The sequence below is a fragment of the Ranitomeya variabilis genome, chromosome 2 (assembly GCF_051348905.1).
Source record: "Ranitomeya variabilis isolate aRanVar5 chromosome 2, aRanVar5.hap1, whole genome shotgun sequence".
Classification (NCBI taxonomy): domain Eukaryota; kingdom Metazoa; phylum Chordata; class Amphibia; order Anura; family Dendrobatidae; genus Ranitomeya; species Ranitomeya variabilis.
Window position 1 is genome coordinate 236,514,325 of NC_135233.1, and position 144,179 is coordinate 236,658,503.

The following is a 144,179-nucleotide window of genomic DNA, read 5'->3' on the forward strand; positions in this document are numbered from 1 at the left end:
TTATTAAGAGTGTTGTGTTACCTATTTTTTTGTATGTTGCGATGGTTTTTCCACCAAGCTACATGTGTATTAGAAGATTAAATAGGGTTTTGTTTGTTTTTTTGGGGGGTTCATGTATGGAGCGTGTGAGGAGAGAGATTGTTATAAAGAGTTTGTATAAGGGGGGACTGGGTTTCCCAAATTTGAATGTTTTTTTCGGCGTGAATATTATGGTGTTTGTATTAGGTGTGATTAGGATGGATGGGAAGTATGCATGTATGTGCAGGTTTTTGTTTGGAAATTTCTTGTTTCGTTTGAAATGGCGTGAAAGAGATCTTAGGAGCCCAGTGGCTTTTGAGGTTCCTGTGTGGTGTGTGTGGGTTTACAAATTTTTAGTGAAGTATGAACTGTGTGATGTGGATGTGAGATTGTTAGAAAAGAAGAAAGCTGTATATAAGATGATTGAGTGTAGAGAGATGGAATGTGACATTATTGTATTATGGTAAGAGGGGATGATGTGCAGAAAGTATGGAAGAAGGTACGTGTGAATGGTATGACAAATAGGCAGAGTGAGATTGTATGGCAGTCATTGCATGGGGTGTTGCCGGTGAGGAAGTTTCTCAAAAATCGGGGTTTTAGTGAGGAGTGAGAGGTGTCCGAGGAGTGGATGTGGTGGGAGTGAGAGTGTGGTGCATTTGTTTTGGAATTGTCATTATGCTAGAAGTGTGATTGCAGGTCTGGGTCGTTTGTGTAAAGGCCCCGTCTCACATAGCGATTTACCAACGATCACGACCAGCGATACGACCTGGCCGTGATCGTTGGTAAGTCGCTGTGTGGTCGCTGGGGAGCTGTCACACAGACAGCTCTCTCCAGCGACCAACGATCAGGGGAACGACTTCGGCATCATTGAAACTGTCTTCAACGATGCCGAAGTCCCCCTGCAGCACCCGGGTAACCAGGGTAAACATCGGGTTACTAAGCGCAGGGCCGCGCTTAGTAACCCGATGTTTACCCTGGTTACCAAAAAAAACAAACAGTACATACTCGCCTTTCGGTGTCTCTTGCCGTCTGCTTCCTGCTCTGACTGAGCCGCCGTACAGTGAGAGCAGAGTGCAGCGGTGACGTCACTGCTGTGATCTGCTCTCACTTTCCGGCCGGCAGTCAGTCAGAGCAGGAAGCAGACGGCAAGGGACCTGACGGACATCAGATGGTGAGAATGTACTGTTTTGTTTTTTTTACATTTACGCTGGTAACCACGGTAAACATCGGGTTACTAAGCGCGGCCCTGCGCTTAGTAACCCGATGTTTACCCTGGTTACCAGTGAAGACATCGCTGGATCGGTGTCACACACACCGATTCAGCGATGTCAGCGGGACCTCAACGACCAAAAAAAGGTCCAGGCCATTCCGACACGACCAGCGATCTCACAGCAGGGGCCTGATCGCTGGTACGTGTCACACATAGCGAGATCGCTACTGAGGTCGCTGTTGCGTCACAAAACTAGTGACTCAGCAGCGATCTCGCTAGCGATCTCGCTATGTGAGACGGGGCCTTAAGGAGCTGTGTGAGGTGAATCTGTTGTCTTTTGAGCTTTTTATGTTTGGATTGGGTATGTGTGGGGAAAAGGAGAGAGTATTGTGGTTGATGATGGCATGTATAAAGGAGGTTTTGTGGGATGTGAGGAATGTGTATGTGTTTAAAAGGAAGGATATTGAGGTTAAAAACTGTATAAAAATTATTTTGGGAAAATTGTATTTTTGCTTTGTGTGTGATCAGTGGAGGAGAGGGGAGGTGGATGCAGAGGGAATTTGGAAGACTAAAAAGTGGAAACATTTTGTTAATGTATCTTGAAGTGTTTTTTGGTTGTTAATAAAAAAAATGTTCTTGTGTTTTCCAAGGATGATGGGAATAGCGGTTGCACTAAGTATGTGGCACGCTGTTTTGGGAGATGAGTTCCTTATAGTTTTGGTTACCTGACTGTGGAACTTCCCATCTGAGGGAAAAAAATAAAAAAGCTGTCTGTGGATGGATACCATGTTTTGGCATAGGTGGTTTTCCTTTATTGGATGCTGCCCTTCCCGTGGTTGTTCCTTCCCGGTGAAAGACCTGGCTATTCATTGCTTGCGTTGAGAAACACGTGATGGTGTCTTCGCGGCTTTTCTACATGCAGGTGTTGATCTGGGGATGCTTCAGCAAGGCTGGAATTGGGCAGGTTAATCTTTGCGAAGGACGTATGAATCAAGCCGCATACAAGAATATCCTGGATAAACAGTTGATTCCTTCTGCTCAGGCAATGTTCCCCAACTCTGAGGACTATTTTTTCCAGCAGGACAATGCGAGTGTTGTGCAATTTTTTTCTCACACCCATTGACTTCTATTGTGGGATGCGATCTAATTTCTGATTACAATCGCAGCATGCTGCGATTTTTTTCCAGTCCGATCGTGATCCGATCTGAGCTGGAAAAAAAAAACACAGATAAAGACTCAATCATAGACTAACATTGGTCCGAATTTAATCCGATTTTTTATCGGATTGCATTCACCCAATTTCATCGCAAATGAGAATGAGCTCTAATTAAGAGTTTATTAATAATTACATTTCCTTTATTTTTTTTATTCCCAGAGAACCTCTCTAAACCTACCATGTATTGTAATGCATTGGACTGCTGTAGATTCCTCATAATCTACTGCTTATGAATCAAATCTAATCACTATTATATGAAGGTGTATGGCACTCCTCCAGGAGGTGGTTTTCAAGTATGGTCCTAAGCCGTGATCAGTATTACAAAGAACAATGCAGTCGCATACATTTTGTGAAGACATTTGAAATGTATTTATAGCAGTCCATCAATTGTTAAATAATTGTTTCTACTTTTAAAAATGTGATGCAGTCATGTAAAATCACAAAGACAGAGAATACTTGTAATCACAGTCCCATTGGCCAACACATCAACAGCTCCAGTAGGAATTTTTGGGTTGTCTGTTTAATCCCCTGCTTCTTTTGTGGACAACAGTCCTTTTAAGTTGCACAGTCCCTCAATCCAGCATGAGAGATTCGCAACCGCGGGTAAAACAACTAGGAGGGGAGAAAAACATAAACCTTCAGCCGTACTGGTCAGCATCCAGGTCAATTCAGGGTCTTCTGCCCTCTGGAACGCGGAACAATTCCTCTAGTGGTTGTTTTTCAGTGCAACAGGCACAACAACCTTCAGGGCTGCCTTCTTATTCTCGGTGCCCATTTTGGACTTTGCAGTCACCTCACATCGAGATCTCCCTTACTCCAACCTGCCTGACATAGGTGGTTGAGTGGGGGCCCTGGGAAACGATCAAGGTGGCCAAAGCCATGGCTGTCTCAGGTAAAAGACTCTTGGTACTGGCTGTGGAAGATATGCTGCTGGCCCACGACTCTCTGCTGTTCTTTCGAGTCTGCTCAGTGATGTTGGAGAGCTCGGGACTTGGAGGCGTCGAAGACCTGGTTGCAGGCTTCATCGGTTGCAGCTGAGCGGCTGCCTGGGGGCTCATCATTCTGGCTGCGTTGTCCAGGAATCTTCCTCTTCTGGAGCGATCATGGTCACTGCGACCGCATACCAACCTAACGGTCCATCCGCCTTAACAAAGCTGAGGAGGTCTCCCAGCTACAGCATGTAAAGTCCATGTGGCAAAGATACTTTCTTGCCAGTGACCGCTTCCTGGATGAACCTGTACACTTTTGAGAAGTTGTAGTACCACATAACCCCCTATGTCGTCCGGTGGCCAACCTAGCCACCTCCGGGGCGCTGCAACTGGCATGTAGCCCTTCTTTCTTTCCTTCCTTTGGATGAAAACTGCTACCCACTTGGCCTCAGCAGGGTCTATGACTGGGGGCTGTTCTACGTATACCCGGGGCAAGAGAATTGAGGCCGTTGCCTGAGGTGGAACCTCTCTAAAGGAACTGAAGTGTACTCACTGTGAGGGATGCCGACATCACCTTCAGCCATGCTGCTCGGCCACAGGGTTTCAGCCATTCTGATAGGACCGCATCTTGAGGGAGGTCAGGCTTGGGCTCAGGGATAGGCCAGGGAACTTCAGCCTTGAGGTCCAGTTCCTGATGTTGAAGTTTCTCAGAGGGCTCGGCCAGATCCAGCAGTGCTCCTGCACCTTTTTCAGCCATTCAGCCAATGTGGGCCGTCCATGGAGTGCTGCATCATAAAATCTCTCCATGACAACTTATCTGTCTCCACTTCCTCTGACAAACAATGGCACCGATCTCTTCTCCTCAGGGTGTACATTTTCAGGACCCCGTCCTTCCCTGGGTGGGGTTACTTCCAGTACACATGCCAGTTTTCTTGTAGTCCCTGCCTGCATTCCTTTTCCTTGTTGTAACAGGCATGGTTTCTTTTCCTTTCATAGCGCCCATTGGGGGAAAGCACTGCTCACCACGGGCTGGTGGCTTGTCCATAGTCTTTTACTAGGCTGGACAGGTTTTCACGCAGTTTCTCTTTTGGTAAGCCCATGATGGGCAAGTCTGTCTGACCATTTCTCGCCATCCTATTGGCGGTGTTCAGCGCCATCTTTTGTTTTCCCTGGATCCTTCCCCCATCTGTTAAGTTTTCTTGATGCATGGATCGACACTGCCGATTATGTCAAATGCAAAGTGGCACAGTGTGGTAGTCATTACCGCTGCTGTCTGGTTTCGCTCTGGCACTTTACAAACGGTGTCCCAGTCCCAGTGTGCTGTACGGTGTGCGGTGCATCACACTAGCTCGTAGGCCGCAAGCCTCCGCTGCCTCCAGGCTTCCGTCCTCAGGAGTCATCACACACAATTCAGGGCACATCAAGTTCTTTACAACAGGCAAACGTTTACTGGTCAGTTCAAGTTTATCAGGTGGGCACAGATGTGATAAGGCATAGCAATTTACATTTTCTTCCTCCTTAGTACAACTTCTCTTCAGTCCTACCGCTAGCTCGCCTGTACTACCCCCAAGCCCACTGATTCGGTCTCAGGGATTTCCCGTCCACCTCGACAGTGCACTTGGGACCTGCCATCATCTTCCGCCTATGCGGGTCCCTGCCCATCTTCCACTGTACGCCAGAGGATACAATGTGTCTGGTAGCCCCTATGCAAGACTTTGGGCTTAGGATGTGACAGGAGCGACCTCTTGGGATTCCAGTAATGCCTCCCACTGCCAGGAACAAGCGACATATGCTGCCCCTAGTAACCCACAGCTCCTGCACTTGACCTTCACTATGCACTTCACTAACTCGCTCTGAACACACCCTATCAGGAAGTGCTCCTCTTTTTAATGAACCAAGTGCCAATCCACTGGGCTATTTCTATCATTATGCATTAACACTTCACATGCTGTACATTACCATAGCACATTACAAAAGAATCAAATCATTTTTAGATATAAAACAGCACAACAGTGTTCACATGATAAGTTTGTTGTCTTCAGGGACAAGAACAGGATAAGACAGTCCACATCCCTACATACCCACCCTCAATGGGTTCAGCACCGGCTTTCTGTCACTGCCCTGCCCCTGTCTTTTTGTCTTGATGGCACCGATGACGTCATAACTACAGCCAATCAGTTCGCTCAGCGATTCTGTTCATGTAAATGCAACAAATTGCTAAGCTCAATGATTGGCTGCAGCAGTGATCTGCAGCATAGTCAAGATGTCACCACTGCAGCCAGCACATGAAGACCAAAGTAGCGGAGGAAAGTAGCTGCTGGACCCAGGAATCTCAAGTATCTGTTTTTGTTTTTTTTACGAGACTACGATCATTTATTGACCACTTTTTTGAAAGGGGAAATTCCATTTAAGAGACATTTTAGTCAATGCAATGACCTTCCTCAGATAGACAATCTGCACATCATATTATCTTTATATCACCCCCTGACGAAAGCAGACGCTGAAACATGCGTTGGGTCAGGGTGCATCCAAGAGACGTCTTGCACATACATAACAGGTAATTATCATGTGGCCTTATATTTGATTTACCATCAGCCAGTAGCACATAACTTTATGTACTCTAATCTCTGTTGTCTATTAACTTGCTGCCCAAGCCTTTAGCATGATTGCACTAGCACTTTACTTTCCCATATAAATACACCTGTTATACCCTTTCTCATTGATTTGGGTTCATACTGTGTTAGTTACTGATTTACTTTTCAATACTTTTAAGCAATCTATCCTCATGGATTTCACAGTATACTATATATAGCATTTTTTCCATCTCCTGCTTAGTGCCCTCCTTTTGGTATTATGTTCCCCTCTAACCCTATGTTGTTCTATATCTACAATAAATATCTTTATTCAGCACAACCATTGGGCATGAGTTCGGTCTTTTTTGTTCTTGTTTTGCTGCTTGTAATAGCCGAGGTGTCCGTTACCTTGTCCATTTTGGTATACATTATGGTGATGGTTTGAAAGAGAAAAAAGTTTCCCTTTCTATATTCTTGTCACATACGGTATATATTTTCTTTACATTTTTTTGAGTGATTGATACATATGTATACCTTGCCTTGAGTTTAGTGTGTAATCTTTATATCTAAATAGAGCTATAAACCAATATACATAGAAAGCTCACCGCAATTTGTAATCAAGGTATGTCACAAGTAGAACCTCCAAACAAGGTAAATGGAATACAGTATATGCCGGAAAAAAAAAAAATAATAATAATAATAATTATATATATATATATATATATATATATATATATATATATATATATATATATATATATATATATAAAGAGTCTCTCATACTAAAAGCTACAGGGATCACAGAAAGTAAAGAGCTAAGATATGTAATGAGACCTAATGAAAATATGGAATGCAGTCTATGGTGCCCAAGGTATCAGGGTTATGGTGATTATAGGTTTTCTCTTTTGAGAAAAATAACAGAAATCAGAGGGAAAAATGTGACGTGAATTGGTAGGCGTTGGAAATCAGAGAAAGATATTGACAGAATATTGGCAGATGACCTGGAGAAGACTTGCTATGTGAATCCTACAAACCTATGATGAGTGCGGGGGGGGGGGGGGTGTTTATACATCAGTATCTTGAAAAGAAACCAGAAATAATAGTAATATTACTTATTATGTTGTATAATGGTAGTAATCATAGTGTGGCGGTATTATTTAAGCATTGTATTGCAAGATTATTAATGGTCTTTGCATACTGTGCTTTGTTTGCAAGGGTATATAGGTAATATTTAATATTGGTATGGAAGCAATAGGGCTAGTTTTCATAAACATATCAATATACTGTAAGTGGTGGGCTGGGGTGTCTATGGTTAGATATATACCTTGGGCTTGTGCCTCTTATTTTTTAAGACCCTAGTGTCGCCCCTAGATAACCTCCTGCTTACCATATTTTATGATGCACTAATAATGGGAAGCCTTAACCTGGTGACAGATTCCCATTTAACGCTATGTATTTGCGATAGATAGATAGATAGATAGATAGATAGATAGATAGATAGATAGATAGATAGATAGATAGATTAGAATATCATCAAAAAGTTAATTTATTTCAGTTCTTCAATACAAAAAGGGAAACTCCCATATTATATAGAATCATTACAAATAGAGTGATCTAGTTCAAGTGTTTATTTCTGTTTATGTTGATGATTATGGCTTACAGCCAATGAAAACCCAAAAGTCATTATCTCAGTAATTTAGAAAAAATACCTGCAAAGGCTTCCAAAGCGTTTAAAAAGGTCCCTTAATCTGTTTCAGTAGCTCCACAATCATGGGGAAGACTGCTGACTTGACAGATGTGCAGAAGACAGTCATTGACACACTCCACAAGGAGAGTAAGCAACAAAAGGTCATTGCTAAAGAAGCTGGCTGTTCACAGAATGCTGTATCCAAGCATATTAATGGGAAGTCAAGTGGAAGGAAAAGTGTGGTAAAAAAAAGGTGCACAAGCAACCGGGATAGCCGCAGCCTTGAAAGGATTGTTAAGAAAAGGCCATTAAAAATAATAATAATAATACTAATTTTATTTTTATAGCGCCGACATATTCCGCAGCACTTTACATTTTAGAGGGGGGCTTGTACATACACTCACCGGCCACTTTATTAGGTACACCATGCTAGTAACGGGTTGGACCCCCTTTTGCCTTCAGAACTGCCTCAATTCTTCGTGGCATAGATTCAACAAGGTGCTGGAAGCATTCCTCAGAGATTTTGGTCCATATTGACATGATGGCATCACACAGTTGCCGCAGATTTGTCGGCTGCACATCCCAAAGATCCTCCATACAAGGCAGGATGGATCCATGCTTTCATGTTGTTTACGCCAAATTCTGACCCTACCATCCGAATGTCGCAGCAGAAATCGAGACTCATCAGACCAAGCAACGTTTTTCCAATCTTCTACTGTCCAATTTCGATGAGCTTGTACAAATTGTAGCCTCAGTTTCCTGTTCTTAGCTGAAAGGAGTGGTACCCGGTGTGGTCTTCTGCTGCTGTAGCCCATCTGCCTCAAAGTTCGACGCACTGTGCGTTCAGAGATGCTCTTAGGCCTACCTTGGTTGTAACGGGTGGCGATTTGAGTCACTGTTGCCTTTCTATCAGCTCGAACCAGTCTGCCCATTCTCCTCTGACCTCTGGCATCAACAAGGCATTTCCGCCCACAGAACTGCCGCTCACTGGATTTTTTTTCTTTTTCGGACCATTCTCTGTAAACCCTAGAGATGGTTGTGCGTGAAAATCCCAGTAGATCAGCAGTTTCTGAAATACTCAGACCAGCCCTTCTGGCACCAACAACCATGCCACGTTCAAAGGCACTCAAATCACCTTTCTTCCCCATACTGATGCTCGGTTTGAACTGCAGGAGATTGTCTTGACCATGTCTACATGCCTAAATGCACTGAGTTGCCGCCATGTGATTGGCTGATTAGAAATTAAGTGTTAACAGGAAGTTGGACAGGTGTACCTAATAAAGTGGCCGGTGAGTGTACAACAGACATTACAGCATAACAAACACATAGATCAAAATAGATACCAGGAGGAATGAGGGCCCTGCTCGCAAGCTTACAATCTATGAGGAAAAGGGGAGACACGAGAGGTGGATGGTAACAATTGCTTTCGTTGTTTTGACCAGCCATAGTGTAAGGATCGGGTGTTCATGTAAAGCTGCATGAACCGGTTATCAGCCTAAGTATGTAGCAGTACAGACACAGGCTCATACTTGATCACTATATTTCAGTACTATTTTGGTTAAATGTATGTCTTTATTGACTTATTTTTCATATATATATCGTGTTTTGAGTCATCCTCATTAATTATGTATACATTTGGTTAAGTATTACTGGATATCTCTCCTCTGTCGCTTATATTTTTTGTCCACCATTTCCCTTAACACTTATTCATGGCACATCCCCCTCCCTGTCCTCACTTTGGATGATTTCCACACATCACTTGAGGTATGTGCACTCACTTTCATCCTTTCAGTCTCCTATGTATGTTTGTCTATCCATGTGTTCTCTCGCATTCACCCGACATACCTGCAGCCTGTTATGCGGTGTACGCTTCATGTGACTGGCATGGTTCCGTTGCCTGGGCGACGCGTCCTCCAGGCGTCGCGCTTCCTGGCCTGCCTTACTGACGCGTCAGTGGTGGGCGAAAGGCTGTGACGCTGAACGCTGATTCCTTGGCTTCCGGTCCTCTCCGTGTCACTGGAAGCATCGCTATAGCCGCTAGTAACATGTGCTGGACGGGGTATATATACCTGCTTCTTTCCACTTCTGACATCATGCCCCCCAAAGAAGCATTAAGCGAAACGCGCATTGGGGTCCCTTTCCACCCACGTCTATAGTAGCAGGTTGGTTCCAGTTATTTTCTCTCCCGTGCAAAAACTTTTTTGTGACTCTTGTTTGCGCTGATGCATTATTACATGTAAGTGGAGTTTTCTCTGGTTATTTGGCACTTATACCTGCATACCTTTACATGCATTATGGTATTTTGCACATTTATGCTCAGGTTCTTTATTTTTCACTGTATAGTGAGTTAAAAATACATTTTTTGGCACTGATCTCACATGGCAGCTTATACTGAAGCGGTATGAAAGCACTAGGCACCTTATTGTATCATTCCTAATACTGCTGCAATATGCATGATGATTGAATCTATGCCACGGTTTGTACATATACGGTACAGATCAAAAGTTTGGACACACCTTCTCATTTAAAGATTTTTCTGTATTTTCATGACTATGAAAATTGTACATTCACACTGAAGGCATCAAAACTATGAATTAACACATGTGGAATTATATACTTAACAAAAAAGTGTGAAACAACTGAAAATATGTCATATTCTAGGTTTTTCAAAGTAGCCACCTTTTGCTTTGATGACTGCTTTGCACACTCTTGGCATTCTCTTGATGAGCTTCAAGAGGTAGTCATCGGAAACGGTCTTCCAACAATCTTGAAGGAGTTCCCAGAGATGCTTAGCACTTGTTGGCCCTTTTGCCTTCACTCTGCGGTCTAGCCCACCCCAAACCATCTTGATTGGGTTCAGGTCTGGTGACTGTGGAGGCCAGGTCATCTGGTGTAGCACCCGATCACTCTTCTTCTTGGTCAAATAGCCCATACACAGCCTGGTGGTGTGTTTGGGGGTCATTGTCCTGTTGAAAAATAAATGATGGTAAAACGAAATGCAAACCGGATGGAATAGCATGCCGCTGCAAGATGCTGTGGTAGCCATGCTGGTTCAGTATGCCTTCAATTTTGAATAAATCCCCAACAGTGTCACCAGCAAAGCACCCCGACACCATCACACCTCCTCCTCCATGCTTCACGGTGGGAACCAGGCATGTAGAGTCCATCCGTTCACCTTTTCTGCATCGCACAAAGACACGGTGGTTGGAACCAAAGATCTTAAATTTGGACTCATCAGACCAAAGCACAGATTTCCACCGGTCTAATGTCCATTCCTTGTGTTCTTTAGCCCAAACAAGTCTCTTCTGCTTGTTGCCTGTCCTTAGCAGTGGTTTCCTAGCAGCTATTTTACCATGAAGGCCTGCTGCACAAAGTCTCCTCTTAACAGTTGTTGTAGAGATGTGTCTGCTGCTAGAACTCTGTGTGGCATTGACCTGGTCTCTAATCTGAGCTGCTGTTAACCTGCGATTTCTGAGGCTGGTGACTGGGATAAACTTATCCTCAAAAGCAGAGGTGACTCTTGGTCTTCCTTTCCTGGGGTGGTCCTCATGTGAGCCAGTTTCTTTGTAGCGCTCGATTGTTTTTGCAACTGCACTTGGGAACACTTTGAAAGTTTTCCCAATTTTTCAGACTGACTGACCTTCATTTCTTAAAGTAATGATGGACACTCGTTTTTCTTTACTTAGCTGCTTTTTTCTTGCCATAATACAAATTCTAACAGTCTATTCAGTAGGACTATCAGCTGTGTATCCACCAGACTTCTGCACAACACAACTGATGGTCCCAACCCCATTTATAAGGCAAGAAATCCCACTTATTAAACCTGACAGGGCACACCTGTGAAGTAAAAACCATTTGTGGTGACTACCTCTTGAAGCTCATCAAGAGAATGCCAAGAGTGTGCAAAGAAGTCATCAAAGCAAAAGGTGGCTACTTTGAAAAACCTAGAATATGACATATTTTCAGTTGTTTCACACTTTTTTGTTAAGTATATAATTCCACATGTGTTAATTCATAGTTTTGATGCCTTCAGTGTGAATGTACAATCATAGTCATGAAAATACTGAAAAATCTTTAAATGAGAAGGTGTGTCCAAACTTTTGATCTGTACTGTATATGTCTATGTTAATTAAAGGGAACCTGTCACATCCCCCCCCCCCAGGCGTTTGAATCTAAAAGAGCCACCCTGTGCAGCAGTAATGCTGCATTCTGACAAGGTGGCTCTTTTAGTTCTGGGTGCTGTAACTGCAGAAATAATCAGTTTTGTAATTTGTCCTAAATACCTTTCTTCAGTCCTGGAGGCAGGCCTTTCCACCCCCTGCTGCAGACGCCACACAGCCATCACTCAAGTCTTCTTGGCGCCGGGCGCCGCCTCCTCACCGCTGTTTTGAAATCAGCCTGCGCTCTTTTGTCATGCCTTTTGTCAGCCCCGCAATGTGAATAAATCAGAAGACACTGCGGGGCCGGGATTCACAGGCAGGGCGGCCGTACAGCCGAAGTCAGCTAGACTGCATATGAGGACAGAGGACGGGCAGCGCTCACTGCGCCTGCCCAAGGCAGGAGAAAAGAGCGAAGGCGCCAGCTGATTTCAAAATAGCGATGAGGAGGCGGCGCCCGGCGCCAAGAAGACTCGAGTGACGGCTGTGTGGCGTCTGCAGCAGGGGGGAAAGGCCTGCCTCCAAGACTGAAGAAAGGTATTTAGGACAAATTGCAAAACGGATTATTTCTGCAGTTACAGCACCAATAACTAAAAGAGCCACCTTGTCAGAATGCAGCATTACTGCTGCACAAGGTGGCTCTTTTAGTTTCAAATGCCTGGGGGGGGGGGGGGGGGGGGGTGACAGGTTCCCTTTAAGAACTCTATTTGATCAACTAGCCATTATATAGGACCATACGATATTTAGTGAATGTGCTAGCTCTTATATATCTATACATTGGTGCATTATCCTGTATACCTCCTGCTCTGACGTGGCACTAGGGTGTCGTCTTTCATTTTTAAATCCTGTGTCTGATACATTTATGTATAATTTTTTGGTTTTAAATATTTGTCAATTAAATTTTGATGTTTTACTCTTTATTATTGCTCTGTGTCCATTTTCTTTTGGTTTCCCTATCTATATTTACCGTTGAGCTTGTTTAATTTATGGCCCCTTTTTTTGGTATTTTGAATTGTTCATGTGTTTTTTTTTTGCAGCATTAGTGTGGGCAATGGATCTCAAAGCACGGGATCAATCCTGGCTGGCTCATATAGGCGCAATTTTTAAGTGTGAGGCGACTCCTAGTGGTGAAACAGAAAATGGGACAATCTTTGAAACTAAGGACTCTGAAATTTCTTTTGAAAAAACGAATGCGAATTTGGTGGAATAAAGCCTCTCTGGAGAGTTATTTGTCTAAAAATATGATTCCAAGGGGTTTAAGAGTCAGAATTCTACCCTCTTTTCCTGTGGATGACTCTTTCGTAAAAGATGTGAGGAGGCGTATAATCTCTGCTCACTCATTGAACTCCTTATTGGTATGAATAAGAAAAGTTTGGAAATGATGGAAGATGAAATTGAGTCCTTACAAAAGAAACTTATGGACTCATTAAGCACTACAGATATGGAAGTATTCAAGAAAGATCTGGATAGGCAATTCTTAATCTGGGAAAAGGAAATCCAAGAAGTAAAAACTAAAAAATTCCTACGGGATGTACAAGATTTTAAAATCAACTCTGTTTACAAGTGACATAAGTCTCAAATGTCGACACGATCATCATCCGTCTCCTCTTTGTCGTCAGTTGAAAATCCTATGGAAAATTCTGACAACCAACGTACGCCCTCTATCAGCCGGGCTAGACGTAAGGGTACCAATTATAATTGGAGAAATAACTCAACTAAACGTACCTACACTGGCAAGTCAGGATCCTCTAAGTTACAGGTAGTTAACCTATCATCAACTCCACTGACTGATGCACAGATAGAGGTATTAAGTCTCGGGTTGTCCTTTTCTCCAACCTCAGCTTTTAACTTTTTTACAGCAGTGAAAGATCTTCACCTTTTTGCAAGAAAGCTGGTTCTTCACAAATTGCATCAAAGAAAGGATGTGGAAGAGGCACAATGGACTGCCGAAGAACAGGAGGCTATTAAGATTTTAAATGAGCTTTGTGGTGAAGCTGATACCACTATTAAGGCGAGTAAGTTCATGTTACCCAAACCAAAACGTTTTCCATTCTTAAATTTGTTCCCTGAAATAGAATTGTTTGTCAAAGTGGTGACAGAGGAACTTAAAAGAATACCCCAGTGTATCAAACATGATAATCTAACTAGGACGCAAAGACAGGCGCTATCTGATTTACGCCGCCTAAAAGAGGTTGTGGTGAAACCAGCAGATAAAGGGGGCAAAGTTGTTGTATGGCCTATAGACATGTATGAGAGGGAGGTGTATCGGCAACTAAGAGACGAAAACAACTACCAAAGGTTAAGTTTTAATCCTTCATGCGCTTTTCAGGCTGAACTCAAGGATATCTTGGAAGAGGCCTTCTTGGACAGGCTGATATCAAAAGATCTGAGGGATGGCTTGATTCCTGCTACACCACGGACACCATGCCTATATTTGTTGCCTAAAATTCACAAAAGTCAGACATGTCCACCTGGACGACCTATCGTTTCTGGAAATGGGGGACTCACAGAAAACATAGGTAAGATGTTGGACTTTTACCTCAAACCACTTGTCAAAACACTCCCATCCTATCTGAGAGATATTCTATCTAAAATCATGAATATCTGTCTTGAACCTGACATGTGGTTGGTAACATTAGATGTAGAGTCCCTCTATATGTCAATAAGACATGCTGACGGTTTGGAGGCGACTAACTTCTTTCTTGAGATGACGGGCTTGGAAGATCATTTTGTTCGTTTTCTTATGTCTTTATTGGAATTTGCCCTGTCCCATAACTTTTTCATTTTTAAGGAGGCACTCTACCTGCAGCTCCAGGGTACAGCCATGGGGGCGGCCTTTGCGCCGTCCTATGCATGTCTGTTCCTGGGGCTGTGGGAGAGGATTTTCATCTCTGACACCAACCCCTTGGCATCCAATATGATAATGTGGACACGCTACATAGATGATGTGTTTGCAATCTGGCAGAGTACTGAGAATGATCTTTTGAAGTTTGTGGACCAGCTGAACACTAATGAATTCAATATTAAACTTACTTGTCATTACAGCCAGAGTAGTGTGGATTTCCTCGACGTACGGATTAGAAAGGGTGAGAATGGCTTCCTCCAAAGTGACCTGCACAGGAAGGATACTTCGGTGTCATGATTCTCAATGGCGAGAGAACATAGCCCAGCATATATGAGAACTAGCTCTTGGAAGATGGAAACTATACTGACCATGAACTAAACCTGCCGCACAACTAGAAGTGGCCGGGTAGCATGCCTACGTTTTTTAACCCTAGATGCCCAGCGCCAGCCGGAGAACTACCTAATCCTAGCAGAGGAAAAGACAGTCCTGGCTCACCTCTAGAGAAATTTTCCCAAAAGGCAGACAGAGGCCCCCACATATATTGGCGGTGATTTTAGATGAAATGACAAACGTAGTATGAAAATAGGTTTAGCAAAATCGAGGTCCGCTTTCTAGATAGCAGGAAGACAGAAAGGACACTTTCATGGTCAGCAGAAAACCCTATCAAAACACCATCCAGAAATTCCTTTAAGACTCTAGCATTAACTCATAACACCAGAGTGGCAATTTCCGATCACAAGAGCTTTCCAGACACAGTAACGAAACAGCAGCTGTGAACAGGAACAAAATGCAAAAACACACAAGGACAAAAGTCCAACTTAGCTGGGAGTTGTCTAGTAGCAGGAACAAGCACAGAAGGCTTCTGATTACATTGTTGACCGGCAAGAAACTGACAGAGGAGCAAGGTTATATAGCGACTCCCACATCCTGATAGGAGCAGGTGAACAGAGGGGATGATGCACACAAGTTCAATTCCACAAGTGGCCACCGGGGGAGCCCAGAATCCAATTTCACAACAGTACCCCCCCCTCAAGGAGGGGGCACCGAACCCTCACCAGAACCACCAGGGCGATCAGGATGAGCCCTATGAAAGGCACGGACAAGATCGGAGGCATGAACATCAGAGGCAGTGACCCAAGAATTATCCTCCTGACCGTATCCCTTCCATTTGACCAGATACTGGAGTCTCCGTCTGGAAACACGAGAGTCTAAGATCTTTTCCACAACGTACTCCAACTCACCCTCAACCAACACCGGAGCAGGAGGCTCAACGGAAGGCACAACCGGTACCTCATACCTGCGCAACAATGACCGATGAAAAACATTATGAATCGAAAAGGATGCAGGGAGGTCCAAACGGAAGGACACAGGGTTAAGAATCTCCAATATCTTGTACGGGCCGATGAACCGAGGCTTAAACTTAGGAGAAGAAACCCTCATAGGGACAAAACGAGAAGACAACCACACCAAGTCCCCAACACAAAGCCGAGGACCAACACGACGACGGCGGTTGGCAAAAAGCTGAGTCTTCTCCTGGGACAACTTCAAATTGTCTACCACCTGCCCCCAAATCTGATGCAACCTCTCCACCACAGCATCCACTCCAGGACAATCCGAAGATTCCACTTGACCGGAGGAAAATCGAGGATGAAACCCCAAATTACAGAAAAACGGGGACACCAAGGTGGCAGAGCTGGCCCGATTATTGAGGGCGAACTCCGCCAAAGGCAAAAAAGCAACCCAATCATCCTGATCCGCAGACACAAAACACCTCAAATATGTCTCCAAGGTCTGATTAGTCCGCTCGGTCTGGCCATTAGTCTGAGGATGGAAAGCAGACGAAAAAGACAAATCTATGCCCATCCTAGCACAGAATGCCCGCCAAAATCTAGACACGAATTGGGTCCCTCTGTCAGAAACGATATTCTCAGGAATACCATGCAAACGAACAACATTTTGAAAAAACAGAGGAACCAACTCGGAAGAAGAAGGCAACTTAGGCAAGGGAACCAGATGGACCATCTTAGAGAAACGGTCACACACCACCCAGATGACAGACATCTTCTGAGAAACAGGCAGATCCGAAATAAAATCCATCGAGATGTGCGTCCAAGGCCTCTTCGGGATAGGCAAGGGCAACAACAATCCACTAGCCCGAGAACAACAAGGCTTGGCCCGAGCACAAACGTCACAAGACTGCACAAAGCCTCGCACATCTCGTGACAGGGAAGGCCACCAGAAGGACCTTGCCACCAAATCCCTGGTACCAAAGATTCCAGGATGACCTGCCAACGCAGAAGAATGAACCTCAGAGATGACTCTACTGGTCCAATCATCAGGAACAAACAGTCTACCAGGTGGGCAACGATTAGGTCTATCCGCCTGAAACTCCTGCAAGGCCCGCCGCAGGTCTGGAGAAACGGCAGACAATATCACTCCATCTTTAAGGATACCTGTGGGCTCAGAATTACCAGGGGAGTCAGGCTCAAAACTCCTAGAAAGGGCATCCGCCTTAACATTCTTAGAACCCGGTAGGTACGACACCACAAAATTAAACCGAGAGAAAAACAACGACCAGCGCGCCTGTCTAGGATTCAGGCGCCTGGCAGACTCAAGGTAAATTAAATTTTTGTGGTCAGTCAATACCACCACCTGATGTCTGGCCCCCTCAAGCCAGTGACGCCACTCCTCAAAAGCCCACTTCATGGCCAAAAGCTCCCGATTCCCAATATCATAATTCCGCTCGGCGGGCGAAAATTTACGGGAAAAAAAAGCACAAGGTCTCATCACGGAGCAGTCGGAACTTCTCTGCGACAACACCGCCCCAGCTCCGATTTCAGAAGCGTCGACCTCAACCTGAAAAGGAAGAGCAACATCAGGCTGACGCAACACTGGGGCGGAAGAAAAGCGGCGCTTGAGCTCCCGAAAGGCCTCCACAGCATCAGGGGACCAATCAGCAACATCAGCACCCTTCTTAGTCAAATCAGTCAATGGTTTTACAACATCAGAAAAACCAGCAATAAATCGACGATAAAAGTTAGCAAAGCCCAAAAATTTCTGAAGACTCTTAAGAGAAGAGGGTTGCGTCCAATCACCAATAGCCTGAACCTTGACAGGATCCATCTCGATGGAAGAGGGGGAAAAAATGTATCCCAAGAAAGAAATCTTTTGAACCCCAAAAACACACTTAGAACCCTTCACACACAAGGAATTAGACCGCAAAACCTGAAAAACCCTCCTGACCTGCTGGACATGAGAGTCCCAGTCATCCGAAAAAATCAGAATATCATCCAAATACACAATCATAAATTTATCCAAATAATCGCGGAAAATGTCATGCATAAAGGACTGGAAGACTGAAGGGGCATTTGAAAGACCAAAAGGCATCACCAAATACTCAAAATGGCCCTCGGGCGTATTAAATGCGGTTTTCCACTCATCCCCCTGCTTGATTCGCACCAAATTATACGCCCCACGGAGATCAATCTTAGAGAACCACTTGGCCCCCTTTATACGAGCAAACAAATCAGTAAGCAGTGGTAACGGATATTGATATTTAACCGTGATTTTATTCAAAAGTCGATAATCAATACACGGCCTCAAAGAGCCGTCTTTCTTAGACACAAAGAAAAAACCGGCTCCTAAGGGAGATGACGAAGGACGAATATGTCCCTTTTCCAAGGACTCCTTTATATATTCTCGCATAGCAGCGTGTTCAGGCACAGACAGATTAAATAAACGACCCTTAGGGTATTTACTACCCGGAATCAAGTCTATGGCACAATCGCACTCCCGGTGCGGAGGTAGTGAACCAACCTTGGGTTCTTCAAAAACGTCACGAAAGTCAGACAAGAATTCAGGAATCTCAGAGGGAATAGATGATGAAATGGAAACCAAAGGTACGTCCCCATGAGTTCCTTTACATCCCCAGCTTAACACAGACATAGCTCTCCAGTCGAGGACTGGGTTATGAGATTGCAGCCATGGCAATCCCAGCACCAAAACATCATGTAGATTATACAGCACCAGAAAGCGAATAATCTCCTGGTGATCCGGATTAACACGCATAGTCACTTGTGTCCAGTATTGTGGTTTATTACTAGCCAATGGGGTGGAGTCAATCCCTTTCAGAGGTATCGGAGCCTCCAGTGGCTCCAAATCATACCCACAGCGTTTGGCAAAGGACCAATCCATAAGACTCAAAGCAGCGCCAGAGTCGACATAGGCGTCCGCGGTAATAGATGACAAAGAACAAATCAGGGTCACAGATAGAATAAACTTAGACTGTAAAGTGCTAATTGAAACAGACTTGTCAGGCTTCTTAGTACGCTTAAAGCATGCTGATATAACATGAGTTGAATCACCACAATAGAAGCACAACCCATTTTTTCATCTAAAATTCTGCCGCTCGCTTCTGGACAGAATTCTATCACATTGCATATTTTCTGGCGTTTTCTCAGTAGACACCGCCAAATGGTGCACAGGTTTGCGCTCCCGCAGACGCCTATCGATCTGAATAGCCATCGTCATGGACTCATTCAGACTCGCAGGCACAGGGAACCCCACCATAACATCCTTAATGGCATCAGAGAGACCTTCTCTGAAAATCGCCGCCAGGGCGCACTCATTCCACTGAGTAAGCACAGACCATTTGCGGAATTTTTGGCAGTATATTTCAGCTTCATCTTGCCCCTGAGACAAGGACATCAAGGCCTTTTCCGCCTGAAGCTCTAAATGAGGTTCCTCATAAAGCAACCCCAAGGCCAGAAAAAACGCATCCACATTGAGCAACGCAGGATCCCCTGGTGCCAATGCAAAAGCCCAGTCTTGAGGGTCGCCCCGGAGCAAGGAAATTACAATCCTGACCTGCTGTGCAGGGTCTCCGGCAGAGCGAGACTTCAGGGACAAAAACAATTTGCAATTATTTTTAAAATTTTGAAAGTGAGATCTATTCCCCGAGAAGAATTCAGGCAAAGGAATTCTAGGCTCAGACATAGGTGCATGAACAACAAAATCTTGCAAATTTTGTACCTTTGTGGCGAGATTATTCAAACCTGTAGCTACACTCTGAAGATCCATTTGAAACAGGTGAACACAGAGCCATTCAAGGATTAGAAGGAGAGAAAGAGAGGAAGGCTGCAGTATAGGCAGACTAGCAAGTGATTCAATTAAGAGCACACTCAGAACTAGAGGAAAAAAAAAAAAAAATTGTAGCAGACTTCTTTTTTCTCTCCTTTCTCAGCCAGTAATTTAACCCTTTTTTTTTTGGCCGGTCAAACTGTCATGATTCTCAATGGCGAGAGAACATAGCCCAGCATATATGAGAACTAGCTCTTGGAAGATGGAAACTATACTGACCATGAACTAAACCTGCCGCACAACTAGAAGTGGCCGGGTAGCATGCCTACGTTTTTTAACCATAGATGCCCAGCGCCAGCCGGAGAACTACCTAATCCTAGCAGAGGAAAAGACAGTCCTGGCTCACCTCTAGAGAAATTTTCCCAAAAGGCAGACAGAGGCCCCCACATATATTGGCGGTGATTTTAGATGAAATGACAAACGTAGTATGAAAATAGGTTTAGCAAAATCGAGGTCCGCTTTCTAGATAGCAGGAAGACAGAAAGGACACTTTCATGGTCAGCAGAAAACCCTATCAAAACACCATCCAGAAATTCCTTTAAGACTCTAGCATTAACTCATAACACCAGAGTGGCAATTTCCGATCACAAGAGCTTTCCAGACACAGTAACGAAACAGCAGCTGTGAACAGGAACAAAATGCAAAAACACACAAGGACAAAAGTCCAACTTAGCTGGGAGTTGTCTAGTAGCAGGAACAAGCACAGAAGGCTTCTGATTACATTGTTGACCGGCAAGAAACTGACAGAGGAGCAAGGTTATATAGCGACTCCCACATCCTGATAGGAGCAGGTGAACAGAGGGGATGATGCACACAAGTTCAATTCCACAAGTGGCCACCGGGGGAGCCCAGAATCCAATTTCACAACACTTCGGTCAATAGTTTACTTCATGCCTCTTCGGCCCATCCCAAACATCTCAAGAACAACATCCCATATGACCAATTTCTCAGGGCAAGACGTATTTGCTCTGAAGAAGATTCCTATCAGAGACAGGCTGATGAAAATTTCAGCCGATTTAAGGACAGAGGATACTCTGGAAGGACAATTGAGAAGTGCATGAAGAGAGCATCCTTTGTTGAAAGAAAGGATCTTTTGAAGGTTAAAGAGAAACCCCCTGCTAACTCATCAGGTGAGATTTATTTCTACCTTTTCCAGCAACTCTAATGTTTTTAGAGAGATATTGGGCAAATATTGGCCACTCATCACACAAGATGTGGTCCTGGCAAAATGTATTTCTCCAAAACCATCAATCACATACAGAAGGAATAAAAACTTACGGGATATCCTTACCCACAGTTACTATAAGGGTTCAGAACCAAAATGTGCCTTCGGGTCTAAAGGCCCGATGTGGGGCTTCTTTCCCTGTAGAAACTGCGCCGCTTGTGCCAACTTGGAACGATGTTTCAACTTTACATCTAGCAATGGCTCTAAAGAATTTTGTATAACGCAGCACATCACATGTTCCACGGAGGACGTAATTTATTATGCCACATGCCCCTGTGGTTTATTATATGTGGGCCTGACCTCACGACAACTTCGTGTGAGAGTCAGAGAACATGTCCGAGACATCTAAGGCACCTTGGATCCATCTACAGAGGATGAACTTTTGAAGCCTATCCCCAGGCATTTTAAGGAGACCCATGGGTGTCAACTAGAGGCCCAATGGATTATCCGCATTGACTGCATTTGTCCTAAGAGCCTCAATGAGGTCCTTAGTTTTGTCCTATTTCTGTGACTTGGTTGTGTGTTTTGTCTGTGGTTTTATTGTTTTTTTTTTTTTCAATATGTTTATTTGAAATTTTTACATATCAAAATATAACATAAACAATCCTCCATGCAAGGAGATACGTAAATTATTGAAGTATACCATCATAAAAATTTGGAGGCAACAAATAATCATAAGGAGGATCAGACATACAAACAAAGAAAAATAAAATGAGAGGGTTCAAGACAAAATCAGACTAGGGGTAACAACAACGGGGTATATAGCTTCAATACTGTCCTCATGGATATGGGGATAACCTAGTGTGTCATGTGGCATTGAGAATCATTAGCTAGGAGCGCGCGGGCTTAAATCAACGTGTAAAACAGGGTTACTCGGGTGTTGAGCAGACATGTAGACACATATAGAATTCCCGGACATTCCCTTCTCTACAAAAGCATTTAAAATTACACAGATACCCAAATAATTATAGAACTTAAGGAGACAGTGTGAGGGCCTGGCTCAGAGGAGCGCCGGGGTCAAGTTCAATCCATGGGTTCCACGTCTGAAAGAATGTATTCCAGTCATCATTCCTGGTTGCCTGGATTCGTTCACATAATAAGATCTCATTTACCCTATCCTTAACCATCGAAATGGACAATGACGGGGTTCTCCATTTGGCTGCTATGTGAATTTTGGCTGCCATACACAAAGTATTCACCAATTTCTGAAAACTCTTCGAGAACCCATGATGTTTCTTGCCCAATAGAAATACTGTGGGGTCCATGGGTATTGGTTTGCCAAAGATCTGATCAATAATTAGTTTGATCTCATGCCAAAGACCCTCAACAATTGGACACTTCCACCAAATGTGAAACATGTCGCCAGGGATATTACAGCCTCTAAAGCAGTTTTCAGAAATGTGTGGGTATATGGCGTGTAGTTTTGTTGGAACGTAGTACGCTCTATGTAATACTTTAAGTGATGTTTCAGCCAATGATGTCTGATGACTACCTTTAGACAGGACATCACTGCAACTATGCCAAGTCTCCACAGGCATGTCGAGCCCCAAATCATCCTCCCATTGTAGCATATATTTTAATTTCCCTGTTGTGCGCGGTACATTAATCAAAGAATATATCAATTAAATTATCCCATTACCCATAGGGTCACTAATGCACCTTTGTTCAAAACTGGTATGGTAGAATGGAGTTCCGCGTGGCAAGTTCTGTCTGGCAAAATGGAAAACCTGGTTTATGCGCATAGCTTCTCTAATCGGTGGTTCATGACGTTGTACAAATTCCTGTTTAGTGGACAATAAATTAAGCGGTGTACAGAGGTGCTTCAACATGGTGGTCCCCTTTTGAAGCCACCAAGAAAATAATGCTGGTTCTAACCCTGGCAGAAACATGGGGTTATGGAACAGGGATATGAGGGGAGAAGATTTAGATTGAAGCCCATACTTAAATCTCTCCTTCCTCCATATGATCAAGGAGAGGGCCGAGAAGGGGGCTGTGACCAGGATATCTGGTGGGAGTGCCATTGTAGACCACAAAAGGCCATAAAGAGAGTATGGTTGCAAGAAGTAGGATTCTAATTGTACCCACCTAGGAGTATTGCTGTTGGAAATAAGTTTGGCCATTTGGGCTATTTGTGCAGATTTGAAATATAGCAAAAAGTTAGGTAGTGACAGACCTCCAAGCTTTCTATGCAGGAACATAATGTTTTGTTTAATACGGGGTCTCTTTCCATTCCATATGTATTTAGAAATAGTTGACTGAATATCTCGGAGACATTTTAAAGGGACCGTAATAGGGAGTGATCTAAATAGGTAGAGAAATCTCGGTAGAGAAATCATCTTTATAGTGTGTAGCCGGCCTAGCCACGATATTTTCAAACGTGACCATTTTGCTATATCTGCCTGGAAATTTTTGATTAAGGGGGAGTAGTTCCATTTAAAGAGAGATGATTTATGAGTTGTGAGATTAATTCCCAGGTAGGTTAGAAAGTGCTCTTTCCTAGTGAAACCAAACTGCGAAACTAAATTGTCCTGATCTGCCTTGGGGGTGTTGATGAATAAGGCCTCAGATTTGTCTACATTAATTTTAAGACCCGATATTTTTTCAAATGTGCGGAGAACTGAGAATAGATTAGGTAGAGTGGAATAGGGATTGGTCAATGTTAGAAGAAGATCGTCCGCGAAAAGGCTCAGTTTATATTTTTTGCCAAGATCTGTGGGGCCTAAAATATTAGGGTTATCTCTTATAGCTGCGGCTAACGGTTCCATGGCTAACGCAAATAATGCTGGTGACAACGGGCAACCCTGTCGTTTACCTCGTTGTATATCTATAGGCAACGGTTTAGTTGATGGGAGTTTGAGGTATGCTGACGGTTTATCATATATTAGTTGAAGGCAGGAGATTAGCTTTTGGGGGAAGCCAAATTTGGACAACACTGAAAAGAGGTAGGGCCAGAGAACTGTATCAAAAGCTTTTTCAATATCTAAAGCTAATACCATGAGTGGTTTCTGTGATCGGTTTGCTGAGTGGATAATGTTGAGATTTCTACGTATGTTATCAGGTCCTTGTCTCATCGGAATAAAGCCCACTTGATCTCGGTGTATAAGCGAGGGAAGTAGTTTGTTAAGTCTGTCGGTGATGAGTGAGACAAAACTCGTGAGCACTGCTAGAGTGGTGCACAGGTAGGTTCCCACACCATATGCATATAATTATAAAGAACCTGGCACTCAACTTGGATTAAGGTTTTTTTATTATTCTGTAGTACGGTCAAACGTTTCGGACTGACATCCGGGCAGCACTTTGACAGCGGTGGACACCCCGCCTAAGCCCGCACTTCCATCAGCACTCTGACGTGCTTCCTACTTGCCACAAAAGGCACTAACCAGATAACCATAGAACCACCAAATCTACTGAGTGGACGCTCAGTTAATCTACTGTACGTTACTGACGAAGGCCATACCAGGCCAAAACGTTTGACCGTACTACAGAATAATAAAAAAACCTTAATCCAAGTTGAGTGCCAGGTTCTTTATAATTTGTCGGTGATGAGTGACGTAAATATTTTTAAGTCAACATTTAATAAGGAAATGGGACGGTAATTCTTTACTGATAAATGATCTCGTTTTGGCTTGGGAATGACAGTCACATGGGCGACATAGAACTCAGGGGGCATTTGGGAGCCAGAGAGAAGGGCGTTGCAAAAATTTTTAATGTGAGGTATAAGGAGGTTTCCAAATTTTTTATAGTAGAGGGCCGAAAGGCCATCGGGTCCAGGTGCTTTCCCCGCTTTTAATTTTTTAATTATTGCATTAATTTCTTCAGGAAGAATTTCTGACTGGAGTTGCTGTACCACAGATTCGGCAATTTTAGGAAGGGTAATGTCCTGTAGGAAAGAATTCAAAAGATTCATGGAGTTAGTTTGGGGGGAGGAATATAGTTTCTGGTAGTAGTCATGAAAGACTCTAGGTTTTATTCTTTTTAATCAATTTTTTGTTGTTAATTCTTATTTTTTCTTTCACTCTTATGCAGGTTTTTTTTAATATGATCTTTAATCCCCGGTTTTGTGTTATGATCCCAGTGGCTGGGGATCACAGGAAATACTAGCTAAGTAACTAAACATAGACACGAGCTCTAGGGAGGTGGTAACTGGACTGACCGCAAAACCTGATCCTATCCAAACACACTAAAGGTAGCCGGTGAACGTGCCTAAAATCCTGGACGTCTCGACGCAGCCTGAGAAACTGACTACCCCTAAAGAGAAAGCAAAACCTCACTTGCCTCAAGAGAAATAATCCCAAAGATATAGGAAGCCCCCAACAAATAATAACGGTGAGGTAAGGAGAAAAGACACACGTAGGAATGAAAACAGATTCAGCAAATGAGGCCCGCTAATACTAGATAGCAGAAGACAGATAGCGAACTGTGCGGTCAGTAAAAAACCCTACCAAAATATCCACGCTGAGAATTCAAGAACCCCCACACCAACTAACGGTGTGGGGGGAGAAACTCAGCCCCCCAGAGCTACCAGCAAGCTGGGAAATCACATATTAGCAAGCTGGACAAGAAAAATATAGAACACTGATGATCAAAAAATGAACAAAACGGAAACTTAGCTTCTCTTGAAGAGACTGGGAGCAAGGTAGTCAGAAGGAATCAGAATAGCACTGAATACATTGACAGCAGGCATAGACTGAGAGTCCAAGTGAGCTTAAATAGAAAACCAGCCCACAGATAACGAGACAGCTGATGCCAGTCACAAACCTGCAGAAAGACAGCACTCACACAGTACCACTTGTGACCACAAGAGGGAGCCCAGAAATAGAGTTCACAACAGTTTTGTCTTCAGTGGTGTATAGATGGACTATGATATGCGAGAAGATTTGGACATATCTTTATTATTCATATATATATTTATTCACTCACATTATATATATTTTGTCTTCATCCATATTACTGTGCATAAGGAGAGAAAAAACATCCTGTTATATTTTCACATGATTTATTGGGACATTTGCATAAAAGGAGAAATTTTAAAAATATATTTATTTGCCCCATTTTTTTGTCCTTTTAATAATTGACATGTCAATTTTGTCACTCGGTTTTCATCTTAGTTTTTCTTGTTTATTGATCAGCCTTCATTTTGTCTTGCTTGATTTTATCAGGCTCATGCTTGATCACTATATTTCAGCACTATTTTGGTTAAATGTATGTCTTTATTGACTTATTTTTAATATATATATCGTGTTTTGAGTCATCCTCATTAATTATGTATACACTAGATGGTATACCGCATCAGGTATTCCAGAATATGTATAGTAGTATATAGCACAGCCCACGCAGTATATAACACAGCCCACATAGTATATAACACAGCCCACGTAGTATATAACACAGAGCACGTAGTATATAGCACAGCCACGTAGTATATTGCCCAGCCACGTAGTATATAGCACAGCCACGTAGTATATAACACAGCCCACATAGTATATAGCACAGCCCACGTAGTATATAGCACAGCCCACGTAGTATATAGCACAGCCCATGTAGTATATAACACAGGCCACGCAGTATATAACACAGCCCATGCAGTAACGCAGTACGTTTAATGGACTGCTAAACCACTATGGGGGCACTGACTGGAGGGGAGTAGGGAAGGGTGAATTCGCGGCTGGACTGTGCCTGTCGCAGATTGGTCGCAGCCGGCAGCGACCAATCAGCGACGCGGGATTTCCATTACAGACAAACTGATGGAAGTACCCCTTAGACAATTATATATATAGATTTGGTTAAGTATTACTGGATATCTCTCCTCTTTTGCTTATATTTTTTGTCCACCATTTCCCTTAACACTTATTCATGGCACATCCCCCTCCCTGTCCTCACTTTGGATGATTTCCACACATCACTTGAGGTATGTGCACTCACTTTCATCCTTTCAGTCTCCTATGTATGTTTTTCTATCCATGTGTTTTCTCTCGCATTCACCCGACATACCTGCAGCCTGTTATGCGGTGTGCGCTTCATATGACTGGCATGGTTCCATTGCCTGGGCGACGCGTCCTCCAGGCGTCGCGCTTCCTGGCCTGCCTTACTGACGCGTCAGTGGTGGGCGAAAGGCTGTGATGCTGGACGCTGATTTTTTGGCTTCCGGTCCCCTCCGTGTCACCGGTAGCACTGCTATAGCCACTAGTTACATGTGCTGGATGGGGTATATACTGTATACCTGCTTCTTTCCACTTCTGACATCATGCCCCCTGTCACGATATGGTATGAAATATCATATAAGTTTAGTTTCTCTTGTCAGCCCAGGATGTGGGCTAAGAAACCCCCCTTCTCTTTTTCTTCAGAGTTGAGCTGCCTTTCCACTGTGCATGGGGGAAGAGAGTTTTATTGACGAAAGGCATTTACGACCGGTATTTCCTGTAGTAGACAGTGCTCAGCTTTAACTGTTAGAGAAGATTCTAGAATCATGAAAGTCCTTTGTTCTGTTTTTGAAAGATATTAGGCAAACGATTTAAAATACGAACACAAAAATATATCGTCATAATCACACTCGGAGGATCTACCCATCCCTCGAAACACAGGTTTCTAGCCCCCTCTGGTACAGAGGTAGGGATTTCTCGGTCAGTGTGCGTGACAAATAGGACTTATTTGATCTCATCGGAATGCCCACGATACTACGAGATGAATGATGGGTATGGTGCGATTATTTTATGTTCTGTAGCGAAGTTACGGGCATCAGATATATTTAATGCCCAGTGAGTAATACTGAAGAAGTAGGAGGGGTTGTAAAAGCCAGCCCTTTCTGTGAGGTCACAGCCTGCAGGTTTTAAGTTGCTGGGAGACTTTCAGGAGGAGATTTGGAGTTTTTCCTGGACAGACCTGAGCACGCCCAATGAGCTGGGACGTGTGGTTGCCTGCAATGCAATGATCTAAGAACATGTGAGTGTTATCTTTTCTTCCTTTAATCCTTTTATTTTCATAATTACCTTGTACATATTTGCAATTGTCTCATTTGTAACATCTCTGTAAAATATTTTATAAACACTGCCTAAAAATCATTTATGGGGTATAATATTTATTACTAGTTCGTTTCCATGCTCTAAAAACGTACCCTGTCTTTGAAGGGAATTTACGCTACTGTTTTGGGTTAGCAGCCGGACCCGTTTAATCGGCGCTGGTGGCAGCTTACCGTGTGCCGGCTTTTGGGGGTCACTGTAGCGACTGCGGCTTGATAATTATTGTTCCTGCCTGAGTGGGAGTAGTTATCGCGTCACTGCAGTGCACCCAATAGCCAGTACATAGCAGGCAGCGTTTCTGGCGACTAATTACCCTAGGTGCAGTACCTAATCTGACCTGAGAGTAAGGGGGGCGCCAGAGAGCTGCAAGTGTTAAGTGGAACTGTAAGCGGGATAGACACAAATCCCTGCAGTTCCTGGTATACTGAAGAGCAGTGGGATACCTAAAATAAAGCCCCTGCTGTAAACAAGAGGTCAATCGCCTCGTGTGTGGTTTTTTTTTCATCACATTGTGGCAGTGGAGGGATAACTAGGATAAGCCCCCCTGCACATGTGACAGCCGTCTGCTGGTCTAAAGTCACCCCGATCCGTGACCTACTGTGGGCAGCGGCTGAGGGATCTTGACAGTCACGGTGTGAATCGTGACAAATTGGTGGCAAGGCGGTGGGATATTAGAGCATTAGTGATTTGGTTTGAGCAATCATTCCTCTCACTAAAAACTTGCAGAAAGTTCTTGCGAGAACTCTGCGCAAATAAGTTTGGAGAACGAACTCAGTGTTTATTAGTCTTGAGACAATTGTGTACTGGTGATTATCCCCTCCCTTTTTCTTCGTTTTTCTATCCTATCTTTTATTTGGCAACCATGGCAACAAAAGGAGAAGCCTGATACACCCAGCAGAAGAGGGACACTCTTGCTGTGATATGCATGTACCATGGCCTGAAACCCCAGGACAAGTCCAAGGCTCAAATGGTCGCTGAACTGGTGCAATTTGAAGCAGACCAAGCCAGGCCACAGAGCCCAGAGGCCGCAGAAGCCGGCACAAGCGAGCATGGTGCTGCAGCCGAGGTCCAACCACAGAATACGGGCCCTACTGGCAACCAGGGGGGTGCAGACCCCCTCCTGCAGCTGGCTCTGCAACAATGCTCCGCAGATGACCTGGAGAGACGTCTGCAGCTGATCCAGCAATACCAGGAGCGAGCCGAGGCCCGAGCCGAGCGAGAGGCCCAAGCGCAGCGGGAGTACCAGCTGCAGATGGCCCAACTGCAAATGCAGGGGTCGTCCCAGTCCAGCCGTGAGCCCAGCAGCGCTCAGACACCAAAGCCCCGGCCCGACCACTTTCCTGTTATGGAAAAGGATGGGGACTTGGACACTTTTCTGCGGGCCTTTGAGAAAGCCTGCAGACAGTACCAGCTGCCTACACAAGAATGGGCACGGTACCTGACACCAGGGCTGAGAGGAAAAGCTCTGGAGGCGTTTGCTGCACTCCCTCAAGAACAAGATGGTGACTATGAGGCCATCAAGCAGGCTCTCATAGCTAAGTACCAGCTTACACCCGAGGTGTACCACAAAAAGTTTCGGACCCTCCAACGTGGCCCACACGACAGTACCAGTGATGTGGTGCATGGACTGGGGACCCACTTTGACCAGTGGACCCAAGGACTGTCAGTGACCACCTTTGCACAGCTGCGAGACCTGATGATCAAAGACCAGTTCTTCCGTCTTTGCCCAACTGAGGTGCGACAGTTCGTGATGGACAGAGAACCCAAAGACTTGACGAAAGCAGCGCAGATTGCCGATGCCTATGAGGCCAACAGTAGATCGGAAGTGCGGAAGCCAGTCACCACCAGCTGGAGAGGGGGTAAGCCTGCAGCCAACGCCAGTACCCCTGCCAGCCAACACACCAGAGGTCCTGTCCCCGTGGCCAACAGCACCAGACCTACCACCGAACTTCGCCAGTGTTACCACTGCAGGCAGACTGGACACCTCAGTCACCAATGTCCAGCCAAGCAGAAGAACCCCTCATCCCAGGCCCCAGGGCCTAATGCAGCTGTTCTTTTGGTGGGTGGTGTGGTTGGGAGGGTGTGTGACAACGTACAGCCCGTCATTGTGGGGGGTCATGTTGCTACAGGCCTCAAGGACACCGGGGCTGAACGAACCCTCATCCGACCCGAACTGGCGGCCCCTGAAGAAATCATTCCGGGGAAAACCCTAACTGTCACTCGGATTGGAGGCATCAGCTGTCCCTTACCGATGGCCCGGGTTTTTATTGATTGGGGTGCCGGGAGCGGGGTGAAGGAAGTGGGGCTGTCTGATAATTTGCCCACTGATGTTTTGTTGGGGACTGATTTGGGGAGGTTGGTTGCATACTTCGTGGATGACCCTCCTCCCCAATCTACTAATGAGGGTAAAGTTAACCCTGGTGATGATGATGATGATGATGGGAAATCGCATGTGTTACCTGACCATGCTTTATCTTGTAGTGATGCATCTGCTAACCATTTTTTCCCTAGGATTGATGGTGAAAATGTTGTACCTGTGCCAACTGTATCTGATAATGATGTTTCTGTGAAAGTTGATGTGTCCATAGGTACAGGAGTGCTCAGCCACGTCGCTCTGCGGAGTGAGACGACTGAGGAACCCCTAGCAGGGGCAAGTGTTGGTGCTACAAGAAATGGGGAGATACATGGGAACCGTGAGCAAGGTGATGCCATGCAATTGACCAGGGCCACCGAGGAAGGTAACTGGCCCATATGTAGCAATGCTCCTGAGGTAATGGGGGTGGATGGGGAGGTAGAGCCCATAGCAGCGACGGCTGTTGGGTCTGTAGAAATCCCCGGGGAGACAGCCTACGTAGCTGCTGTCACCCGCAGTCAGAGTGCCCGGAACGCAGATAACTGTCTGCCTTCCGGACCCTCCTCAGTCATCAGTGTGACTGAACCAGAGGTGGACCCAGAGCAGGTCCAAGAGGGTTCCCGTGGGGAAGGGACCCTGACGTCGCTTTTGGCTTCCCCTAGCCAGGAGTTTCAGGCCGCTCTGCACACAGATGCGAGCCTAGAGAGTTTGAGACAACTCGCCGGGACGCGCTTCTCCGAGACTGATAAGGAGAAGGTGTTCTGGGAAGGAGGAAGGTTGTACCGGGAGACAGTACCCGGAGAATCACAAAAGGAGTGGTTGAGGGAAAGACAGCTGGTCGTCCCACAGCAATTCCGGGGTGAGTTGTTGCGGATTGCCCATGAGATCCCGCTAGCTGGACACTTGGGTATCAGCAAAACTAAGGCCCGGCTGTCTCAACACTTCTATTGGCCTAAGATGGGGACAGATGTGTCAAACTACTGCCGCTCCTGTGTCACCTGTCAAAGAGTGGGGAAGGCGGGGCCTGCTCTTAAGGCTCCCCTGATCCCTTTGCCAGTGATAGAGGAGCCTTTCCAGAGGATTGCGGTGGACATTGTGGGCCCGCTGGCCGTCTCCAGCAGCTCTGGAAAGCGATTTATTCTTACTGTGGTAGACTACGCTACCCGGTACCCAGAGGCAGTAGCTCTGTCGTCAACTAGGGCAGATAAGGTGGCGGATGCCCTGTTGGCCATCTTTTCACGGGTAGGATTTCCCAGGGAAATGCTTACTGATCGAGGGACCCAATTTATGTCTCACCTAATGGAGGCTCTCTGTAAGAAAATGCAGGTGAAGCACCTGGTATCGAGTGCGTATCACCCACAGACCAATGGCTTGTGTGAACGTTTCAATGGTACCCTCAAACAGATGCTACGCATGCTGGTTGAGACACAAGGGCGCGACTGGGAGCGGTACCTCCCACACCTGCTATTCGCTTACAGAGAGGTTCCGCAGGCCTCGACGGGGTTCTCCCCCTTCGAGCTCCTGTACGGCAGGCGAGTCCGGGGACCCCTTGGGTTGGTAAGAGAATCCTGGGAAGAGGAGCCGAACCCTTCTGAAGTGTCCATAGTGGAGTATGTCATGCGCTTCCGTGACAAGATGCAGACCTTGACGCAGTTGGTGCATGACAACATGACGCAGGCTCAGGCTGATCAGAAGCACTGGTACGACCAGAACGCCCGGGAGCGGACCTACCACGTGGGTCAAAAGGTGTGGGTGCTGGTTCCTGTACCAACGGATAAGCTTCAGGCAGCCTGGGAGGGCCCGTACGTCGTCCACCAACAGCTCAACCCGGTCACCTATGTGGTCACGCTTGACCACACTCGGGGTAGGCGAAAGGCCTTTCACGTCAACATGATGAAGGCTCATCACGAACACGAACCTTTCGTCCTACCGGTCTGCAGCGCACCCGAAGACGGGGAGGAAGACGCCCTCCTGGACATGCTGGCCCAAGCCAAGGCCCGTGGGTCCATTGAGGACGTGGAGGTAAGCACCTCGCTAGATGAACCACAGCGGTTGCAGTTGCAAACCACACTGGAACCCTTCCGGGTCGTGTTCTCCAACTGGCCTGGAAGGACTGAGTTAGCGGTCCACGAGGTGGACACCGGGAATCACGCCCCACTACGGCGAACACCCTATCGAATCTCTGACCAGGTGCAGCAGATTATGCGCCAGGAGATCGATGAGATGTTACAGCTGGGGGTGATTCGACGGTCAAAGAGCGCGTGGGCCTCACCTGTAGTTCTCGTGCCAAAGAAGGACCGGACCACCCGGTTCTGCGTGGACTACAGGGGGCTCAACGCCATTACAGCCTCTGACGCGCACCCAATGCCGCGCATCGAGGAGCTGCTTGAGAAGTTAGCTGGCGCAGAATACCTGACAATAATGGATCTGAGTCGCGGATACTGGCAGATTCCCCTGAGCCCCGAGGCGCAGGAGAAGTCCGCCTTTATCACACCCTTTGGACTGTACGAGTCCACGGTCATGCCCTTCGGCATGAAGAATGCCCCTGCCACTTTCCAGCGGATGGTCAATCTCCTGCTTCAGGGACTGGAGAAGTACGCTGTGGCGTACTTAGATGACATTGCCATCTTCAGTCCCTCCTGGGATGAACACCTGTAGCATCTCGAGGAGGTGCTCGGGCGAATTCACCGAGCAGGACTGACTATCAAGCCGGGAAAGTGCCAGATGGGCATGAGGGAGGTTCACTACCTGGGGCACCGGGTAGGTGGAAACACCCTAAAGCCAGAGCCTGACAAAGTGGGCGTGATCGTGAACTGGCCCACTCCCAGGAACAAGAAACAGGTGATGTCCTTCCTGGGCACTGCAGGGTACTATAGGCGCTTCGTGCAGCACTATAGTAGCCTGGCAAAACCTTTGACGGACCTCACCAGGAAGAAGCTACCCCACATCGTCAACTGGACAGATGGCTGTGAGGGGGCCTTCCAGGCGTTGAAAACCGCACTGTGCAACGCCCCTGTGTTGAAAGCAGTCGACAGCAGTCGACCATTCTTGGTACAGACCGACGCCAGCGAGTTTGGCCTTGGTGCTGTGCTCAGCCAGGTGGACTCGGAGGACCAAGAGCACCCCGTGTTGTACCTGAGCCGGAAACTTTTGCCGAGGGAAGTGGCCTACTCCACCATTGAGAAGGAGTGCCTGGCCATAGTCTGGGCCCTGCAGCGCTTGCAGCCCTACTTGTACGGTCGCACCTTCACGGTGGTGACCGACCACAACCCTCTGCGCTGGCTAAGCACCATGTGTGGAACCAATGGCAGGTTGCTACGCTGGAGCCTTGCCCTTCAGCAATTTGACTTCACCATTAAACACAAAGCGGGCAAAGAGCATGGGAATGCAGATGGACTCTCCCGCCAGGGTGAACCCACGGAGGTGCGCATGGAGGCATACCGAGAGGTTCTGCCGCCGTAGCGCACGCTAAAAGGGGGAGGTGTCACGATATGGTATGAAATATCATATAAGTTTAGTTTCTCTTGTCAGCCCAGGATGTGGGCTAAGAAACCCCCCTTCTCTTTTTCTTCAGAGTTGAGCTGCCTTTCCACTGTGCATGGGGGAAGAGAGTTTTATTGACGAAAGGCATTTACGACCGGTATTTCCTGTAGTAGACAGTGCTCAGCTTTAACTGTTAGAGAAGATTCTAGAATCATGAAAGTCCTTTGTTCTGTTTTTGAAAGATATTAGGCAAACGATTTAAAATACGAACACAAAAATATATCGTCATAATCACACTCGGAGGATCTACCCATCCCTCGAAACACAGGTTTCTAGCCCCCTCTGGTACAGAGGTAGGGATTTCTCGGTCAGTGTGCGTGACAAATAGGACTTATTTGATCTCATCGGAATGCCCACGATACTACGAGATGAATGATGGGTATGGTGCGATTATTTTATGTTCTGTAGCGAAGTTACGGGCATCAGATATATTTAATGCCCAGTGAGTAATACTGAAGAAGTAGGAGGGGTTGTAAAAGCCAGCCCTTTCTGTGAGGTCACAGCCTGCAGGTTTTAAGTTGCTGGGAGACTTTCAGGAGGAGATTTGGAGTTTTTCCTGGACAGACCTGAGCACGCCCAATGAGCTGGGACGTGTGGTTGCCTGCAATGCAATGATCTAAGAACATGTGAGTGTTATCTTTTCTTCCTTTAATCCTTTTATTTTTTTAATCCTTGTACATATTTGCAATTGTCTCATTTGTAACATCTCTGTAAAATATTTTATAAACACTGCCTAAAAATCATTTATGGGGTATAATATTTATTACTAGTTCGTTTCCATGCTCTAAAAACGTACCCTGTCTTTGAAGGGAATTTACGCTACTGTTTTGGGTTAGCAGCCGGACCCGTTTAATCGGCGCTGGTGGCAGCTTACCGTGTGCCGGCTTTTGGGGATCACTGTAGCGACTGCGGCTTGATAATTATTGTTCCTGCCTGAGTGGGAGTAGTTATCGCGTCGCTGCAGTGCACCCAATAGCCAGTACATAGCAGGCAGCGTTTCTGGCGACTAATTACCCTAGGTGCAGTACCTAATCTGACCTGAGAGTAAGGGGGGCGCCAGAGAGCTGCAAGTGTTAAGTGGAACTGTAAGCGGGATAGACACAAATCCCTGCAGTCCCTGGTATACTGAAGAGCAGTGGGATACCTAAAATAAAGCCCCTGCTGTAAACAAGAGGTCAATCGCCTCGTGTGTGTTTTTTTTTCCATCACATTGTGGCAGTGGAGGGATAACTAGGATAAGCCCCCCTGCACATGTGACAGCCGTCTGCTGGTCTAAAGTCACCCCGATCCGTGACCTATTGTGGGCAGCGGCTGAGGGATCTTGACAGTCACGGTGTGAATCGTGACACCCCCCAAAGAAACTTTAAGCAAAACGCACGTTGGGGTCCCTTTCCACCCATGTCTATAGTAGCAGGTTGGTTCCAGTTATTTTCTCTCCCGTGCAAAAACTTTTTTGTGACTCTTGTTTACGCTGATGCATTATTACATGTAAGTGGAGTTTTCTCTGGTTATTTGGCACTTATACCTGCATACCTTTACATGCATTATGGTATTTTGCACATTCATGTTCAGGTCCTTTATTTTTCACTGTATAGTGAGTTAAAAATACATTTTTGCCACTGATCTCTCAAGGCAGCTTATAATGAAGCGGTATGAAAGCACTAGGCAACCTTATTGTATCATTCCTAATACTGCTGCAATATGCATGATGATTGAATCTATGCCACTGTTTGTACATATATATGTACTATATTAATTAAGAACTCTTATATATCTATACATTGGTGCATTAACCTGTATACCTCCTGCTCTTACGTGGCACTAGGGTGTCATCTTTCATTTTTAAATCCTGTGTCTGATACATTTATGTATAATTTTTTTGTACAAAACAATATCACTGGCGCTCAACACTGCTGCCCACTGCGTATGTGGGAGTTGCTAATGAAATCCCCCAGCTGCTGGTATCCTCAGAACATGTGCCACTTCTGTAAAGACCAAATGAATATACTAGTAACTGGTACCGCGCTTAGGTGATTTAGGGTGATCTATCCCTGACTACAGGGGTGCGATCAACCTGAGTGTGATGATGGATAATAAAAATGTCCCATTGTGAATGATGGTGTGCCCAGTACCTAACTGGTGAGCCGGCTAGTCACCTATAAACAATTGCAATGTGCACTGTACATTTACAGCCACTAAGTCGCCTGTCAAAACAGATATCAGCACGTTGCGGCAACAGCACAAAAAGCACATGAACAATAATTGTGTAAAGCTCTTACCGTGTGCTGTACCTGGTTGGGCGTGCAGCTACTCCTGGTAAATGTCAGAGGGGATGTGCGGTGTTCCGCAGGTGAACGTGGCGAATATGAAAGCAGAGTAGGTATGCAGGTGGCGGCCGGCAGGTGGGCACACAAGTGCAAAGCCAGGGAACGTCCCGGCCGGAGGCGTCCGGACGCGTTTCGAAGGGTGCACGCCCTTCTTCATCAGTTCAACCCTGATGAAGGGCGTTTACCCTTCGAAACGCGTCGGTTTGCTTTTTGGTCCCAGTGAGGCTCCGTAGGCCTGTGACGTCACACGCTGCTTGTCAGCGGCGGCCATCTTTGTTTCTAAGTGCAACCAGGGACGCCTCCGGCCGGGACGTTCCCTGGCTCTGCACTTATCAGCGACACCCCACACAGGTCACACTTGACCAAATACTTGTGTGCCCACCTGCCGGCCGCCACCTGCATACCTACTTCACTTGCGGAACACCGCACATCCCCTCTGACATTTACCAGGAGTAGCTGCACGCCCAACCAGGTACAGCACACGGTAAGAGCTTTACACAATTATTGTTCATGTGCTTTTTGTGCTGTTGCCGCAACGTGCTGATATCTGTTTTGACGGGCGACTTAGTGGCTGTAAATGTACAGTGCACATTGCAATTGTTTATAGGTGACTAGCCGGCTCACCAGTTAGGTACTGGGCACACCATCATTCACAGTGGGACATTTTTATTATCCATCATCACACTCAGGTTGATCGCACCCCTGTAGTCAGATATAGATCACCCTAAATCACCTAAGCGTGGTACCAGTTACTAGTATAATATTTTTGTTTTAAATATTTGTGAATAAAATTGTGATATTTTACTATTTATTATTGCTATGTGTCCATTTTCTTTTGGTTTCCCTATGTATGTAACAGTACAGACACAGAGGGCTATTAAATGAATAGAGCATGTAAGAACATGATGCGAGGAACCTGGTTATGGTAAAAATATTGAATGGGCAACACAGGGATAGTAAGGTTAATGCATTGAGACGGTAGGCCAGTCTGAACAAATGTGTTTTTAGGGTGCGCTTAAAACTGTGTGGATTGGGGATTAATTATATTAACCTGGGTAGTGCATTCCAAAGAATTGGCGCAGCACGTGAAAAGTCTTGGAGACGGGAGTGGGAGGTTCTGATTATTGAAGATGCTAATGGAGCGCCCCCACTGCCGCAGGGCCGAGGGGTACCCGGTACCGGGCCTGTGAGTCTCTGCTCTGGGGTTGTCACGGTGGCTAGGCCCAGTCCGTGACCCTGCCGAGGGGCGCACAGTGAATGATGTGACGGGTGAAGGTGGTGGTGAGGCTGTAGTGGTGCGATGCAGTAAATAACGAGGACACCAGGTTGCAGTCTCTTTACCTCTTTACTGAAGATTTCTGGGTCCTCAGTCCAGAACACGGTTCACCAGGCTGCGCAAGTCCGGCCGGTCCAATGGCACCTCCAGAGTTCTCTTCACAGGTGGAAATCTGTGCCTTCCTTCTAGCGCTAAGTGTTGCGGTCCTTCCCTGCTGTGCTTACAGAAAGTCCCCACAACTGTTGTGTCTGTTTCTTAACTTCCCTCACAACTCGATTAGATGATGTTCTGCTAATCCTCCGTCCCTCCCTGGTGTTCTGGTTGGGACGGCACCCGTTTGACGGGTAGGCTCGGAGCTCTTCCGGGACCCTAGAGTCGCCCCTCTCCACAAGTTGCCCCCCAAGACTGCATAGGTGATATAAGTTAGACAGCTCGCCTTAGACTGACTGTCCTGCCGCTGTTTGGAGTATTGCTTGAAGCTGAATGTTATGATACTCCCTCGGCGTTCCGGCCACCGGTAGTGCGCCTCAGTAGGGTGTTGCTTCGGTCTTGCAGCACGACCCCTACTGGTATTCTCCTATTGCTTGATCTCGTTTCTCACTCAGCACAATCTATCTCGCTTCTGATCCTTCCTTGGGCACCGCCGCTATGCTGAGCAGGCACGGTCCCGTTACGTTCGTTCAAGTTGCCAAGCCTCTGTCAGGATCCCACCCCTGACAGAGACCCTACTGTATCTTCCCCCAATACACCCTCTGCCACAAGGTGTTGCCTGGTTCCAACCCAGTCAGCTTTCTGATCTAACTTCCTGCCTGACCCCCAGTTTACCCACTATGGTGGGGAGTGGCCTAGTGAATAGAACCCTTAGCTCCCCCTGGAGGCCCGACTGTGAAATGTATTGGTGTCTGTGATACCTGATCAGATGAACTCCTTCAGTGCCATCAGACGTACCATAGCTCCCCTTAGTGGCGGAGCCACAGTACTGCAACGACCAGGACTCTGGGGCGCTGCACTCCCCCCTGGTTAAACACAGTACTCCGGGACTGAGAAGAAAACAACAATACAGGTTAGCAAAAAGACATACAATTTTTGTGAGTGCAATAACAGTAAGTATACTTAAACAGAGCTTCCCTTTATGGGAGGTGAGGACACTTGAACGTTACAAACATGGTTAAATGTCATAGCAACATGCTACAAATAACTTTCCTTTTACCCAACCGGGTATTCTACTAAGTGCAAAATTGTTGAACAATAATTTAACATTGCCTTTGAGGACATACACTCTGAATCCACTAAAGACCTTCTTATAATCACATTATAAGGCAATTTAACTTTTTCATTCCCCTTCTTTAAATCTGCAGGACCGCCTGTCCTAACGGCACCAGACCTACTGCCTCTCCTTTCTATGCAGGACCGCCCCGTTCAGCCCGGGCCTACTGCCTTTTCGACTACTATACATAGTATAGAACATAACATTACTTTCAGTTTAAGAGCACCGAGCCATCTCTACATGACTCCAAGGAGGACTCAGGGTTCACCTTCTATCCTCGTTACCTATCAACATTATCAAGCATTTTCTATAGAACATTAAACTTTCTTCCATCTTTCACTTTCTTTCAGGGAACATCATCAGCATTTCTTCACAATTAACTAGTTGGATACATATAACTTTCTCATATAAACATTATCATCACTTTCTTTCATCAAACATTATTGCTATCTCTTAGCCTTTAAAGCAATATCACCATTTAAGTGCAACAAATGAACATCCCCTTTAAGAGGGAACCAAGTCTCTATGAGGTAGCATATCTTCTCAAGCTACCAGTCCGTACTCAGCAAAGGTTCCAGTGTGGTATCTTCACAAAGAGTCCTTTTTGAAGTAAAACCAGTAGGGAGCACCTTTAATAAGGTGCAAACTATGTACAAAAAGTTTGTATCATGCACTGTTCATGATTGCGGCAGTTCTGGAAACTTTGTGCAAAACTTTAGAAAAATCAAACAAAACAATAGGGATCCCAGGTCAACAAAAGGATCCCCTTAAGAGTTAACCCTGGACGGGTTTTAGCAGCAACATAAGAGAACAGTAACTATTTACATATACAAAGCATTCATGCTTACTCATTTTTCGGGGAAGGAGGTGGTTCCCCACCCCTGGCTGAGGCAGCACCCATGCTGGTAGTTGGTCTCTCAGGCGCCATCAGATCAGCCGGTGTCTGGATTTGAAGGCTAATCCTGCTTGCAAGTTCAGTAGCCGCTACAAGGCGTACGGTGGTGATAGGAACAAGATCTGGCAAATCGGGATCAGTCATGATCGGGGCGACAGGGGGCGCTCTCTCAGGTTCACACCGTCGAACGTTCCGGGCACACCATCCTTGTGCATTCCGATGACGGGTGTAGGTCACCTGATCCCCCCTTTGTAATGGGTCACCATCTCGACTGCAGCAGGGGGTTTTCACGTTATAGCTAGTAACAAAGACATCAGTTGGTAGCCCCGGTTCCTGTATGGAGCCCCATCCCCTCTTCGGGTGGTAGGCCAGCACAGTTCCCCGCTTTACCACGTCTTTCCTGCCGGGCGCAGACTTCTTACGTCGTGTGTCATGTTGTTCGGTCTCGTCTCGATCTTTCCAGTGTTGTATTAGACATTGCTTATACTGTTCCCAGGTAAGTATCGCCAGGGTGAGGCCATCCTCCCGGGTCCCATCCGGCCCGGTCCAGGGAGTGTCCCACCGGAGGATCACCCCGTCTAGGCCCACATCTATGGGTTCTCCCATCTTGGTTGGTAGCGGAGGTACTAGCTTTCCCATCGCGTTAGAAGTGAGGATGACCCGCTCCACCAAGAAGGAACGATCATTGCTGGGGTGAGGAGCGGTCACAGGAGCGGGATCGGTCAGGGGAGCCGGATCGGTCGGGAGAGCAGAATCGGCCAGGGGAGTAGGGATGCCGTCCATACCTGCGCCTGATGTGATTCCACCGATGTCGCTCCGGTCCATTGACAAGGGCACTGGAATCGGCTGCAGCCCGGACCGCGGCTCTTCCGGGGTTCACCTCTTGATGTAGCTCCGCCCTCCATGGTTCCGTGGCTGGGATAGGTAGGCTCGGCTCCTCCACTGGCGGCTCCAAGGGGTTCAGGTCTCTCACCGGCGGTGGACGCGGGTCCGCCTCTGATGGGTGAGGGCAAGCCGGGATCACCTCGCTGTTGCTCGGGCATTTGCTGCTCATCGTCGCTGTCTGGCATTCGGCGGCAACGCATGCACCTGGCTCCGCCATTTCTCCGAGGTCGGGCTCCTCCTTCACCTCGTTCCCGCCGTTGCAAATCAGGGGGCGGCTCTCCTCTGCTGCTGGGCAGGTCGTCATCTCGCAGCAGGAGCTCGAGGGGGCGGTCGCTACTTCTGGCGCCGCTTTGGTAGTCTCCTCCCATGGCACGCGCTTCTTCTTCCTCTGCGCTCCCTGTGACGCTGCAATGGCGGCGGTTTTTGGCGCGAACTTTTGGCGGCAAGTAACAATCCACAGTCTTTGCAATAAAGTACAGTCCAAGCACAACAAATCACAGTCCCAAGGCACACATGACCTGATTCTTCAGGCTTAAGTAGATCCTGTTCGTGACGCCAAGTTGGAGCGCCCCCACTGCCGCAGGGCCGAGGGGTACCCGGTACCGGGCCTGTGAGTCTCTGCTCTGGGGTTGTCACGGTGGCTAGGCCCAGTCCGTGACCCTGCCGAGGGGCGCACAGTGAATGATGTGACGGGTGAAGGTGGTGGTGAGGCTGTAGTGGTGCGATGCAGTAAATAACGAGGACACCAGGTTGCAGTCTCTTTACTTCTTTACTGAAGATTTCTGGGTCCTCAGTCCAGAACACGGTTCACCAGGCTGCGCAAGTCCGGCCGGTCCAATGGCACCTCCAGAGTTCTCTTCACAGGTGGAAATCTGTGCCTTCCTTCTAGCGCTAAGTGTTGCGGTCCTTCCCTGCTGTGCTTACAGAAAGTCCCCACAACTGTTGTGTCTGTTTCTTAAGTTCCCTCACAACTCGATTAGATGATGTTCTGCTAATCCTCCGTCCCTCCCTGGTGTTCTGGTTGGGACGGCACCCGTTTGACGGGTAGGCTCGGAGCTCTTCCGGGACCCTAGAGTCGCCCCTCTCCACAAGTTGCCCCCCAAGACTGCGTAGGTGATATAAGTTAGACAGCCCGCCTTAGACTGACTGTCCTGCCGCTGTTTGGAGTATTGCTTGAAGCTGAATGTTATGATACTCCCTCGGCTCAGTAGGGTGTTGCTTCGGTCTTGCAGCACGACCCCTACTGGTATTCTCCTATTGCTTGATCTCGTTTCTCACTCAGCACAATCTATCTCGCTTCTGATCCTTCCTTGGGCACCGCCGCTATGCTGAGCAGGCACGGTCCCGTTACATTCGTTCAAGTTGCCAAGCCTCTGTCAGGATCCCACCCCTGACAGAGACCCTACTGTATCTTCCCCCACAACACCCTCTGCCACAAGGTGTTGCCTGGTTCCAACCCAGTCAGCTTTCTGATCTAACTTCCTGCCTGACCCCCAGTTTACCCACTATGGTGGGGAGTGGCCTAGTGAATAGAACCCTTAGCTCCCCCCGGAGGCCCGACTGTGAAATGTATTGGTGTCTGTGATACCTGATCAGATGAACTCCTTCAGTGCCATCAGACGTACCATAGCTCCCCTTAGTGGCGGAGCCACAGTACTGCAACGACCAGGACTCTGGGGCGCTGCACTAACCTCAGGTCATTAGCAGAATGGAGGGCATGGGTAGGGTGGTAGGCTGAGACGAGGGAGATGTAGGGTGGTGCTGAGGCATGGAGTGCTTTGTGGGTGAGGGTAATAAGTTTGTACTGGATTCTGGAGTGGATGGGTAACCAGTGTAATGACTGGCACAAGGTAGAGGCATCAGTGTAACAATTGGTGAGGAATATGATCATGGCTGCAGCATTTAAGACAGATTGGAGAGGGAAGAGTTTGGTAAGAGGGAGACTGATTAGTAGAGAGTTACAATAGTCCAGACGAGAATGAATAAGAGAAACAGTGAGAGTTTTTGCAGAGTCAAAAGTTAGAAAGGGTCGAATCATAGAAATGTTTTGAGATGCAGATAACAAGAGCGAGCCAGTGATTGGATGTGGGGGGTGAATGAAAGCTCAGAATCAAGTATGACCCAAGACAGCGGGCGTGTTGCTGGGGAGTAATGGAGGAACCACACACGGAAATGGCAATGTCAGGCATAGGCACATTAGTAGAGGGAGGAAACACAAGGAGTTCAGGTTTTGACAGGTTCAGTTTCAGATAGAGGGAGGACATGATGTTAGACACAGCAGTGAGACAATCACTGGTGTTATCTAAAAAGGCAGGCGTGATATCGGGAGAAGTGTATAATTGGGTGTCATCAGCATAGAGATGGTACTGGAAACCAAATCTACTGATTGTTTGACCAATAGGGGCAGTATACAAAGAGAAGGGGGCCTAGAACCGATCCTTGAGGAACCCCAACAGTAAGGGGAAGATAAGAGGAGGAGCCAGCAAAAGATACAGTGAAGGAGCGGTCAGAGAGATAGGAGGAGAACCAGGAGAGAACGGTGTCCTTGAGGCCGATGGAGCGGAGCATACTGAGGAGGAGCTGATGATCCAGTGTCGAATGCTGCAGAGAGATCCAAGAGAATTAGCATGGAGCAGTGACCATTAAATTTAGCTGTTAGTAGATCATTAGAGACTTTAGTAAGGGCAGTGTAAAAATTATAGGGGATAACTCAGGAGACTCTTTGCGTGGAACAAGACAACTACAGGACACAGTTTTATAAGTGGTAAAGTCTATATTATCACACGGTGATTCAAACAGGTGCAGAGAGAAACTCAAGTCCACAACACTTGGAGTAAATATTAAATGCAGCTTAGCAGTCTATAGGAAACTTCAGAGGAAAATGCAATCACGCAGAAAGTCTATGAAGCACAATTATTCTTGAGGATACTTGACACGAATAAGTCCTTGCTTAGTCCAAAACACAGATAGATATGCTTATAAGGCAGTTCAAATAATATCTTAGCTCAACCAGGGAGGTCTGGGTAATAGTCTCAGGTTCTTGCAGAGCAGAAACAGCTTACATGTCCAGCAAATGCAGATGGAAGCAAACACGAGCAGCAGATGAAGGAGGATTACTGGAACTGGTGTATGCAGCAGGAACTCAGAGCAGAGTAGCAGGATAACCCCACAGGTTCACAGGAGCAGGTATATAGCCAGGGAGTCACCAGAGGTCAGGAGCTGGATGCAAGGCAGAATACGAATACTCTAGCACAGACTGAAGGCTGGGGTGGAGTTTTATAGCAGGAAGAAACAGTGCACATGAGACCAAAGACGCCATCTTGGAAAAGGGCAGTAATGCACAAAAGGTAATAAAAAATGTTCAGAGTCCTGACATTACTCCCTCCTTAGAAGCGGCCTCAGGACCATCCTGGACCTGGTTTCTCAGGGAATCTCTGATGAAAACGAGAAATCTTCTGTTGGGCATTGATGTTTTCCACAGGTTCCCAAGAGTCTTCCTCAGGGGGATATCCCTGCCATCTTATCAGATATTGGAGCCGATTCCTGGAATCAACAATTTCCTCCACCACAAATTGTTCTTGCCCATCAATCACCACAGGCTGGGGAGGTGGCACAACATGTCCCTGAAAGGTATTAGGAGATACAGGCTTTAGTAAAGATACATGAAAAACTGGGTGTACCTTCATAGTCCTAGGCAGCTTCAGCCGGCAGGCCACAGAGCTCACAATACCGTTGATCTTGAAAAGGCCAATTAATTTCTGTCCAAGTTTTTGTGAAGGAACGTTTAACTTCAGATTCTTAGTTGCTAACCACACGGAATCTCCTACCTTGAACATGGGTGCAGGTTTACGGAATCTATCAGCCGATCTCTTATAACGTTCTTGAGCTGTGGTCAGGGATTCCTTCAGAACCTCCAGATTTTGCCTCATCGCAGTCAGCCTTTCCTCCACTGCCGGAATCGGAGAATTAATTGGAGACCTAGGTAAGATACACGGATGATAACCCAGATTGGCAAAGAAAGGCGTAAATTTAGTGGAGGCGCTGAGAATTGTTATATGAAAATTTGGCTAACGGCAGCAACTCCAACCAATCACCCTGGAGATGGCTGACATAGCATCTTAGATACTGTTCCAGAGTCTGGGTGGTACGCTCAGTCTGACCATTTGTCTGGGGATGGTAAGCGGAAGAGAGACAGACATTAATATTGAGTGCAGAGCAAAACCCAGTGGCGTAGGAAGGGGGGGGGGGGCCGCCCCGGGCGGCACAATGCCGGGGGTGGCTCCGACCCAGAGAGGAGGAGGAGGAAGAAAAAAAAAAAAAAAAAGAGAGACGCGGGCCCTTTAAATCTTCGGGCGGCGCCGACCGCCGCCACGACCAGGCCCCCCCCTCCTGATGGGCCCCCCTTTAATACTCACCTCTCCTGGTTCCTGTGGCAGCTGCAGCGTCTTCAGCGCCCTCTGACTCTGCGACGTCTCAGGGCAGAGGGTGCGATGACGTCATCACTGCGCGCTCAGCCTCTCTGTCCTGAGCGTTGCAGAGCCGGAGAGACGCTGAGTGCACGGGACCTGCGCTGGGAACGGGAGAGGTGAGTATTTTACTTTTTTTTTTTTTTCTTTATGTCTGACTCAGACAGACTGGGGGTAATATGCTGGAGACAGACTGGGGGCAATATGCTGGAGACAGACTGGGGGCAATATGCTGGAGACAGACTGGGGGCAATATGCTGGAGACAGACTGGGGGCAATATGCTGGAGACAGACTGGGGGCAATATGCTGGAGACAGACTGGGGGCAATATGCTGGAGACAGACTGGGGGCAATATGCTGGAGACAGACTGGGGGCAATATGCTGGAGACAGAAAGGGGGCAATATGCTGGAGACAGAAAGGGGGCAATATGCTGGAGACAGACTGGGGTCAATATGCTGGAGACAGACTGGGGTCAATATGCTGGAGACAGACTGGGGTCAATATGCTGGAGACAGGCTGGGGTCAATATGCTGGAGACAGGCTGGAGGCAATATGCTGGAGACAGGCTGGGGGCAATATGCTGGAGACAGGCTGGGGGCAATATGCTGGAGACAGGCTGGGGGCAATATGCTGGAGACAGGCTGGGGGCAATATTCTGGAGACAGACTGGGGGCAATATGCTGGAGACAGACTGGGGGCAATATGCTGGAGACAGACTGGGGGCAATATGCTGGAGACAGACTGGGGGCAATATGCTGGAGACAGACTGGGGCAATATGCTGGAGACAGACTGGGGGCAAAATGCTGGAGACAGGCTGGGGGCAATATGCTGGACACAGGCTGGGGGCAATATGCTGGAGACAGGCTGGGGGCAATATGCTGGAGACAGGCTGGGGGCAATATGCTGGAGACAGACTGGGGGCAATATGCTGGAGACAGGCTGGGGGCAATATGCTGGAGACAGGCTGGGGGCAATATGCTGCAGACAGGCTGGGGGCAATATGCTGGCGACAGGCTGGGGGCAATATGCTGGCGACAGGCTGGGGGCAATATGCTGGAGACAGGCTGGGGGCAATATGCTGGAGACAGACTGGGGGCAATATGCTGGAGACAGACTGGGGGCAATATGCTGGAGACAGACTGGGGGCAATATGCTGGAGACAGACTGGGGGCAGATTGCTGGAGACAGACTGGGGGCAGATTGCTGGAGACAGACTGGGGGCAGATTGCTGGAGACAGACTGGGGGCAGATTGCTGGAGACAGACTGGGGGCAAAATGCTGGAGACAGGCTGGGGGCAATATGCTGGACACAGGCTGGGGGCAATATGCTGGAGACAGGCTGGGGGCAATATGCTGGAGACAGGCTGGGGGCAATATGCTGGAGACAGACTGGGGGCAATATGCTGGAGACAGGCTGGGGGCAATATGCTGGAGACAGACTGGGGGCAATATGCTGGAGACAGACTGGGGGCAATATGCTGGAGACAGACTGGGGGCAATATGCTGGAGACAGACTGGGGGCAATATGCTGGAGACAGAAAGGGGGCAATATGCTGGAGACAGAAAGGGGGCAATATGCTGGAGACAGACTGGGGTCAATATGCTGGAGACAGACTGGGGTCAATATGCTGGAGACAGGCTGGGGTCAATATGCTGGAGACAGGCTGGAGGCAATATGCTGGAGACAGGCTGGGGGCAATATGCTGGAGACAGGCTGGGGGCAATATGCTGGAGACAGGCTGGGGGCAATATGCTGGAGACAGGCTGGGGGCAATATGCTGGAGACAGGCTGGGGGCAATATGCTGGAGACAGACTGGGGGCAATATGCTGGAGACAGACTGGGGGCAATATGCTGGAGACAGACTGGGGGCAATATGCTGGAGACAGACTGGGGGCAATATGCTGGAGACAGACTGGGGCAATATGCTGGAGACAGACTGGGGGCAAAATGCTGGAGACAGGCTGGGGGCAATATGCTGGACACAGGCTGGGGGCAATATGCTGGAGACAGGCTGGGGGCAATATGCTGGAGACAGGCTGGGGGCAATATGCTGGAGACAGACTGGGGGCAATATGCTGGAGACAGGCTGGGGGCAATATGCTGGAGACAGGCTGGGGGCAATATGCTGCAGACAGGCTGGGGGCAATATGCTGGCGACAGGCTGGGGGCAATATGCTGGCGACAGGCTGGGGGCAATATGCTGGAGACAGGCTGGGGGCAATATGCTGGAGACAGACTGGGGGCAATATGCTGGAGACAGACTGGGGGCAATATGCTGGAGACAGACTGGGGGCAATATGCTGGAGACAGACTGGGGGCAATATGCTGGAGACAGACTGGGGGCAGATTGCTGGAGACAGACTGGGGGCAGATTGCTGGAGACAGACTGGGGGCAGATTGCTGGAGACAGACTGGGGGCAGATTGCTGGAGACAGACTGGGGGCAGATTGCTGGAGACAGACTGGGGGCAGATTGCTGGACGCACTGGGGGCAGATTGCTGGACGCACTGGGGGCAGATTGCTGGACGCACTGGGGGCAGATTGCTGGACGCACTGGGGGCAGATTGCTGGACGCACTGGGGGCAGATTGCTGGACGCACTAGGGGCAGATTGCTGGACGCACTGGGGCAGATTGCTGGACACACTGGGGGCAATGCTGGACACTGGGGCAGATTGCTGGACACACTGGGGGCAATGCTGGACACTGGGGCAGATTGCTGGACACACTGGGGGCAATGCTGGACACACTGGGGGCAATGCTGGACACTGGGGGCAATGCTGGACACTGGGGCAGATTGCTGGACACACTAAGGCAATGCTGGACACACTGGGGCAATGCTGGACACTGCGCCTGTGCAGCCGCCCTGCTTGTGAATCCCAGTCCCGCACTCTGCATAATGCATAACACACTGTGGGGCTGGGATTACCAAGGTGGGTGGCCGCACAGGCACAGTCTGCAAGCCTGGCTGTGACGTCAGATGGCCAGAGCTCTCTGCGCCTGCACCAAACAGCGATACACAGCGCAGGCACCAGATTTCATGGGTAAACAGTGCTGAGGGGGCGGTGCCCGGCGTTGAGTGACGGCAATGGGGGGGGCGCCAAACTCGGAAACAGCCCCGGGCGGCAAAAGCTCTAGCTACGCCAGTGGCAAAACCCCTTCCAGAATCTTGAAGTGAACTGCACTCCACGGTCAGAGATGATCTCATCCGGAACCCCATGCAACCGAAACACATTCTATATAACCAAGTTCACTGTATCTTTAGCTGAGGGGAGGCCGGTGCACGGAACAAAATGAGCAGCTTTAGTCAGGCGATCAACTACCACCATGATTGTATTCATGTCCCCCGATGTAGGCAGCTCCACAATAAAGTCCATTGATATAGACCCCCAAGGGCGGGACGGAACAGGTAATGGTTGTAGAAGACCCGTAGGTGCCACATGAGGAGTCTTGTAACGAGCACATACCTCGCAAGAGAGAACATAGTCCTTGGTATCCTTCAGGCAAGTTGGCCACCAGAAGAATCGGCTCAGGAACTCGTGTCTTCTGTACCCCCCTGTGACCAGCCAACTTGGAGTCATGTACCAACTTGAGGATCTGCAGACGGACAACCTCAGGGACATAGATACGTCGATCTCTGAACCACATGCCACCCTTAAAGACAAGATTAATATCTACAGGTGGATTGGCCAGAAATACATCACCGTCATAGGCCTCCCTGTACTCCTTCCACAAGTCCTGATCGTGGATAACTCTGATGAAATTGGCATCAGATAGAAGGGTCTTGGAAGGGGCTCCAGGTACGGAATCCGCAGCATGGATTCGGGATAAAGCATCAGCCTTCCCATTATGAGAACCTGGTTGGTACGAGATAACAAAGTTAAATTGATTTAAAAATAAGTTCCAACAAGCCTGACGAGGAGACAGACATCTAGCGGATCTAAGGAACTCTAAATTGCAATGGTCAGTTAGCACTATGATCTGTTGTGCAGCTCCTTGCAGATGATACCTCCATTCTTTGAAAGCCACAATAATAGCCAGCAATTCCTTGTCTCCCACGTCGTAATTCTTCTCTGCTGAGGTTAGTCCACGGGAAAAGAAAGCACAAGGATGTAGCAGACCCTTCTCTCCAGTTCTTTGGGAGAGAATAGCCCCCAAAGCATTATCAGAAGCGTCCACCTCCACAATGAAAGAAAGTGTTGGATCTGGGTGTACCAACAGCGGTGCTGATGTGAAACAGATCTTAAGCCGATCAAAAGCTTCTTGAGCCTGTGATGACCACTTAAAGGGCTTTTCCTTCTTTGTCAAGGAAGTAATGGGACGGACAATATCAGAAAAATTTCGAATGAAGCGTCTGTAGAAATTTGCAAAACCAATAAAACGTTGGACCTCCTTAACGTTCTTGGGTACCGGCCAGTCAAGGATAGCCTAAATCTTACCAGATTCCATGTTCAGCCCCTGGGGAGAGATGATATAACCTAAGAACTGTATCTCAGAACGATGGAACTCGCATTTCTCCAGCTTAATATACAGATGGTTCTCTTTCAGACGTCTTAAAACAGTTTTGACATGTTCTTCATGTTCCTGTAGAGAGTCAGAAAAGATTAGTATATCGTCCAAATAGATCACTACAAACTGGTCCAACAAATCTCTGAAAATGTCATTAGCAAGGTGTTGAAATGTTGCAGGGGCGTTACAAAGCCCAAAGGGCATCACAAGAGATTCAAAGTGTCCATACACATAAGTTATCACTACCCGTGCCTGGAACATGGGACTACCTGTCCTTCCTATGCACGGGAATCCTGCAATAACTTATCGAGCGATTTGACCTCCTGCGGTCCGTTACCCAGCCACCACAAACAAAAGTCACTTTTTCCTTCCTCTCCCGGATTTTTCACAAACACAGAACACATACACGGCACACAGCAGACACCTCCCAGGGTTTGGATTCAGGCTTCGGACTTTTTACACTACCTGGGAATTGGTGACCACACCTGACCGGCAAGAGGTATAGACCCGGACTGGGCACAGGGGACTTTCAGGTAAGATGATAACATTTTCTTACCTTACTTATGGAGCTGCGCAGTCTCCATCCCGTGAACCAAGGCCATGGCTAACACCTCCATCTCTCCGGTCAGTAGGGTGCATTTCATCCCTTTGCCTCGCTGTTGGGGACCATTTGTTATGGAAATTTTTTGGTTGGATAAACTTATCCCTGTGTGTGCTGTGGCCGCTCCCAATAAGACTGAGTATTTTGAGCGCTCAAGGAAGAATGAGACTGCACAACATTATTGTGTCAATAACATTCCATCAATACTGATACTTTATTGTACATACATAGTTTTTATGATAGCATATAGAAAGGAGTGGTTAGGGGTTGTTAGGGGTGGTTAGTTAATTACCATATTGTCTAGCTCCTCTGTCATTGGTTATCTAAACATATATGGAATATTGTGATTAATGCTCATATGACTGCTGATTAAGCTGATTAAGCAACTAGAATTGAGCTCTCTGCATGTAGGACAGAGTTGAGACATCTGACACTGTTGGTCTGCCATTTCAGCAAGATTCAGCTATATTCTAGGCATTATTTCAGACATCTGACCCAAGTTCCGCTTTTGAGATGGAAAACCCCCATACAATCCGTCTGGCTTATATCAGTTCATTGTCAGCCATTTTAAGCCATTGATTATAATGTATATATTAGCTGTGAGTATATGAGTATATATGATTATAGAGCAGTATACATGCAAGTGAGATCTACATGATATACATATTTCTATCACACCTCCAGCATATAAAGAGTTCTCTAACATCTGTGACAAGAAGAATGCAGATCAGCTTCCTCCACACAGGCATTATGACTGTCCCATTGAGTTGCTTCCTGGGGCAGCTATTCCTTTTGGTAACGTATACCCTTTGGCGGCACCTGAGCTTCAAGCCTTAAAGGAGTATATTGATGAAAATCAGGCCAAAGGCTTCATACGTCCTTCTTCCTCACCAGCAGGGGCACCTATCTTTTTTGTAAAGAAGAAGGATGGGACCCTGACACCCTGTGTTGACTATCGGGAACTCAATAAGGTAACCGTACGAAACCGTTACCCTTTGCCTCTGATTCCCGAATTACTGGAAAGAGTCCGCCATGCTAAGGTGTTCTCTAAACTGGATCTTCGTGGGGCTTATAATTTGGTGCGTATTCGTCCAGGGGATGAGTGGAAGACAGCATTCAGATGGCGCAGGTGCGTCCAGTGCGATTGGCAGTAGTCTGTTCCCAGCGCAACCTGCACGTGTCACAGAATTTAAAAGGGCATCCCGGATTGTCTGTTTCTGTTTGGTTCGATTCATGTATCGCTGCTTTTACAGTTGTAAAAGAAAGTTTTTTTTCCTTCTCTCTCTCCCCTGAACTTCCTCTTTTTTTCAGCTGCGAGCAGAGATGCATTGTAAATCACACTGTCACATCTGTTTGTTTTTTTTCCTGACTGTTTTCAGCTGCAATGCCGGCTATGTGCTTTTTGTGAAGAAGTGAAACAAATTGTATCTATCATTTTTGATGCGACATACGTGTTTTCAGATACGTGATTTTAGTGACATTGATTGCAATAGCATAAGAAAGGGGAAGTGTGTGTCTCTAACTGCGTTGAGCGCAGAGAGAGGGGAGAGGAAAAATATATATATAGCTGTCTTTTAGGCATTTGAAGGTTTTCCTTCTAAGTTATTATTAAAGTAAAGTTTTTTTGTTATTATTTAGTTTTTTTTCCAAATTTTTTTTCTAAAGTTTTTTCTTTTCTGCCTCTACCTTTTTCTGTTTAAAAGGGAATAGTTTTTTTTATATCTTCCTTTTTGTATAAAGATTTTGAGGGTTTTTTTTGTTTTTTTTTGATGGTTTTCTTTAATTCTGGTCTCAACGTCTTACATCAATTTTTTGAAAGTATGTTTTTTCTTTTATTTTTCGTGCTTTTATATACGTACCTCATTGAGATCTTTTTTTTATTGTGTTTTTTATTTTTATTTTTGCAATGGGAAATAAGTTGGCCAAGCAACAGGAGAATCTTTTACTCCCTGATGAGCAAACAGCTCCTAGATAGTGGCAGAACACGAAGGTGTTAAGTATGTGAAGATTTTTGGAAGGTATAAAGTACGTGAAATTCATAAGAATGGCAGACTTCAAGCTGCAGAGTGGCATGACGTAGAAAGGAAAATAAGGGAAGTTAGCTGATGTTAGATTGCTGAATGCCAATACATGGTATGAAGTAGCAGCAGAGCTTACATCGTTTAGGTGGTACAGAAAGTTATGTGAGCAAACCAGGAAGTGATTTTTGTGGGTATGAGATGGGAGAATCTGCGCAGTCTGCTTTTAGCAGAATCCATGGTATAGGTAGTTATTTTTGCACAGTATGTGGCGCGCCCCGTCTCTCCCTACAGGGAGAAGGCATCATTGCTCCACTCTATTGTTCTCATTCTGTTGTCAGTCTTTTCTCTCCGCGTTCTTCTCTCTCACTCTCTTTTCCTCTCCTCTTCCTCCACACTTTCTCTTCTCTCTCTCCCCCTCTCTATCTCTCTCCTTCACACCTTCCATCTTCTCCTTACCCCCGCTCTCCTCTTTCTCCACCCACACTTTTCTCTTTCTCCACTCCTCTATTCTCCTCTCTATCTCTCTTCTCCACACCTCTTCTCCTCCCTCTTCTCTCTCTCTCCTTCTCCTTCTCCACTCCCCCACCACACCTGATCTCCTCCTTCTTTTTCTTCTCCTCACCCATCTCCACTCCTCCTTCTCCACTCCCCCACCACACCTATCTCCTCCCTCTTCTCCTCACCCATCTCCACTCCTCCTTCTCCACACCCGTCTCCACTCCTCTCTTCTCCTCCCTCTCTCTCTTCCTTTGTCTCACTCATCAACCCCTCCTCCTTCTTCTTCCTCTTTTTTTTCCTCTTCGTTGCCGGCTGGGCCAACGCCCAATTCAAACAATATGGTGCTTACAGCACAAGGTTCCCCTTCCATGTCCCTGGCACAGTCCAGCCATTGCCAGTGAAAATCCCACTACACACAATGCAGTAGGCAACCCCCCCCCCCCCAGAGATATCAGGCAGCAGACAGCTCAGCCCTGGGTGAAGAGGGGGGAGTACTGATCATCTACAATCTGCTGATAATGTACAACTTCAGCACCAGTCAGAGCTGCCTACATTCACACCAACATAGAATTATAAGCCTAATCCATCACAGCTTCAGTAAGGGGGAGACATCCTCACATAAGAAAAAGAAAGGCAACTTCTAAGCCAAGTTATCAGCCAGTGTAGGACCCCAGTACAAGCTATCACAACTATTCCTCTGATGAAGATGAAGAGGGAACATCATACATGCTGTCCAGTACTAGAAAAGAAACCCACAGGCACCAAGAATACAGGGGCAGATAGAGGCACCACCATTACACTATGTGCACTGCACTTCAAGTCAGGTGACAATCTTCCAGACCCAGGGATGCATCCCATGCCTTTTTACCGAAGAAAGTAGCAGAAGCAGCAAACATATGCAGCCACCTGGAATGATCTCTGGGCCATGAATGGAAATAGAAGCAGGTGATGCACTCTGGCCAATCATGAAGGAACAATTCAAACTTCCAGCAGAATCAGACGTACACGCTTGGGAGTCAGGGCCACAGCTAATTGTACAGCTCAGAGAGTGGGCCAAAGGCAGATTGGCAGGACAAGCCCTCGGCTTACGGGACATGAGCCAAGAAAAGACAGAGTCTGTAAAGAAGTTTCATGGCAGAGTAATGCAAGCATTCCAAGACTTGGGCTTCACCATTCATGACCAGATACACAGGCAAATCTTGGCACAGGCCTTTGTGCATGGACTGAGACAGCCAATCAGGAAACCACTGATAGTGGCTAGGCCTGAGAACAGGTCAATAGCAGTGGACTGACCCAGCAAAATGGTTTATGTGCACCTAGGAGACTGTTTATTGCTAATTTTTGCCAAAACTGCCGCCATTATAGCACCACAAAGAGCGCGAAGAAGGAAACGGGTGCTGTGCTGCTGAGAACGCCAGAAGGGGAGCCAGAGGTGAAGACACTGCAAAGTGCCGATCAACACACCGGAAGAACCGCTGCAGACTCCAGAGAGGAGACACCGACCTCAATAAGGTTAGCAAAGGGGAGAAGCTATGTCAGACCAGGGGTAAGAAGTGACGGCAGATGCAGCCGCAGCCCCTGTAATGCCCCAAGACCTTGGGTTGGATGCAGCCGCCGGTCTCATGGCACCCCCGGGCCTCGCCACAAATGCACCTGCAGGCCCCGTCTTACCACCACAGCTTCAATCAGCAGGCCGGTCCCCGCTGCCGCTGCAGTACCCATCATGCCGTTGTCCACAGTAGCCAAAGGGATTGAGTCCCAACCAGGGGTGCAGAAGACAGCCCCTCTCATGGTGACCACTGACCTGGAAGCGCAACCACCCTACAAAGACAGAAAAAATGTCAAGTGTTACATCTGTGGCAAGTTTGGCCATTACCAGAACCAGTGCAAAGCACCCACGCCCCCAAAGAGACTGGACCCATGCAATCCAAGAGTTGGTCCAGAGAAACAGGTCAAGGAGGAAGTGCAGAAAGCAGTGAAGTACCCCGTCCATAGGACAGAGGCAAGCAAGCCAGGCCCGCAAGACACTATGCTCCTGACATGTAAAACTTCATCTGCAGGACCAATACCTCAAATTACCCTTAAAGTGGATGGCGTTGTCGGATCCAAAGTGGTGCAGCCAGAAGTGTGATGACACCTGTGGAACTCGCTGATCCCACCTGCCTATCAGAATCCTCTGTGTCTCTGTGTCTCGCATGGGCATTGGTGGTCAAGTCAGGCATTCTCAGCTTACAAAGCCACTGAGCGTGTGCACTCAGCCAGGATACTCTATCCTGTCCCAGTTTGTGGTGTAAAGGACCTGCCACTCAACCTGCTGGGATCGAACCTACTGCAGAAGCTGAAGGCAACCACAGTGTTCCAGGAAGATGGGACAGTGACACTTTCTTCATCCCTGACCCGAGAAGAGTCATGCTGGCGGCCCTACAAGAACATTGACCAATCGATGAGGCATACCCAAGGAGGTACTGGATGTAGTACCAGAAAGTCTATGGTCTAAGGGACCCCAGCACGTGAGAAAACCTCAAGTTGCCCCAGTACGGGTGTCACTCAAGCCATGTACCCCGTACCCTCGTAAGGCCCAGGCCAGGCCTAGAGTCAAGCTGCCTCTGACCAACTGAAGGTCTACCTGGAAATAGGAATCATTGTTCCTTGCACATCACCTTGCAAGCCTCTGCTTTTCCCGTCAGAAAAAGACTGTAAAAGGAGAGCCAGCCAAGTCAGAATGGTACATGACCTGAGAGCTGTGAATGACGCCACGGTGTTTGAAACTGCAATTATGCCGAATCCGCATACTCTGCTCTCAAATCTGCCTGCCACAGCAAAAGTGTTCACAGTGACCGACCTGGCTAATGTTTTCTTCAGTGTTCCCCTTCACCCGGATGACCAGTTCCTGTTTGCCTTAACGCACCAGGGGGGACACCACACATGGACAGTGATGCCACAGTGGGCCCAGAACAGCCCTTCACAGTTCACCAAAGCAATGTCCACAGTCCTCACCAACTGGGTCGCAGAACATGCAGAAGTAACCCTGCTACAATACATGGACAATCTACTCCTTTGTGCAATTGACTTTGACACGTGTAAAGCCCATTCCTTGTATCTCCTACTCTACCTGGCGGAGCAGCACTGCAAGATCTCAAAGAACAAAGTCCAGTGGTGTCTGAAGCGAGTTACGTTCCAGAGACAATGTATTGCTCACCAGGCGAAACACCTGACAGATGACCGGAAGACCACAGTGGAGAAGATGGTTCCTCCAACAACTCCAAAGGTGCTACAGGCCTTCCTTGGTCTAGTTTCGTATTGCAGAGCCTGGATCCCTGATACCTCAGTCCTAATGCAGCCTCTGTGTGAATACGTCAGCGTGACCCCGTTCCTCCTGACTGATGCAGCCTTCAGCTCGTTCAAGAAGTTAAAGGCGCAGTAGTCTCAGCGCCAGCACTAGGCCCATCTGACTACGAGAAGCCATTCCGTCTCTACTTGATGAGAAAAGAAGGCCTTGCTACTGGAGTCCTGACGCAGCTTCAGGGGAGAAAGCAGAGACTTTCGGACTACTTTTCAGCTTGCCTGGATCCAGTTGCAAGGGGAGCCTCTTCCTCCCGCATGAGAGCAGCAGTTGCAGCACACGCCCTCCTGGACAGGACTACTGACATCAGTGGAAAAAAACATTGGAAATCCTGGCTCTGCATGACATCTCAGCAATCCTCAACCAAACCCAGCTAAAACATCTCTCCACCGCCAGGCATCTTTGCCTCCAGTGCTCTCTACTCCTGCCCAACAATGTCACCATCTCCAGATGCACAGTCCTCAACCCATTCACTCTACTCCCACTCCCAAGGGGGGATACAGATATGGACCCTCAGATAAAAAGTCTGCATGGGATCTGAATTTGCTCCGGACGGATGACCATGGTTGCTTCAGCATCATGCAACAGGAAACAGCAGGACTACCCAAGGTAGCAGAAGAGCCACTGACCAACCCAGAGTTGATCCTCTATGTGGATGGCTCCAGATTTGCAGATGATGAAGGAAGATTCCACACGGGATGTGCAGTGACCAGCAATCAAGAGATCCTGTGGTCCAGAAGTCTGCCGCCCAGTCTGTCAGCCCAGGAAGCAGAACTGATAGCGCTGATGAAGGCCTACCAGATGGCAGAAGACAAGACTGAGAAAATGTATACCGATTCGAGGTACTCGCATGGCATAGCACACGACTTCGGACCCATCTGGGCTGCAAGGGACTTCATCACAGCAAGCGGAACAACCGTGAAGCATCATGGAGCCATTAAGGACCTGCTGAACGCACTTCAACTTCCAAAAGTGGTGGCAGAACTAAAAATCAAAGCGCATGGATAACTAAACACAGTAGAGGCACGAGGCAACAACATGGCGGATATGGCAGCCAAAGAAGCAGTCAAGGGAAGACAATATGGACAAGTGGAAGAGGTCGTAGAGCCGGACGGCTACCACAGGATGGCTGAAGACAGGAAACCTGACAAGATGACATCCTGGAATCTGCTCAAAAAGCTGCAAGAGGAAGCCCCAAAGGACAAGAAGGAATGCTGGATGCAGAAGTGAGCAACACATGAAGAAGGAAGGTTATACTCAATGGACTACAAACCCTGTTTACCCCGAAGCATGTACCTTATGGTGGTCCAGGGGGCACATGGGCCCACACACAGATTAAAGACACAGATGAATGATCCGATTGGTGCTTACTGGTTCGCTCCAGAAATCTCCACCCGAACAGCCAAGTGCACTAGCAGCTGTCTGACCTGCGGCAAATGCAACCCTGGAAGAATGGAGAAAGTTCCCACACATCGTCTTGCCAGACCACTGTACCCCTTCCAGAGGATCCAGATAGACCACATCCAAATTCCGCCAAGTGGAAGTTTCGAATATGCCCTTGTGGCCGTGGACATGTTCTCAGGATGGCCAGAAGCTTTCCCAGTGAGGAACCAGTCAGCAAAGACTACTGCAAAGAAGCTACTCTCAGAGATGAGATATGCAGATATGGGGTCCCAGAAGTGATAGAGAGTGACCAGGGATCCGCATTCACAGCAAGTCTCACACGAGAGATCTAGTCAGCAGTAGGGTCAGACTTAGGCCTACACACTCCCAATCACACTACTCAGTGTTAGGCACACTCCCAGAGGCCCAGAAAAGCTGTTACCATATGAAATTTTGTTTTGGTCTTGCCCCAGATTAGGGGTATCCTTTCCCTCAGCAGCTGATTATGCAATATGATACTTTGTCTGCTTATGTAATTGAACTCACCAAGAAACTTGCTAATATCCATTCTCGAGATTTTTTTCTTCATTGCCAGATCCAGATACAGTGTCCGGTACGCACTCCTTGAAGCCAGGAGACTGGGAGTTGGTGAAAAAAGTTTGTAAGAAGAACACCACTCGATCCCAGACTTGATGGTCCTGTTCAAGTGCTGCTGATGACACCAAACTCTGTGAAACTGGAGGGAAGACCCACTTGGATCCACTCATCGCAAGTCAAGCCAGTATGATGTTGTGGATGCCCTGCCTGACCGAATAGATGACCTAGCTGATAAAGACTACACATCGCTCACTACACATGCTATTGACTAAGAGACTGATTGCAACGAACCCCCGTTAGGGACCGATCTCCTGACCGCCCATTTGCGAAAAGTCTGTACGGAGTGGGGCGCAGGCGTTAGGCTTGTGTCAGTTCGCCGACAGCACAAAAGAGCTGGAGCGCTTTGGGACAGGAGGCTAGGATTAGGGCAAGTGATATCTAAGGGGGGCTTGTGATAGAAATATGTATATCATGTAGATCTCACTTGCATGTATACTGCTCTATAATCATATATACTCATATACTCACAGCTAATATATACATTATAATCAATGGCTTAAAATGGCTGACAATGAACTGATATAAGCCAGACAGATTGTATGGGGGTTTTCCATCTCAAAAGCGGAACTTGGGTCAGATGTCTGAAATAATGCCTAGAATATAGCTGAATCTTGCTGAAACGGCAGACCAACAGTGTCAGATGTCTCAACTCTGTCCTACATGCAGAGAGCTCAATTCTAGTTGCTTAATCAGCTTAATCAGCAGTCATATGAGCATTAATCACAATATTCCATATATGTTTAGATAACCAATGACAGAGGAGCTAGACAATATGGTAATTAACTAACCACCCCTAACAACCCCTAACCACTCCTTTCTATATGCTATCATAAAAACTATGTATGTACAATAAAGTATCAGTATTGATGGAATGTTATTGACACAATAATGTTGTGCAGTCTCATTCTTCCTTGAGCGCTCAAAATACTCAGTCTTATTGGGAGCGGCCACAGCACACACAGGGATAAGTTTATCCAACCCAAAAATTTCCATAACAGAGGTAAAGAAAATACCTGTACATGTGGTTCCGTAGCCTTGGACTCAGGGACAGCTTCTTTTAACGCTGAGTTGCTCCTTGTTGGAAAGATAATCTCCTTGGTCTCCCAGTTGATAATTGGGTTCTGAGAACGCAACCAAGGAATGCCTAAAATCATAGGAAAATGAGAAGAAATTAGCAAGAAAGAAAGTTGCTCCTGATGATTAGGCTCCAACAAAATTTCAAGGGGTACGGTCTCCTGATCCACAGGCCCAGAGATTAAAGGTGACCCATCCACTGTTTCCATGGTAATTGGAGAGGCTCTTTGCTGAATTTCAATACCATGTTCCTTGGCAAATGTGATATCCATGAAATTGCCACCTGCACCAGAGTCAATCATAGCTGCACTGGAAATCCACTGTCCTGAACACAGGATCTTAATAGGGAGAGAACAGTGAGAGTTCTTTTCCTTCAGCTCCTTGGGGGGTGAAGTCATAGAAGGTGACTGGAATACAGCGTTTAAAGGCAGGCTACATTCAGAGATGTCAGATTCATCATCACAGTTGTCATACTCCCCTATTGCTGCTAGCACCTTGTTAGGCCGTCTAGGACACTTAGGACAATTGATCAAGAAGTGGTCAGACTGGCCGCAGTAGAAACATAGACTTTCACGAAGGCGATGCTCCCAGCGCTCATTGATCTCGCGCCTCTGAACGGAATCAATTTGCATGGGCACCTCCTCCACCTCCCGAGATGCTTTACCTGCAGGCTCTTTGGAAGGAAGGGAAAAGTTAGAAATACGGTTATATGCAGCAAACTTCTCCTGCCTGCGCTCAGTAAGGCGAATGTCAATGCGCACACAATGCTGTATAAATGTCTCTAGCTCTTGTGGTGACTCAGAGCGAGCTAGTTCATCTTTTACAATACTAGACAGACCCCTTTTAAAAATAGGCAATTGTGCATAACTGTCCCAATTGGTATCTACCGCTAATCTCCTGAATTCAGTAGCATACTCAATAACAGAACGTTTTGCCTGGCGTAAAGACAATAAAGCAGATTCAGCAGTTGCACGGCGATTAGGATCATCAAACATTAATGCCATAGCGGCCAAGAAATCATCCAAGTTATTTAACCGTAGGTCACGAGACTCAATCATCGGATTCGTCCAGGCGAGCGCTCGTGCGGTCAGCAGCATTATTACACACAATACTTTGGATCTATCATTAGGAAAACGGTCAGCATGCACATCAAAATATAGCATACATTGATTCACAAAACCACGAAATTTGTCGCGATCACCATTAAATCTGAATGGGGCAACATAGGTGGGCCAGCTGGTGGCGGTTGCCCAGAGGGAAAAGTCGCTTGTGCAGCTATTTGCGTGCTTATGTCCTGAAAAGCCCGTCCATACTGGGACTCTATGCCAGCAAGTTTGTTTTCCTGGGCTGCCATGCGCTTGCTTAAGTCCTGCAAAGTCTGTCCAAACACTTATTGATTGTGTTCAAAGCTTCCAAACTTCTTTTGCAGACCTTCCACATCTTTCTGCAGTGATCTAATTATGGAAAACACCTGCTCTAGTCTGCTTTCTGCAGGCATTGTTCCAGCAGTCTCCTTTTTTTTTTTTTAGGCTAGATTATCCTGTAATAATTATAGGGGATAACTCAGGAGACTCTTTGCGTGGAACAAGACAACTACAGGACACAGTTTTATAAATGGTAAAGTCTATATTATCACACGGTGATTCGAACAGGTGCAGAGAGATACTCAAGTCCACAACACTTGGAGTAAATATTAAATGCAGCTTAGCAGTTTATAGGAAACTTCAGAGGAAAATGCAATCACGCAGAAAGTCTATGAAGCACAATTATTCTTGAGGATACTTGACACAAATAAGTCCTTGCTTAGTTCAAAACACAGATAGATATGCTTATAAGGCAGTTCAAATAATATCTTAGCTCAACCAGGGAGGTCTGGGTAATAGTCTCAGGTTCTTGCAGAGCAGAAACAGCTTACATGTCCAGCAAATGCAGATGGAATCAAACACGAGCAGCAGATGAAGGAGGATTACTGGAACTGGTGTATGCAGCAGGAACTCAGAGCAGAGTAGCAGGATAACCCCACAGGTTCACAGGAGCAGGTATATAGCCAGGGAGTCACCAGAGGTCAGGAGCTGGATGCAAGGCGGAATACTCTAGCACAGACTGAAGGCTGGGGTGGAGTTTTATAGCAGGAAGACACAGTGCACATGAGACCAAAGACGCCATCTTGGAAAAGGGCAGTAATGTACAAAAGGTAATAAAAAATGTTCAGAGTCCTGACAGGCAGTTTCAGTAGAGTGTAAAGATCACAAACCGGATTGAAGAGGGTTGAGAAGAGTTATCTGAGAGATAGCGGATAATATGGGAGTGGAGCAAGCGTTCCAGGAGTTTAGGGATGAAGGGAAGATTAGAGAGGTCTATAGTTAGCAGCACAGTTTAGGTCGAGGGATTTTTTTTAAAGTAATGGATGTATGATGGCATGCTTAAATGTGGAGGGAAAGATACTGAAAGAGAGAGAGGTTGAATATTTTTGTTAGGCGAGTGGTGACAGCAGGTTAAAGGGAGTGGAGAAGATGTGACGAAATGGGGTCACTGGTGCAAGTGGTCAGGTGAGAAGATGCAAGGAGCCTGATCACTTCTTCTGTGACTGGTTCAAAGTTAGAGAGTGAGCTAGATGCAGTGGGGAGGGAGGACAGTGCATGGCATGAGGGGATTGGGAGATAATTTCCTGTCGGATATGGTCAATTTTTTCTTTGAAATATTTGGCCAGATCATCAGCACGGAGATCCGTGGTTGGGGCCTGCACTCTTGGGTTGAGTAGGGAGTGAAACGTGTCAAAGACGTTTCGGGTTATTGGATAGTGAGGTGATGAGGGTGTTGAAATAGGTTTGTTTGGAGAGGTGAAGGGCAGTGTTGTATGTTTTAAGCATAAACTTATAGTGGATGAAATCTTTGGGTAGATTGGATTTCCTCCACAGACGTTCGGCGCACCTGGAGCACCGCTGTAGGATACGTGTTTACAGCATGTGCCAGGGTTGTGACCGTCTGTGCCGTGTTGTTCTATGTATAGGAAGTGCAGCTTCATCCAGGGCATACAGTGCAGAATCAGGACATGAGATGGAGTAGATTGGGGCCAATGAGGACTGCAAGTTCTTCATAAGTTTCTGGGTGTTAATGGCCTGTATGTTTCTATAAGTGTGGAAAGTGGGGGTGACCTGAGTGGGATGGCAGTTCTTGACAGAGATTGAAAGAAGGTTGTGGTCAGAGAGCGGGAGAGGGGAGTTTGTGAAATTATCCACTGAGCAAAGCCAGGAGAAGACCAAGTCGAGGGAGTTTATATCTTCATGTGTTGGATAGTAAGCTGCGAAAGGCTGAAGGAGGACATGATAAAAGGTGAGTAGCAGATGGGGAAAGGGAAAAGCATTGGGGATGTTGAAATCACCCATGATGAGGGTGGGGATGTCACAGGAGAGAAAGTGTGGAAGTCAGGTAGCAAAGTGATCCAGGAACTGATGGGAGGGGCCCGAAGGACGATACACCACCGCCACTCACATGGAGAAGGGGATGTAGAGTCTGACAGCATGGACCTCAAAAGAAGGGAAGACAAGTGAGGGTACTTGAGGGATAACCTGAAAGGTACATTTGGGTGATAGGAGCAGACCAACGCTTTCACCTGCTCTATCTAATTAAAAAATTAGGGGTAGATTTACAAGCAGTGGACTTCTGCTGGAGTCATTGCTTAGAGAGCCACCACACAACTACTTATTTCCCCCACTGTGTATGTGTGTGTATATATATATATATATATATATATTTCTACACACACACGCATTAATATATACATAGATAAAATATATATAGATAGCATAAATAACTAATAATATCCATACATTAGAATTATAATATATAAAATGATAAAAGATGGATAGATAAATAGATATTATGTGCATAGATTGATTTGAGTCATTTACATACTTTTTTCCATTAGGAAAAAGCCAGCTTTAATATCCGCAGTATCTCCTTGAGCCACTAGTCTGGTGAATATGATCATTGCCAGGTCTGCATCCCATCAGTAGATAGGACACATGAATGTGACCTAAATGTTCAGTTATTTTTACTTGTGAAGAACAGAAAGTGTTGGGTTTCTATGGACAGTTATGGGGATGAAATCATTCCTTATCAGGAATGCAATAATGCTGAGTGAGCAGAAAGTTCTGTATATAATCCCTCCAGCCAGCCCCTCGCTACTAACCTTAACCTTGGTAAGTTCTGGCTTCTCTGACTCAAGACTGAAATGCAAGCAGCAGTCCATTAATTTCTATAACTTGACTTTATTTTCATTTCATTAAAAGGAGCAGAGGATCTTTTCATCAAGACGAGCATTAACAGGTTAGTATTCCCACTAACAGATAATGATCCAATACCTTTTTAATGAGTTAATGTCTGTATCATTGAATGACACAGATAATCAAGGTCTTTTAAATATAACCAAAAAGTAATGTACTACACATACACTATATAGTATGAAACATTAACTTAATACAGGGTAATAAAAATGAACTGAAACTATTAAAAACATTACTTAATAATGATGTTATGTTATACTTAGGCAATTGTTTATGTACAAGGACACAAAGTTATTTATATTTAGGTCGCTGCATATTTAAAAAAAAAACCCTTGGAAAAATAGATTATTAAATTTTCATACAGGCCACTTCAGTCATGGGAGATGGTGAAATGGCAGTTTTTGGAGAAGCTGCTCCATACCTACGAAAATCAGAAAAGGAAAGGCTCGAGGCACAGAACAAACCATTTGATGCCAAGAACAATTGCTTTGTGGAAGATGCCAAAGAACTGTATGTGAAATGTCTTGTCATCGCTCGCGACAGTGGCAAAATCACTGTGAAGACCAATGATGGAAGGGTATACAGTATATTTAATCATTCATTATATAAAAAAAAAGTTTATTACCAATAAATATCTTCAAAGAATAAACCGTAAAAAAAAAAAAGGAAATAAAACTTGAGTAGACTAAACTTTCAGCTTAACCAAGCATCTTTTCCTCTTTTCAGGACATCACTGTTAAAGACAGCCAGGTTTACCCTCAGAATCCTCCCAAGTTTGACAAAATTGAGGATATGGTTATGCTGACCCACCTGAACGAGGCGTCTGTGCTGTTCAACCTCAAAGAGCGTTACGCAGCCTGGATGATCTACGTACGTTATTTTCTCTGATTAGTAAATATAACAGACCTGAGCAGTAAAAAAAAATAACTAGAAAGCACAAAATAACATTAGAAACAAAGATTTTTTTTTTTATATAAAATAGAAAAAATAAATGTTGCCTTTATCATGTAATTGCAGACCTACTCCGGCCTTTTCTGTGTCACTGTCAACCCCTACAAGTGGCTGCCAGTGTACAACCCTGGCTACAGAGGAAAGAAGCGTATGGAAGCCCCCCCACACATCTTCTCCATCTCTGATAACGCCTATCAGTTCATGTTAACAGGTCATTTTTGATTTTTACATTAAATTATTCTATTTTCCAGAGTTAACAATAATAATAATAATAATTTTATTTGTATAGCGCCAACATATTCCGGAGCGCTTTACAATTATAGAGTCTTATGTGAACTGATTACTTAGATTTTCCTTTAATTTCGAATTCTAGATCGTGAAAACCAGTCAATCCTGATTACGTAAGTAAAATTCCAGAATACATGTTCTTATATTTGTTCCAATGTTTTAGTGACATATCTTTGCTGTTTCCAGCGGAGAATCCGGTGCTGGAAAGACTGTAAACACCAAGCGTGTCATCCAATACTTTGCAACAATTGCAGCTGCTGGTGATCCACTAAAGAAGAAGGAGTCAAGCAACAAGCTGCAGGTAAACTGTGAATAATGGCTAACATCAATACCTAACAATACAGATACCGGTATACTGCATTACATCACATCCTGGTGTGGGAATACATCATATATTGTGTATCTTAGGGAACACTGGAAGATCAAATCATCCAGGCCAACCCCCTGCTGGAAGCCTTTGGCAATGCCAAAACTTTGAGAAATGACAACTCCTCTCGTTTTGTAAGTAGCAGAGCTGTTTTAGAATACATATACTTGTGTTATAAGAAAATAAGTCCTTTACTGAAGCTCCATATATACACAACCCTTAGGGTAAATTCATCAGAATCCATTTTGGAACAACAGGAAAACTGGCTTCTGCTGATATTGAGGCTTGTAAGTCTTAGATTACAGACTTATTTTAGTCATCTAGCATGTGTCTTCTTACCATCACTGACCTGTGATATCACTCATCTACAGACCTGCTGGAAAAGTCCAGAGTAACGTTCCAGCTTTCTGCAGAAAGGAGCTACCACATCTTCTACCAGATCCAGACCAACAAGAGGCCAGAAGTTGTTGGTTATTTTAGATTAATTTATTCAAATTGGAGGTTGACAGTGAGTTGTGGAATTTATACCAAACATCACTTCTTCCTAGAAATGCTTCTCATTACCACAAACAGTATTGCACATAGAATCCCCTTAAAACTTAGCTTTTAATAATATCAGTATAAAACCCTGACCCAAAGCAAACCTTGGTTAAATAACCACGATAAAATACCACCAATAGGTAACCTGTTGAGGTACTACAATAAAGCCTACTACTCACCACTGCCTAGCTGTGGAGGTTGGCACCCTAAGAGGCGATTATTTGGCGCCCCCACTCAGACGTAGGCTGTCCCTCACTTCCCTAACTTATCCCTACCAACATAGGTGGGAAAACAAAATAGTGGAGAGCAGTGGTGAAAAAAAAAAAAAAAAGTGGAACAAACAACCTCAACATATAATAGCAAACACCCCCACTTGGGATAATGATAACAGTAATAATGCAGCACTTAGTTCATTAGCGGCCCATGTCATAGCAAATAGTTGAATCCAACAATAAACGCTAAGTGATCTCTTGTCATCCTTTAGCATTATATGTTGGTCTGCTACTCCGGTCCCTATTGTTGTCTGTATATGCTATCATTTTTATCTAGGACGAACAGGGAACTGAGATGTTTATTGTTGGATTCAACTATTTGCTATGACATGGGCCGCTAATGAACTAAGTGCTGCATTATTACTGTTATCATTATCCCAAGTGGGGGTGTTTGCTATTATATGTTGAGGTTGTTTGTTCCACTTTTTTTTTTTTTTTTCACCACTGCTCTCCACTATTTTGTTTTCCCACCTATGTTGGTAGGGATAAGTTAGGGAAGTGAGGGACAGCCTACGTCTGAGTGGGGGCGCCAAATAATCGCCTCTTAGGGTGCCAACCTCCACAGCTAGGCAGTGGTGAGTAGTAGGCTTTATTGTAGTACCTCAACAGGTTACCTATTGGTGGTATTTTATCGTGGTTATTTAACCAAGGTTTGCTTTGGGTCAGGGTTTTATACTGATATTATTAAAAGCTAAGTTTTAAGGGGATTCTATGTGCAATACTGTTTTTCTATAATCCCCACTCTATTCTGTCTTGATTTTTCTCATTACCACAAACCCATACGACTACCCCTCCATCAGCCAAGGGGAAATTTCTGTGAAGAGCATTGATGATGTAGAGGAGTTTATGGCCACAGATGTAAGACAAATATCATATCATTTCCCCGGATACTCTTCTTGTATTATTAGAAGCTCTGAGAATATAATTACAAATGTTATACTGTATATTACACAAACTTTATTAGAGCTATGATCTTTAGTTTTCTTAAGGTTTATGATTATAATGACATGTATAGTAAATGATATATACACAGACACACACTGCGGAGCTCCAGTCTTCTTGCATTATTAAAAGCTTTAAACATACAATGGCATATATGTATATGTGCAGAGTGCTATCGATATCTTGGGCTTCACACCCGATGAAAAGAATGGCATTTTCAAGATGACTGGCGCAGTCATGCACCACGGTAACATGAAATTCAAGCAAAAGCAAAGAGAGGAGCAGGCTGAACCCGATGGCACAGAAGGTACAGTAAATAATCATATATGAGGCTTCTGTAGATTGTTAGATTCAGTGAATATAAATGATAATTTCTGCTTCCTTAGTTGCTGATAAAATTGGCTACTTGATGGGTCTGAACTCTGCTGATCTTCTGAAGGCTTTATGCTATCCAAGGGTAAAAGTTGGAAATGAGTATGTCACCAAGGGACAAACTGTTCAACAGGTAAAAAAAAAAGTGTTAGATGTGGAAGGTGAAAATATAATACAATGAGTGATCTGTAGACGTATGCAATGTTTATTACTAGGTTTACAATGCCATTGGTGCCCTCACTAAGTCAATGTATGAGAAGCTTTTCTTCTGGATGGTCACACGTATCAACCAGCAGCTGGACACTAAACTGCCGAGACAGTTCTTCATTGGCGTGCTGGATATTGCTGGATTTGAGATCTTTGACTTAAGCTGAATTATGATACAGTCAACAGAATCTGTTTCCCACAATACAGTGGCTCGTGAAAATATTCACCCCTTGGCATTTTTCGTGTGTTGCTGCCTAACAACCTGCAATTTCACAGGTTTGTTTTTTTTAAGGTTTGCCTACAAACCTGCCTACAACGGTGAACATTTGGTTTTCTTTATATTTTGAAGCAAACAACAAATAGGACACAATTACTGAAAACTACAGTATGTATAACTATTCACCCCCCCTAAAGCCTCCTTTTGTGGCAATTACAGCTGCAAGTCACTTTGGATAAGTCTCGGAGATTTCCACTGTGATTTTTGCCCAATCTTCAAGGCAAAACTGCTCCAGCTTCTTCAAGCTAGATAGTTTCCTCTGATGAACAGCAATCCTCAAACCTGACCACAGATTCTCAGTTGGATGAAGGTCTGGTCTTTGACTAGGCCACTCCAAAACATTCACACGTTTCCCCTTAAACCACTTGAATGTTGCTTTAGCAGTATGCTTTGAGTCATTGTTTTGTTGGAAGGTGAACCTCCGTCCCAGTCTCAAATCACTACAGACTGAAACCGGTTTTACTCAAGAATATCCCTGTATTTCGCACCATCCATCTTCCCCTCAACTCGGACCATTTTCCCGGTCCCTTCTGCTGAAAAACATCCCCATGGGATGATGGGGCCATGTTTCACTGTGGGGATAGTGTTCTTGGTGGTGATGAGCTGTGTTGGTTTGGCACCAGACATAGCATTTACATTGGTGGGCAAAAATTTCAATGTTGTCATCCTCTGACCACAGCACCTCCCGCTATACATTTGGGGAGTTCCTCACATGTGTTTTGGTAAGCTCAAAATGAGCCTTACAGTTTTTGTGTGTAAGTGTATGGAGTGTACAGATTATTGGGAACTCTGCAGCTCCTTCAGGGTTACCTTTGGTCTCTGTGCTGCCACTCTAATTAATGCCCACCTTGCCCAGGCTGAGTTTTGGTGAGCAGTTCTCTCTTGGCAGGTTTGTTGTGCTATGATGTCCTTTAAATTTTATGATGATGGATTTGATGGTGCTTCGGGGCATCATCAGAGATTGGAATTTTTTTATTTTTTTTGTAAACCAATCCTGGCCTGTACTTCTCAACTAAGGATGTGGCTTATAAAGGTAATTGCTTGCACCAAACATTTTTAGGGGCTTCTTAGCAAAAAATACATATGCACTTGCTAATGTATTTGATCCCATACATTTAATTTATACCTACATTTTTGTCACTTCACCAACTTAGACTAGTTAGTGTTGATGAATCACACACAAATCGGATTACAAAAATATTTAAACACAGGTTGTAATGTAACAGAATAGGTAAAAAGCCAAGGGGATGAATACTTTGACAAGCCACTGTACAACAGCATCTAAATGTTTCTTTTCACATTATCTTTTCCAGTACAACAGTCTAGAGCAGCTCTGCATTAATTTCACAAATGAGAAACTGCAGCAGTTTTTCAACCATCACATGTTTGTCCTGGAACAAGAAGAGTACAAGAAGGAAGGAATTGATTGGGAATTCATTGTCTTCGGTATGGATCTGGCTGCTTGCATTGAGCTCATTGAGAAGGTTGGTACCAGCTCTACCTATTCATTGCTTAAAAAAAACAACAACACATAAGACATCTGAACTTAAAGGGAACCTGTCCCATAGTTGTTGCCTATATCATCTGCATCCACCAGAAACTAGACTTCTTTAATAGCATTACTGGAACCCCTTCATATAAACCCAGCTGTCTGACATACCTAGGGAAATGCCTGTTATAATTTTCCGGTGACATAGGCTAATCAGCGCTGAGAAGTTGAATGGGCACCTCCTCTGTGCCAATAATTGCCACTTCTCCTGTCTTGACTGACATGGATCACATTTCTAACAACATTCCCACATCCTGTTCAACTTTCATACCTGTGCATTAGGGAACAAGACTTGTGCAAACACAGCAGACCAGGTGGCTGATGTAGAAGACATTATCCATGTCAATCAAGCCAGTAGGGGCGGTGTCTCCGAGCCTTGAGGTGGAGGTGAGAATGGTTATATTCAGACCACTTAGCACCAATTTGCAGATGCAATAGACAATTAGAAAAGGCATTTTCCTAGGTATTTGGGGCAGCTGAGGTTATATGAATGGATTTGCTCATAAAGACATCTAAAGGAGTGCTCATAAAGACATCTAAAAGTTGGTGAATACAGTTTATGAATAGAAAACTTGGCAACAGATTACCCTCTATGCCTTTTGTTTTATGCATATAGCCCATGGGTATCTTTTCAATCCTGGAGGAAGAATGCATGTTCCCCAAAGCTACTGACACATCCTTCAAGAACAAGCTCTATGACCAGCATCTTGGAAAGTGCAAGAACTTTGAGAAGCCCAAGCCCACTAAAGGAAAGGCAGAAGCCCACTTCTCCTTGGTGCATTATGCTGGTACTGTGGATTACAACATCACTGGCTGGCTGGACAAGAACAAGGACCCGCTGAACGAGTCTGTTGTTGGCCTCTACCAGAAATTTTCAGTGAAACTGTTGGCCTTCCTATACTCCTCTTATGCCGCAGCTGATGGTAAGTATACAACTGAAGCAGTTCTTAGAGCGGTGGTATACAGTTATATGAAAAAGTTTGGGCACCCCTATTAATCTTAAGCTTAATATTTTATAAAAATTGTTTTTTTGCAACAGCTATTTCAGTTTCATATATCTAATAACTGTTGGACACAGTAATGTTTCTGCCTTGAAATGAGGTTTATTGTACTAACAGAAAATGTGCAATCTGCATTCAAACAATTTTAGCTGTTGCAAAAAAAAACAATTTTTATAAAACATTAAGATTAATAGGGGTGCCCAAACTTTTTCATATAACTGTATCTTATGCAATTTTATTTAATTTAAAAATGTATTCTTAATTTGTAGCTCCTGACGCTGGAGGAAAAGGTGGAAAGAAGAAGAAGGGATCATCTTTCCAAACAGTCTCTGCTGTCTTCAGAGTAAGTTCTTCCACCACAACCTGAAAAGTTTTCCTAGCAAGTAGAAATATGTGAAGTTCACTAACAAGCGCTTTTTTTGCTAAATAGGAAAATTTGAACAAGCTTATGGCTAACCTGAGGAGCACTCATCCTCACTTTGTGCGCTGTCTGATTCCCAATGAGATCAAGACTCCAGGTAAAAACTCTTCCACAAAATATTAAATAACCATTAAAAATTTTCATATGCTTACGGTTTTGTTAATATTCACTTATATTGCTCTCCTGCAGGAATTATGGAGAATCATCTGATCATCCACCAGCTGAGATGTAATGGTGTGCTGGAGGGTATAAGAATCTGCAGAAAGGGATTCCCCAGCAGAATCCTCTATGGTGACTTTAAACAACGGTAAATACCTGATCATATCCTTCAGTTACCAATTTCTTATTAAAGAAATTATTCCACTTAGATAATCTTCTCTGGAATTGAAGCTGATCCAGCAATCACCTGCGTACCACAAGTACAGTTTATTTAATCCCTGGGGATTATCTTTATTCACTGGGAGAAGATCTTTGTTGTCACTAGAAATGTAGTTTTAGATAAAGGAAAATTGTGTAATTGTTGGTTGTGTTGAGAATGCCTGAGCACAATGGACTCATTACATTGCTTTGGCTCACAGAGTAGGTCTCAAGCTAAAGGCCCCGTCTCACATAGCGAGATCGCTAGCGAGATCGCTGCTGAGTCACAAGTTTTGTGACGCAACAGCGACCTCAGTAGCGATCTCGCTATGTGTGACACGTACCAGCGATCAGGCCCCTGCTGCGAGATCGCTGGTCGTGTCGGAATGTCCTGGACCTTTTTTTGGTCGTTGAGGTCCCGCTGACATCGCTGAATCGGTGTGTGTGACACCGATCCAGCGATGTCTTCACTGGTAACCAGGGTAAACATCGGGTTACTAAGCGCAGGGCCGCGCTTAGTAACCCGATGTTTACACTGGTTACCAAAAAAAACAAACAGTACATACTCACCATCTGTTGCCCGTCAGGTCCCTTGGCGTCTGCTTCCTGCTCTGACTGCCGCCGTAAAGTGAGAGCACAGCAGTGACGTCACCGCTGCGCTCTGCTCTCACTGTACGGCGGCACACAGTCAGAGCGGGAAGCAGACGGCAAGGGACCTGACGGGCAACAGATGGTGAGTATGTACTGTTTGTTTTTTTTGGTAACCAGGGTAAACATCGGGTTACTAAGCGCGGCCCTGCGCTTAGTAACCCGATGTTTACCCTGGTGCTGCAGGGGGACTTCGGCATCGTTGAAGACAGTTTCAACGATGCCGAAGTTGTTCCCCTGATCGTTGGTCGCTGGAGAGAGCTGTCTGTGTGACAGCTCCCCAGCGACCACACAGCGACAAAACAGCGACGCTGCAGCGATCAGCATCGTTGTCTGTATCGCTGCAGCGTCGCTGTGTGAGACGGGGCCTTAAACAAATAAAGGGAAAGGGAATAGAAAGGAAATATCAATGCTACAACCCATTTTAAGTATCATGTAAAGTGTAGTTATGATATCTGCAAGTGCTCTGTTTGTACTTTAACAGTTTTACTTTTCCATGGCCATCTGCAGCTACAAGATCCTCAATGCTGGCGCAATCCCAGAGGGACAATTTATTGACAGCAAGAAGGCCTCTGAAAAACTCCTTGGCTCTATTGATGTGGATCATACCCAGTACAAGTTTGGACATACAAAGGTAAAGAAACACATTTTAGAATAATAGACAAAATTAAGCATTTGAGAATGGATAGTATTAGCTTTACATTCTGACAGGTTTTCTTCAAAGCTGGTCTCCTGGGTGCGCTGGAAGAAATGAGAGATGAAAAGCTGGCACAGCTCATCACTCGTACTCAGGCTCTGTGCAGAGGTTTCTTAATGAGAGTTGAAATCAAGAAAATGATGGACAGAAGGTATTTAGCATTAAAACTTAAATATTAGTATGAAGAATAAATACTGGCAATGATTTTATATTTTATCAAGTGCATTTTTATTTCCTTAGGGAAGCAATCTATGTTATTCAGTACAATATCAGGTCCTTCATGAATGTTAAGCACTGGCCATGGATGAAGCTGTACTTCAAGATCAAACCTCTTTTGAAGAGTGCGGAGAATGAAAAGGAGATGGCCAACATGAAAGAAGAGTTTGCGAAGACCAAAGAAGCCCTTGCCAAGTCAGAGGCAAGGAGGAAAGAACTGGAAGAGAAAATAGTTGTTTTCCTGCAAGAAAAAAACTACTTAGTGCTGCAAGTGCAATCCGTAAGAAAAAAAAACAAAAAACAATTGGACAAGTTAATGATTTCTTGATGAGATTTGTGTGCTAATGTTAAATTCTTTCATTTTTACATTTAAGGAAGGAGAAAGCTTGGCTGATGCAGAAGAAAGGTGTGAAGGTCTCATTAAGAACAAAATACAACTAGAAGCCAAGATTAAAGAACTCACAGAAAGGCTTGAAGATGAGGAGGAAAACAATGCAGAACTGACTGCAAAGAAAAGGAAACTGGAAGATGAGTGCTCAGAATTGAAGAAAGATATTGATGATTTAGAGCTTACCTTGGCCAAAGTTGAGAAGGAAAAGCATGCCACTGAAAACAAGGTAAAGGATTTTATTAGCCCAATGCCATTCAATTAAAAGAAAATTGAATTTTTGCCAGAAGATGGGCTTTTCGTTGGGCATACGTCCATGACCACTAATATACACGTCGATGCTCCCCATTAGCATCCCAGTATAACTTTGCATGAACACAACTAATATACCATCTGGTATCAAAGAAAACCCCCTCGTTTGGAATACAGTAAGTAGCTTAGACAGACTCTGAAAAACAGTGTCGACTTAATTCCTTAACACAAAAAGACATAGGTACATCATTGCACCTGTGACCATTTGTGGAGAGATCTCAACAACTGATCTCTTTCTGCGTGAGAGCTTAAGCGGAGAATGCAATTCACGCTATATACTGCAATATAGTGATAATTTGTAGAGCCTAGTGTAAAGCAGTTTGCATCACCTTACTTACAACCCAATCTGTATCGTTAAAACTTGGCAAACGGAGACTTTACTGTTCATAAGCACGATTCAGACCAAACCCGATACAGGTCGTGTCTGCCTCCAACAGACATTAAGCTAAAACGGAGCTCCTTCTTTTGTGAGGAGAAGATATAGCCCATGGGCAAAGCAAAGCACCTTTTTTCTCACTAGAATGTATTTCTCAAAGGCAAGGTAGTTCCTCTAGAAAACTGATCATTTATCTTTAGGTTAAAAACCTTACAGAAGAGTTGGCTGCATTGGATGAGAACATCTCAAGGATTACCAAAGAGAAGAAAACGCTCCAGGAGGCTCACCAACAAACTCTTGATGACCTGCAGGCTGAGGAGGACAAAGTCAGCTCTCTGACCAAAGCAAAAACCAAACTCGAACAACAATTAGATGATGTGAGTATATATATTTGTAATGCATAAAATGTAATATAATAGTTTTATGTCTAAGATTTTTTTTTAATGTTTATTTAGCTGGAAGGATCTTTGGAACAAGAGAAGAAGCTTCGTCTTGACCTTGAAAGAGCCAAGAGAAAGCTTGAAGGAGATTTGAAATTATCTCAAGAAACTGTTATGGATCTTGAAAATGAAAAACAGCAAGCTGAAGAAAAACTCAAGAAGTTAGTATGTTTCAACTTTACCATGAAAAGTCTAAATATGAACTTATTAACAAATATCCATTTTACAAATGCAGAAAGGACTTTGAAATAAGCCAACTACAAGGAAAGATTGAAGATGAGCAGTCATTGGGTTCTCAGCTGCAGAAAAAGATCAAGGAGCTGCAGGTATAGTGATATAATGAGTCAGTAATATCATATAGCTCTGGGTAAATAGGTAGAATGTAAAATAAACCATCCTTTCATGCTAGGCCCGTATTGAAGAACTGGAGGAGGAAATCGAAGCTGAGCGTGCTGCTCGCGCAAAGGTTGAAAAGCAGAGGTCTGATCTCTCTCGAGAACTTGAGGAGATCAGTGAAAGGCTTGAAGAAGCCGGAGGTGCAACATCAGCTCAGATTGAGTTGAACAAGAAACGTGAGGCAGAGTTCCAGAAACTGAGACGCGACTTGGAAGAGTCCACACTCCAGCATGAAGCCACCTCAGCTGCCCTCCGTAAGAAACATTCCGACAGTGTTGCTGAACTTGGAGAACAGCTTGATAATCTCCAGCGAGTTAAACAAAAACTTGAGAAGGAGAAAAGTGAGCTGAAGATGGAAATTGACGACCTTGCCTGCAACATGGAGAATGTTGCAAAATCAAAGGTACAAGAACCACTCTCTTGAAATGAAGTCTATATTAATTTTAGATCATTTTAAACATAACAAAAATAATTTTTCTACTTGCTTTAAAAGGCGAGTCTTGAAAAAGTAAGCCGTGGTCTTGAGGACCAAGTCAGTGAATTTAAGGCAAAAAATGAAGAGCACCAGCGTCTCAATAATGACCTTTCAGTTCAAAGAGCTCGCTATCAGACTGAAAATGGTACATCATTTTACAAAATGTTACACTATTCACCATAATATATAACAGCTTTCCTGTGCAGCACTAATATTTCTATCATCTATAGTATATAGTTTATATATTTTTCTTGTTATTTCATATTATTAGGTGAGCTCTCCCGTCAACTAGAGGAAAAGGAATCTCTTATTTCTCAACTGACCAGAGGAAAACAAGGATTTACCCAGCAAGTTGAAGAACTCAAGAGGCAGCTAGAGGAAGAAACCAAGGTACATAAAAGAACAAAAAATTAACATCCTTATGTTCCATGATCAGTTAACCTGTTTGAAATGCATAAATTCTCAATTGTTTTTTTAGCAGCAATCATTACTACTTAAAATGGTTACATTTTAATATTGTGCAATCTACATTAATGTTTATTAAATTGCCATGGGCTTTAATAATATGATCCATAATTTAAATCAATAGGCCAAGAATGCTCTTGCCCATAGTTTGCAATCGTCTCGTCACGACTGTGATCTGCTTCGAGAACAATATGAGGAGGAGCAAGAGGCAAAGGCAGAACTCCAAAGATCTCTGTCCAAAGCCAATGGTGAAGTATCACAATGGAGAACCAAATATGAGACTGATGCCATTCAGCGCACCGAGGAACTGGAAGAAGCCAAGTATAATTTTATATGTATATGTATGGAACAAAAGACATGTATCTAGGGTAACTCATCTTCCAACTATTCACCTTCAGGAAAAAGCTTGCGCTTCGTCTCCAGGATGCTGAGGAGCATGTAGAAGCTGTAAACTCCAAGTGTGCCTCCCTGGAAAAAACTAAACAGAGACTGCAGGGTGAAGTAGAAGACCTGATGGTTGATGCTGAGAGGGCAAATAGCACAGCTGCTGCTCTAGATAAGAAGCAGAGGAACTTTGATAAGGCAAGATTTGCAAATAAAATTTGCATGATCAATAAAACAAAAATCTTAATTCTTGTTGTTATAAAGGGTAGGATCCATAATGAAATAGATGTCTTTGTGTAGGTTCTTATCGAATGGAAACAAAAATATGAAGAGGGTCAGGCAGAGTTGGAAGCAGTTCAAAAGGAAGCCCGCAACCTGAGCACAGAAATCTTCAAGATGAAGAATGCCTTTGAGGAAGCTTTAGATCAAATTGAAACCTTGAAACGGGAAAACAAGAACTTGCAACGTAAGCAGTTTATATTATTTTTTATTTCTTTAGTGTAAAGTCAGCCCCTAAAGGAACACAATTTAAACACGTGTTGTTATATATTACTCTCTTGAGCACAAACTAAACAAAGAGAATGATTGGATACTGAGATAGCAATACTTCATTTAGGCTGTGATACATTTCACACCCCATTTTCAGAACCGTTGAAAACTGTACATTTTACATTGTAAAAAAAAATTCTGATGCATTTTAACCCCTTTCTGCCATCTGACGTACTATCCCGTCGAGGTGACCTGGGACTTAATTCCCAAGGAAGGGATAGTACGTCATGGGCGATCAGCCTCGCTCACGGGGGGAGCGGCGGGGTGTCAGCTGATTATTACAGCTGACATCCGGCACTATGTGTCAGGAGCAGTCAAGGACCGCTCCCGTCACATTAACCCCGGAACACTGTGATCAAACTGTTATGGAAATATTAGGGTTGGATAAATATATCCCTGTGTGTGCTGTGGCCGCTCCCAATTAGACTGAGTATTTTGAGCGCTCATCAAGAATGGACTGTACACAACTGTGACAGAACAACATTCCATCAATACTAAATTTTATTGTACATACATAGTTTTATATTTTCACATAGAAAGGAGTGGTTAGGGGTTGTCAGGGGTGGTTAGTTAATTATCATATTGTCTAGCTCCTCTGTCATTGGTTATCTAAACATATATGGAATATTGTGATTAATGCTCATATGACTGCTGATCAAGCAACTAAACTCGAGTTCTCTGTCTAGGACAAAGTGGAGACACCTGACACTGTTGGTCTGCCGTTTCAGCAAGATTCAGCTAGATTCTAGGCATTATCTCAGACATCTGACCCGATTTCCTGTTTTTAAGATGGAAAAACACCATATGATCTGTCTGGGTTATATCAGGCTTATATCAGTTCAGTTTGTGTCAGCCATTTTAAACCATTGATTATAATGTATATATTAGTTGTGAGCATATAAGTATATATTTGATTATAGAGGAGTATACATGCAAGTGAGATCTACATGATATATATATTTCTATCACAAGCCCCCCTTAGATATCACTTGCCCTAATCCTAGCCTCCTGTCCCAAAGCGCTGCAACTCTTTTGTGCTGTTGGCGAACTGACACAAGCCTAACGCCTGTGCCCCACTCCATACAGACTTTTCGCAAATGGGCGGTCAGGAGATCTGTCCCTAACGGGGGTTCGTTGCAATCAGTCTCTTAGTCAATAGCATGTGTAGTGAGCGATGTGTAGTCTTTATCAGGTAGGTCATCTGTTCAGTCAGGCAGGGCATCCACGACATCATTCTGGCTTGGGTGTCATCTTCTGGTAGGGGAGCTTTCTTGCCATGCGATGAGTGGATCCAAGTGGGTCTTCCATCCAGTTTCACAGAGTTTGGTGTCATCAGCAGCACTTGAGCAGGATCATCAAATCTGGGATCGAGTGGTGTTCTCCTTACAAGCTTTTTCACCAACACCCAGTCTCCTGGCTTCTAGGAGTGCATACCGGACACTGAATCTGGATCTGGCAATGAAGAAAAAAACTCGAGAATGGATGTTAGCAAGTTTCTTGGTGATTTCAATTACATAAGCAGACAAAGTATCATATTGCATAATCAGCTGCTAAGGGAAAGGATACCCCTAACCTGGGACTAGACACAAACAAAATTTCATATGGTGACAGCTTTTCTGGGCCTCTGGGAGTGTGCCTAACACTGAGTAGTGTGATTGGGAGTGTGTAGGCCCAAGTCTGACCCTACTGCTGACTAGATCTCTCATGTGAGGTTTGCTGTGAATGCGGGTCCCTGGTCACTCTCTATCACTTCTGGGACCCCATAGCTGCATATCTCGTCTCTGAGAGTAGCTTCTTTGCTGACTGGTTCTTCACTGGGAAAGCTTCTGGCTGTCATCTTGAGAACATGTCCACGGCCACAAGGGCATATTCGAATTCTCCACTTGGCGGCATCTGGATGTGGTCTATCTGGATCCTTTGGAAGGGGGTACAGTGGTCTGGCAAGTTGATGTGTGGGAACTTTCTTCATTCTTCCAGGGTTGCATTTGCCACAGGTCAGACAGCTGTTTATGAACTTGGCTGTTAGGGTGGAGATTTCTGGAGCGAACCAGTAAGCACCAATCGGATCATTCATCTGTGTCTTTAATCTGTGCGTGGGCCCATGTGCCCACTGGACCACCATAGGGTACATGCTTCGGGGTAAACAGGGTTTGTAGTCCATTTAGTATACCCTTCCTTCTTCATGTGTTGCTCACTTCTGCATCCAGCATTCCTTCTTGTCCTTTGGGGCTTGCTCTTGCAACTTTTTTGAGCAGATCCCAGGATGTCATCTTGTCAGGTTTCCTGTCTTCAGCCGTCCTGTAGTAGCCGTCCGGCTCTACGACCTCTTCCACTTGTCCATATTGTCTTTCCTTGACTGTTTCTTTGGCTGCCATATCTGCCATGTTGTTGCCTCGTGCCCCTACTGTGTTCAGTTTTCCATGCGCTTTGACTTTTAGCATTGTCACCACTTTTGGAAGTTGAAGTGTGTTCAGCAGGTCCTTAATGGCTCCATTGATGCTTCACGGTTGTTCCGCTTGCTGTGAGGAAGTCCCTTGCAGCCCAGATGGGTCCGAAGTCGTGTGCTATGCCATGCAAGTACCTTGAATCGGTAAACATTTTCTCAGTCTTGTCTTCTGCCATCTGGTAGGCCTTCATCAGCGCTATCAGTTCTGCTTCCTGGGCTGACAGACTGGGCGGCAGACTTCTGGACCACAGGATCTCTTGATTGCTGGTCGCTGCACCTCCCGTGTGGAATCTTCCTTCATCATCTGCAAATCTGGAGCCATCCACATAGAGGATCAACTCTGGGTTGGTCAGTGGCTCTTCTGCCACCTTGGGTAGTCCTGCTGTTTCCTGTTGCATGATGCTGAAGCAATCATGGACATCCGTCCGGAGCAAATTCAGATCCCTGCAGAAGGTATCATGCAGATTTTGATCAGACTTTTTATCTGAGGATCCGTATCTGTATCCCCCCTTGGGAGTGGGAGTAGAGTGGGCGGATTGAGGACTGTGCATTTGGAGATGGTGACATTGTTGGGCAGGAGTAGAGAGCACTGGAGGCGAAGATGCCTGGCGGTGGAGAGATGTTTTAGCTGGGTTTGGTTGAGGATTGCTGAGATGTCATGCAGAGCCAGGATTTCCAATGGTTTTTCCACTGATGTCAGTAGTCCTGTCCAGGAGGGCGTGTGCTGCAACTGCTGCTCTCATGCGGGAGGAAGAGGCTTCCCTTGCAACTGGATCCAGGCAAGCTGAAAAGTAGTCTGAAAGTCTCTGCTTTCCCCCCTGAGGCTGTGTCAGGACTCCAGTAGCAAGGCCTTCTCTTCTCATCAAGTAGAGACGGAATGGCTTCTTGTAGTCAGATAGGCCTAGTGCTGGCGCTGAGACTACAGAGCCTTTTAACTTCTTGAACGAACTGAAGGCCACATCTGTCTGGAGGAACGGGGTCACACTGACGTATTCACACAGAGGCTGCATTAGGACGGAAGCATCAGGGGTCCAGGCTCTGCAATATGAAACTAGACCAAGGAGGGCCTGTAGCACCTTTGGAGTTGTCGGAGGGACCATCTTCTCCACTGTGGTCTTCCGGTCATCTGTCAGGTATTTCACCTGGTGAGCAATACAGTGTCTCTGGAACGTAACTTGCTTCAGACACCACTGGACTTTGTTCTTTGAGATCTTGCAGTGCTGCTCTGCCAGGTAGCGTAGGAGATACAAGGAATGGGCTTTAAACGTGTCAAAGTCAACTGCACAAAGGAGTAGATTGTCCATGTATTGTAGCAGGGTTACTTCTGCTTGTTCTGTGACTCAGTTGGTGAGAACTGTGAACATTGCTTTGGTGAACTGTGAAGGGCTGTTCTGGGCCCACTGTGGCATCACTGTCCATGTGTGGTGTCCCCCCTGGTGCATTAAGGCAAACAGGAACTGGTCTTCCGGATGAGGGGGAACACTGAAGAAAACCTTAGCCAGGTCGGTCACTGTGAACACTTTTGCTGTGGCAGGCACATTCGAGAGCAGAGTGTGCGGATTCGGCATAATTGCAGTTTCAAACACTGTGGTGTCATTCACAGCTCTCAGGTTATATACCATTCTGAACTTGGCTGGCTCTCCTTTTACAGTCTTTTTCTTGACGGGGAAAAGCGGGGTATTGCAAGGCGATTTGCGAGGAACAATGATTCCTATTTCCAGGTGGACCTTCAGTTGGTCAGAGGCAGCTTGACTCTAGGCCTGGCCTGGGCCTTACGAGGGTACGGGGTACATGGCTTGAGTGACACCCGTACTGGGGCAACTTGAGGTTTTTCTCACGTGCTGGGGTCCCTTAGACCATAGACTTTCTGGTACTACATCCAGTACCTCCTTGGGTAGGCCTCATCGATTGTTTAATGTTCTTGTAGCGCTGCCAGCATGACTCTTCTCGGGTCAGGGATGAAGAAAATGTCACTGTCCCATCTTCCTGGAACACTGTGGTTGCCTTCAGCTTCTGCAGTAGGTTCGCTCCCAGCAGGTTGAGTGGCAGGTCCTTTACACCACAAACTGGGACAGGATAGAGTGTCCTGGCTGAGTGCACACGCTCAGTGGCTTTGTAAGCTGAGAATGTCTGACTTGACCACCAATGCCCATGCGAGACACAGAGAATTCTGATAGGCAGGTGGGATCAGCGAGTTCCACAGGTGTCATCACACTTCTGGCTGCACCACTTTGGATCTGACAACGCCATCCACTTTTAAAGGTAATTTGAGGTATTGGTCCTGCAGATGAAGTTTTATATGTCAGGAGCGTAGTGTCTTGCGGACCTGGCTTGCTTGCCTCTGTCCTATGGATGGGGTACTTCACTGCTTTCTGCACTTCCTCCTTGACCTGTTTCTCTGGACCAACTCTTGGATTGCATGGGTCCAGTCTCTTCGGGGGCGTGGGTGCTTTGCACTGGTTCTGGAAATGGCCAAACTTGCCACAGATGTAACACTTGACACTTCTTCTGTCTTTGTAGGGTGGTTGCGCTTCCAGGTCAGTAGTCACCATGAGAGGGGCCGTCCTCTGCAATCCTGGTTGGGACTCGGTCCCTTTGGCTACTGTGGACAACGGCATGATGGGTACTGTAGCGGCAGCGGGGTCCGGCCTGCTGATTGAAGCTGCGGTGGTAAGACGAGGCCTGCAGGTGCATTCGTGGCGAGGCCCGGGGGTGCCATGAGACCGGCGGCTGCATCCAACCCAAGGTCTTGGGGCATTACAGGGGCTGCGGCTGCATCTGCCGTCACTTCTTACCCCTGGTCTGACATAGCTTCTCCCCTTTGCTAACCTTATTGAGGTCGGTGTCTCCTCTCTGGAGTCTGCAGCGGTTCTTCTGGTGGTGTGTTGGTCGGCACTTTGCAGCGTCTTCACCTCTGGCTCCCCTTCCAGCGTTCTCAGCAGCACGGCACCCGTTTCCTTCTTCGCGCTCTTTGTGGTGCTATAATGGTGGCAGTTTTGGTGACAATCGGCAATAGACAGTCTCCTAGGCGCACATAAAACATTTTTTCTGGGTCAGTCCACTGCTATTGACCTGTTCTCAGGCCTAGCCACTATCAGTGGTTTCCTGATTGGCTGTCTCAGTCCATGTCCAAAGGCCTGTGTATCTGGTCATGAATGGTGAAGCCCAAGTCTTGGAATACTTGCATTACTCTGCAATGAAACTTCTTTACAGACTCTGTCTTATCTTGGCTCATGTCATGGCTTGTCCTGCCAATCTGCCTTTGGCCCACTCTCTGAGCTGTTCAATTAGCTGTGGCCCTGACTCCCAAGCGTGTACATCTGATTCTGCTGGAAGTTTGAATTGTTCCTTCATGATTGGCCAGAGTGCATCACCTGCTTCTATTTTCATTCATTGCCCAGAGATCATTCCAGCTGGCTGCATATGTTTGCTGCTTCTGCTACTCTCTTCGGTAAAATGGCATGGGATGCATCCCTGGGTCTGGACTATTGTCACCTGACTTGAAGTGCAGTGCACATAGTGTAATGGTGGTGCTTCTATCTGCCCTTGCATTCTTGGTGCCTGTGGGTTTCTTTTCTAGTACTAGACAGCATGTATGATGTTCCCTCTTCATCTTCATCAGAAGAATAGTTGTGACAGCTTGTACTGGGGTCATACACTGACTGATTTTGAACTTAGAAGTTGCTTTTTTTTTTTTTTTTTTTTTTTTGTGAGGATGTCTCCCCCCTTGCTGAAGCTATGATGGATTAGGATTATAGTTTCATGTTGATGTGAATGTAGGCAGCTCTGACCAGTGCTGAAGCTGTACATTATCAATACATAGTGATATCAAAGTTCATGTAAAACCTTAAGGGTTACAATATTGTTGACTGTGAAATGAGGTAACGGAGGATCTGTCAGTGAGCTCGTTCTGATATCACTCCTCCCCCCTCTGCACCCAGGGCTGAGCTGTCTGCTACCTGATGTGTCTAGGGCTGCCCACTGTAGGGGGGGCTTTCACCTTCTCTCCCCGATATCACAACTGGCAATGGCTGGACTGTGCCAGGGACACCTTGTGCTGTAAGCACCATATTGTTTGAATTGGGCGTTGGCCCAGCCGGCAACACGGAGGAAAAAAGAGGAAGAAGAAGGAGGAGGGGGTGATGAGTGAGACAAAGGAATAGTAGGAAGGGAGAGAGAGAGAGAGAGAGAGAGAGAGGAGAAGAGAGGAGAGAGAGAGAGAAGAAAGGTGTGGTGGGGGAGTGGATAAGGAGGGAGGAGAAGATGGAGGGTGGAGGGAGGAGAAAATGGGAGGTGTGGAAGAAAGAGAGAGGGAGGAGAAGAGAGGAGTGGAGAAAGAGGGGAAGAGAGAGAAGAGAAAAAATGTGGAGGAAGAGGAAAGGAGAGAGAGAGAGAGAGATAGAGTGCCGAGAGAAAAGACTGACAGAGGAAAAAGAGGATAGATTAGAACAACAAGAATAATAGAGAGGAGCAATTATGCCTTCTCCCTGTAGGGAGAGACGGGGCGCACCACATACTGTGCAAAAATAACTACCTATACCATGGATTCTGCTAAAAGCAGACTGCGCAGATTCTCCCATCTCATACCCACAAAAATCACTTCCTGGTTTGCTCACATAATTTTCTGTACCACCTAAACGATGTAAGCTCTGCTGCCACTTCATACCATGTATTAGTATTCAGCAATCTAACATCAGCTAACTTCCTCTATTTTCCTTTCTACGTCATGCCACTCCGCAGCTTGAAGTCTGCCATTCTAATGAATTTCACGTACTTTGTACCTTCCAAAATCTTCACATACTTAACACCTTCGTATTCTGCCACTATCTAGGGGCTGTTTTCTCATCAGGAAGTAAAAAGACTTTCCTGTTGCTCGGCCACTTTGTTCCCCATGGCAAAAGCAAAAAATGAAAATGAAAAACACAAAAATGAGAAAAGAAAACAGTACTAAAAAAAACTTCTAAAAATGAGTATATAAAACACTAAGTAAAACTCAAAACGATAAGAAAAACCTTCAAAAACTTAGTTCACAACCAAAAACTCAAAACTTTGATACAAGAGGAAAAAAAAAATTTCTTTTTCCAAAAATAAAATAAATAAAAAAAAAAAAAAAATAAAAAGGTAAAGAGATTGAAGATTGAGGAAAACTTAATTAAAAACTTTAAAATGCCGCAAAAAGAAAGACCCTTTAAGAGAGTAAAAAAAAAAAAAAAAATTAATAATTAAAACGGCTTTTCTCTTTTTTTTTTTTTTTCCCTTTAGAATCTCTGCGCTCAAATGCAGTCAGAGACACACTTCCTCTTTTTAATCCGTCGCTGCATGCCATTGCCATAATATCAAATGTCACTAAAATCACGTATGTCACATCAAAAATGATGGATACAATTTAACTTCTTCACAAAAAGCTACACATAGCCAGCATTGCAAAAGAAAAAGAAAAAAAACAGATATGACAGTGTGATTTACAATGCATATCTCTCCTCTCAGCTGAAAAAGAGGAAGTTCAAGAGAGGAAAAAAAAAACCCAAAACTTTCTCTTACTATGTCATGCTCTTAAAGCGGCAATAGTACATGACACAAACAGACAGATAGACAATCCGAGAGATGCCCTTTTAAATTCTGTGACACATGCAGGTTGCGCTGGGAACAGACTACTGCCAATCGCACTGGACGCACCTGCGCCCGGGTTCTACCACCCCGGTCCGGACGTCCTGACTGGATCGCCGGCACTACGGGAATCTGCAGTAGCCCTCTTAAGTTATCACTACCCGTGCCTGGATCATGGGACCACCTGCCCCGGAACTCTGCGTGTTCCTCCTATGCACGGGAATCCTGCAATAACTTATCGAGCGATTTGAACTCCTGCGGTCTGTTTCTCAGCAACCACAAACAAAAGTCACTTTTTCCTTCCTCTCTCGGATTTTACACAAACACATACACGGTCCACAGCAGACACCTCCCAGGGTGGATTCGTGGCTACGGATTTTTTACACTACCTGGGAATTTGTGACCACATCTTACCGGCAAGAAGCATAGACAAGGACTGGGCACAGGGGACTTTCAGGTAAGATGATAACATTTTCTTACCTTACTTATGGAGCTGCGCAGTCTCCTGCCCCTGTGCCAAAGCCACGGCCATAACTTCGGTTCCGGTCAGTAGTGGGTCCACGTGTGCGTTTCATCCGAGCCGTTGGGCGCCATTCTGTTATGGAAATATTAGGGTTGGATAAATATATCCCTGTGTGTGCTGTGGCCGCTCCCAATTAGACTGAGTATTTTGAGCGCTCATCAAGAATGGACTGTACACAACTGTGACAGAACAACATTCCATCAATACTAAATTTTATTGTACATACATAGTTTTATATTTTCACATAGAAAGGAGTGGTTAGGGGTTGTCAGGGGTGGTTAGTTAATTATCATATTGTCTAGCTCCTCTGTCATTGGTTATCTAAACATATATGGAATATTGTGATTAATGCTCATATGACTGCTGATCAAGCAACTAAACTCGAGTTCTCTGTCTAGGACAAAGTGGAGACACCTGACACTGTTGGTCTGCCGTTTCAGCAAGATTCAGCTAGATTCTAGGCATTATCTCAGACATCTGACCCGATTTCCTGTTTTTAAGATGGAAAAACACCATATGATCTGTCTGGGTTATATCAGGCTTATATCAGTTCAGTTTGTGTCAGCCATTTTAAACCATTGATTATAATGTATATATTAGTTGTGAGCATATAAGTATATATTTGATTATAGAGGAGTATACATGCAAGTGAGATCTACATGATATATATATTTCTATCACAAAACATGATCGCAGCATTCCAGTGGCATAGGGAAGCATCGCGTAGGGAGGGGGCTCCCTGTGTGCTTCCCTGAGACCCTCCCTGCAGGCCCCGGATCCAAGATGGCCGTGGGGGTCCTTCCGGGTCCTGCAGGGATGTGGCTTGTAAGCGCCTGCTGAGAGCAGGCACCGGCAAGCCTCCTGCACGTCCTGTCAGATCGCTGATCTGAAACAGTGCTTTGCAAAGTGTCAGATCAGCGATCTGACACTATACAGTGATGTCCCACCCTGGGACAAAGTTAAAAAAATTTTTTTTAACATGAGTAAAAAAAAAAAAAAAAAATTTCCTAAATAAAGGAAAAAAAATATTGTTCCAATAAATACATTTCTTTATGTAAATAAAGAAAAACAATAAAAGTACACATATTTAGTTTCGCCGCGTCCGTAACGACCCAAACTATAAAACTGTCCCACTAGTTAACCCCTTCAGTGAACACCATACAAAAAAGGCAAAAAACAATGCTTTACCATTATACCGCGGAACAAAAAGTGGACTAACACGAGATCAAAAAGACAGATATAAATAAACATGGCACCACTGAAAAGGTCATCTTGTCGCGCAAATAACGAGCCACCATACAGCGTCATCAGTAAAAAAATAAAAAAGTTACAATCCTCAGAATAAAGCGGTGCAAAAATATTTTTTTCTAGAAAATAGTTTTTATTGTACAAAAGCGCCAAAACATAAAAAAAGATATAAATGAGGTATCGCTGTAATCGTACTGACCCGAAGAATAAAACTGCTTTATCAACTTTACCAAATGCGGAACGGTATAAACGCCCCCCTCCAAAAGAAATTCATGAATTGCTGTTTTTTGTTCATTCTGCCTAACAAAAATCAGAATAAAAAGCGATCAAAAAATGTCATGTGCCCAAAAATGGTACCAATAAAAAGTCAACTCGTCCCGCAAAAAACAAGACCTCACATGACTCTGGCGACCAAAATATAGAAAAATTATAGCTCTCAAAATTTGGTAATGCAAAAAATATTTTTTGCAATAAAAAGCGTCTTTTAGTGTGCGACAGCTGCCAAACATAAAAACCCGCTATAAAAGTAAATAAAACCCCCCTTCATCACCCTCTTAGTTAAGGAAAAATAATAAAAATGTATTTATTTCTATTTTTCCATTAGGGTTGGGGCTAAAGTTGGGGTTAGGGTTGGGGCTAAAGTTAGGGTTTGGATTACATTTACGGTTTGGATTAGGGTTAGGGGTGTGTCAAGGTTAGGGGTGTGGCTAGGGTTATGGTTGGGATTAGGGTTAGGGGTGTGTTGGAGATAGGGGTGTGGTTAGGGTTGGTATTAGGGTTAGGGGTGTGTTGGGGTTAGGAGTGTGGTTAGGGTTGGGATTAGGGTTAGGAGCGTGTCCGGGGTGTGGTTATGGTTAGGGTTGGAGTTAGAATTGGGGGTTTGCACTGTTTAGGCACATCAGGGGCTCACCAAATGCGACATGGAGTCCGATCTCAATTCCAGCCAAATCTGCGTTGAAAAGGTAAAACAGTGCTCCTTCCTTTCCGAGCTCTGCTGTGCGCCCAAACAGTGGTTTACCCCCACATATGGCATATCGGCGTACTCAGGACAAATTGGACAACAAATTTTGGGGTCCATCTTTTCTTGTTATCCTTGGGAAAATAAAAATTTGGGGGCTAAAAAATCATTTTTGTGAAAAAAAAAAGATTCTTCATTTTCACGGCTTTGCGTTATAAACTGCAGTGAAACACTTGGGGGTTCAAAGTTCTCACAACACATCTAGATAAGTTCCTTAGGGGGTCTCCTTTCCAAAATGGTGTCACTTGTGGGGGGTTTCTCTGTTTATGCACATCAGGGGCTCTCCAAATGCGATATGGCGTCCTATCTCAATTCCAGTCAATTTTGCATTGAAAAGTCAAACGGCGCTCCTTCCCTTCCGAGTTCTGCCATGCGCCCAAACAGTGGTTCCCCCTATATATGGGGTATCTTTGTACTCAGGACAAATTATACAACAACTTTTGGGGTCCAGTTTCTCCTGTTGCCCTTGGTAAAATAAAACAAATTGAATCTGAAGTAAATTTTTTGTGAAAAAAAGTTAAATGTTAATTTTTTTTTAAACATTCCAAAAATTCCTGTGAAACACATGAAGGGTTAATAAACTTTTTGAATGTGATTTTGAGCACCTTGAGGGGTGCATTTTTTAGAATGGTGTCACACTTGGGTATTTTCTATCATATAGACCCCTCAAAGTGACTTCAAATGTGATGTGGTCCCTAAAAAAAATGGAGTTGTAAAAATGAGAAATTGCTGGTCCACTTTTAACTCTTATAACTCCCTAACAAAAAAAATGTTGTTCCAAAATTGTGCTGATGTAAAGTAGACATGTGGGAAATGTTACTTATTAAGTATTTTGCATTACATATTTCTGTGATTTAAGGGCATGAAAATTCAAAGTTAGAAAATTGCGAAATTTTGTAAATTTTCGACAAATTTCCGTTTTTTTCACAAATAAACGCAAGTAATGTCAAGGAAATTTTACCACTAACATTAAGTAGAATATGTCACGACAAAACTGTGTCAAAATTACTGGGATCCATGCAAGTGCTCCAGAGTTATAACCTCATAAAAGGGACGTGGTCAGAATTGTAAAAATTGGCCTGGTCATTAACATGCAAACCACCCTTCGGGGTTAAGGGGTCAAAGTAGATCAGTTTTATTGACAAATGTTGCATCTGTTTTATTGTTTCTTAAAAAAATATATTTTTAAAGAAAAACGAATGCGTCAGAAGATCATGTGACTTTTTGTGAAAGAGTAAAAAAAATAAAAAAGAAAAACGGCTTCAACCGTAGGACATTGCATATTTTTTAAAAAAAAGTAAACAAAAAAAGTTCTCACACTAATTTATTACTAAATGTACAAGAGCACAAGTAAGCGGTGGCCAGTATACAAACATACACATATACATTTTGAGTTGTGACAAAATGAAAACCTTTCTGGGGAAGATGGGTGGATGAAGGTGCACTGTCGAGGAAAGGGCAACACTCCTAAATGCATACCCACAAATACAATATCCATTTGACATACTTTTTTCACATTGTATTCTATGTAAATACAGATGTATCCATTGTATTATGCATTTTTACAGTACAAACGGATACATCAAGTACACCACAAAATTGTTGCATGAAAGCGGAATAATTTGTAGAGAACAAAATGTCCGGAGAACAGTCATAGAATACACATTTGCATGTTTCATGACAGAGGAGATTTCAGATCTGACCGAACAGATTGGAGAATCAGGCAAGACCATCAATGAGCTGGAGAAATCCAAAAAGCAAGTAGAACAGGAGAAGACTGACTTTCAAGCTGCCTTGGAGGAAGCAGAGGTGCTAACACATTTTGAAAATCAAAAAGGTCTAAACTTATTTTTTTTATCAACAGGATTCTAAAAAGTTTGTTATATCCTTATAGGGATCTCTTGAACATGAAGAAGCAAAAATTGTTCGCATCCAACTTGAGCTAAACCAGGTTAAATCTGAAGTAGAAAGGAAAATTGCAGAGAAAGATGAGGAGATTCAACAATTGAAGAGAAACAGTCAGAGAGTCATTGACACAATGCAGACCACATTAGATGCTGAGATCAGAAGTAGGAATGATGCCATGAGACTGAAAAAGAAGATGGAAGGAGACCTGAATGAGCTGGAGATTCAGTTGAGCCATGCCAATCGTCAAGCCGCCGAGGCACACAAGCACCTAAGGAATAGTCAAACACAAGTAAAGGTAATACAAGATGTGCCAAAGAAAGTACATATCATTGGGACATTAAGATTTTTCTGGTCAATAAACTGCTTGAAAATAAGTTGAAACTAAAAACACATACCGTACTGTTCCTAAATTACACATAACTTTTTTTTATACTTAAAGGATGCCCAGCTCCAGCTTGATGATGCCCTCAGGAGCCAGGAAGACCTAAAAGAACAAGTGGCTGTTGTGGAACGTAGGAATAACCTGCAACAGGCAGAAATTGAGGAGATGCGTTCTGCTCTGGAACAGACAGAGAGGTCACGTAAGGTGGCGGAGCAGGAACTTCTGGATGCAAGTGAACGCCTTCAACTTCTCCACTCCCAGGTGAGACTTACTGGTAGTAATATAAAAATTTGAGGAATATAAAATGTGGAGATAGAGGCTGATAATAGCTATGCTTCTCTACTGTAGAACACAAGCCTCATCAGCACCAAGAAGAGGTTAGAGAATGATGCCAGTCAACTACAGAGTGAAGTTGAGGAAGCAGTCCAAGAATCCAGAAATGCAGAAGAAAAAGCCAAGAAAGCGATCACTGATGTATGTATTAGATGCTCTACAAAGACATTTATAAATATATGCTGTATAAGAAGCCCTGATTTCTGATGTCTCCACATCTTTCTATAGGCTTCACTAATGGCAGAAGAACTGAAGAAGGAGCAGGACACCAGCGCCCACTTAGAGAGAATGAAAAAGAACCTTGATCAGACAGTGAAAGATCTTCAGCACCGTCTGGATGAAGCAGAACAGTTGGCAATGAAGGGTGGCAAGAAGCAGCTCCAGAAACTGGAAGCTAGGGTAGGAGAATAGTATACAACCATTTGTATGTATTGTACTAGATAAGCAAATTAAAAAAAAGGAAAGATTTTGAAATAATAATGCTATTTTAGGTACGCGAGTTAGAAAATGAGCTTGAAAATCAACAGAAACAGGGTACCGAAGCAGTTAAAGGAGTCCGCAAATATGAAAGAAGAGTGAAAGAGCTTACTTACCAGGTAAAGTGTTCTTCAGGTTTTAGGTAGTTTATGAAGGATTGTTTGATTTGCCTCCAATAATATGAATGCCTCCTTTTGAAGAGTGAGGAAGATAGGAAAAATGTCCTGAGACTTCAAGATTTGGTAGACAAGCTGCAGGTGAAGGTCAAGGTTTACAAGAGACAGGCTGAAGAATCTGTAAGTTGGAATTCATGCATCACTTGGAAATAACATTATTGGTGCATATGCAATTTAATATTAATTTATTATTAATTATTATCCATTTCCAGGAGGAACAGGCGAATACCCACCTGTCCCGCTTCAGGAAAGTCCAGCATGAGTTGGAGGAAACAGAGGAAAGAGCGGATATAGCGGAGTCCCAGGTGAACAAACTCAGAGCAAAGGGCCGTGACATTAGTGGCAAGGTACAGGATAGCACATTACAATTACTTAAACAAAAATAAATATATTAATAAAAATAATATTTCTAGAAATAATCTAGTTTGTTTCTTTTTGCAGAAAGACAGCGAGTGAAGTAATAAATGAAAACGTATGGACAATAGTGAATTATGAAATTTACAAAATGTTAAATTTCTCTTCTTTTTAGAATGTCCTTATTTTTGCCTTTACAGTGATAAATAAACCATTAACAGCTTAGTCCAGCATTTATGTTGTGTTTAATTTATTTAATTTTAATATTTATTTTGGTTTACTGCTCTTGCTGATTAATTCTCATAAAATATACTTACATCACAAATAAGGGCAGGTTCATATGTGGGGGTTGTGTTCTTGAAAAATCTGCAACTGAAAAGCTCTGTTAAATACATAGGATCATTCTGTGCAAGCATTTCTGTACATCCATCTCAGAGATGAACAGCTGAAGAAATTTCTAATCTTCAACAAATATACCATGTGTCCACTACCCTTCATCCAGCAACTCTTGTCATTGGTGTACTCCATTATTGCACTCTACATCTACTGCTTATCAAAACCTGTGACAAAATCCTTAGCAACAAAATACACTGCAGCAGATTTGCCCTATATTTAACCTTTTATATTAAAGGTTATATTCGCAGCATGAATGGACATACAGATGAGCATTTTATAACTGCAACACTGGTCGATTTATGCTGCAGATTTTAAAAGCGGCGTGTAAATGATATTTTGTCACAATGCTACTACTGTTACTTATTTGTCCCAGAAGGCATCCATTTTATTTACAACCCCTTCTCCACTCTATAGCACTAACGATGTAAACCTGGAAAATTGGAAAGATATATTAGAGGAAGATGGCTAGTGAAACCTGACAGATTTGTATCTCGCTTCGTGTTATTATAAGCATTCACAATTTTTTTTCAATCTTTTTTCCCCTATGTGATAGTTATGATTTTCTACAGTACTTAGGTTCATATACAGTACTTATAGATAGCTGCCTTCTCATAATATCAGTGCCACTCCGGTTCTCGACTGCACCAAATTACCATACACCAGACTAGCAGGATCACACAAGGTCTTCTGTGTCGATCAGAAGTTACTTCAATTTAAACCTATTACATTGAGAAATCTATTTAAAGTCTACAAAGAAAACACAGAGTGAATGATAAAGCTAAATACACTAGAACTGGTTTAACCCCTTAGTGACAGAGCTAATTTGGTACTTAATGACCGAGCCAATTTTTACAATTCTGACCACTGTCACTTTAAGAGGTTATAACTCTGGAACGCTTTATCGGATCCCGCTGATTCTGAGATTGTTTTTTCGTGACATATTGTACTTCAAGTTAGTGGTAACATTTCTTCGATATTACTTGCGATTATTTATGAAAAAAATGGAAATATGGCAAAAAAATTTAAAATTTAGCAATTTTCAAACTTTGTATTTTTATGCCCTTAAATCAGAGAGATATGTCACAAAAATTAGTTCATAAATAAAATTTCCCACATGTCTATTTTACATCAGCACAATTTTGGAAACAATTTTTTTTGTTGTTAGGGAGTTATAAGGGTTAAAAGTTGACCAGCAATTTCTCATTTTTACAACACCATGTTTTTTTTAGGGACCACATCACCTTTGAAGTCATTTTGAGGGGTCTATATGATAGAAAATAACCAAGTGTGACACCATTCTAAAAACTGCACCCCTCAAGCTGCTCAAAACCACATTCAAGAAGTTTATTAACCCTTTACGTACTTCACAGGAACTGAAACAATGTGGAAGAAAAAAATGAACATTTAACTTTTTTTTGCAAACATTTTACTTCAGAACCATTTTTTTTAATTTTCGCAAGTGTAAAAACAGAAATTTAACCACAAATTTTGTTGCGCAAATTTTTCCTGAGTACGCCGATACCCCATATGTGGAGGTAAACCACTGTTTGGGCGCACCGCAGAGCTTGGAAGTGAAGGAGCACCGTTTGACTGTTTCAATGCAGAATTGGCTGGAATTGAGATCGGACGCCATGTCGTGTTTGGAGAGCCCCTAATGTGCCTAAACAGTGGAAACCCCCCACAAGTGACACCATTTTGGAAACTAAACCCCTTAAGGAACTTATCTAGATGTGTGGTGAGCACTTTGAACCCCCAAGTGCTTCACAGAAGTTTATAACGTAGAGCCGTGAAAATAAAAAATCGCATTTTTTCTACAAAAATGATTTTTTGCCCCCAAATTTTTATTTTCACAAGGGTAACAGGAGAAATTAGACCACAAAAGTTGTTGTGCAATTTCTCCTGAGTACGTCGATACCCCATATGTGGGGGTAAACCACTGTTTGGGCGCACCGCAGAGCTTGGAAGAGAAGGAGTGTCGTTTTACTTTTTCAATGTAGAATTGGCTTGAATTGAGATCGGACGCCATGTCACGTTTGGAGAGCCGCTGATGTGCCTAAACAGTGGAGACCCCCCACAAATGACACCATTTTGGAAACTAGACCCCTTAAGGAACTTATCTAGATGTGTGGTGAGCACTTTAATCCCCCAGGTGCTTCACAGAAGTTTATAACGTAGAGCCGTGAAAATAAAAAAATCGCATTTTTTCTAAAAAAATGATCTTTTTGCCTCCAAATTGTTATTTTACCAAGGGTAACAGGAGAAAATGGACCTCAGAAGTTGTTGTACAATTTGTCTTGAGTACGCCGACACCCCATATGTGGGGGTAAACCACTGTTTGGGCGCATGGCTGAGCTCGGAAGCAAAGGAGCGCCATTTGACTTTTCAATGCAAAATTGACTGGAATTGAGATCGGACGCCATGTCGCGTTTGGAGAGCCCCTGATGTGCCTAAACAGTAGAAACCCCCAAAAAGTGACCCCATTTTGGAAACTAGACCCCCCATGGAATTTATCTAGATGTGTAGTGAGAACTTTGAATGCCCAAGTGCATCACAGAAGTTTATAATGCAGAGTCGTGAAAATAAAAAATTTTTTTAACAATAAAGATTTTTTAGCCCCCAAGTTTTTATTTTCACAAGGGTAACAAGAGAAATTGGACCCCAAAAGTTGTTGTCCAATTTGTCCTGAGTATGCTGGTACCCCATATGTGGGGGTAAACCACTGTTTGGGCGCACGGCAGAGCTCAGAAGGGAAGGAGCGCCATTTTGGAATGCAGACTTTGATAGAATTGTCTGCGGGCGTTATGTTGTGTTTGCAGACCCCTAATGTACCTAAACAGTAGAAACCCCCCACAAGTGACCCCATTTTGGAAAATAGACCCCCCAAGGAACTTATCTAGATATGTGGTGAGAACTTTGAATGCCCAAGTGCTTCACAGAAGTTTATAATGCAGAGTGGTGAAAATAGAAAATATTTTTTTTTCCCACAAAAAATATTTTTTTAGCCCCCAAATTTTTATTTTCACAAGGGTAACAAGAGAAATTGGACCCCAAAAGTTGTTGTCCAATTTGTCCTGAGTATGCTGGTACCCAACATGTGGGGGTAAACCACTGTTTGGGCGCACGGCAGAGCTCGGAAGGGAAGGAGCGCCATTTTGAAATGCAGGCTTTGATAGAATGGTCTGCGGGCGTTATGTTGCGTTTGCAGAGCCACTGATGTACCTAAACAGTAGAAACCGCCCACAAGTGACCCCATTTTGAAAACTAGACTCCCCAAGGAACTTATCTAGATATGTGGTGAGAACTTTGAATGCCCAAGTGCTTCACAGAAGTTTATAATGCAGAGTAGTGAAAATAGAAAATATTTTTTTTTTCCACAAAAAAGATTTTTTAGCCCCCAAGTTTTTATTTTCACAAGGGTAACAAGAGAAATTGGATGCCAATATTTGTTCTCCAATTTGTCTTGAGTATGCTGGTACCCCATATGTGGGGGTAAACCACTGTTTTGGCACACGGCAGAGCTCGGAAGAGAAAGAGCGCCATTTTGGAATTCAGACTTTGATAGAATTGTCTGTGGGTGTTATGTTGTGTTTGCAGAGCCCCTGATGTACCTAAACAGTAGAAACCCCCCACAAGTGACCAAATTTTGGAAACTAGACCCCCTAAGGAACTCATCTAGATATGTGGTGAGAACTTTGAATGCTCAAGTGCTTCACAGGAGTTTATAATGCAGAGTAGCGAAAATAAAAAAATATTTTTTTTTCCCACAAAAAAGATTTTTAGCCCCCAAGTTTTTATTTTCACAAGGGTAACAGGAGAAATTGGACCCCAAAAGTTGTTGTCCAATTTATCCCGAATACGCTGATGCTCCATATGTGGGGGTAAACCACTGTTTGGGCGCACGGCAGAGCTCAGAAGGGAGGGAGCACCATTTGACTTTTTTAGCGCAAAATTGGCTGTCGTGTTTGGAGACCCCCTGATGTACCTAAACAGTGGAAACCCCCAAATTATAACTCCAACCCTAACTCCAACACACCCCTAACCCTAATCTCAACCCGATCCATAATCCTAATCACAACACTAACGATAATCACAACCCTAACCCCAAAACAGCCCTAATCTCAACCCTAACCATAACCCTAATCAAAACCCTAAATCCAACACACCCCTAACCCTAATCCCAACCCTAATCCCAACCCTAACCCTAATCCCAACCCTAATCCCAACCCTAATCCCAAACGTAACCTAATCCCAACCCTAATCCAAACCCTAACCCTAATCCCAACTCTAACCCTAACTTTAGCCCCAACCCTAACCCTAACTTTAGCCCCAACCCTAACCATAACTTTAGCCCCGTCGTCACAAAAAAGTTCAATTTAACCTTTTTTTTTGTACGTCGCGTCCGCCATTTCCACGCATGCGTGGCCGTAACTCTGCCCCCTCCTCCCCAGGACATAGACTGGGCAGCGGATGCGTTGAAAAACTGCATCCGCTGCCCACGTTGTGCACAATTTTCACAACGTGCGTCGGTACGTCGGGCCGACGCATTGCGACCGCCCCGTACCGACGCAAGTGTGAAAGAAGCCTAAGGCTACTTTCACACTAGCGTCGTACTCGGCCCATCGCAGTGTGTCGGGCCGACGTACCGACGCTAGCGTTGTAAGCGCCGCACAACGGGTGCAGCGGATGCTGTTTTTTCAACGCATCCGCTGCCCCATTGTGAGGTGCAAGGAGGCGGGGGCGGAGTTCCGGCAGCGCATGCGCGGTCGGAAATGGCGGACACGTCGCACAAAAAAGTTACATGTAGCTTTTTTTGTGCCGACGGTCCGCCAAAGCACGACGCATCCGTCGCACGACGGATGCGACGTGTGGCAATCCGTCGCAATGCATTGCTAATGCAAGCCAATGGAGAAAAAACGCATCCTGCAAGCACTTTTGCAGGATGCGTTTTTTCTCCAACGACGCATTGCGACGGAAGCCAAATAACGCTAGTGTGAAAGTAGCCTAACCCTAACCCTAACCCTAGCCCTAACCCTAAATTTAGCCCCAACCCTAACCCTAACCCTAACCCTAGCCCTAACCCTAATTTTAGCCCCAACTCCTCTCTCCTGCCGGCCGGCAGATGGCAGCAGATGGCGGGCACACTGCGCATGCGCCCGCCATGAGGAAAAAGCCGTCCGGCAGGAGGAGACAGAAGAGGACCCAGGGACACCGGGTGAGTATGATAGGGTCCCCGAATCCCCCTATTTCTCTGTCCTCTGATGTGCGATCACATCAGAGGACAGAGAATTACAGATCGCTTTTTTTTTTTTTTTGCGGTCGCCGGTAAACTGTTAATTACCGGCGATCGCAAAACAGGGGTCGGTGCAAACCGACCCCGATCATGTTCTTTGGGGTCTCGGCTACCCCCGGCAGCCGAGACCCAAAAGATCTTCCGGGTGCCAGGCGGCGGGCGCACTGCGTGTGCGCCCGCCATTTTTTCCCCGGAAAAAAATATGGCAGCGCCCATCGGGAGCCACGAGGAGCAACGGGGGAGATAGGTGAGTATTGGGGGGCTATCGGGGGCCATCGGGGACCCTATTTCTCTGTCCTCCGATGTGCGATCACATCGGAGGACAGAGAAATTAAATGGCAAATCGCGTTTTTTTTTTTTTTGTTGCGACCGCCGGTAAACGGTTAATTACCGGCGATCGCAACTCGGGGGTCGGTAAAAACCCCCCGAATCATGTTCTCTGGGGTCTCGGCTACCCTCGGCAACCGAGACCCCAGAGAAAATCCGACTCTGGGGGGCGCTATTCACTTTTTCCACAGCGCCGTTTGCTGTGGTTTAAGTACCCTTAGCGGCCGCCGTTAAAAGGCGTATCGGCGGTCGTTAAGGGGTTAAATCAGGGGTCCTCAAACTTTTTAATCTGGGGCCAGTTCACGGTCCGTCAGACCATTGGAGGGCAGGAATATACACTGCTCAAAAAAATAAAGGGAACACAAACAACAGAATATAACTCCAAGTAAGTCAAACTTCTGTGAAATCAAACTGTCCACTTAGGAAGCAACACTGATTGACAATCAATTTCACATGCTGTTGTGCAAATGGAATAGACAACAGATGGAAATTATTGGCAATTATCAAGACACACTCAATAAAGGAGTGGTTCTGCAGGTGGGGACCACAGACCACATCTCAGTACCAATGCTTTCTGGCTGATGTTTTGGTCACTTTTGAATGTTGGTTGTGCTTTCACACTCCTGGTAGCGAGACGGACTCTACAACTCACACAAGTGGCTCAGGTAGTGCAGCTCATCCAGGATGGCACATTCAATGTGAGCTGTAGCAAGGTTTGCTGTGTCTGTCAGCGTAGTGTCCAGAGGCAGGAGGCGCTGCCAGGAGACAGGCCAGTACACCAGGAGATGTGGAGGGGGTCGTAGGAGGGCAACAACTCAGCAGCAGGACCACTACCTCAGCCTTTGTGCAAGGAGGAACAGGAGGAGCACTACCAGAGCCCTGCAAAATGACCTCCAGCAGGCCACAAATGTGCATGTGATGGCACAAACGGTTAGGAACCGACTCCACGAGGATGGTCTGAGTGCCCGACGTCCACAGATGGGGGTTGTGCTCACAGCCCTACACCATGCAGGGTGCTTGTCATTTGCCACAGAACACCAGGATTGGCAAATTCGCCACTGGCGGCCTGTGCTCTTCACAGCTGAAAGCAGGTTCACACTGAGCACATGTTACAGACATGACAGTCTGGAGACACCGTGGAGAGCGATCTGCTGCCTGCAACATTCTTTAGCATGACCGGTTTGGCAGTGGGTCAGTAATGGTGTGGCATGGCATTTCTTTGGAGGGCCACACAGCCCTCCATGTGCTCGACAGAGGTAGCCTGACTGCCATTAGGGACCGAGATGAGATCCTCGGACCCCTTGTGAGACCATATGCTGGTACGGTTGGCCCTGAGTTCCTCCTAATGCAGGACAATGCCAGACCTCATGTGGCTGGAGTGTGTCAGCAGTTCCTGCAAGATGAAGGCATTGAAGCTATGGACTGGCCCGCCCGTTCCCCAGACCTGAATCCGATTGAATACATCCGGGACATCATGTCTCACACATCCACCAATGTCACGTTGCACCACAGGCTGTCCAGGAGTTGGCGGATGCTTTAGTCCAGGTCTGGGAGGAGATCCCTCAGGAAACCATCCGCCGCCTCATCAGGAGCATGCCCAGGCATTGTAGGGAGATCATACAGGCACGTGGAGGCCACACGCACTGCTGAGCGTCATTTCCATGTCTTGAGGCATTTCTACTGAAGTTGGATCAGCCACTTTGATTTTGAGCATCATTCCAACTCCAGACCTCCGTGGGATATTAGTTGTGATTTACATTGATCATTTTTAGGTTTTATTGTTCTCAACACATTCCACTATGTAATGAATAAAGATTTACAACTGGAATATTTCATTCAGTGATATCTAGGATGTGGGATTTTAGTGGTCCCTTTATTTTTTTGAGCAGTGTAGTTTAAAAAAAACTATGAACAATTCCTATGCACACTGACATATCTTATTTCAAAGTAAAAAAAAACACAAAACAGGAACAAATACAATATTTAATATGAAGAACAAGTAAAGTTAAATCAACAAACTTACCGGTATTTCAATGGGAACTATTGAGGCCATGTTCACACGATCCTTTTTTTGATCCTTTTTTTTTCAGGTCCTGATTTGGAAAACCCACAGTGCAAAACTGCACTGCTGATTTTCCTGCAGTTTCTTCTGCAGATTCCTCTGCGGGTTTTCAACAGCACTTTCCTATTGGTGCCTGTTGAAAACAGTAGCTGAATCCGCAGAAAGAAGTGACATGGTACTTCTTTTTTTCTGCAGGCAAATCCTCGCGGATTTGCCTGAGAAAAAAAGGATAGTGGGCACAGCGGTTTTTGTTTTCCATAGAGTAACATTGGACTGTACCCTGCATGGAAAAAGGACCTGAAAAAAAAAGGATCAAAAAAAGGATCGTGTGAACATAGCCTGAGCCTGCTTTCGGCTAATGAGATGGTCAGTGTCCGGTTCCTTATTTGTCACTGCTAGTTGTAACAAGTGAAGCAATTGTTTGCTTTCTTGATATCATGGTTTGCTAGGGATTCCAAATGGCTATTAGTAAAATACCAATATATATACAGCGCTACAAAAACAATATGTCAGCAATAAAATTACCGACACAGAGACATACAGACTGCACTGCCCATCAATGCAGCCTTGCCAATCCATATCCTTTCAGCCTCACCAGTGATAATATTGGTGGAACTCCGCCTTTACCTCAGGCTCAGACTGGTGTGATGCGAGAGTCCCCAAAATGCAGGCAAATGTCCCCAATAGGCAGCATAGGTCCCCAATAGGCAGGTAGATGTCCCCAATAGTCAGCATTGGTCCCAATAGGGAGGAAAATGTCCCCAATATGCAGCATAGGTCCCCAACAGGCAGGTAAAAGTCCCCAACAGGCAGGTAAATGTCCCCAACGGGCAGCATTGGTCCCCAATAGGCAGGTAAATGTTCCCAATAGACAGGTAAATGTCCCCAATAGGCAAGGAAATATCCCCAATAAGCAGGTAAACATCACCAACAGGCAGGTAAAATTCCCCAATAGGCAGCATAGGTCCCCAATAGGCTGGTAAATGTCCCCAATTGGCAGCATTGGTCCCCAATAGGCAGGAAAATGTCCTCAAAAGGCAGGTAAAAGTCCCCAACAGGCAGGTAAAAGTCCCCTATAGGCAGTATAGGTCCCCAACAGGCAGGTAAATGTCTCCAATAGGCAGCATAGGTCCCCAATAGGCAGCATTGGTCCCCAATAGGCAGGTAAAAGTCCCCAATAGGCAGGTAAAAGTCCCCAACAGGCAGTATAGATCCGCAATAGGCAGTATAGGTCCCCAATAGGCAGGTAAATGTCCCCAATAGGTAGCATTTGTCCCCAACAGGCAGGTAAATGTCCTCAATAGGCAGGTAAAAGTGCCCAATAAGCATGTAAATGTCCCCAATAGGCAGGTAAAGGTCGCCAACAGGCAGGTAAATGTTTCTCACCAGTACAAATATTGGTGGAACTCCGCTTTTACCTCAGGCTCAGACTGGTGTGGTGCGAGAGTCCCCAATAGGCAGGTAAAAGTCCCGAATAGGCAGTATAGGACCCCAATAGGCAGGTAAATGTCCCCAATAGGCAGGTAAAAGTCCCCAATAGGCAGGTAAAAGTCCCCAACAGGCAGTATAGATCCGCAATAGGCAGTATAGGTCCCCAATAGGCAGGTAAATGTCCCCAATAGGTAGCATTTGTCCCCAACAGGCAGGTAAATGTCCTCAATAGGCAGGTAAAAGTCCCCAATAAGCATGTAAATGTCCCCAATAGGCAGGTAAATGTCCCCAACAGGCAGCATAGATCCCCAATAGGCAGACAAATGTCCCCAATAGGCAGGTAAAAGTCCCCAATAGGCAGTATAGGTCCCCAATAGGCAGGTAAATGTCCCCAATAGGCAGCATTTGTCCAAAATAGGCAGGTAAATGTCCCCAACAGGCAGGTAAAGGTCCCCAATAGGCAGTAAAGGTCCGGAATAGGCAGGTAAATGTCCCCAACAGGCAGGTGGTCCCTCACCAGTGCCCATATTGGTGGAACTCCGCTTTTACCTAAGGCTCAGACTGGTGTGGTGCAAGAGTCCCCAAAAGGCAGGTAAATATCCCCAATAGGCAGGTAAAAGTCCCCAATAGGCAGGTATATGTCCCCAATAGGCAGGTAAAGGTCCCCAATTGGTAGGTAAAAGTCCCCAATAGGCGGTATAGGTCCCCAATAGGCAGGTAAATGTCCCCAATAGGCAGTATAGGTCCCCAATAGGCAGTATAGGTCCTCAATAGGCAGTATAGGTCCTCAATAGGCAGGTAAATGTCCCCAACAGGCAGCAAAGGTTCCCAATAGGCAGGTAAATGTCCCCAATAGGTAGCATAGGTCCCCAATTGGCATGATAGACTGGACACAGCGTTAAAAAACAAAACAGTACTCACCTATGTCTCCGCTGCTCGGAAGAGGCGCCCGCTCGACTCAGTCTTCTTTTGGCACAGGCGACGTGACATCATCAGGCCGCGCAAGCGGCGTGATGACAATCGCGTCGCCTGTGCTATATATGGAGGGCCGCGCATCGCCTTTCCTCGCCATTCCGCCCGCAATTACAGGGCCCGCCAGCATTGAACTGTAGTGGAGTTCAATGTTGGCCAGGCCCAGGGGCCAGATAAATGTCCACCGTGGGCCGCATGTGGCCGCGGGCCATAGTTTGAGGACCCTTGGTTTAAATGAAGGTGTACTTCCAGGAGGCACGAACGGAGAACCAGAAGTCACATTTACAAGGTGGGATATTTAAATCGATCATGGGAAACAAATATCACAGCAACGTCAATCTCAGCCAAACCACACATGGTGAAACGTGTCAAGGCGTTCAACAGGGGATAAGTAGACCCTCTTGTTATCATCCTACATCAGCACTGAATTGGATGTATATTACGTCCTTGGCCTAACCAGCGGTGCTTTTGTTACTATGTGCATTAGGCTGGTGTCACACTTGCGAGTGCAATGCAAGAAACACGCGTGAGTCTCTCGCATCAATACCCGGCACTGCCGCCGACACTCGGCATGTATTTCTATGCAGCCACACGCTCCGGTCCCAAGTGGCGGCGGCAGTGCCGGGTACTGATGCGAGTTTCTGGCATTGCACTCGCAAGTGTGACCCCAGCCTTAGAGTTGGGGATGTGCAAATTATCAAAAATCCTCATCGATAAGGTCATCATAAGAAATCATACACTTTTAGCACAAAGCACAGGCACTTTAATACATTTACTATCGTATGAGACTGTAGATGATCTGATTGAATCTACAGTTGTGGACAAAAGTATTCACACCCCTGCAATTCTGTCAGATAATACTCAGTTTCTTCCTGAAAATGATTGCAAACACAAATTCTTTGGTATTATCTTCATTTAATTTGTTTTAAATGAAAAAACACAAAAAGAATTGTCCTAAAGCCAAATTGGATATAATTCCACACCAAACATAAAAAAGGGGGTGGACAAAAGTATTGGCACTGTTCGAAAAATCATGTGATGCTTCTCTAATTTGTGTAATTAACAGCACCTGTAACTTACCTGTGGCACCTAACAGGTGTTGGCAATAACAATCACACTTGCAGCCAGTTGACATGGATTAAAGTTGACTCAACCTCTGCCCTGTGTCCTTGTGTGTACCACATTGAGCATGGAGAAGAGAAAGAAGACCAAAGAACTGTCTGAGGACTTGAGAAACCAAATTGTGAGGAAGCATGAGCAATCTCAAGGCTACAAGTCCATCTCCAAAGACCTGAATGTTTCTGTGTCTACCGTGCGCAGTGTCATCAAGAAGTTTAAAGCCCATGGCACTGTGGCTAACCTCCCCAGATGTGGATGGAAAAGAAAATTTGACAAGAGATTTCAATGCAAGATTGTGCGGATGTTGGATAAAGAACCTCGACTAACATCCAAACAAATCTTCCGAACAAACTTGAGTGAATGGCACCAGGACGCACAATACTATAATGGAGCGGATGTATGCAACCCTTTTCAGACCCACAGCATGCAGTGTAAATTGTAACTGCAAAGTGGTGCTCAGCTTTCAAAAATACAAAAGCATGCAACAAAAACACAGAGCCAAGAACAGAAAAAAGCGGCACTCACCAATGTCAGCGCAGTGATGTTCTTTAATGTGTCATATTTGTTAAAATACAACAGCAGGTTGTAGGCGATGAGGGTGCGGGGAGGGTGAACTGGACGACGGCCGTTTCACGCATTCAGCGCTTCCACGGGTCCATGTGAATTAAGATCATGTCACTCCCTTTATACAAGGGCTGGACTTACACATTGTTACTGACATCATGAGTGAATTACAAAAAAAAAAAAAAGGTTAAACACCAAATAGAATACAGTACAAGTCAGTAACATTCAGCACAATAAACTAACCGCAAATCCCAGAACACTATAATTATAAGAAAATAGCCATATCTAATTTCTCATTAAGACCAATTGGTCCTTGGGCTCCAGCTTTTATTATCCATCTAGCTTCTTCTTGCAACAGGAGTCTATCATGATTCCCTCCATGGGGAGGATATTTAACCATTTGTAGTCCGGCAAACCGCATTAATTCAGGGTTGCCGTGATGTTTCTCCTGCATATGATTAATAAGCCGCATGGAACCTTTGCCGGATATCACCGAATTATAGTGTTCACGGAATCTCGTTACTAATGGACGAATGTTTTTTCCGATATAAAAATAATTACACGGACAGAATATAACATAAACAAAAAATTTGCTTTTACATGAGATGAAATCAGTGATTCTGTGATTAATCCCTCCTACTCTTATGGGATTATCTAGCATATGTAGGTGGCAAAACCTACAGTTGCCACATTTGAAATTGCCTTTTGGTACATCCCTTTTTAACCAGTTATTATGAATAGGGAGTAATCGATTGTGGACAAGCATATCGCCCAGATTTTTTGTACGCTTGTAAGCGAATTGAGGATTAAGCGCAGTGACACCCGATAAATCTTTATCGCTTTGGAGGATGTGCCAATTTTTTCTGATGGCGGCATAAATCTGCTTATCCACAGGACTATGAATGAAACTGAATATAAATCTGTGGAGCTTATTTTTTTCTCCTTTTAAATTGTGCTTTCTTTTCTTTCTCATCAGTACATAATTTTGTGATAATTTTCCGCACGTTTTTCTGCCTCATTTTAAATTTTTAATGGATAGCCTCTACTAATAAAACGATTTTTTAATTCCACGAGTTGTTCCTTGTAGGTCTCATTATTGTTGTTAATTTTTCGGAGTCTGACCATTTGACTGTACGGGATGCTTTTCTTAGTGTGTACTGGGTGTGCGCTATTAAAGTGAAGCACATTGTTAGTCGCCGTCTCCTTCCTAAACACTTTAGTATTGATTTGGCCATCTTGGATCTCAATTTTAACATCAAGGAACTCTAGAGAGTTTTGTCCGAAACAGGACGTGAACCGCATGTTCTCATTATTGGTTACGTTTAAGCTGGTGACAAAGTTATTAAAATCTAGCTCCGTGCTGTCCCAAATTATAAAAATATCATCGGCAAAACGCAAATATGTCCGAATATTTTTCAAGAATGGGTTATTTATTGAGGTGATGTATTTTTCCTCAAACGCAGCCAAAAATAAATTAGAAAAAACACATGCTACCGGTGTGCCCATAGCGGTACCTGTCTTTTGCAGGTACCACTTATCATTGAATTTAAATGCATTGTGAGATGACACAAACTCAAGGCTTTCAAGAACAAAAGATATAAAACCCATGTCTTTTCCCGTGTTATGCAAGATCTTCTCTATTGCTGCTATTCCCTGTTTTTGCGGGATTCTTGTATATAGGTTTACTATATCTATCGACGCTAGAGAAAAACTCTCTTGCCAATCTATGCCTTTTAGAGCCACTAGGAAATCACCACTATCTTTCACAAAAGAAGGTATTTTTTTCAGAAGTGGTTTTAACAACCAGTCTAGAAATTGGGAAAGGGGTTCCGTGAGTGAATTTTTTCCCGAAATAATCGGGCGGCCCGGAGGACGTTCCGCACATTTGTGGATTTTGGGGATGCTATACCAATGAGGAATATTTGGATGTTTTGGGAGGAGCTTCTCAGCTCTATTTTTTCTCAAAATACCCCTTTCAACAAATTTGAGAGGGTGCGGTGGAGTTTTTTGCTAACTGCAATATCAGAGACGAATTGGAATTAATAAACACTAAGACATTGGAAACTAAGGTCGGCTTTTTGGCAGAGAAGGAGATCAGGTTATTTTGGACAATAAAATCTTTAAAGTCCTATATCGATTGTAACCGGGTACCCAGAGGCTTGCGGGTTTATAAGGAGATTTCACAGTTTCAAAATGATCCCAATTTCCAACAAGCTTGGGAATCAATTCACCTGCAATGCTCACAAAGCTTGTTAAAGCGCAGCTTTATTGTACTGACTTGTACTGTATTCTATTTGGTGTTTAACCTTTTTTTTTATTTGTAATTCACTCATGATGTCAGTAACAATGTGTAAGTCCAGCCCTTGTATAAAGGGAGTGACATGATCTTAACTCACATGGACCCGTGGAAGCGCTGATTGCGTGAAACGGCCGTCGTCCAGTTCACCCTCCCCGCACCCTCATCGCCTACAACCTGCTGTTGTATTTTAACAAATATGACACATTAAAGAACATCACTGCGCTGACATTGGTGAGTGCCGCTTTTTTCTGTTCTCGGCTCTGTGTTTGTGTAACATCCAAACAAGTTCAAGCTGCCCTGCAGTCCAAGGGTACAACAGTGTCAACCCGTACTATACGTCAGCGTCTGAATGAAAAGGGACTGTATGGTAGGAGACCCAGGAAGACCCCACTTCTTACCCCGAGACATAAAAAAGCCAGGCTGGAGATTGCCAAAACTTACCTGAAAAAGCCTAAAACGTTTGGTCAGATGAGACAAAAGTAGAGCTTTTTGGGCAAAGGCATCAACATAGAGTTTACAGGAGAAAAAAAGAGGCATTCAAAGAAAAGAACACGGTGGTCCCTACGGTCAAACATGGCGGAGGTTCCCTGATGTTTTGGGGTTGCTTTGCTGCCTCTGGCACTGGACTGCTTGACCGTGTGCATGGCATTATGAAGTCTGAAGACTACCAACAAATTTTGCAGCATAATGTAGGGCCCAGTGTGAAAAAGCTGGGTCTCCCTCAGAGGTCATGGGTCTTCCAGCAGGATAATGACCCAAAACACACTTCAAAAAGCACTAGAAAATGGTTTGAGAGAAAGCACTGGAGACTTCTAAGGTGGCCAGCAATGAGTCCAGACCTGAATCCCATAGAACACCTGTGGAGAGATCTAAAAATGGCAGTTTGGAGAAGGCACCCTTCAAATATCAGGGACCTGGAGCAGTTTGCCAAAGAAGAATGGTCTAAAATTCCAGCAGAGCATTGTAAGAAACTCATTGATGGTTACCGGAAGCGGTTGGTCGCAGTTATTTTGGCTAAAGGTTGTGCAACCAAGTATTAAGCTGAGGGTGCCAATACTTTTGTCTGGCCCATTTTTGGAGTTTTGTGTGAAATGATCAAAGTTTTGCTTTTTGCTTCATTCTCTTTTGTGTTTTTTCATTTAAGACAAATTAAATGAAGATAATAATACCAAAGAATTTGTGATTGCAATCATTTTCAGGAAGAAACTGAGTATTATCTGACAGAATTGCAGGAGTGTCAATACTTTTGGGCACAACTGTATATGTAAGGTATCACACCGAGAAGGCTTTGGACCAATAGGGTCACAGTGCACACATATCTATGTACAGATGAAGAGTTGTGCATGTTTGTAAGGCGCTACGTGGGAATAATATAGACCACAAGGTCTTTTGTATTGCCCCTTTGAAATTTGTGTGGGGTTTTTCTGTGTCTTTTCTGCTTTTATATATTTCCACTTATTAAAACATAAAAGTGAAACACAAAGACTGTTCTCTACCAAAGAGAATGTGTTATAACATGGGTCTGGCTTCCTCTGTGTTGCTCTATATACAATGATGAGGTTTAGCCTTCATAGCAAGACTTATTACGGTAAATTGACCAGGCATCTTTTCCTAGACGTAAGGCATCTTTTTTTTTCTATGTATTAACTCACTCATTAGGGTGCAGCGACCTTGGATTAAGGCACAGCATCAAGTGCCGAATTATAAGGACACAGTTTGCCATCTGCCTTTATTTTCTCTTGCTTTTTCTGTCTAGCTATTAGTCTACATTTTAGGTATGAATGTTACTCTCCTCCGGTTCTATTATAGGGACTTCTAGGGTGAAAAAGGGACAACCACCGTGGAGCGAGGGCGCCACCTTGCATTATCTAGGGTGCCAACCTGCGCTATCAGGCAAAGTAAGAGGATAGGAGCCACTTTAGGGTGTTTCATTAGGGTTAAGTTATTTCTGATCATGTTCGATATTTGTTATTTCGATTGTAAAAGAAATATATCTATTAAAAATTGATCATTTTAAGGTTTTCTTTATGCTTTTGGTCTGTTTATAACCTTACTACGATTTAAATATTGTTGAGACCAAAATTATTAGGAGACACACTTGGGATTGTGAGCGGAGGCTGTCATGGATGACAATTGCAGTCTTGACAACACTCTGTTCACATCAGCTTTATATTTAGGCTGACACCAGCACCAAATCTGACAGACGTTGCAATGGAGATGTGCAGGCAGCCCAGCTCGATAACTAAATCCATGACGACAAACATTAATGGCACCTGAGTGCCTTATAAAGGGACTGTACAACATATGTCTACATTACTCGGACAGTTCACTTTAAGGACACCCAATCCAGCTACTGTTGGAGCCATAATGTTAAAAATGAGAACACTTTTTTACATTCCTGTCACTTCCTCCTCCTCCAGTCAGGTAACAATCTCATTGTACTTCGGCCATTTTATTTGCTTTTATTCAGTGGGACTCTGACTACATTGGCTATTTATGTATCTCTAAACATTGTATTCATCATTAACTACGTTTGTTACCTTAGGTTTTTATCACATTTCCAACAGGAATCTTATCACTACATATTTCTCCTTTCTCTCCTCACATTACCTCACAACTGACTCCATGTTTGCTTCTTCTTCACATCAAGTCTCCGCCCCTTCTCCTCCTGCCACCCACAGCTTGGCCCCCTCCCTAGGTCTGTATATAATAAGTCCTGGTAGTAAGGCCGAGTACTCAGCCCCAATCTGCCCAGCACACGGATACTGGCAGCGCTGCTCGCTACATGGCCATGCCACAATCACCTCCATAGTGGAAATAGTCATGTAAATTGCCGCACTCCTATTTTCTGTGTGACCCGCACAATCTGTAGATTTTTTCTGCGCTTTTATCCAATACTGTTATGATTTGGGCAGGGCCGGCTGCAGGTTTATGCAGGCCCTTCGTCCATAGAGACCTGCTGGGCCTCAATTTGCTTTTGACCTCCCTCCATTTCAAGGGCTATAACTTATTTCTTGGACGATGGAGTTACATCAAGGCTTGTTTTCTGCAGCACGAGCTCTAGCTTTTGGCATCACTATTTTGTGGTTCTGATCTCTTTATCCAAACAGAAATGTGTGAATAAACCTTCACAGTTGAATGGAAATGTCCCTTTCAGCACTGAGAATCTGCAGAAATATATATACAATATACGTGGAGGTGGTTTTAAGCTAACATTATGTTGAGGACATTCTGCAAATTTTCTGCCATTTTACAGATTTTCTAATCCACGGCATGAAAATCTGTACCCAAACCTCCACGAACATGCAGATTCACCCTCAAATCCGGAGAATATCTGCAGCACCCAGACTCAGCCTTCGCTTCTCACATCCGTGTCTTATCCGTGTATTTCAGTATCAGAACATGTATGCAGTAAAGTGCATGTTGCTGGTCACAGGCATAGGCGGAATATAAGGGCAATCTGGGCTACCGCCTGAGGCTTGGGGGAGCTATCGCCAGATTGCCCTGATTATCATGTTTTGTGCACCGCCATATGTGGTGCCCATAATCCAGCAGGGAGCTTCAGGCTATGTGCACACGTTCAGAATTTCTTGCAGAAATTTCCTGAGCAAAACCGGACATTTTCTGCAAGAAATCCGCATGCGTTTTTTGAGTGTTTTCTCGCGTTTTTACTGCGGGTTTTCCAGAGGTTCCCAATGCAATAATATAGTGGGAAATCCACAAAAAAATCCACAAAATTAATGAACATGCTGCGTTTTATACTGCGATGCATTTTTTTCGCAGAAAAAAACGCATCATGTGCACAAAATTTGCGGAATGCATTCTAAATGATGGGTTGCATAATGTATGCGTTTTTTCGCGTTTTTATAGCGAAAAAAAACCGCGAAAAATCTGCAACGTGTACACACAGCCTTACTGGCGCTGCGCTGCCGACGATACACAATGGCAGTGCAGCTTCAGGGGAGCTCCCATTGCCTCCATGTCGTGCCAGCGCGATGACGCTGGTGTTAGCGCGCTAGCATATACAGGTCCTTCTCAAAAAATTAGCATATAGTGTAAAATTTCATTATTTACCATAATGTAATGATTACAATTAAACTTTCATATATTATAGATTCATTATCCACCAACTGAAATTTGTCAGGTCTTTTATTGTTTTAATACTGATGATTTTGGCATACAACTCCTGATAACCCAAAAAACCTGTCTCAATAAATTAGCATATTTCACCCGGCCAATCAAATAAAAGTGTTTTTTAATAACAAACAAAAAAACCATCAAATAATAATGTTCAGTTATGCACTCAATACTTGGTCGGGAATCCTTTGGCAGAAATGACTGCTTCAATACGGCGTGGCATGGAGGCAATCAGCCTGTGACACTGCTGAGATGTTATGGAGGCCCAGGATGCTTCAATAGCGGCCTTAAGCTCATCCAGAGTGTTGGGTCTTGCGTCTCTCAACTTTCTCTTCACAATATCCCACAGATTCTCTATGGGGTTCAGGTCAGGAGAGTTGGCAGGCCAATTGAGCACAGTAATACCATGGTCAGTAAACCATTTACCAGTGGTTTTGGCACTGTGAGCAGGTGCCAGGTCGTGCTGAAAAATTAAATCTTCATCTCCATAAAGCATTTCAGCCGATGGAAGCATGAAGTGCTCCAAAATCTCCTGATAGCTAGCTGCATTGACCCTGCCCTTGATGAAACACAGTGGACCAACACCAGCAGCTGACATGGCACCCCACACCATCACTGACTGTGGGTACTTGACACTGGACTTCAGGCATTTTGGCATTTCCTTCTCCCCAGTCTTCCTCCAGACTCTGGCACCTTGATTTCCGAATGACATGCAAAATTTGCTTTCATCAGAAAAAAGTACTTGGGACCACTTAGCAACAGTCCAGTGCTGCTTCTCTGTAGCCCAGGTCAGGCGCTTCTGCCGCTGTTTATGGTTCAAAAGTGGCTTGACCTGGGGAAATGCTGAAATGCTTTATGGAGATGAAGATTTCATTTTTCAGCACGACCTGGCACCTGCTCACAGTGCCAAAACCACTGGTAAATGGTTTACTGACCATGGTATTACTGTGCTCAATTGGCCTGCCAACTCTCCTGACCTGAACCCCATAGAGAATCTGGGGGATATTGTGAAGAGAAAGTTGAGAGACGCAAGACCCAACACTCTGGATGAGCTTAAGGCCGCTATTGAAGCATCCTGGGCCTCCATAACATCTCAGCAGTGTCACAGGCTGATTGCCTCCATGCCACGCCGCATTGAAGCAGTCATTTCTGCCAAAGGATTCCCGACCAAGTATTGAGTGCATAACTGAACATTATTATTTGATGGTTTTTTTGTTTGTTATTAAAAAACACTTTTATTTGATTGGACGGGTGAAATATGCTAATTTATTGAGACAGGTTTTTTGGGTTATCAGGAGTTGTATGCCAAAATCATCAGTATTAAAACAATAAAAGACCTGACAAATTTCAGTTGGTGGATAATGAATCTATAATATATGAAAGTTTAATTGTAATCATTACATTATGGTAAATAATGAAATTTTACACTATATGCTAATTTTTTGAGAAGGACCTGTACACGCTGGCCAGACTAGAAGTGGAGCCTAGGGGACTGGAGCAGAGTGTCAGGGAATGAGAGCGAGGTGAGTATGTCTGTGTGATTTTTTTTTTTTGTGTATGGGATGTGAGGGCTCGTACTGTATACAGGTTGCAATGTGCAGACTCATAACATATATAGGGGCTCATACTATAGGAGGCTATATGGGGGCTCATACTGTATACAGGTTGGCATATTGCTTGCCTGAGAGCTGTTATCCTTATTGCAGTAGGTCTCCTTTTCTTTTCCTTACTGAAAGAATTCCGTGATGGAATCTTAAATGGCCAAAAAGAGGGGGAAACGCGTTAGAAGAAGATGCCATTAAGCCAAGTACACAACTGTTCAGGCCATATAGGTTCTATATATACATAGAGTGGGGGAAATAAGTATTTGATCCCTTGCCGATTTTGTACATTTGCCCACTGACAAATACATGAACTGTCTATAATTTCTAGGGTAGCTTAATTTTAACATTGAGAGATAGAATATCAAAAATCCCCTTGGGAAAAGTAGTCTCCCACCCCTGCTCTATTTTGCATAGCGCTTTGTTATGTACAGTGCTGTACATAAGAGAAAAACGTGTCCAGCGCACTGCTGTCATTTTCCATGTACACATCTGCACCACAGGACCAGTGTGTTACTCATATGACCTTTCAAAGGGGATCATGTGACTTGACATGTCATGTGATATATCAGGTACACAGACTGCCCGGGGCCCTGGCTATCTTAATCCACCCCTGATCACAGGTGAGTGTTTCTTGTTGACCAAGTGAACACTAAAAAAGAAAAAGCAGACATGTCAGTCTTTGATATGCGTCAGGTGTCAAATTCGCCAATATAAATTAATGGGTGTGAAAAAAAATGGAGAAGACTCGGATGCCATCCATATTACATCCATGTGAGGTCTGTCTTTTCCTGTTCAATAGGTAGGTGAACTTTGGCATTTTTATTGCATATAAAAAAAAGATGCCACAAAGAACAGATGTGCAAAACCCCCCCACAGATTTCATAGAGACTGCTGGTGAAATTCATGAATCACTTTTTTACCTATTACACATAAATTTTCTTCAGTGTACTGGATCAATCTGTTTCTGTTTGTGGTCCCCTTGTCCTTACTTATCACCTGTATATCATCTGTTTGGCTCAGATTTAGAAACAAAAACTTCTATGTGCAACTGGTGAGCAAAAACAGACAGAACGCGGATGCACAATAGTTACTATCCAAGTGCGGTCCTTTTTCTTTGTATGTACTTATTCATATAAATAGGTTTGCAGTTTTCATGTTTGCGCACATGTGAATAATAATCTTTATTCATATAGCGCTAACATATTCCGCAGCGCTTTACAGTTTGCACACATTATCATCGCTGTCCCCGTTGGGGCTCACAATCTAAATTCCCTATCAGTATATGTCTTTGGCCGGTTTCACACGTCAGTGATTCCGGTACGTGAGGTGACAGTTTCCTCACGTACCGGAGACACTGACACACGTAGACCCATAAAAATCAATGCATCTGTGCAGATGTCATTGATTTTTTGCGGACCGTGTCTCCGTGTGCCAAACACGGAGACATGTCAGTGTTCGTGGGAGCGCACGTTTTACACGGACCCAATAGAGTCAATGGGTCTGCGTAAAACACGGACCTCACACGGACATTCTCCGTCTGGGGTCCGTGTGCGTGCAGGAGACAGCGCTACAGTAAGCGCTGTCCCCCCCACATGGTGCTGAAGCCGGTATTCATATCTTCCCTGTAGCAGCGTTTGCTATAGAGAAAATATGAAGAATAGTGTTAAAAATAAAGATCCATGTGTCCGCCGCCCCCCCGCCCCCTGAGCGCCCCCCCGCTGGTCAGAAAATACTTACCCGCTCCCTCGCTCCTTCCTGGTCTGGCCGCGCTTCCTACTGTATGCGGTCACGTGGGGCCGATCATTTACAATCATGAATAGTCGGCTCCGCCCCTATGGGAGGTGGAGCCACATATTCATGACTGTAAATGATCGGGCCCACGTGACCGCATGCAGGAGAAGCCGCGGCCAGACCAGGAAGCAGCGAGGGAGGCGGGTAAGTATTTTCTGACCAGCGGGGGGGCGCACAGGGGGTGGGGGGGCGGCGGACACCTAAATCTTTATTTTTAACACTATTCTTCATATTTTCTCTGCAGCAAACGTTACTGCAGAGAGGATATGAATCGCAGCTTCAGCACCATGCAGAGTGGGTACCACACGCTCCGTGTGGTACCCACTCGCCATACGGGCGGCACACGTGTCCCGCTCGTATGGCCTCCGTGAGTTCCCAGGCACACGGACACGGATAACTCCGGTACCGATTTATTCCGGTACCGGAATTATCTGGACGTGTGGGACAGCCCTTTGGAATAGGAATAGGGCCCCATACTATGGAGTAAAACTTGGATGTGTGAATGGTGAATAATCTTGGTAATGATAACATCTACAATTCACTTTTCTATGTATTTGAATGATCCAACCGATGACAGATTAAAGGAATTTTCTGGCCTATGGATATAGAAGAGGAGCCATCTGGTACTGTGGATTATCAGTTACTTGTAAAACAGTGAACCTCCATTATCAAAGGAATTATTCTGTAGAAGTGCGGTCTAGTAGAGACAGACGGACAGATCACTCATACACTTCTTTTACCATTGCAATAAATCATGATAAATGCAATCAGAATGGTATAGAAATACGGGTAAAAAACTGGCCCATCACATAAGGTCCGTCTGCCAGCGATTAGGTGACCTTTGTAAGAGTGAAGCTAGTCACCATGCCTGTTGGGAACTTTGGGTGCAGGGTTATGTTTCAGAACAGCTGGGAAAACACTTTTGAAGGAAGGAAAAAGGGTAAAATTAGCAACAGAAAAAGTTTTCTGGCCAGGGAAAGAGATTCCTACAGGTCACCAGGAAGATGACATATGGGGCAACCACCCACAAAGATACGGACACAGGTCCTCGGTGGGGCAAAGTCATCTGCTGCAGATTGTACACAGTGTAACCATCTATGATATAAATAATCTGGCATTTTATACTCACTGCATGACTACATTAGCTACAGTTAAAGGGGAGTCGTATTTACAAGTAATTATCATTGGTGGTATAACAAACACTCTTAAGCAAGTTATCATATCAATAGTACATTAAAAAAATAAATAAATAAAGCTAAATACCTTTTTTGTTCTATAATTGGCACTCCCATGATTCCTCAGGATGGAGCACATATGTCACATACCCTTCTTCGGGCTGAGTGTATCCTCATGTTCAATTTGGTCCCCTGCCGAGTCCCGATTAATTGGGATTCGCTCACAGTTATGTAGAAATCGGATGAGTGCAATCTGATAAAAAATTGCATTTCACTCGGACCAATGTTATTCAATGGGGCCGTGCAGATCAAAGTAGAAAAATACTGTATGCGGCATGAGGAACAAAACTGCAGCATGCTGTGATCTCATTCCTAAATTGACACTATATAGCCCATGATATGATAAGAAATGTTAAATCTTTATTAGTGAAATACCATAAAAAAGGGGTAACTAAGCAGTGAGCAAATAAGGCGACAAAAGGCCAGCAGGGGGAGATGTACAAATGGTTGTATTTCGTCATCTCCTGAAGAAGGCAATGTGCCGAAACACGTGTTGGGATCTGGCGCCAGTCCAGCAGCAGATGACCACAGGTAATTTCTGTCCATTTGTATTATATGCAATTGTTTCTTCAATTTCTACCTAAATATAGGACCCCTTACACACCAGGTGTAACATTCTTTAAGGGCTGTCCCACACGTCCAGATAATTCCGGTACCGGAATAAATCGGTACCGGAGTTATCCGTGTCCGTGTGCCTGGGAACTCACGGAGGCCATACGTGCGGCACACGTGTGCCGCCCGTATGGCGAGTGGGTACCACACGGAGCGTGTGGTACCCACTCTGCATGGTGCTGAAGCTGCAATTCATATCTTCCCTGCAGCAGCGTTTGCTGCAGAGAAAATATGAAGAATAGTGTTTAAAATAAAGATCCATGTGTCCGCCGCCCTCCCACCCCCTGTGCGGCCCCCCGCTGGTCAGAAAATACTTACCCGCTCCCTCGCTGCTTCCTGGTCTGGCCGCGGCTTCTCCTGCATGCGGTCACGTGGGCCCGATCATTTACAGTCATGAATATGTGGCTCCACCTCCCATAGGGGCGGAGCCGACTATTCATGATTGTAAATGATCGGCCCCACGTGACCGCATACAGTAGGAGGCGCGGCCAGACCAGGAAGGAGCGAGGGAGCGGGTAAGTATTTTCTGACCAGCGGGGGGGCGCACAGGGGGTGGGGGGGCGGCGGACACCTAAATCTTTATTTTTAATACTATTCTTCATATTTTCTCTACAGCAAACGCTGCTGCAGGGAAGATATGAATACCGGCTTCAGCACCATGTGGGGGGGACAGCACTTACTGTAGCGCTGTCTCCTGCACGCACACGGACCCCAGACGGAGAATGTCCGTGTGAGGTCCGTGTTTTACGCGGACCCATTGACTCTATTGGGTCCGTGTAAAACGTGCGCTCCCACGAACACTGACATGTCTCCGTGTTTGGCACACGGAGACACGGTCTGCAAAAAATCAATGACATCTGAACAGATGCATTGATTTTTATGGGTCTACGTGTGTCAGTGTCTCCGGTACGTGAGGAAACTGTCACCTCACGTACCGGAATCACTGACGTGTGAAACCGGCCTAAGGGATATGTTTACCCTATATATACATACTTACCTGATGTGTAATTATTTGTACATCTCCCCCTGCTGGCCTTTTGTCGCCTTAGTTTGCTCACTGTTTAATTACCCCTTTTTTTATTGTATTTTACTAATAAAAAGATTTAAAATATCTTATCAAACTATGGGCTATATAATTTTGTTTATAGGTGGTCTTGATTCCATATATAGCTTCTCCTTAGTTTGCTTGATAGTGGTTGATATTTTGCCCATTTGTTGCACCACTTCTCTCGGCTAATTTAGGTATTTTTCATTCCTAAATTGGTACAATGCAAGAAAAAAAACAAATAGCGTGCCATATGGACCATCAGTGTGCCTTCTGATTTTTACGGTTACATTACAATTCTTTAGCATAGTAAACTGTAAATAGTCCTGTAAAAGCTTAATAGCTGCTGAGTAGAAAAACATTGTATACAGACGACAAGTGAGAAAAACGGATTTATACGCTAGTGTGATCGAACCCCAAAACAGGTAAGCTGCTAGAAGAGTGGGGGAGGGGAAGCGACAACAGCTCTCCCCACATAAAGCTTTACAAAAGCGGTTGTCACTTTTCCAGTGACAACAGTAGTTAATGTTATGATTAAGCAGTGACAAGGAAAATGGCAAATCATTAAAAGATTAGCCAAGTAAATCTAGTAAAGGTGGTTGCCATTTTCCGATGCCATATGCACAGCACAGTCTGATGCAAATTACGCCTATAGAAATCTTTGGAATTTGCTGCAGATTCTCTTTTGGGCAACTTTTAAAAAAGTCTACATGTACTGGATTAATTTCTGCTGCACTGCAAATTTTGTGGATAAATCCGAAGTTAATAACTTCATCACTTTTGTAGAACAATGGGCATTGGAAATGTGTTCTAATAATGCAAAATAGCCTCTAAGTCATGCATATCCAGCTTTCCAAGATAGGCTGACTTCACATCGCAGTATGGGGAGAGTTCTAATATAGTGTTCAGCACGGTCACAAGATTGCTCAATACTAACAGCATCAATCATTAAATAGATCTTGCACTTGATGAGGCGGTGTACTTTCTGTGAAAATTAATGTCAGAATGGCTATTTAAACATTTAAAATGATAGCTTTCATATTAGGCATGCAAACTTTCACAAAGAATTATACAGCCAATCTGACTGAGATTTTCCAAGTAAGCACACCAGCCTCATCATGTCTAAATGATTTACTTAGAAATGTAAGGAGTTTGCATTGTAAAACCTAGTGACGAGTCCTTTTAAAAATCAGCATTTTAGGATTCCAGCTGTAAAACGCTTATCTTAGCACCAGGATTATACAGCTATTCTGTTGTGAATTTTGACAGTAAGTACTTAGGCTTAACAGGTCCAAACAGTCTATGTAAAGAAAAAAAAAAGTACATTCACACGGAATGTAAAACACAGTGTTTTGATAAAATTGCATCCACATTGCTACAAATGTAAATCTCGTTTTCACCCTTGCATAGAAAAAAAATCAGTGCAGAATCTATAGATGTTACATTTCCACCGTGAATTTCAGCCTTTCCAATGCATAGCAGAAAGTAGGATTTTTTTTCTCCAGAATAAAATACACATAATGCAGACGTACCATTGTAATATTATTGAATAAGCACTCCTCCTCCTATCAAAAATGTTACCCTATTAGTATATTGCAGTCATCATATTATATAGCACTGTATACTTACAATTGCTCATTTTGCCTTTCTATCCAGCTAATTGTTCTCTTTTCCATTAGGTCTATAACAAGTGATTAATAACTGACTAGCTGAAACCTTCTAAGCTCTATGTAGAAATAGGAGGTCAATTTTCACTGTATGAGTCATAGGTCACAGCAAAAGTACCTGGCAGGGGGAGGAGCACCTGGGTCAGGAGTTGAAGAGGGGAATGCTAAATGCAGGGACAGGAGACTTCCTGTTTCTATGTGGAGCAGAGAAAAGAAGAATTAGCTATGTAGAAAGGCAAAATGAGCAATTGTAAGTGCACAGTGCCATGTAATATGATTATTGCAATATATTAAGAGGATAAAACCTTTGATGGAAATGCTGCTTTAAAGGGAACCTGTCACCCCCCCCCCCAGGCGTTTGAAACTAAAAGAGCCACCTTGTGCAGCAGTAATGCTTGTGCTCATATGCAGTCTAGCTGACTGCGCCTGTGCGGCCGCCCTGCCTGTGAATCCCAGCTCTGCAGTGTGAATAAATCAGAAGACACTGCGGGGCTTGGATTCACAGGCAGGGCGGCCGCACAGGCGCAGTCAGCTAGACTGCATATGAGGACAGAGGACGGGCAGTGCTCACTGCGCCTGCCCAAGGCAGGAGAAAAGAGCGCAGGCGCCGGCTGATTTCAAAACAGTGATGAGGAGGTGGCGCCCGGCGCCAAGAGTGACGGCTGTGTGGCGTCTGCAGCAGGGGGGAAAGGCCTGCCTCCAGGACTGAAGAAAGGTATTTGGGACAAATTACAAAACGGATTATTTCTGCAGTTACAGCACCCAGAACTAAAAGAGCCACCTTGTCAGAATGCAGCATTGAAGGTGACAGTTTCCCTTTAAGTACTTACACCGAAGGCACACTTCATGCAAAACTGCCCACCCCCCGGGCGCAAATCTCAGCATGGCCTAGGAGCCATAGATTGCACTCCTCTGGCTTGCAGAGTACGGTCACAGTATTTTGCAGCATGTCCTGTTAGCTACAATTCATCACCTCGTTCAGACACCAGTAACAACTTTAGCACGTGTAGCCTGAGAAACAGCAAAACATTCTGGGATAGAGTATCTGTCCAAAACTACCATAGACGACCTGTGACCCTAAACCCCGTCTAATGGATTCACCCTATGTGCTTCCAGTCTGTGCTATGTTGGGGAAAGCTAACTCTACAAATCTGCAAATGCAGTTATCTGCTGGAGTGTGAATGTGGCTGACATCTTATCCGTCTGTGATGACATGGCTGAAATCCCAGAACCAGGTAGCGGCAATGAGCAAGACTATGTGATAAGCAGACGGTGCTACAACTCTGTCATGACGGGGAATTAACAGTTGTAGGCCTGAGTTACACAACTAATTCATTCATGGTATTAAACAAATGTCAAAAAGAAGTCCTTAGAGTTCAATTAGACCAAGCAGCCAATACATAGAGCCACACAGGGCAACGATAAACAGCCAATGTTCTGTTATGTCATCCATTAGTGGTATACAATGAAAGCATTTTGCCCCTCCACCAGAAGCACACTTATAAAAAACAATGGACTTTCCTAGAAAAGAGCGGGAATCGGAGGCCATGTTGTCCTGAACTATGCGGATGGCAGAATTCATGGTGGTGCATCAGCAATCCAAGCCATTAATCCAAGCCAACTAAAACCAATGTTGGTGGTGAAGCCTGGGGCTAAGGAATGGAAAGTCCTTGGCTCAGCGATATGCATTAAGGATATGGGGAGCATGTATTGCTAAATGAAAGGGTATCACATAAATAAAAGATTACTCCCCCTCTAATGTCCAACTTTCACCAATAGTTTGTTGATTCCATCCTTCCTTGCAAAATCCAAGAAGGTACGAAAACAAAAATGCACACGCATTTGCTGAAGGGCTGTAATCTGGCCAGGACAACATGTGTATGGAGCGAGTATGGCCTTCTTCCAACATTGGTGTCTTAATATATTGGCCCTAGTCTGGATGACAGCACTTCCACTAGGGAAGCAGTATTGATCCGTAGACCAATTCGATATCTACGCGCTGTTGCCGCCCACTAAATATAGAACAATAGTAAAGAAATTCACATTGGTGTACTCTAGAATACACCTTACTATTAGTGATGAGCGAATATACTCGGTGCTCGAGATTTCCCAAGCACGCTCGGGTGTCCTCAGAGTACTTTTTAGTGCTCGGAAATTTAGTTTTTATTGCCGCAGCTGAATGATTTACATCTGTTAGCCAGCATAAGTACATGTGGGGGTTGCCTGGTTGCTAGGGAATCCCCACATGTACTTATGCTGGCTGACAGATGTAAATCATTCAGCTGAGGTGAGGAACACTAAATCTCCGAGCACTAAAAAATACCCGGAGTACACCCGAGCGTGCTCGAGAAATCTCGAGTAACGAGTATACTCGCTCATCACTACTTACTATGACTATTGAAAAAGAAATATGGGTGGTTTAAAAATGTAGGCTATATTGCCAGTATTGATTTGAGACACTAATTTGCCATTTAGGGTATGTGCACACGCTGCGGATTTTGCTGCGGATCCGCAGCGTTTCCCCAGCTGCGGATCCGCAGCGGTGTCCCATGCAGTACCATGTAAAGCTATGGGAAATGAAATCCGCAGTGCACATGCTGCGGAAAAAAACGCGCGGAAACGCAGAGGTTTATTTTCCGCAGCATGTCAATTCTTTGTGCAGAATCCGCAGAGGTTTTTCACCTGCTCCAATAGGAAACTGCAGGTGAAAACCCGCAGCGTAAACCGCAATAAAAACCGCGATAAATCCGCAGTAAAAACCGCAGCAGTTTTGCTCTGCGGATTTATCAAAACTGCTGCAGAAAATTCCGCAATGGAATCCGCAGCATGTGCACATGGCCTTAAAGGACCATTTAACCTGCAATGTTTGTAACTATTGTTACCTTGCATAGTGAAGTACTGTCCCGATCGGGTTACAACGGACTCTTGCTGATCCTTGATATACAGAGGAGTGGATGCCACCTTTGTCTGTGCCACATCAAAGCTGCACATATATAATCTTCTGATCCAGTCGATCTCCAGAAATTTGCGGCTATGTGTCATCTTTGCTCGGAGATATTGCCGAGAGGAATTGACACAGTTTTCTTTTGTATCGCATCAAACCAACACTGATATGATCTAGAAGGGGGGCTGTAATGGGCGCAGCTGGATGAAAGCCCCCACATGACTGCGTTGACAAGAAGGGAGTTTTGGAGTTTGAATAAAAACAAGGATCATAAGGGGATTGGTGGAAATTTTGAATAGGGGGGTGTACCTAGTGGAGAGAGGCGGGGGCTGGAAAGTGCGGGAAGGATCACTCGTGAGGTGAATCATCAGGAGAGAAGAAGTGTGCAGCTACTCACTATGTCCTCCGTAGATTGCCTCGTGGAGCAGCTGCGCAGGGAGTCCAGGTCCAGGAGCGATGGATGGCTGGAGGAGCAGCTCACCAGGCTGCTGGGCGACTGCGGGAGCCGGGGCAGCAGGACCAGGAGGACCCGGCCCCCAGAAAGATTGTCCCCTGACTCGTTACCGCGCGGCAGGCGCAGGCCGCGGAGCCCCTCCGGGGACCCTGCGGGGGCTGCGGGACGTGGCGCGACCATCTTGCCCGTCCCCCCCTCCGGCAGGAATCCACCTGGCGGCCCTGCCGGCGTGAGTCGGCGACGTGGAGCGGGGAGCAGCCAGGCACGGCCCGATGCCAGGGCCGCAACGGAAGTGCGGCCTAGTCCGGGAGCGAGCGGCGGTGCGGCGCCCTCTAGCGGTGCCAGAAGCAGCCGGAGTACAGCGCGGACAGCGGCGGCAGCGTCAGGAGGAGAAGGGAGCACAGCGACGTCAGCGGTGAGGGCCGCACAGGAAGTGCGGCCTAGTCCGGGATCGAGAGGTAGTGCGGCGCCCCCCAGCGGCGCCAGGAACAGCAGAGTTACAGCGCGGTCAGCGACGGCAACAACAGGAGGAGCCGGGAGTCCAGCGACGGCAGCAGTGAGGGGGAGCTATGGAGCAGCGGTGACAGCGGCGGGCTCACCTCCCCCAGGTGGGCCTGGCAGCGGCACGGGAAGACAGAGCAGGGCGACGGGCAGGCTGGCATCGGTGGTTCAGCTAGGCCCCGGACGCGTTGGTCGTGGGGCACGTGCCGGTCGGGCAAGTAGGCCAGGAGGCCGAGGTGGACTGCAAACAGCCGTCAGGTCAAGATCCGCCAGGAGGTCCAGCCACAGGAGTGTATCGCCAGTCTCGGTCCCCCCTGGTGACGTGGAGGCCAGGGGCGCGGGCCTGGGGCAATTCAGCGGCTGCGACGACCCCGGATCTGAGAGCGAGCATCCGGAAGATGGCGGACAGCAGGATTCCGGAGACACGGCTGGTGGGGACACAGCACCTGCGCAGCCTCGTGAGTACATGTCTATTCCTATTTCGGTGCCGGGTACGGTGGGGTTAGTGGATGGGGTAGGGGACGCTGGGCTTCCTGGCGTTAGAGAGCTTTTGGCAGGTATGTCGCATATTTTGAGGCGATTGGACGCGGGGCCAGCAAGTAATATGGGAGGGTCACCCGCTGGGGCTTGGTTGGCGGATCCTTGTAGCGCAGATGGGGGGGGGGGGCCCCGGGGAATCAGCGAGGTCTGGGGCGGCCGTGTTGGCACAGGCAGCTGGGGTGTCAGTGTCGGTTCAAACTGAGACGGGTAAGAAGGATGAGATAAAGTTGGATGATCGGGCAAAAGGGGAGGTCTTTGTGTGCTTTGAGGGTCCCCTAGGTGCCCATTTAAAGAAGGAGGTGAAGGAGAAGATCTGGAAGGATGAATTTGTTGAGATTTTCTCCCTCCTCCCTTTGGAAAAATTTAATTTGGACAAGGGGAAAAAAGATGATAGCAAAAAGGAAGAGGAGGAAAAAAGGCGTTGGCGCCTGATTCCGCAAACGTTTGTTAATTGGCAACAGGCTTTTGCTATCTTGGCCAGTGTGATAGGAGAAAAATTCCCGGAAAATTGCTCGGGTCTTTTTTGTTACTTTGATTCTATTGGTGAGGCACATCGTACGTATGGGGGCCAGGCTTGGCTGCGTTACGATGAACAATTCAGGCAGCGGAAGGCGGTTAGGCCTGAAATAAAATGGGAACATAAGGATATTGGATTGTGGCTGAAGGTGATGGCCCCTGTGAGGTACGGGCAGTCCTTTCAGGGGGGCGCGGGGAGTAGTGGTCAGCAATCGGGACAAGGGGGAGGAGGAGGACAGGGGTACCAAGGGGCGAAAGAAAAAACGGGCACGTGCTGGCAGTTCAATGACGGCCAGTGCAAGTATGGCAATACCTGCAGGTTTAAGCACGTGTGTTCCCATTGTAGCGGAGCTTCACACGGGGCTTCAAAATGTTTCAGAAAAGCAAGGGGTAAGCCACCAGGGGGTAGCGGTCATGGGGGTGACGCCGGTGAGGCTTCAAAAGATGGCCCCTTATCTAAGTAGATATCCGGACCGGTTGAAGGCGGTGGTGATTAGGGACGGTTTTGCTGAAGGTTTTAGGATTCCTCGCCCGAATCATACGGTCCCCTTTGCTACAAAAAATCTGAGATCAGCGAGTTTGCATGCGGAGGTTGTTTCGTGTAAGTTAGCAAAAGAGGTGGAGTTAGGAAGAATGGCGGGCCCGTTTAGTTCTCTGCCTATGGAAGGGGTGATCGTTTCTCCATTGGGGGTGGTGCCCAAGAAGGAGCCAAATAAGTTTCGTTTAATCCAGCACCTATCGTATCCAAAAGGTTGTTCGGTTAACGATGGCATTGCGGAGGAATTATGCTCGGTGGTTTACACGTCGTTCGATGCGGCAGTGCAGTGGGTTCGTATGTACGGAGCGGGGGCCTTGATGGCAAAGACAGACATCGAGTCTGCCTTTCGGCTGCTGCCGGTGCATCCGGAGAGCATTCCGTTACTAGGTTGTTTTTGGAATGGAGAATTTTATTTGGATAGGTGTTTGCCGATGGGCTGTTCAATTTCTTGCTCGTTGTTTGAAACTTTCAGTACTTTTTTGGAATGGGTTGTTAGAGACGTTTCTGATGTTCCTTCGGTCATTCATTATTTGGATGACTTCATGTTTGTGGGCCCCCCGGACTCTGCGGTGTGCGGTAATTTATTGGCCACCATGGAATGGGTGTCCGGGCATTTCGGGGTCCCTTTGGCGCAGGAGAAAACAGAGGGTCCCTGTACAGTCTTAAATTTTCTAGGGATTCTTATCGATTCTGGAAAGATGGAATGCAGGTTGCCCGACGACAAATTGTTGTTGCTGAAACAGGAGGTGTCCAGAATCGGAAAATTGAGGAAAGTGACGTTGAAGGAGTTACAGTCGTTGCTAGGGCGCTTGAATTTTGCGTGCCGGATCATGCCTATGGGCCGGATTTTTTGCAGAAGGTTGTCCAGAGCTACGGCGGGAGTCCGTGCAGCTCATCATTTCATACGTTTGAACCGGGAGCACCGGGACGATCTGTTGGTTTGGGAACGTTTCTTGGAAAATTATAATGGCAGAACATTGATTCAGCAGGAGGATTTGAACGCCTTTGATTGTGAAATTTATACGGACGCAGCAGGGGGAGCCGGTTATGGCGCATACTGTGCAGGCAAATGGAGTGTCGGAGTGTGGCCGGAAGAATGGCGGCAAAACGGGTTAACCAAAAATTTGGCATTGTTGGAGTTGTTCCCAATTGTAGTGGCAGCGTTTATCTGGGGCGAGAATTTTAAGGATCGTCGGGTAAGATTCCATTGTGATAACTTGAGTGTTGTGTCAGTTATTAACAGTTTATCTTCTTCTTCTCCCCCCGTGATTAGGTTGATTAGGGAATTGGTGTTGAGGTGTTTGGAATTGAATTCGTGGATTTCGGCGGTGCACGTGCCTGGTGTCCAAAACACTATAGCTGATGCTTTATCTCGTTTTCAGTGGGACCGATTCCGGGAACTGGCGCCAGATTCGGAACCTACAGGAGCAGGATGTCCTTCGCATCTGTGGCAGATTGTTGCGGAAGGGGTGGTCGCTTAATACAGGCCTCACTGTCAAGCCGGACATGGTCGGATTATGAAGCGGCTTGGGAGATGTGGGAAGGTTGGTTGGTCCAATGCGGCCCAGTGGAATCGGAAGGCGATAAGACTATGGCTCTGCTGGCTTTGATGGGTAAGGCGGCCGAATGGGGATGGTCCGTTTCGAGGTTAAACAAAGTTGTTGCGGGCCTGGCCTTTGGTTTTCGGTTGCAAGGTTCAGCTGATGTGACAAAAGATTTTTTGATAAGGCAGGCTTTGAAGGGTTTTCGGAAGGGCAATGTGTCTTTTGATAAGCGTAGGCCGATTTCTTTTGGTATGCTGGAACGGCTTGGGGAGGCTTTGGGCGGTATTTGTAGTTCGCAGTTTGAGGTTGTATTGTTTAGGTTAGCCTTCTCTTTAGCGTTCTTTGGCGCTTTGCGCCTGGGGGAGCTGGTGTCCCCAAATAAAACTAAGGTTGGTGGTCTGTTAGCGGAAGATGTTGACTTTTGGGCAGGAGGTATTGTATTTTGGATCAGGCGTTCTAAGACTGATCAGCTTGGTAGGGGTAGGCGAGTGGTGCTGGGGAGAGTTGACGGTAGCGGGATGTGCCCGCAGCACTGTTTGGAATCTTATTGGCGTCTGTCGCCGCTGAGGGCAGGCCCTTTGTTACGACACCAGAACGGGGAGTTTTTGTCGCGCTACCAATTTACGGCGCTGTTGAAGGGGGGTTTGGGATCGTTGGGTGTGGACCCGAAGAACTTCGGGTCGCATTCGTTTCGAATTGGGGCTGCGTCCGAGGCGGCTGGTCTGGGCCTAGGCGCTGATGTGATCAAAAGAATAGGCAGATGGAGTTCGGATCGATATCTGTCTTATATTAGGAATTAAGTCTGTGGGGGACAGAGCCTTGTTATGGTGTTAATCATTGTTGTGTTTTTTCAGGTCGAACCTCCCTCTTGGCATGGATTATCGGACATTCATTTGTTCATTGGGGTGCGCTTCGTGCGGATGTCAGGCAAAATGGTAGGCAATTAGGCTTTGGAAGGGATTCGGTGGTTATTAGATGGTTGGGATCTCGGGGCATGTTATGGCGGAGTTTGTTGCCAGCAGTTGCCAACGCCGCTAGACTGGATCGACCCCCGGACATTTTGGTGGTTCACCTTGGAGGAAACGATTTAGGAGTTAGGCCAGTGAGGGAGTTAATTAGAGACATTCGTTTTGATTTTTTACGGTTGTGGGCATCTTTCCCGGGTGTTGTGACGGTGTGGTCGGACATTGTACCACGGCGGAAGTGGCGTGATGTACGGTCCCATAAAGGGATTAATAGAGCCCGGGTGAAGCTGAATAGGGCGGTGGCGGGGTTTGTGTCTCGGAACGGGGGTATTGCCATTAGACATTTGGAGCTGGAGGATGGGATTGGCAATTATTGGAGGGATGATGGAGTGCATCTTAATGATGTTGGCATGGATTTATGGGCACTCGGGCTACAGGAAGGAGTCGAGAGAGCTTTGGTGGCGGTGGGGCACTCACGAGCCTGAGGTGGTCAGGGCTGTTCGTGTGTGGCGGGGGGTGGGGTTCTTGGAGGTGGTGATGACGTTTTTACGGGGTTGATCTGGCTTTTGTTTACGGGCTCTGGACGGGGAATTTACCTCGGGAGCTTTGGGGTTTTGGTTTGCCCGAAATGGGTTACATGGTGCCCTTGAGCTGGTGGTCACGGCTGAGGGTAAAGAAGTGTTTGGTTTTAAAGTTGGTGGTGGCTTTATGCCTATTTTTTGAGCCAGATTTCTTACCCCCAAGAACCCTCCCCTCAAGGTTTTTTACATATGGTATATATGTTGTTATTTATGTTATTGTTTGTTTTAATAAAATGGCCGCTGTGGCCAAAATTATCCAAAGAAATGTACGTGTTGTGTTTAAATTTATTTACAGGGGAAGGGGAGAATGGCCCCCTGGGGATGGGGTTGGGGGTCAGGAAGATTGGGTACGGAAAAGACCCAGTTTTGGCGATACGCGGTCAAGAAGGGGGGCTGTAATGGGCGCAGCTGGATGAAAGCCCCCACATGACTGCGTTGACAAGAAGGGAGTTTTGGAGTTTGAATAAAAACAAGGATCATAAGGGGATTGGTGGAAATTTTGAATAGGGGGGTGTACCTAGTGGAGAGAGGCGGGGGCTGGAAAGTGCGGGAAGGATCACTCGTGAGGTGAATCATCAGGAGAGAAGCCCACCCACCCTCCCTTTGTTGAGGATTAGTTTAAGTGAACAGTTTTGATGGGGGGGTAGCCGGGGAGTTGGGTTTTTTCTCATTTCGGTATTTTTTAATCAGTTATTGCCAGAGGGGAGTTTTCGTTATCATTGTCACAGTGGCAGTTTGGCGGGGGGTGGGGTTCTTGGAGGTGGTGATGACGTTTTTACGGGGTTGATCTGGCTTTTGTTTACGGGCTCTGGACGGGGAATTTACCTCGGGAGCTTTGGGGTTTTGGTTTGCCCGAAATGGGTTACATGGTGCCCTTGAGCTGGTGGTCACGGCTGAGGGTAAAGAAGTGTTTGGTTTTAAAGTTGGTGGTGGCTTTATGCCTATTTTTTGAGCCAGATTTCTTACCCCCAAGAACCCTCCCCTCAAGGTTTTTTACATATGGTATATATGTTGTTATTTATGTTATTGTTTGTTTTAATAAAATGGCCGCTGTGGCCAAAATTATCCAAAGAAATGTACGTGTTGTGTTTAAATTTATTTACAGGGGAAGGGGAGAATGGCCCCCTGGGGATGGGGTTGGGGGTCAGGAAGATTGGGTACGGAAAAGACCCAGTTTTGGCGATACGCGGTCATGTAATCTGATATTTATGGCAGACTGTCGACATAATACTGAGATCTCAACAACAAATTCAAATCCTCAATTTGAATTATTGGGATTAATTCTGGATTATTGGGATGTTTTTGGGGAAAAAAAAAACCTTTGAACTATTCCAATCTATTTGAGCAAGTTTTTCTGTATTATGGTGGTGCAGAGATTTCATCACATTAATCACACTTTATGCAATTATCAGCTGGATGGTGATTTCCAAAAACAGGAGAAAGACGTGCTCACAAAATAAGCAGGCTCCTAATTCAGACAACTACAAACGGCTCTATGCATACTATCAATAGTATGTGTGCAAACCGCAGATCTTTTTGCACATTATGGATTACACTAGCAATTATTTTAGCATTTGTCTTGCTATTGCTGTTGACAAATTGCATATTTTCCTAATTTGTCATTTTTGTTTTATCATTATATTCTTCCACAAGGGCCCTATGGCAGTTGAATTAGTATTGTCTATACCTCTTCAGAAGTATTTTGTCATTTGTATTGCTATTTTTCTTTCTGTGTATATTAACCCCTTAGTAACGGGGTCAAATTTTTAAAATCTGACCAGTGTCACTTTAAGTAGTAATAACTCTGGAACGCTTCAACAAATCCCAGTGATTTTGATTGAGACTGTTTTTTCATGGCACATTATACTGTATGATAACGGTAAATTTAGGTCAATATGTTTTGTGTTTATTTATAAAAAAAATTAAAAAAAATCAGAAATTTGACAAAAATGTAAACAAATTAGCACTTTTCAAACTATGAATGATTATCCCTGTACTCTAGATAGTCATACCAAAGAAAAACATTAATAAATAACATTTCCCTCATGTCGGCTTTACATCAGCACCATTTGTAAAATGTTATTTTATTTTGTTAGCATTTTAGGAGGTTTAAAATTGTAAGGGGTTAAAGCCACTTAGGTGGATTTACACGTGCCAGTCTCTTTAGTTATTTTTTTTTTTTTTACCTATAATTTTCTTTAGCCTGCAGTCCATTCTATTTTCACTATTGCTATTTTTATAGTGCGCCCCCATTTTTTAGTATAACCTTTCTATGAGGCCTCATTCAGACGTCTGTTTTCGCTCATACAGAAAAAAAACGGGGATGTTGTAATCAGGATTTGCTCAATGGGTTGTCAGTCACTTTCTTGTATGCAAAAAAAAAAAAAATTACAAAGCTTCTCTTATGAAATACAATGTAACAAAAACAGACAGCACAAGGATAACGTGTGTGGTTTGCGAATTTCACAGAAAGGTAGAAATGTATGGGTTATTTTTATTAGTTTCTTGGACAAAAAAAAGAAAGAACTGGATTATACTACACACAGAGTCTGCATAACAATACAAACATATCGCTGAATTATTTATTAAAGTATTTGGGAGGTGCTTTTACCTGAATTGCTAAAGAAGTTCCATCATGCCCCCGAGGTTGGACAACTGGCAGAATGTCTCTCTGAAGCCATTATTGTAATTCTGAAATCAGGCATAGCTCCGTTGCGTCCAGATTCTTACTGGCCTATCTCGATCCTGCCAATTGATTTTAAAGGGAACCGGTCAGATCGCTGTGCCCCCAAAAGCTTTTGACTAGACGATGGGGAGTTAGTTTCCCCAGATTACGGTAGTCAGCTCACTTACCGTATATACTCGAGTATAAGCCAACCCGAGTATAAGCAGAGACCCCTATGGCTACGTGCACACGTTGCGGAAAGTCTTGCGGATTTTTCCAGACTGATTTTGGTAAATCTGCATGTAAACCGCAATGCGGATTACCTGCGGAATTACCACACATGGTGGTTTTTGTGCAGATTTCACATGCGGTTTTACACCTGCAGATTCCTATTGTGGAGCAGATGTAAACTGCTGCGGAATCCGCACAAAGAATTGACATGCTGCAGAATAAACAAAGCTACGTTTTCGCACGTTTTTTTCCGCAGCATGTGCACTGCGGATTTGGTTTTCCATAGGTTTACATAGTACTGTAAACACATGGAAAACTGCTGCGAATCTGCAGCGGCCAATCCGCTGCGGATGTGCAGCAAAAATCTGCAGCGTGTGCACATACCCTAAATTTGCCACAAAAAACTGGGAAAGCTTTTTGACTCGAGTATAAGCCTAGGGTGGGAAATGCAGCAGCTACTGGTAAATTTCAAAAATAAAAATAGATACCAATAAAAGTAAAATTGATTGAGACATCAGTAGGTTAAGTGTTTTTGAATATCCATATTGAATCAGGAGCCCCATACAGTTCATGATGGGCCCCATAAGATGCTCCATACAAAATACACCCCATATAATGCTCCATACAAGTTCATGATGGGCCCCATAAGATGCTCCATACAAAATATGCCCCATATAATGATCCATAAAGTTCATGATGGGCCCCATAAGATGCTTCATATTAAAATATGCCACATATAATGCTGCACAAAAGGTTAATGATGGCCCTTTAATATGCTCCATAGAATATTATGCCCCATATGCTGCACAAAGGTTGATGGCCCCATAAGATGCTCCATAGAATATTATGCCCCATATAATGCTGCACAAAGGTTGATGGCCCCATAAGATGCTCCATAAATTATGCCCCATAGAATATTATGCCCCATATAATGCTGCATAAAGGTTGATGGCCCCATAAGATGCTCCATAGCTGAACGTCCCGGCGGTGGAACGGGGACAGGTGAATATCGCAATGCTCACACTGCCCCGTTATACTCACCCTCCCGGCACGGTCCCTGCTTCTCCGTCGTCCCAGACCGGCAGCTCGTCCTGTGTTTAGTGGTCATTAGTACCGCTCATTAAAATAATGAATATGCACTCCACCCCTATGGGAGTGGAGTCGCGTCCATATTCATTACTTTATTGAGCGGTACCACGTGACCGCTGAACACAGGACGAGCTGCCGGCGCTCGGAGACTATTGCATCGCATTGAAAGGACCGCGCCGGGAGCAGGTTAGTATGATTCGACAGCTGCCCCTCCCCCTGCCGACCCCCTGGGAATGACTTGAGTGAAATCCGAGAGGGGCACTTTCAGCCTAAAAAAATGGGCTGAAAATCTCGGCTTATACTCGAGTATATACGGTATGTTATCACACCTCTGTGGGTATTATAAAATGATTTACGAGTGCCATTGTTATACAGTCCTCAGACATTTCATTTCACAGCACAACAAAAACACTACCTCAATGCAAATATTTGGTATAGAGCGAGTAGCTGCTAATCCAAGGGGTGATGACATCAGAAAACGCCTCTTGGACAGGGAAACATATTGGATGCTTAATAGTGATGAGCGAATATACTCGTTCCTCGAGATTTCCCCACTGATTTCCCCACTGATTTTTTTTTTTTTTCTTTTCCCCACTGTTTTATGGCCTTGCTCCACATTGGTTGTTTACCCTGCATAGTAATGCCTGCTCTGGCCTTATGCTAATTGGTTAATTGATGATTGTGGCCATTTGGTTTCTGATGCTAGCAGTCACTTCATTTCATATATATTTAGGGTATGTGCACACGTCCGGATTTCTTGCAGAAATTTCCTGAAGAAAACCGGAAATTTTCTGCAAGAAATCCGCTATTTTTTTTTTGCGGTTTTTTTCCGTTTTTTTCGCGTTTTTTTTAGCATTCTGCAAGCGTAATTAGCTTGCAGAATGCTAAAGTTTTCCAAGCGATCTGTAGCATCGCTTGGAAAACTGACTGACAAGTTGGTCACACTTGTCAAACATACTGTTTGACAAGTGTGACCAACTTTTTATACTATAGATGCTGCTTATGCAGCATCTATAGTAAAAGATAGAATGTTTAAAAATAATTTAAAAAAAATAAAAAATGGTTATACTCACCCTCTGCAGACAGCCAATCTCCTCCGCGGCGTCTGTTCCTATAGATGCCGGTGTGGTTCAGGACCTTCGATGACGTCGCGGCTTGTGATTGGTCGCGTGAGTCACATGAGCGGTCACGCGACCAATCACAAGACAGCGACGTCATCACAGGTCCTGAACCACACCATCTATAGGAACGGAAGAGAAAGCATGCACCGGAGAGGCGGGAACACTCCGGGGGCCATCAGAGGGTGAGTATATCACTATTTTTTATTTTAATTCTTTTTTTTTTAACAATTATACGGTGCCCAGTCCGTGGAGGAGAGTCTCCTCTCCTCCACCCTGGGTACCAACCGCACATAATCTGCTTACTTCCCGCATGGTGTGCACAGCCCCGTGCGGGAAGTAAGCAGATCAATGCACTCCTAGGTGTGCGGAATCCCCGCAATTCCGCATTTTTAATGAACATGTTGCTTTTTTTTCCGCGATGCGATTTTTTCGCGGAAATTTTTTTTTTTTCTGGTGTCCAAAATATTTTAATGAATTTGGGGTATTTTTGGGGTGCTGATTCTGAATATGCTATCAGTTTTGCCAGATTGGCTCAAGTTTTTTACATTTTTGGTATCTTATTTATAGCACTTGTTGGTAAATGCGACGCATCATCTCATTAATTTCTTTGGATTAGTACTTGAACTGAGCAGTTCTCAATATAGTTTTGTGTTAATTAGTGTTCTAAAAGTTTGTTCATAGCTTGATTTTTGCACTAACTTTATGTTGTTGTCTGTTTTCCAGTGAAAAGCATGAACTCATCAAGAAGAAGTTGTCTTAACGATCCAGACTCATTCTGTTACATTTGTGGTGAATACACACTGCCAAAACATAGAAGAAACATAACAGACTTCGTAAAAAAAGTGTATTTTGCCTATTTTGGGGTTATGCTTGGGGACCAAGACAAGTTTTGGGCACCACACATAGTGTGCAAAGCATGTATCGAATTATTACGAAAATGGAGCAAAGGACAAAGAAAAAGCTTCAAATTTGGTGTTCCAATGGTGTGGAGAGAGCCAAAAAATCATCATGATGACTGTTATTTCTGTGCAGTGCAAGTGCAAGGATTCAATAAGCATAAGAAACGAAAATGGGAGTAACATGGAATCTGCAAGAAGACCTGTCCCTCATTGTGAAGATGTGCCTGTACCTGTGTTTACCATAAATAACAGTCATCATGATGATTTTTTGGCTCTCTCCACACCATTGGAACACCAAATTTGAAGCTTTTTCTTTGTCCTTTGCTCCATTTTCGTAATAATTCGATACATGCTTTGCACACTATGTGTGGTGCCCAAAACTTGTCTTGGTCCCCAAGCATAACCCCAAAATAGGCAAAATACACTTTTTTTACGAAGTCTGTTATGTTTCTTCTATGTTTTGGCAGTGTGTATTCACCACAAATGTAACAGAATGAGTCTGGATCGTTAAGACAACTTCTTCTTGATGAGTTCATGCTTTTCACTGGAAAACAGACAACAACATAAAGTTAGTGCAAAAATCAAGCTATGAACAAACTTTTAGAACACTAATTAACACAAAACTATATTGAGAACTGCTCAGTTCAAGTACTAATCCAAAGAAATTAATGAGATGATGCGTCGCATTTACCAACAAGTGCTATAAATAAGATACCAAAAATCTCAAAAACTTGAGCCAATCTGGCAAAACTGATGACATATTCAGAATCAGCACCCCAAAAATACCCTAAATTCGATGAAATATCTTTGGCACCAAAAATGCTGTTGACCAGTGTAATAGGAGGCATATGTAAGCGTTTTTTTCACGTTTTTATCACGTTTTTATAGCGAAAAAACGCGGAAAAAAACGCGAAAAATCCTGAACGTGTGCACATGGCCTTAGTCTGGCTGGGATAGGATGCGTGCGGGTTCGCGTGTGCAACAGATATTAAGTGCAACGGTATAAAGTGCATGGCAGTTATACGATGGCAGTTGGAGACAGGTAAGGTGCATAAGTTTAACAAACAATCAGTCTTGGTCAGTCATAATACATTATGCATTGATCATATCAATCTGCTTCCTATTTGTTTTTACTTCTGCCTACTCACAACTCGCCTGCCCTTTAACACATTCTGGGCACTCACTCTATATCCACCCCTCCCTTCTCCCCTCTCCCATGTATAACTCTGAGGCTCTACTGACATTTCTTACCCACTCCAAACCAGCCACTACCGCCATGCAGCACTCAAAACGTTCATACAAATCATCCCACCACCTGCTCTTTCTGTTTTTTCTCCTTCTACTAGTTGCAGGTGACATCTCCCCGAACCCTGGCCCCCCCTCCACCAGCATACATTACTCTCCTCCAGCTGCATATAGAAACCCTGCTAATCTCATTAACATTCAGTGCATGCCTTCTCCTATAGCTTTCCAATGTGCACTCTGGAATGCTCGGTCTGTGTGTAACAAAATAACTTACATTCACGATCTTTTCCTCTCTAATTCCCTTAACCTTCTGGCTATTACAGAAACCTGGATCCAGCATTCAGACAACACCGCTGCTGCTGCTCTCTCGTTTGGTGGCCTGAAATTTTCACATACCACCAGACCTGAAAACAGACAGGGTGGGTGTGTTGGTTTGCTCCTTTCAGCACAATGTGCTTTCCAGGTCATCCCCCCGGTTCCCTCACTTACATTTCCTTCCTTTGACGTCCACACTGTCAGACTCTTTAAGCCCTTCTCCTTGCAGGTGGCGGTTGTTTACCGCCCTCCAGGCTCCTCCCGCCTGTTTCTAGACCACTTTGCCACCTGGCTTACTCACTTTCTATCTTGTGACATCCCCACCCTCATCATGGGAGACTTTAACATCCCAATCAATGATCCCCTCTCCCAATCTGCCTCTCATCTTCTTTCTCTAACTTCTTCATTCGGCCTCTCACAGTTTACTAATTCTCCTTCGCATGAGGACGGGAATACTCTGGACCTGGTTTTCTCCCGTCCCGGATCGCTGCACGACTTTACTAACTCCCCTCTCCCACTTTCGGACCACAACCTTCTTTCCTTCTCTGTCAAGAATTGTCTCCTCACTCGGGACACCCCCACTTACCACACTTATCGGAATACACGTTCCATTAATACCCAGCAACTTATGGACAATCTCCACACATCTTTAGCCCCCATCTCCTCCCTCTCCTGTCCAGACTTAGCATTGTCACACTTCAATAATACACTGAAGAATGCCCTAGATGAAGCAGCACCTTCTACACGCAGAAAGACCCGACAGAGACAACGGCAGCCCTGGCACACTATGCAAACACGCTTTCTTCAGCGTTGTTCAAGGTGTGCAGAGCGGCAGTGGAGAAAGTCTCTCTTAGCAGAAGACTTCATCCACTATAAGTTCATGCTCAAAACCTATAACTCTGCCCTTTATGTGGCCAAACAATCCTACTTCACCACCCTCATCACCTCACTATCCAACAACCCAAAACGACTTTTTGAAACCTTAAACTCCCTCCTGAAACCTAAAGTACAGGCCCCCATCACCAATCTCAGTGGGGAGGGTCTGGCCACTTACTTCCTAGAAAAAATCAACCACATCCATCAGGATATCTCAGCGCAATCTCCATAGTGCCTGGATCCCCTTCCCTGCCGCACCTCAAGCTCACTAGACATCTTTGAGCCTGTCTCAGAAGAAGTTTCCAAGCTCCTCGCTTCTGCTCGGCCTACAACCTGCAACAGTGACCCCATTCCTTCACCTCTCCTGCAGTCTCTCTCACCAGTGGTCACCACTCACCTGACTAAAATATTTAACCTCTCTCTTTCTTCAGGTATCTTTCCCTCCTCATTTAAACATGCCATCAAAACCCCTTTACTTAAAAAGCCATCCCTGGACCAGAACTGCACTGCTAACTACAGACCTGTCTCTAACCTTTCCTTCATCTCTAAACTCCTGGAACGCTTGGTCCACTCCCGTCTAATCCGCTATCTCTCGGAAAACTCTTTTCTCGACCCCTTACAATCTGGTTTCCGCTCTTTACACTCCACTGAAACTGCCCTCACTAAAGTCTCTAATGACCTACTAACAGCTAAATCCAAAGGTCATTGCTCTCTGCTGATTCTCCTGGATATCTCTGTCGCATTTGACACTGTGGATCACCAGCTCCTTCTCACTATGCTCCGCTCCATAGGCCTCAAGGACACAGCCCTCTCCTGGTTCTCCTCCTACCTCTCTGACCGCTCCTTCACTGTATCTTTCGCCGGCTCCTCTTCCTCTCCTCGTCCCCTTACTATCGGGGTTCCGCAGGGCTCAGTCCTAGGCCCCCTCCTCTTCTCTCTATACACGGCCCCTATTGGACAAACAATCAGCAGATTTGGGTTCCAGTATCATCTCTATGCTGATGACACCGAATTATACACTTCTTCCCCTGTCATCACCCCTACCCTAATTCAAAATACCAAGGATTGTCTGTCTGCTGTCTCTAACATCATGTCCTCCCTCTATCTGAAACTAAATCTCTCCAAAACGGAACTTCTTGTGTTTCTCCCTTCTACTAACCTCTCTCTACCCAACATCGAAATTACCCTGGAGGGCTCAACCATAACTCCAAAGCAGCATGCCCGCTGTCTTGGGGTCATATTCGACACCGAACTTTCTTTTACTCCCTACATCCGATCACTCACTCGCTCTTGTCACCTGCATCTTAAAAACATCTCCAGAATCCGACCTTTTCTCACCTTTGAAACTGCTAAGCCTCTTACTGTCGCTTTTATTCATTCTTGTCTGGACTACTGCAACTCTCTTCTGATCGGTCTCCCTCTTACCAAACTTTCTCCTCTCCAATCCATCTTGAATGCGGCAGCCAGGGTCATATTTCTGTCTAACCGCTTCACCGATGCCTCCATCTTGTGCCAGTCATTACACTGGCTACCCATTCGCTACAGGGTCCAGTATAAACTCATCTCTCTCACCCACAAAGCCCTCCACAGTTCTGCACCGCCTTATATCTCCTCTCTCATCTCTGTCTATCGCCCTACACGTGCCCTCCGTTCTACAAACGACCTAAGGCTAACATCCCCCGTAATCCGAACCTTGCACCTCCGTCTACAAGACTTCGCTCGTGCTGCGCCAGCTCTCTGGAATGCACTTCCCCAGATGATCAGACTGATACCTAGCCCCGACCTATTCAAGCACGCTCTAAAAACCCATCTCTTCAAACAAGCCTACCACATCAACTACTCAGTAAACTAACTTTGCCCTGTTCCCTCCTTCCAAATATTATTCTAAATCTGCACCCTACTATTCATCTGTCTCGACACCCTCCATGCACATGATAACTGCACTTGACACTTGACTATTGCACTTAAACACACGGGCTGATGACCGAATCATGCAGCTTCGTATGAAAATCCCTATGTATTATAATTGCCAGACCTGAAATAACAAGCACTTTTCACCTATTGTGTCCCCCCCATTTCCTTGTAGATTGTAAGCTCGCGAGCAGGGAACTCACTCCTAATGTCACTGTTTAAATTGTCAACTTGTATTGAATTTGTCTGTATATGTCCCCGCTTAATTGTAAAGTGCTGCGGAATATGTTGGCGCTATATAAAGATTATTATTATTATTATTATTTCCCGAGCACGCTTGGGGGTCCTCAGAGTATTTTTTAGTGCTCAGAGATTTAGTTTTTCTTGCCGTAGCTGATTTACATCTGTTAGCCAGCATAAGTACATGTGGGGGTTGCCTGGTTGCTAGGGAATCCCCACATGTAATCAAGCTGGCTAAGAGATGTAAATCATTCAGCTGCGGCAATAAAAACTAAATCTCCGAGCACTAAAAAATACTCGGAGGACCCCCGAGCATGCTCGGGAAATCTCTAGTAATGAGTATATTCGCTCATCACTATTAAGCATCCAATATGTTTCCCTGTCCAAGAGGCGTTTTCTGATGTCACCACCCCTCGCTCATCACTAATGCTTAATCTTGACATGTTATCCAAATGGTTTAAATCTAAAACAGGAATTAATGATTCACTATTAATGTTATATGATTTGCTTGCATGTCATTCACTTTTAAAGAAAACATTTTTTAACCCCTTTCTGACTTTAGACGTAATAATCCGTCCATGTGACCTGAGTCTATCTGGGAAACCCCACGGCATGACCCGATGTTGCATGCTGCTGCATCCCCATGTTGTAGAAACGATCAACCTGCAAAAAGAATTATAGTCCCATGGTGGGACCAAGTTAAAAAAAAAAAAAGTTTTTTTTTAAATAATTGTAAAATATTAAAAAATAAAAAAAATATTGTATCTATAAATAAATATTTGAATTAAAAAACAAAAGTGTATATTTGGTATCGCCGTGTCCACAATGACCCGACCTATAAAAAAGTCCCATTAGTTAACCCCTTTAGTGAACCCCATAAAGAAAAATAAAAAACAAGGCAAAAAACAATGCTTTATCATCATACCGCAAGCAAAAAGTGGACTAAAACAAAGATGGATATAAATAAACATGGTATTGCTAAAAACGTAATCTTGTCCCACAAAACACAAGTCGCCATACAGCTCCATCAGTGAAAAAATTAAAAAAGTTATAGCTCTCAGAATAAAGCAATGCAAAAATAATTATTTTCTCTATAAACTTGTTTTTATTGTATAAAAGTGCCAAAACATAAATAAACAATATAAGTGGGGTATCGCTGTTATCGTACTGACCAGTAGAATAAAACGGCCTAATCAATTTTACCACACATGGAACGGCATAAATCCCCCCACCCCCAAAAAAATCCTGAATTGCTGGTTTTAGTTCATTCTGCCTCCCAAAAATCGGAATAGAAAGCAATCAAAAAATGTTATGTGCCCAAAAATAGCAAGAATAAAAACGTCAACTCATCCCGCAAAAAAAACAAGCCATCACATGACTCTGTGGGCCAAAATATGGAAAAATGATAGCTCTCAAAATATGGTGATGCAAAAACTATTTTTTGCAATAAAAAGCTTCTTTTAGTGTGTGACAGCTGCCAAACATAAAAATCTGATATAAATCTGGTATCGCTGTAATCACATCGACCAGAAGAATAAAGTCACCTAATCACTTATACCGCACGAGGAACGGCATAAATAATAAAGCCAGTTCTTCACCTGCTGTTGACTTTTTCATTCTGCCTCCCAAAGATCGCAGTAAGACTTGGCGCACATTGATACTGCGCTGAGCGCTTGCATCAGGGTTTCCGTGTAAATCTCTGAAATACGTGATTCAGTTGGAACCTCTGGCAGAAGATTCCCTATAATAAGGGCAGATGGAGGCACTGTTGACGCCATCTGACCTGTGATCCAGCGTGTCCGTCTTTTTAGGATTGCATAAAAGTGCCATCGGCCACAGTTTTGTGCACTTCTGAAAAGGACACCGCTGAACAGAGGCTAGACGGAGTCCAGAGTAACCCTCGGGGTTTCATCTGAAACATGTCACTCAGATTTAGATGGAAACCCCAAAGTAAGGGCTCAGCATAGAGCGCCGGATAATTGTGATCTAAAACGTTATGCAAAATGTTCCCAATAAAAGCTACAACTCAATCCACAAAAAAAAGCAAGTTCCCACTCAGGTCTGTCATCTGTTAACGGAAATAAAGGGGGCTTCCACGTTACTGGTAGTACAAAGGCTCTGGAAAAGCGAAATAGCTCCACACCCGCCAGTAGAAATTCAGCAAATTCTCCACTCCAAAATCCAAATGCTCCATGTACCCTAAACCACATATTGCGTCCACGTTTGGCGTTTCTGAAGCGATAAGAGCCCACTTAACTTATGGGTGCATGCCTCAAGAAGCACGGGATGGGCATAACGTACTGGTGACTACAGCTTACTGGTCACTACAACGGCAGTTTGCAATTTTCACTTGTCAACATTCATTGCTGATGGTTTCTGGAAAATACCCATGGAGTCAAAATTGTAGATAAGTTCCACAAGGAATATGGTTTCTAAAATAGGGTCACTTGTGAGGGGATTCTGCTCTTCTAGCAATTAGGGGCTCTGTAAATGGAGTCCGCAAACTGTTCTAGGAAAATCTGCACTCCAGGAGGCAAATAGCGCTCCGCTCCTTTCGAGTCTCTCCGTATGTCTTGGTAGTACTGTACAGCCACATATGGGGTATTGCAACGTTCAGTAGAAATTGTGGGACAAATTTTGGTGCAATTTTTACCCATTTCTTGTGTGAAAATGTAAAATCTGGGGCTAAAACAAAATTATGGTGGTAAAAATGTAGTTATTTTTACTTCACTGTCCAATGGTCTAAAATTCTGTGACAACCGTGGTGTCAACATGATCACTGCATCCCTACATGAATTCATTGAGAGGTGTAGTTTGTAAAATGGGGTCACTTATGGGGGATTCTGCTGTTCTGGCGCCTCATGGGCTCTCCCAGTGGGTCATGGCACCTGCAAACTATAACAGTAAAATCTGTCGCTCTTTTTGCGGCTGAGCTTTGCACAGTGCCTGAAAAATATTTCCTGATTACATGTAGGGTATTGGCGCATTCAGAAAAAAATGCACCTCAGTTTGTTGTAAACAAAAAAAAAATTATTAGCTCTTAGAAAAATTAAAAACTTGTGGCTAAAACAACATTCAAGTTGTAAAAATGTAAATTTATTCTCTCTTCACTGCTCAGTAGTATAAAATTCTGTGAAGCACATGTGGTGTCAATATGATCACTGCATCCCTAGATGAATTCATTGGGGAGTAGTTTCTAAAATGAGTCCACATATGGGGGGTTTCTGTTGTTCTGGCACCTCACCTCTGTTGTCTCTGTTGTTCTGGCACCTCACTGTAGTGAATTCTGCTCTTGGGCTCCCTCCGGTGGTTGTAAGTGGTAGCGCTGCTGTCTCTGAATCGCAGCATTTATCAGGTGTGTTCACTTTTTGCAATTTTGACTTGGCTATTTAGTCTTGCTTCACCCTTTAGTCAGTGCCAGTTGTCCATTGTTCCTGGAGGATTCACATCCCTGCCTGGTCTCTTCTGCTTTGCAGTTCATTTCAACAAAGATAAGTTCTGGCCTTGATTTTTGCTGTCCACATGCTGTGGCCTTATTGTTCAGTTCTTTTCCATGTTTTTGTCTTGTCCAGCTTGGTCTGTATAAGGATTTGTTTAGCCAAGCTGGTATCTCTGGAGATGCAGATATACCCTCCATATCTTTAGTTAGCTGTGGAGATTTTGTATTTTCTGTGGTGGATATTTTCTAGTGTTTTAATACTGACCGCATAGTACTCTGTCCTATCCTATGCTGCTCTTAGGCCACCAGATCATAACAGTACAACTGGCCAACAATTAGTTAACCGCATCTCAGAAGAAGGGAAGGAATGTGCTGAGCCATTTTTTTTTCTGTAGTCTGTTGTGTTTTTTTTTTTTCTTCCCTCTTTACCTCTGGGTGGCTCAGGAGTTCCCTGGTATGGATGTTCAGGGATTGGCTTCTCGTGTGGATCAACTTGCTGCTAGAGTACAGGGTATTTCCGATTATATCGTTCAGACTCCGGTTTTAGAGCCTAGAATTCCAACTCCTGATTTGTTTTTTGGGGATAGGTCCAAATTTCTGAGCTTTAAAAATAACTGTAAACTGTTTTTTGCTCTGAAACCCCGTTCCTCTGGTGATCCCATCCAGAAGGTTAAAATTGTTATATCTCTGCTGCGTTGTGACCCCCAGGATTGGGCATTTGCCCTGGAACCTGGGAATCCGGCGTTGCTTAACCCCTTCACCCCAAAGCCTGTTTTCACCTAAGTGACACGGCCAATTTTTACAATTCTGACCACTGTCACTTTATGAGGTCATAACTCTGAAACACTTCAACAGATCCTGGTGATTCTGAGATTGTTTTCTCGTGACATATTGTACTTTATGATAGTGGTAAAACTTCTTCGATATGACTTGCATTTATTTGTGAAAAAAAAAAGAAATTTGTCGAAAATTATGAAAATTTTGCAATTTTCAAATTTTTCGTTTTTATGCCCTTAAATTAGAGTTATATCACATAATATAGTTAATAAACAACATTTCCCACATATCTGCTTTACATCAGCACAATTTTGGAAACATAATTTTTTTTGTTAGGGAGTTATAAGGGTTAAAAGTTGACCAGCGATTTCTCATTTTTGCAACAAAATTTGCAAAACCATTTTTTTTACGGACCACCTCACACTTGAAGTGACTTTGAGGGGTCTATATGACAGAAAATGCCCAAAAGTGACACCATTCTAAAAACTGCACCCCTCAAGGTACTCAAAACCACATTCAAAAAGTTTATTAACCTTTCAGGTGCTTCACAGGAATTTTTGGAATGTTTAAAAAAAATTGAACATTTAACTTTTTTTTCACAAAATTTTTACTTCAGATCCAATTTGTTTTATTTTACCAAGGGTAACAGGAGAAATTGGACCAAAAAAGTTGTTGTACAATTTGTCCTGAGTACGCCGATACCCCACATGTTGGGGTAAACCATTGATTGGGCACATGGCAGAGCTCGGAAGGGAAGGAGCGCCATTTGACTTTTCAATGCAAAATTGGCTGGAATTGAGATCGGAACCCATGTCATGTTTGGAGAGCCCCTGACGTGCCTAAACAGTGGAAACCCCCACAAGTGACACCATTTTGGAAAGTAGACCCTCTAAGGAACTAATCTAGATGTGTGGTGAGCACTTTGAACCTCCAAGTGCTTCACAGAAGTTTATAATGTAGAGCCGTAAAAAAAATTAATATTAATTTTCACAAAAAATGATCTTTTTGCCCCAAATTTTTTATTTTCCCAAGGGTAGCAGGATAAATTGGACCCCAAAAGTTGTTGTGCAATTTGTCCTGAGTACGCTGAAACTTCATATATGGGGATAAACCACTGTTTGGGCGCATGGCAGAGCTCGGAAGGGAAGGAGCGCCATTTGACTTTTCAATGCAAAATTGGCTGGAATTGAGATCGGAACCCATGTCGTGTTTGGAGAGCCCCTGACGTGCCTAAACAGTGGAAACCCCCACAAGTGACACCATTTTGGAAAGTAGACCCTCTAAGGAACTAATCTAGATGTGTGGTGAGCACTTTGAACCTCCAAGTGCTTCACAGAAGTTTATAATGTAGAGCCGTAAAAAAAAATTAATATTAATTTTCACAAAAAATGATCTTTTTGCCCCAAATTTTTTGTTTTCCCAAGGGTAGCAGGATAAATTGGACCCCAAAAGTTGTTGTGCAATTTGTCCTGAGTATGCTGATACTTCATATATGGGGATAAACCACTGTTTGGGCGCATGGCAGAGCTCGGAAGGGAAGGAGCACCATTTGACTTTTCAATGCAAAATTGGCTGGAATTGAGATCGGAACCCATGTCGTGTTTGGAGAGCCCCTGACGTGCCTAAACAGTGGAAACCCCCACAAGTGACACCATTTTGGAAAGAAGACCCCCTAAGGAACTTATCTAGATGTGTGGTGAGCACTTTTAACCCCCAGTTGTTTCACTAAAGTTTAGAATGTAGCGCTATAAAAATTAAAAAATCATTTTTTCTTTCCACAAAATGATGTTTTAGCCCGCAATTTTTTTTCCCCAAGGGTAACAGGAGAAATTGGACCACAAAAGTTATTGTCCAATTTGTCCTGAGTACGCTGATACCCCATACATTGGGGGGAACCACTGTTTGGGCGCACGGCAGAGCTCGGAAGGGAAGGAGCGCCGTTTGAAATGCAGACTTAGATGGATTGGTCTGCAGGTGTCATGTTGCATTTGCAGAGCCCCTGATGTACCTAAACAGTAGAAACCCCCCACAAGTGACCCCATATTGGAAACTAGACCCCCCACGGAACTTATCTAGATGTGTTGTGAGAACTTTGAACCAACAAGTGTTTCACTACAGTTTATCACGCAGAGCCATGAAAATAAAAAATATATTTTTTTCCACGAAAATTATATTTTAGCCCCCATGTTTTTATTTTCCCAAGGGTAAGGCTGGTTTCACACTTGCGTTTTTATCTGCATGCGTTTTTTAAAAAAACGCATGTGTGAAAAAACGCATGTAAACGCGGTAAAACACATGCGTTTTTTAGACGCATGCGTTTTTATAGAAAAACACAAGAAAACAAGAAAAAAACAAAAAACCCTAACCCTACCCCTACCCCTACCCCTAACCTGAAATACGTGACACTGAAATACGTGGCACTGAAATACGTGGCACTGAAATACGTTTATATATGTATATACGTATGTAAGTGCCACGATATTTCAGTGGCCACGTATATAAGTGCCACGTATATAAGTGCCACGTATTTCACGTAAATGCCACGATATTTCAGTGGCCACGTATTTAAGTGCCACGTATATAAGTGCCACGTATATAAGTGCCACCTATTTAAGTGCCATGTATTTCACGTAAATGCCACGATATTTCAGTGCCACGTATTTCACTGAAATATCGTGGCACTTAAATACGTGGCACTGAAATATCGTGGCACTGAAATATCGTGGCACTGAAATATCGTGGCACTGAAAGACGTGGCACTGAAATACGTGGCACTGAAATACGTGGCACTATGACTGTCAGAAAATGTTCATTAAACGGTTAGGGGTGAGTTTAGAGGTAGGGTTAGGGTTTGGATCCCTTTATCACCTTGATGGTGGTGGGTGACTTTTCAGTGTGTGTTCTGTTTTTTTTTCTATAAAAACGCATGCGTTTTTAACGCAAACAAACGCGTTGAGATCGGACGCCATGTCGCGTTTGGAGAGCCCCTGATGTGCCTAAACAGTGAAAACTCCCCAATTCTAACTGAAACCCTAACCCCAGCCCTAACCCTAGCCCTAACCCTAACCCTAGCCCTAACCCTAGTCCTAACCCTAGCGCTACTTTCACACTAGCGTTTTTTTGCATATGTCGCAATGCGTCGTTTTGGCGAAAAAACGCATCCTGCAAAGTCATCTGCAGGATGCGTTTTTTCCCCATAGACTAACATTAGCGACGTATTGACACACGTCGCAAGCGTCGTGCGACGGTTGCGTCGTGTTGTGGCGGACCGCCGGCAGCAAAAAACGTTACATGTAACTTTTTTTGTGCCGATGGTCCACCATTTCCGACCGCGCATGCGCGGCTGGAACTCCGCCCCCACCTCCCCGCACCTCACAATGGGGCAGCGGATGCATGGAAAAACAGCATCCGCTGCCCCCGTTGTGCGGCGCTTGCACAGTATGCGTCGGTATGTCGGGCCGACGCAGCGCGAC

General features: G+C 44.9%; 1 protein-coding gene and 1 long non-coding RNA gene across 2 annotated transcripts; one reads left to right on the plus strand and one right to left on the minus strand.

Annotated features, from left to right (window-relative positions):
* Positions 1-9,697: 9,697 nt before the first annotated feature.
* On the plus strand, positions 9,698-91,040 carry LOC143805170 (myosin-4-like). Its single transcript, XM_077284130.1, has 40 exons — positions 9,698-9,795; positions 63,409-63,445; positions 63,767-63,979; positions 64,129-64,272; positions 64,420-64,564; positions 64,727-64,754; positions 64,828-64,942; positions 65,050-65,142; positions 65,232-65,295; positions 65,380-65,478; positions 66,575-66,678; positions 66,931-67,069; positions 67,149-67,267; positions 68,932-69,102; positions 69,784-70,090; positions 70,438-70,511; positions 70,599-70,686; positions 70,779-70,896; positions 72,105-72,228; positions 72,306-72,442; positions 72,532-72,787; positions 72,882-73,124; positions 73,784-73,960; positions 74,039-74,184; positions 74,259-74,349; positions 74,433-74,822; positions 74,913-75,039; positions 75,166-75,284; positions 75,484-75,680; positions 75,758-75,941; positions 76,044-76,209; positions 88,819-88,943; positions 89,029-89,337; positions 89,482-89,685; positions 89,773-89,898; positions 89,986-90,156; positions 90,249-90,353; positions 90,435-90,530; positions 90,623-90,757; positions 90,852-91,040. The coding sequence occupies exons 3-40, from the start codon at positions 63,779-63,781 to the stop codon at positions 90,864-90,866; spliced, it is 5,652 nt and encodes a 1,883-aa protein (XP_077140245.1). The 5' UTR covers positions 9,698-9,795; positions 63,409-63,445; positions 63,767-63,778; the 3' UTR covers positions 90,867-91,040.
* LOC143805172 (uncharacterized) lies at positions 89,186-107,899 on the minus strand. The gene is made up of 4 exons (XR_013221188.1): positions 107,835-107,899; positions 91,082-91,136; positions 90,351-90,528; positions 89,186-89,310 (listed from the first exon to the last, which is right to left on the minus strand). It is a non-coding gene; the product is annotated as an uncharacterized LOC143805172 (long non-coding RNA).
* Between the last annotated feature and the right edge of the window lie 36,280 nt (positions 107,900-144,179).

Excerpts from the sequence above, each read along its gene's own strand:
- LOC143805170 (XM_077284130.1), top strand. The coding sequence starts at position 63,779 with ATGGGAGATGGTGAAATGGCAGTTTTTGGAGAAGCTGCTCCATACCTA. Across the intron at positions 64,273-64,419 it reads ACGCAGCCTGGATGATCTAC|ACCTACTCCGGCCTTTTCTG; the intron begins GTACGTTATTTT and ends ATGTAATTGCAG. Across the intron at positions 75,681-75,757 it reads GAGGAACTGGAAGAAGCCAA|GAAAAAGCTTGCGCTTCGTC; the intron begins GTATAATTTTAT and ends ATTCACCTTCAG.